This window comes from Trematomus bernacchii, unplaced genomic scaffold, assembly GCF_902827165.1.
Source record: "Trematomus bernacchii unplaced genomic scaffold, fTreBer1.1, whole genome shotgun sequence".
NCBI classification, from domain to species: Eukaryota; Metazoa; Chordata; class Actinopteri; order Perciformes; family Nototheniidae; genus Trematomus; species Trematomus bernacchii.
In genome coordinates this window covers 16,682,528-16,826,706 of record NW_022988043.1, presented here as the reverse complement: position 1 = coordinate 16,826,706, position 144,179 = coordinate 16,682,528, and the positions used below count along the sequence as shown (strand labels likewise).

At 39.5% G+C, this 144,179-nt stretch overlaps 6 protein-coding genes across 9 annotated transcripts; 2 read left to right on the top strand and 4 right to left on the bottom strand.

The window, feature by feature from the left end:
• Positions 1-10,950: 10,950 nt before the first annotated feature.
• dmrt2a (doublesex and mab-3 related transcription factor 2a) lies at positions 10,951-15,659 on the bottom strand. The gene is made up of 4 exons (XM_034118728.1): positions 15,498-15,659; positions 14,318-14,722; positions 12,699-12,801; positions 10,951-12,283 (listed from the first exon to the last, which is right to left on the bottom strand). The coding sequence occupies exons 2-4, from the start codon at positions 14,669-14,671 to the stop codon at positions 11,196-11,198; spliced, it is 1,545 nt and encodes a 514-aa protein (XP_033974619.1). The 5' UTR covers positions 14,672-14,722; positions 15,498-15,659; the 3' UTR covers positions 10,951-11,195.
• A 14,062-nt stretch (positions 15,660-29,721) lies between these two features.
• On the bottom strand, positions 29,722-33,301 carry dmrt3a (doublesex and mab-3 related transcription factor 3a). Its single transcript, XM_034118724.1, has 2 exons — positions 32,785-33,301; positions 29,722-31,205 (listed from the first exon to the last, which is right to left on the bottom strand). Exons 1-2 carry the CDS (start codon positions 33,185-33,187, stop codon positions 30,187-30,189), a joined length of 1,422 nt encoding a protein of 473 aa, XP_033974615.1. The 5' UTR covers positions 33,188-33,301; the 3' UTR covers positions 29,722-30,186.
• Positions 33,302-41,217: 7,916 nt separating this feature from the next.
• On the bottom strand, positions 41,218-68,220 carry dmrt1 (doublesex and mab-3 related transcription factor 1). Its single transcript, XM_034118725.1, is given in 8 exon segments — positions 41,218-41,375; positions 53,301-53,303; positions 56,550-56,721; positions 61,288-61,347; positions 61,349-61,369; positions 63,435-63,592; positions 66,992-67,166; positions 68,050-68,220. Coding segments are annotated over 8 exon segments (918 nt in total).
• Positions 68,221-69,063: 843 nt separating this feature from the next.
• kank1a (KN motif and ankyrin repeat domains 1a) lies at positions 69,064-120,215 on the bottom strand. Of its 4 annotated transcripts, XM_034117527.1 has the most exons (13): positions 120,020-120,215; positions 102,659-102,724; positions 89,808-89,935; positions 80,092-82,743; positions 78,086-78,223; positions 76,099-76,207; positions 75,614-75,841; positions 74,960-75,047; positions 74,350-74,569; positions 72,499-72,641; positions 71,073-71,273; positions 70,287-70,385; positions 69,064-69,971 (listed from the first exon to the last, which is right to left on the bottom strand). In XM_034117527.1, the coding sequence occupies exons 3-13, from the start codon at positions 89,842-89,844 to the stop codon at positions 69,909-69,911; spliced, it is 3,978 nt and encodes a 1,325-aa protein (XP_033973418.1). In that variant the 5' UTR covers positions 89,845-89,935; positions 102,659-102,724; positions 120,020-120,215; the 3' UTR covers positions 69,064-69,908. The 4 variants fall into 4 exon arrangements, with proteins under 4 accessions (XP_033973418.1, XP_033973417.1, XP_033973419.1 ...); XM_034117526.1 differs by lacking the exon at positions 102,659-102,724; XM_034117528.1 differs by lacking the exons at positions 102,659-102,724; positions 120,020-120,215 and adding an exon at positions 96,626-96,711.
• Positions 120,216-121,935: 1,720 nt separating this feature from the next.
• On the top strand, positions 121,936-127,737 carry LOC117472380 (fructose-1,6-bisphosphatase 1-like). The gene is made up of 7 exons (XM_034117530.1): positions 121,936-122,187; positions 123,081-123,243; positions 124,089-124,181; positions 125,220-125,360; positions 125,448-125,585; positions 125,798-125,917; positions 127,080-127,737. The coding sequence occupies exons 1-7, from the start codon at positions 122,018-122,020 to the stop codon at positions 127,272-127,274; spliced, it is 1,020 nt and encodes a 339-aa protein (XP_033973421.1). The 5' UTR covers positions 121,936-122,017; the 3' UTR covers positions 127,275-127,737.
• A 1,655-nt stretch (positions 127,738-129,392) lies between these two features.
• On the top strand, positions 129,393-142,603 carry fbp2 (fructose-1,6-bisphosphatase 2). The gene is made up of 7 exons (XM_034117539.1): positions 129,393-129,884; positions 130,469-130,631; positions 131,651-131,743; positions 132,864-133,004; positions 134,453-134,590; positions 139,208-139,327; positions 142,098-142,603. The coding sequence occupies exons 1-7, from the start codon at positions 129,712-129,714 to the stop codon at positions 142,281-142,283; spliced, it is 1,014 nt and encodes a 337-aa protein (XP_033973430.1). The 5' UTR covers positions 129,393-129,711; the 3' UTR covers positions 142,284-142,603.
• The last annotated feature ends 1,576 nt before the right edge of the window (positions 142,604-144,179 follow it).

The following is a 144,179-nucleotide window of genomic DNA, read 5'->3' as shown; positions in this document are numbered from 1 at the left end:
ACCGGAGAGAGATAAGAAATGGAAACCAGTTTCTTCACACTGTATTGTAGAGCAGACTAAATGTGTTGATGTGAAAACAGAAAGAATAGCACAGGCCGTGTTGACTAAACAGGGCCAAAGTGTCACAGTGGCAACAGCTTTTGTCAGACAAACTCCAAGGTTAAAGCCTCGCCCTAAAACCTTTAGGGGTCAGCAGCTTTGCACTGACGGCTAATGTTATTCAGATGACATTCACTGGGAACATCGGATGGAACTGTGAACTGGGTGAACAATTGTTATTAAGTATAGAAGTTGGGATGAATCACTTTTGGAAACCTTTGAGATAAATTCCACATGTTATTTTATTTGTTTGGTCCTAACGGGGCAACGTCAGGCAACAGTGGAGAAAGGACTTGCACACAGGTGTTTTGAGTTATTGTGACTGAGCAGAACTATATCTCAGGTTCAAATTGGGGCGAGCTGTGTTGGAACCTGAAGGGTCAGATCACCAAACTCAATGCAACAATAGGAGCAATAAAAAGTGCAAGTCTTCATGCTTCAACAGGTGCACACAGGGGTCAAGGACATGAAAGTCGAGCAAAGATTGTATATACTTATTCTAATATAGCTAAATAAGCAAAAACACCTGTGTGAGCGGGCTATAAGAGAGTGGTTCCTTTACTAAATGCTGAAGTTTAAGGGTGTGTCTACATTTGAGTACTTCTGTACTTGTACTATTTTGAGTGCATAAGAGCATTGACAATGAGAACTACACTGAAAAAACTGAACCGTTGACTTTAATTAAATGTATTATGTCAACACATTTCACACAGTAGAACATATCATTTTATATATTTTAAACTTAATATTATTGCTTTCAACTAGCCTTGTATAGTTATGTGAAATCTGTTGACATAATACACTTAATTAAAGTCAATGTTTCAGTGTTTCCAGTGTATAGGTGAGAATATTATATTACTATACAAAATGCACAGATTGTGGACACTTTTTTCACCCTCAATGATCCGCCATCTTGGCTACGTCACAGAGTTTTGGTGAACACAGCACTATATATTTTCTAACTATTTAATTAACGTACCGATGTACTGTTGTAAAAAGAGTTATTTTTACGAATAGTTGTGCAGTGTAATAATGTGGTGCTACGAACAATAACGTAGCTTGCTAGCTAGCTTAAATCCTTTCTTTTCATTCCGCTTTGTACCTCAACTCTGCTGCATTTTCAGAAGTAAATCTTATGCAGTATACTGTATAGAAAAATATATATAGAAAAATTACAAAGAACTTAAACTTAAACTATAATTTTCCTGATTATACTTACACACTTTTACCACATTTCTGTGTTCCTAACTGACTTATACTGATACAAAATGTTAAATATATGTTCTGTGTCAAGCAAATAACATGCATATGTCAGCGGCAAAACAGGCAATCGCTTTTTGATTGTCTGTGTGTTACAGTATTTGCTGAGCAGGCAGCTTATAGTGGATTTAATAGCATTATAGGAAAATCTGCCTGCTACAGCCCAAAGATTATGCTGTGAGAGCGGAGAGCAAACCAAAAGCTTTGAATCGGAAAACCAGGACAACAAGCTAAAAGAAGCTATGAAGCAATTTTTTGATGAGATGTTTTTACTTGGTCCTGTGTTTGTGTTGCTGTCTTTCTCATATACTGTGTTGTTGATTTAAAAAAATGTAATTAATTAAAGAGGTAATATGACTTGTTTTCCTGAGATCTTGTTCTTCGGTGTCAAAGCCAAACCCTTATTTTGTTCCACACAACATCAACAGTACACTTAATCCTGCATTGACTCTAAACATCGCAACTGGATGATATCATGTTCTGTAGCAGGTTCACAGATCCCATCTACTCACTGAAGAAGAAGTAACTACAGTGTTAATGGCAGCCTTTATCCTGCACTGGTGTCGTCCTTTCTTTCACACATGTGAAGCACCAGAGCTCCTCCAGATGGAGCAGTAAAAGTGTCCCACTCTGCCCATGCAGACACAGGAAGTTCCAGTCTGGAGTTCAACTGCTGGTTAGAGGACAGATTATTGAATCCATCTTTCACTGTGGAAACACATACTGTCCTGCTGAGACTAGGTGCCGTTTGCAACATCCAGGAATTATGTAAATAGACTAAGTGGACTCTGTAATCAAAGATTGGTGATGATGAAGACACAGATTATTGCCTTTTCCTAATATGCTATATTACACATTAAAACCAATCATTTACTTTCAGAGGAAACTCACTTTGCAACAGCCATAAGCCGTAGACAAAAATACATACAGTATATGTGTACATTGTGTTTATTCAATTAATATATAAGCAAAAAGATATCACAGGAATTCAAACAGGGGCTCCATCTCCATCTAAATGACGTCTTTCAAATAAAAGTGGTGGATAGCATCTCTAATCATGTTATGTAGCTAAGTGTTTTAGTAGTTTGTATAGGAGAAACTGTACTCACAGAAACATTATAAAACATGTGCCAATAAAACCATAAATTGGGCTGTGTGAATTTCTCTGAGCATTGTCATACTTTTACAGTATGAATAACTCTCCACTTTGAATATAGTATATACTGTAGTATTGTCATATTTTATTACATTTGACTGCACTCAGTTTCCTACATAACTATAATTTGTGTAAATGTTATCTTTATTTTTCATTTGTTGCTATAGTCTTAGCTTTTATAATTGTACTATTTCTTTATTTTTATTGTTGGTTACGTATTGTTCTTTCTGTGTCTCACTTACTGCATACCAAAGCAAATTCCTTGTATGTGTAAACCTACTTGGTAATACAACTCATTCTGATTCTGATAACACTTACACTTGCCTTATAATAAGAAAAGGCAGGGAAGTATACAAAATAATGACAGGGAAATCAAACATTTGACTATATTGGACCAACATCTACTAATTCCCCAACATTTAAAAATCCAGAATCTTGGAATATGCAAAAACGCTGTGCTAGAAAAGTATGTTACTTTACTTAAATAGTCTGCTTTCTTTATACACATATTCTATATTATTGACACTAAAAAACAGGTTAGTGAAATAGTGAATGAAACCTGAATGAAGAGCTTTCATTGGGTTATCTGCTCAGTGTATTGATTGAGTCATTTACAATGAACAGTTGAGGGCAACAATTAAATAAGTGCCTAAAAATATTACTAAACACATAAAACGTCCTGTGGTGATGTTTTCTACAGAGTTCTCGCATCTTTTCATCCGATAAATGCAGTAAAAATAATATCAGTAATGAAGTCCTCAGGTCTTTTTTTTAAACAGCCGTAAAACACAACAATTAGAAACCTCATTCTAAACATAGACGTTGTGTTTGCCTGGGGGGAGGCTGTATACTGTAAGGAGTGTACATTTGAATACACTCTCATAGGCCTATGCAAATCAGAGCTTTTAAGTGTTAACCTTAGCAATCGTAGTGTTTACTCTAGTTAGCGTAAGCCAGGTGCAGTGGTCATTTATCACTAGAATTACAGCTGCACCACCTGCACCGACCTCTACGTGTGTTAGTGCTGCAACAGCCGCAACTAATCTCTTTTTCCACTCGTACTGTAGCTACATGGTGCTGTGAATAAACCCAGAGACTTTACTGCAGAAGGCGGCAAAGAAAACAAGCCTGACAGAAATAACATTTGTAATATAAGTGGGATCGGCCCGAGTGTGACAGTACACTGCAGAGGGTCATGATGTTTTCTTTGGTTGACAATGCAACACGCATAGCATTTACATGAGTGTTTAGACTAGCAAATTCCCTGCATAAGCTCAGCAGGTGGAGAAGATGCCAACATGAATAAGTCACAAACTAAAGACATTTTTTCTTTACCAAAAATGGGTTAATGAAGAACATCTTGGAAGAAGCCGCAATGAGCAACACGGGTAGTCAAATGTTGCAAACTGCTTGTGCATAAGGACGCCACATTTTGTGTTTCCGTCTTCTTTTTATCTCAAGGTTCACCCTTCAAAAACATTGGTTGCTCAAATATTTACACTTATTTGCATTAACTTGCAAATGTGGCTATCATCTGGATTTAAAGGGGCTGAATTTGCCTTTCTCCTTGATCCTTGCGGGAATGTTTCAAAATGATTCCAGAGAAGACGAGACACACCTTCAAGCAGCTTCAACTTGCAAATTAAAGTGGACTTCCTGGTAACAATAGTCTTAACTGAATGAAACAAAGCACAGGACAGAACTCAGAGGTCATATAAACTGTGCTTTCTTCTGCCTCAGGACTAATTGTTTTATGGACCTGAGGAAAAGGTTTGCAGTTTACTTAGAGCCCCTCACGGACTGTTCACTTTTTAGTGCTCTAAATGTCAGTTTGTTTTTCAAAAGTGTCTTTATTTTCCCCTACTGTGTGCTGAAGTGTGGGGTGGTGCTAGAGGCTTACACAAACAAGAGCACATGGTGTTAGAAAGCGTTCTTCTTATGCCTCAGGCGCCATTTACACGAGGAGAAAACTGCTTGTATCTGCATAGTTTCACGTGCGTATAGCCCTATTATTTACACGAGTCCGTGTAATCACCTCTATACGAATATTTCCTGAAAAAATAACGATAGCCCCACCTCTCCCCGCCTCTCCCCACCTCTCCTGCTCACTGCTGTAGCAACTATCAAAAATAGCTGTGTTAATTAAATGCACAAGGGGTTCTTGAATGAAATAATATTATAAAAGGCAAACCAGAATTGTTAAAGCCCAATATACTCCTTAAACAAAATAAACAGAGTCAGATTTCATGCATTGATCCATTATATTGACAATTTTCCAGCCAAACAACACAAACAAAATTAAAAAGTCCACTCTGCGATACACCAAAATTGTCTTTACTGCCTAATCCAGGCCATTATTGTTCACGAGGACCGGCGTGTCCCAGAGGAGCGATCTCACCCGGTGTTTGTAGAGAATATCTCTCTTTCTGAGCGCCATCTCCACGGAGACGTGCTTCTTGGTCGGTCGATGCAATATCCACAGATTCGGTTTCTTTCAGTTAACTTCCCCGTTGCATTTATCCATATGCTGAGGAAATGACTATATCCCGCTGAATACCAGCAATCGCCACACACACTTCCTCCTGTCAGTAGCTACTGCTAGTGCTACTGCTACTGACCATGCTACAGATATTAGTGCAAAATCTACAGCTCCTCTACCACAACCATCAGCAACAAGTGGACATGGAGAATTACATGAACTACATGTTGCTAAATACACCGCGGGGCTTAAACAGAAGGGTAGCCATGGCAACATTGCTGCGGGGCTGCTCTTCTTCGCTGCTTTTGGTGTATTTTGGCGGAAGTTACAGCGCCACTTACAGTCCCGGCATATGTACTACAGCGTTTCCAGCGGTCTCGTTTGAACAGACACGTTAAATGAAACGAATGCATGTGAACGGAAGACTTTTTTGAATACGCATACTGTGCATAAACGCAAACGTTCCCGTGTGAAGGAGGCCTCAGGAAACAACGGAAGGCTTTACAAAGGACAGATTGTCTCAATGTTGACGTGTAGCAAGTGCTTCTGGAAACAAAAACTAGTCACAAAAAGGCCTTATGAATCCAGTTTTTTCTGTGTGGCGGTGAAATATATTGCAGTTTGATCATAAATCAGCACTAATGCTTAAAAATAACATGCAACATTCATGGCTAAAGATCGCAAACATCAAACAATGTTTCTTACAAGCCAAATTCTCCCACAATTAGTTAGCATTCGCCAGTAAGTTATGTAGTGAATCTTTTTTATGTATTGTAAGGACAAGATGTTCATGTTGAACAAAAGGGTAAACATTTACTTTCAATTATGGTTTTAGGTTCCTTACAATGTTCACTCCTGTTGGTGGTAAATGTTATTCTCTGTGTGTTGGTGATACTGTGTAATCTTGGTATGTCTGTGGTATCTGGAGTAGTGAAAACCCTTTCATAATAAATCCTCAATTCACAACCAAATGAGCCAAAAGCAGTTAGCTCTTGGATTGTTTATCAAAAGAGGTGGAAGAAGTATTAACATGTTTTAATAAAGTAAAAAGTAGCAATACCACAGTTGAGCACTCTGTTACCAGTAAAAGCTGCCGGTTGGCTTAACAAACAACATGTCATTATAATTTAGTTGATTATTATATTGAATAATAATTATATTATATTAACATCTTTAATCTGCAAACTACCTAAACAATAAAAAAAGTTGTAAAAAGATAAAAACTAAAATTCGCTTCGGAAAGTTTGTGAGACAAAAACTGTTATTTCTTTGGTGAAATATTTTCTTAAAAAAGTATTTTGGTGCCACTTTGTATCACATGACCAACATTTTTAAATCGTGGCCACAACGCAAAAAAAACCTCATAGCCCACTGCTTCCCATGGAGGCTCAAGGGATGCATACCAGGGATAGACGGACAGGTTAAAGAGGGTTAGCAACTTGTAGCACAAAAAAATCCGGCATGCTGATTTTTCTGTCTGGTTGATACACAATACGTTGTGTCGTTGAAATGCTTGATTGCGTTTGGGTTAGGGTTAGGGTTAGGGTTATGTTGAGGGTGATTTGCTGTAGTGCTGCCACCTGCAGCAAATGGTCACATTTGTGCTGGAAAAGAAGACCAGAAAAAAGTGTCTATCCATTTAAAGGGCACCCATTAGTAATAATGCATTGCATTTCCTCTAATTTAAGTCCACCTTAAAAGACACTGCCAAGGCACTTCAGAGGGCACTGCATATTTTTTGCTTTATCATAAGCCATATTGTAGGGAACTTGATCGTGTTTTATCTACAATAGGGGCATGCAAGAGGGTACTTTTGCTGTGTATTTTAAACATGAGGGCATGTGGGGGTGTCAACCCTGCCAAACTTCACCCCAAGTGTGTGGAAACAAATTAAACAAAATCATTTTCCACTTGTCTGAACAACATGGAAACGCATATCTCCTATGCTTTTATCTTCCGAGTCTACTTTCAGCTAAATGTTGTAACATACTTTTGTTTATAGGTTCACAACAAATATGCTTAAAGTAAAACTCCAGTATGCTAAATCATTCCAGTCCATGCATTTTAAGTGTGAGTGTTTGACTTTATTTTCAGCATATTCCCAGACCCTCTTTCAGCCATGAACCACCACCCCTTTTGCCCCTATCGGCCCCTAGGCCTGTCAGCCCTGAAAACATGGTAATTAAGTGGGAGCTACTTGTCAGAAAGCTGCAGTGCTACACATTTCTTATTAGATTACAAGGTGCTGGGGGGGGGATGCAGGAAGCGGCCGGTGTTCCTCTCCCTGCTGCTGCTGGTAGAGACAAATGAATAGAGATCCTATACCCTTTTCTTCACGGCCGCTGATCGCCAATGCAAAATACAGCATGTGCCATTTATTTCTAGAGTCAAAATAACCCACCGTGGGATTTTCTCTGACCGTGTGTGTTTGAGTTTGTGGTGCTTAATAGATTCTTAATGTGCAAAGGATTGTAGCGTATCAGAGGGGCTGGGAGTTACTGGCGTGACAACGGCAACAGTGGAACGGATGGCTTGCTTCAACACCTGGAGAAGGGTGTGTGTGTGTGGTGTGTGTGTGTGTGTGTGTGTGTGTGTGTGTGTGTGTGTGTGTGTGTGTGTGTGTGTGTGTGTGTGTGTGTGTGTGTGTGTGTGTACATACATGTTGAGATGACTCGGGCTGTGATAAAGCAATAAACCAACTACACAGTCACTGGCAGGGCAGCCAAATACTATATGGGCATGAGAAGAATGGGGCTGTTGTTTTTTAGCAGGGGAAGTCCGTAGTGGCTTAACAACCCTTTTCATTTTTGTATCTTCTATAGTTACCAAAAACTCAAAACATGAAATTGACTGTCAAACTTATTGTGGGTGTTAGGTCCGTGGGTTAACTTATTGACAAGCTGTAGTAGAGTCATGTAGCAGCTCTGTAAGACATACTTAGTCACAGCTTTACCTTATGCTATGTGCTAATGTCTGCATGCTAACATGCTGATGTTTATTGTTTACCACACTGGCCATCTTAGTTAAGCGTGTTACTCTTAGTCACAGCTTTGTTTTGATCGAAATGCTAATGTCTGCATGCTACATGTTGAGCTGTATTGTTTACCACACTCACTGGCCATCTGAGTTTATGCTAACAGCATGACATTTGCCTAATAAATACAAAACACAGGCCTAGACCAAAAGTATTGACAAGATGTCCAACTTGAGATGCTGAAATGTAATATGTATGTATTTGGAAATGGAGAATCCAAATGAAATCCTCCTAATAATCTCACACACTTTTGCACAACAGCAAAGAAGTTGAAATTCAATAATATTCAGAATAATCTGTGATACGAATACAAATGTATTCATAATTGATCATGTGTTATTGTTTGCCTGTATAGCTATAATATAGCATGTACTTTATATGATGACCATATACTGTATATATATAAACATAACATAATAAAGAATATATATATAGGTGAAATGTTTGAACTTTATATAATATACCTATAGTGTTATCAGTGACCTCTGATTCTTTCGGAATCCTGAAACAGGAGACACAAAGAGTGTGTGTGTGTGTGTGTGTGTGTGTGTGTGTGTGTGTGTGTGTGTGTGTGTGTGTGTGTGTGGGTGTGTGTGTGTGTGTGTGGGTGTGTGTGTGTGTTTGTGTGTGTGTGGGTGTGGGTGTGGGTGCGTGGTTTGTGTGTGTATGTGTTTGCATGTTTTTCTTTTCCCTACCTCACAGCTTGAAAGAAAGCGTCTCTTAAAGGTGAATGACACCCGCGTACCCCAGAGAAAAATGCTACTGTGTGAATTACAACTGTTGATAAGAGGATGGTGGAGGAGGGGGGAGGAGGTGGAGGGAGTCAACAATCCAGTTCACTCTGCTGACATGTTAAATCTAACACTTTGGGAATGAGACCTCAGTAAGGACTTCAGCAGATACTTATCAGCGGCGGTTAGTGCAGACAAACACTGTCACCTTCTGCTCAGCAGCCAACTGCTGTCACACACACACACACACACACACACACACACACACACACACACACGCACACACACACGCACACACACACGCACACACACGCACACACACATGCACACAGACACACACAGATCCCATATAGCTAATAATAAGGTGTGGCAAGTACATTAAATACTTGTATTACTCTAAATACAACTTTGAAGTTATTTACACATACAGTATAACCCAGTGGCAAAAAGGAAGCACAGATGGGAAAGAAACAGTAAAAATTGAAAAAGACCAAGCTTAACTCAAGTGCTGTATTTATAGAAATAAAAATGAATAACTGTTACATTTTACGATAAAATTAACAACTTGTTACTTTGCATGTTCATGTTAATAATACAATTTATATAGCCTATCAACTTATTAATTGTGATGTAAAATCATAGGGTAAGATAATACTCCACTTTAACAGCTTCAACATTAAAGTGATTGGCCTTTCTTAGAAAGATAGAAGGGAACGTGCAGCAAGGACTGAGCCACAGTAGTTTGGTACGTTTATGTTAATACTTTTGTACTTCACTTTGAATTTGAATGCTTAGAGCAAAAGTATTTTTTCACTGTGGTTTTCCTACTTTTACTTAGCTAATAGATCTGAGTATTTCCACCGCTCCTCTCTCACACTGAACAAAAGAAAAGTGGCTCCACAGGCTACTTAAAATGATGTCATCTTTTTCTGGTGACACAAAATGTCATCATCAGCCCAAATCCAATTACAGCAGCAACAGGACTCTCTTTGAAACGATCACACATCCACAATATCATCCTGACATCAGATGTCTCAGTGGGCTTAAGAATAGAAGAAGTTCAAAAGAAATAATGTGAAAATAAAGCTTTAAAGTGCTTCGGGTCGGATTGAGGCTGATGAAATGCGAAAGTTGTTGCCAGAAAGAAAAGATTAATGAGTTTGAAAAAAAAGAAAACTCATTCGTCTTGTTCATTATCTAACGCATCAGTGTTCTGCAGCTCATGTGAAACCCATGTTCGAAGCTGTCTTTCAGCACACACACACACACACACACACACACACACACACACACACACACGGAGAGTCGTAAGTGTAAAGGAATGAGTGGAGAAATGCATCTTGAACAGATTTATGGGCTGATATCATGTTAGTCCACATCCACACTTCATGTGTGTTTTGATTGTGTGACCTGTGTTTTATGCAAATACACAATATCATGAAAACAGTCGGGCAATAATCCTATAATGGGAACCGAGGATTAGTAAAGGATACTGAAATTAAATCCAAGTCAATTTGTTTAAAACATAACTCTGATGCTCTTTTTGTTGATGTTTATAAAATAAATCCTCTATATTTCATAGAAAATATGTCAGGTTTAAACATAATGGTTTCAGTAAAATAAGCCCCGAAATGTTAAATGAGCCTCACTTCTGGAGAATTTTAGTTTCAGTCGACAATAAATGTGTAATGTCAAATGACATTTTTGTCAACAAAGATATTCATTTATTTTTATTCGATTTTTTAATGATCAACAGTATAGGTCATTTGTTTGCTGTCGTTGGATTTAGATTGGTAATACCTATAATAACACTTCTCCAACAACACACATGTGAACTGAATATTGGACTTATTTTGTAAATCTTACAAAAAATATGTAAAAATGTATTATTTAAAAATAAAATGTAAAAAGGTTTGGCTGCCTTATTGCCCTATTTCCTGCCAGAGAAACTCTAAATTACAAAAGAGAAATAAGTTTATTAATTTATTTTATGGATAAATGGTAAAACATTGATTTTGAGCAATTCCATTTTTGTATTAATACCTGCTGTTTGGTGGGTTGGGGTTAGGTGAATAAAAACGGCAGTGATTTAACAGTGGGTGTAGACTAACTTCTGACCGAAACAAAACCTGTTCACAGTTAAACATGTCACAACCCATAGCATAGAATGAAATACAAGACTTTTAATGGCGAGAGTTCAATCTTTCAAAGTTTATTGACATGGGGAAAACGTTGGGATAATGTTTAAATACTCTACATAATAAAGTTATTAAAACATGCACATGTAAAATATAATATACTGTACATAAATATTACATTAGGGAAAACAAATATGTTCTAGCTGGTCTAGTTTCCAATGCAGTGCCGGGGTTCAGGATTTAGTTTGACCCTCTAGCTGAGACAAACCTGACGATTATAGTGCAAGAAAAGGGGAAATTAATGGAATGCTCGACTCATGGCAGGCGCGGGTCTCTTCAGTATGGCCTCCACAGAGAAGGACAAAGACTCACTGGACGCCATCTTGGTCCCCACAGGCTTGGATAGAAAGTCTTTAGCGTACCTGTTGCTGATTTTCACAGCCTGAATGTCTTTGGCGGAGCCCTCCCTGAATTTTCGGGCGGCCTCCTCTAAGAGCTCTTTGCAGTATGGAGCCCTGAGCTCCAGCCCGGCACCGCCACCGCTTTTCTCACTCAGCGAGTGCTGGATGAGGGAGTGAAAGGAGTTGAGTTTCACAGAAAGCTTAGCGTTGTCCTTGCTCAGCTTGTTCAGGACTTGGCTGGAGTTTTGGGAATGAGAGTTGTTGGGGAAGGACTGTCCGAAGCTCCTATTGGGTGGAGAGAAGGCTGAGCACTGCCTCTGGGTGACACCGGGGGCTTTGGGATCAGCCCGCTGAGGGTCTGCTGAGTCCTGCGCCGCAGCTGCTCGGGATCCTTCCACTTTAGCGGCAAGAGCAGCCGCAGCCTCCTGCTCTGACGGATGGCTCTCGTCAGGCATCACCTTGGGCTCCCACATTGCACCTGGCTTCATGCTCTGCACCGCCGTGGCATTGAAGAGGCACTGCTGGTAGAGCAGGGCATCGCCCAGGTTGGCTGCACCACGGGGCCACATCATGAAGCCCCCTCGTGAGGGCTGCAGCGGGTAGTGGCGATAGGTGGTGGCTACGCTGACGTTGGAGGCGATGAGCTCCACGTTGGCGGAGCCGGCGGGGTACTGCATGGACAGATCCAAGCAGTTAGGGCCCAGGAAGTTGCACAGCTCTTTGGGCTGGGGTTCAACCTGACCTGCGGGCGAGTAAGCTGTCTTGTAGTTGTACTCTGCGGTGTGGTGGGCCATGCTGTTAGGGAAGATGAGCGAGGCTGCCTGGCTGTTCTCCAGCAACTCTCGCTCTTTGTACTCCCGCTCCAGCATGATGGATTCCAGCTCCTTGTCGGCGAAGGCCCTCCTCTTCCTCATGCGATCGCTCAGCGGCGGGGGGAGGGACGGGCCGGCTGGCATGTATGGATCACACTGCACCGGACGGTATCCTGCCATGAAAAGAACCCACATTTAATTCAAGCATGTGATTTGTTGGATTAAAGCAGATGCATGCAGGAATGTTCACACTGACAAAAATGCAAAGAAAAAAGATTTCAATCTGGTTTGAAGAAAATATAAATCACGCTCAATAATGAAATCCTATTTGCATGTTGTAGCAGTGCTGGAGATGAAATGTAGTGAACTCAAGTGGAAACACTTTATGAAGTCTCTGCTTGCATGTTAACAAGTCCATATCACTCTTTCGGAGTTGTTTGTGGAAAAAAAAATCCAAGACAAGCCACAGGATAAATTGAGGTTTTATCAGGGTTAAACAGGGACAGAGGATGAGCCAAGAGAAACATAAAAAAGGATCAGGAAGATCTAAAACATGATTCTATGTGTCAGATTTGTTGCCTTATTTACCTTCGAGGATGCTTTTGGCGAGCATGGTGGACGGTCGAATATGTCGCTGATATATCGTCCTCCTCTCTGCTGGAATGTGTTTCCCAGATATTCCTTTCTTATCCTGATAAATAGAGAAAACAAAACATTAAAGACCTGCTGTCAGGATGTTTTCCTTGATCCTTTCAAAATGCCTGATTTGTCACAGTAAGTCCATGTCCAAATATGGGTCATGTTACTGTTTTCTTGTATTTCTTAGTGAAATAAATGTGTGATATAAAAGCAGGATCACTGTGTTTAACAATTGAACATGAGGAATAGGCCAACCCACAACGTTAATGTTAAATATTATTAAAATGTCAAATACATGTGAAAAATAAGATAAATTACACACAGGTTTGACAGTTGTTTTACCTAACTTGATTGCAATATCTTTAAAATCATTATGTGGTTCATTACTTCACGGCAGACATTCTCAAATATCTGAATTTAACTGGCAGGTATAGCAGATTTTGCTTTTAGGAGATCATTCAGGAAGATATGTGTTTTTTTTACAAGTAAAAACTGAAATGTATAATAAATAGCGGGATAGTGAGACATTTAGCTATATCATTTGCTGGGACAACATAACAGTAAGAAGCCTTCCTGAGAAGCCATTTTGAGAACCACTGATTGACACTCCTTTTTATTCAGTCAGCCAAAAAGAAATGGTAGAACACTAAAGAACTACATTCACAGCTGAACCCTTAACCATAAATCTGTTGCACTACACCCCCAAAGTTAAATACCAAACTAAACCTAAATCTGCTTCCAAAATTGAAAGTTCAAGTTTGGGTGGAAAACAAAACTGTATTATTTTTAAGAGGCTGTTGGTGACTTTGGAGTGGCTGAACAAAGAGAGGAAAACATGTCAGCCATGAATTGCTGTTGTATTACTGTAAATTAAGACATTTAACACCGAACACTAAGGTTTCTGTAAAAACCAGAAAGGCCTGTTTTTTCAACACTGTTATGATTATTAATGGTGGCCCTGCAGATCAAATAAATAGAAAAGGAAATAAAATATACGTTTGATTGGAATAGGAAGACCAATACAAAAGTAATATACAGTAAGAAGATAACTTTAAGCGAATTACCTAGGCTAATTGTTATTAACGTTTAAGAATTAAGTCACATGTAAGGTATAGGCTAATCAGAGGGACAACCAAACTGTCTTAACATAAACACATAGATAACTTGTGGATACATAACAATAATAAAAAGGGAGTAATTGACCCTGACTTGTAAGATCGTGATTTAAAAATTGTTGCTGATTTTAAAAAGGACAGAGAGGTCTTGGTGAATAAACTTAAAGGCTCCTTATGACGTAAACTAAAGTATGAGTCTTTTTAGATGTTTTGTTGTATTGTTAATCGTGTTTGTTATTGGCATAATTCAAGGCCTGTACTTTCAGGAAAGCAGTATTGACGGAGGTGAAATAAAGGGAAATTACGTTTAATGTGGGTCGAATTTAATACTTTGCTTTTGCTGATTACACACGTTAACGGAGGTAACAGACTTCAAGGTTTCTGCAGAATTGTAAAGAACCACATTCCTCCGTGCGACACATATCCATACACTCTCACACTCTCCGGGCCTACCTCCGTTGCTTGCTGCCTCCTCAGGGCCACCTGCGCCGCCATCACCCGCTGCCTCTCCACCACCAGCAGGCAGTTGGCGCATTGGCAGTCCCTCCAGCGGCAGAAGCGCTTGTGTCCCTTCAAGCAGGACACCACGCCGTGGTTTCGGCAGCGGGCGCACTTCGGCGTCCGGCTGAGCTTCCTCTGTTCCCCCATGCCGCTGGGGGCCGGCTTGTCGTCGCCCTTCCCGCCCTCTGCTTCGTCTTCTCCGAGCGGCGCCGACCCGGGGCGGCTGCAGGAGTCCGCCTGGTCGTCGCTCTCTGTCTCCAGGCTCTCTACGTCGATTTCAAACTCGCAACCGGCGTTGTCTGACATGACTGCCCGAGTCCTCCGCCGGCTGTGTGTAGGCCTACAGCCAGTTTATGTCTGGAGAGAAATATTAAATATTATCAGACTGTGTAGGCTATATTATTACGGCTGTTGAAATGGCACTTGAGTAAAATTCACTCAACATCATTATGTGAGGAAACTCCCATGTCTCTATAATATCCGATATCATTAGGCCTATACATTAATCTCAAACTTGCATTATTTTAATGATGGTTTAAACTCACTTTTAAATCTTTAGATTTAAATTGTTTTGTCATTTGTAGTGTTACTTTACATCTGAGCTATAGGCTACATGTCTTAAAACAAAAGGGGTTATCTCAAAAGAAAACTATAAGATAAAAAAAATAATAGCCTAGTGTTTGACTTCTTAATTTGTACAAACGTAGCATAAATAGAAATAAGAAACGAAAAAGTGAACACACGAAACCTTTAACGTTATGCTGTCGATAGGCACACATAACAGTAGTACGATTACTGCGATTCAGGCTAAGATTATACTGCAGATATTAAACCATAATAAGCGTTTATTTTCTTCACAAATCTAAGAAAACGGTGAGCATATTTGAATAACTTTTAGCCAAAAACAAGTCACAGCAAGAGACTAACATTAAAATGTAGGCTATCAGACCATTAATAGTCTGACTCTAACCACACTTCGGTCATCGCTCCTCTCGGTGTCCAAACACGCAGTCTAAGCATGGGTCTAAGTGGTTGGCAATAAAATGGTCAAGTCCCTGCATTTAATTGGCCATTTTAGAGTTATGTTATTCTGTAATGGTGCATAAAAAGACAAGAAAGTAGTCCAGTTTACCTGATCAAGTTGATTCAGCGATCTTGTCCCGGGTTTTTCTTCTTTACAGCAGTGTATGACGTCGTTAAGGAGCGACGTGATGAATCACATACACTAGCGACTCCACAACAGGCTTGTAATGAGCTGCTAATTGAGTGGTTGTATGAGTGTGTACTCCGAACAGATCCACATTTCCTCTGAAGCACACACTCATAGCGCCACTCCTATGAAGCGCTTCAGTCTGCCTTCTCTGGCCTCTGATTGGCTGCTTCCGAGCGCGAACCCACCAATAGGATTACGAGCAGTTATTCCCTGCATGCGCTCAATAGTTTCTTTGTCTTTTCTTTTATAGATGAGAAGATCACAATGGAAGTGTAATTTTTCAGTTTACTGCGGGGGAGGACACTGATTTGTTACTTATTTATAGTTTGTGTTGATCAAGTATACCATTAGCTTTATTCTGATTTGCTAGATAAAGTAACCACCACATGGCTATAGTCAAAATGATGAATCAACAGCTGACTATAGAAACATTTAACATCAAATTGAGTATGCGTTCAATAATGTTAAAATAATGAATGGACAAAATCTCACTGCTGGCTAATTTACCCTAAAAATAGGTAAATTAGGCCATGTTTTTTAAATTGATGGGAAAACAGAATTACGGTGCCCTTTTCTTCCAGTTCTTCGTGTATTTCACTTCAATAAAATATATGTATTTATGTATTCATGTTCAGTCACCCTTAATAAAACTCAAAATGGTTGATTAATAGCATCAGATCCAGTGCAAATAGAACAAAAAACGAAATAGTAAATACTTATTAGTAGCTTTTTTTGGAAAACATTTTTTACCATATGGTTATAACAGCTTATCTGCGGGCCACACATAACATATATTCTGTATTAAGCTGGTGTTGCACATTGTATCCTGCTGATCTGTGATGTGTGTAAATATCACTGACACATCAAGCAGCAGAGCAGATCGACAGCTGATAACGTTGTGAGCTGCAGGTTGTTACAGTCTGTCCTCAAGCAACAAGGCTAACTGAGGATGATGATTACAATGTTTTCACAACAATCACACCTGAAGAAGAAAAACACCTTGTCAGCATGCAGAGTCCCACACACAACAAGTCAAACTTTACCTAAAATATACCCACATAGGGACAAACTTCAACTGATCTCAACACTCAATCCCAAATGATAAAACCCCTTTAATTGAACCCGCATCTTGAAGCATTTACCGTGTCATTGAATGCAGAACACACTGCATCCATAACATTTTAATATAAATCCAATTAAAATGACGACATTAAAATAATAAAAGCACAAAACATTAAAATTAGCCAACGTTTAAAAGTTTATTTTGCACACGTTCTTCGCCTGCATTAACGGAATTCGTTGTTCTCTGTCGTCTTAATACTGTTTTTAAAGGTTAAAATAAAATTTGACATTGTGTTATTTTTTTGTGATAGGCCTACGTCGTATTCAGGTTATTGTAGCTTGCCTCTTTTTTACGTGTCTGGGTGTGACTCCTAAATCTGAAAGAGGAATGTGAACAACTTATGTTTGTCTTTTTGTTTGCAGTTTGCTGCCTGAAAGCCTGACTCAAAAAGAAAAAAGAGACATCGCAGCATTTACTCAGTGCCAACTGACTTCCATGGGAACTGACAACAGAACAATACATCCAGCTACTGTAGCGTGGAACCTAATGTTGACCTTTTGTTTTTATATACAAAGCCATGTTAGGGAAACTTCCATCCTCTGCTCCCTGATCTCACGGCGAATTGTAAGTGGCTAGGGAAGATAGCTTTTAGATGCGCAGCTCCTCTAACTTGGAATAGTCTGCAAATTAAATGGAAACTGAGCAATCATGGTGCCACTAAATGTTTTTAAAGCTCGGTTGGATGCTACTCAATCGGAAGCTGTTGGTACCTGTTCGTGTGGATAGTTATTGTAAATTGTAATCCCTGGAATGATGCTGTATGATGTCCTTTTTGTTGTTCTGTTGTTTTATGTTTTTATGTTTCATGTGGAACCTACTTGAGCAGGTCTCCCTTGAAAAAGAGATCAATGATCTCAAGGGATTCACCTGGATAAATAAAGGTTTGAAATTAAATGAAATGTTCAGCCACTTGTGAAACTAACGAACAAAGCGAGCCTTAAAGGAAATTATCGTAAGTTTAAAAGAGTAGTTCTCCATTTGGTCCTGTTTGAATAGTAGCCTATACTAACTTGGCACAACATACATTTTAGTAAAAAAATAAATGAATCATAATTGTTAGTTTTTTTATGGATGAATCATTTATATCTTTCAATTTGTTGAATATAGATTTTTATCGCAAAAAACATTATTATATATTAAAGACACGTGATAAATTGTAAAAACATTTTTTTACTTTAATCTTGTGTTGCTTTTTTGTTATTTGATGGCCTATCTCTATATTGACTTTATAAATCATTCTAAGACTATTACGTTTTAGTTACCCAAGGATTTGCATGTGTTGTAAATGTCATAAATACAAATAAAACTTGACATAGTTAATATACAGTAATTAAAATAAGAATGTTACAGTCTTAGGAAAAACGTAATTTTGGACTAATATACCAGGAAACATAGTGCTTTTGTCTTAGTTTTTATCACATCTTTGTCCAGATGAGGACAGTGCCTCTTGATGGCTCCTCCATGTGTTGGGGGTGAAGACGTCAGGCCTGCAGGTGCAGCTTTATTTGCCACTTCGTCTTAATTTATTGTGGAGGTTACGAGCGGCCACCCCGGGCTGCAGCTTCCACATCAGGAATGCTTTGATGCTGAGAGCCGGCTGACTCTGGGACAGGAGGATCCACGGAGCTGCAGGAACCTCCAGCCGAAATGTGTTGTCTGTGTCCGCTGGATCATTATGGCCGTGTGGGGCCAGGGGCCCTTGAATGGGTTTCCAGGAACCGTTTTGGATCTTCTGGTCCCTTGAAGGTATCCCAGGGGGGCATGTCAGAGTGTATTGGGGAATTTTAGAAGAGGCCCAAGGGGATGTTAAGGTGGTTATGAATATTTAAGGTGGTTCATATGTATTCATTATTGCCTGGAAGCTCCCCTTCAAAAACATATTGGAATGTATTTAAGGATGCCTTCAAACTCCTTAGAGATCCCCATACCCCTGCAAAGGCCTGAACATGGTGCAATATAGCCAGGAACCTTGGAAGCAAAAAATACCTCTGCATCCTGGAAATCCCTGAGAATTCACTAGTTTCAGTGTGTTTTTTGGAACAAAGTGTCCGTTAAAAGGTCTGTCAGTCGTTGAGAAACGTCAAGTTATCCTTCAAGGGTTCCAGGCATTATAATTACTTTTTTCATACCAGGTGTTTTAGATCTTTTGGATTTGTTCAGGGTCCCTGAAGGAGAGGCATGGATCTTCTAAGGAGTTCTGAGGTCCCTAAAGGGGTTCCAGGCCATACTGTGTCAGGGGTCTCTGTTGGGCCCTCAATGATTTCCATGGATCCTTGAATGGATTATGCATTATTGACATTCATGAAATATTGAGGACATTTCAGGAGTCTCTGACAGGACCCATGAGGATCCTCCTGGAAAGGATTCTGTCAATATTAACAGTGTTTGCAGGTGGCCTGGACATTTCTTTACAGGACATTTTTTACAGGCCAATAAATAATTGGATTAGGGAATTAAGGAAATATGCTTAATTATGCAGGAATAATGAATCATCATATTTATCCAAAAGGGAAAATGGACCATTACTTTTATTGATGTACAAAATACAAGCTCCACCTCATCCTGTTTCAACACTAAGACCTTATGGGATCCTGGGAGCTTAAGTATGGTTGAGAAGGTTTCTGTTGTCTGTGAGGGACTTCCAGTTCGCTTGGAAAGTCTGTGGATCCTTAAAGGGATTCCAGACATTTTTAAAGAGTTCCAGGGGGCTTTGATGCTCTCCGGGGATCCTTGAGGAGTTGCAGGGAATCTTTAAGGGCTTCCAGGTTTCAACCAAAGAGTCTTATAGGGAACTTCCAGTATAGGTTTGGGAATCATGGAAGTGTTTTATTAATCCTTGAATACTTTTCAAGGATTCCAGCTGCTACAGAAGAAATTTCAGGTTGTTGTTGTTGTTGTTGTTGTTTACACAAGTGTCCGGGGTTATTCTCCAGGGATCCTTCAAGGGCCTCCAGACCTTTGCAGTGCGGATCTTTGGAAACACCATCTCAAATCTGCTTATTTGAATCATTGAATAAAAGTTTTAACATTTCAAGAATATCTAGTGATTTTGTTGGTTTTTTATATCCACCATATTAGCCACTATCATTTTCTTGTTATGATACTTTAAATACACTTTGAGTTGTTTGTTCAGTAGGCCTTTGTATTTCTAGAACAAGGGCGTATCTATCCTAAGATGTAGATATCTTATCGTTTATTTGTGGTCTCCGGACATTACTCAGTACACATGCTTTAACTGACCTTTTTAATGGTTTCGACCTGGAGAAAGACACACACTCGTAATGACACTTTCTCACACGCTGTCCAGTTTACTTTTGGGGTTGAGTGAAACAACAGCATCTTGTTGGAAGCGCCCCACTGTGCAGGCTGTAAAGCGAAACAGGAGCTGTGTATAGACAGAAGAGCAGAGTGGGATCACTGGGGATCCTGTTATGTTAATTAGCCTCTGAAGAACCGACAACACATGCTGCTGAATACAAAACCAGGCGGGACCACATTTGTCTCTGTCTGACACCTCGACCTCTCCTGGGTAATGTGCAACAAACAGGAGGACCTGTCCCTCAGCTGTGGACAGCAGTGGAAGAGGAAGGGTTCAGAGCATTAACTAATATCACACTGTGAAAATACTCTGTAACAAGTCAAAGTCCTGCACTGTATACACAAATATGTATGTACAAACTAGAACATGTAAACGTCCCCTGTGACTGTTATACCTTTATAACCAAATCAAATCAGATAATCAAAAAAAGACTATTAATACCAGAAGAACATTTGGCTTTGTGACATTTGCGCCATAGAATAGATAAATACATATTTATATAAACATCAGTTTAAGAGTAAGATAACTATTTATCATTTAACAATAACCCACATAATACACTCACACATGCACAAACAGGAACTATTGGCATGCAGTAATGAAGCGGTGGCAGAGTGAAGGGGCTGCATGTGTTCTGGCGCCGGGGAGCAGTAGTTAGTAGAAGTACGTTTGGTGCCTTGCTCAAGGACAAGGCTCCGATTGGGACTTGAACCGACGACCCTTCGGTTTCCAAGCCAAGTGTGTACAGACTGAGCTACTGCCGCCCCCAAGTTATAGTAAAATGTGTAATTAAAGTCCTTTAGGGACACAGGGGCTCAGACACAGGAACGAGGCAGGGACGTCCTCCACAGCACAGGGACCCTCTGAAGACCCAGGCCCATTGTGAAGACATGGTGAAGTTCTCAGTGCAATCCTTTTTGGTCCAAACAGTCCATCCATCAAAGGAAACTTTGGAGTATGAAATTGGATTATAATTACTCATGCATTCATGTAAAACAGGATTTTGCTGTATAGTTGGTTGAGGTGGAGCTGAGTTTAAACCATTTTGTATCAAAAAAATGCTTGTTTTCTCCAATATTGATTGATTGTTTGGTTTTAAACAGATATGAGACTGATGAACTGCTGTCTAAGCAAAATATATTGGCCTTAAACTTGTTTGAATAAATGAAAACATTAAACACGTGTTAATAGTTACAGGAAGGAGCAGCAATTCCTCACATTGGTGAATCTGAAAGTGCACTGTTGGCAAATAAAAAAGGCAATTAACAAGATAGTTGCCATTTGCCATTCTGTCAATCAATTAATGAACACATATTTTGAGCTGTTCTTGTTCATAGGCTTGTTATGTACAGCAGTTGTTTATATGCTACATTGTGCTTTAAAATCATTTTTATTGGATGCAAAACATGTCAACCTTAAGCTGTTAAATAATGTTAGTGGAAATAAAAGTACAATATTTAGCTTTCGTGGAGTAGAAGTATTAAGTGACATTAAACCAAAATACTAAATAAAGTAAAGTTCAGTTACCTCAGATTTTCACTTGGGTGCTTTTCTCTGATAAATGTAGTAAAAACACATCCAGACTTTTCACATTTTTTGCACCCGTCTATCTTCACATTATTTCACAACTAAGGCTTGTTTTGATATATATTGTTTTGTTATTTTTCCATGTGGGTTTGTTTTAAATGTGAGAACAGGGTGAAACATGTATCCTCCTTAAGCAATCATATTTAAATTAAATATTTTCGATATAACTATGGCTTTCTATAGAATGATATGGGTTACATACACGTAATAAAACATTGATGAAAAATGAATGAAAGCATGTCACCTCTAACCCCAGTTGCACACTATATGCCCAGAATAGCAATATCTATTTTGCCCACTGTGTGGCAGACGGGAGCAGTTTTTAAACAGTGGTAAAATAAAACTTACTGAAGAACTGTTGAGGTGTTAAATGATGACAGTTCTAGCAACATTGAACAACAATTGTGAAACCTCTTCACTCTTCATTTATAAAAATGTGGGGGAAACAAGTTTAAAGAGATTTCTGAAAGGGTATTGTTCGTGTTTTTATTTCGCCATTGCACTGCTTTGAAGTACTTATTATACATTTATAATATATTTCCAAACTCCAGTATTTAAGTTCAGTACTGAAATGTTGCCTTTGACATAAACATGATTTTGATTTTGATTTCACCACTAGAGGGCAGTAAATGAAAGGTTTTAAACATAGATGATGACCAAGAGGATAGATTGTGTTTCATAAGGCGCGTTCACACCAAGTACTTTTCCCACAATAGCTCTTTTAAAGTCTGTGCATGTTCCTTCATGTTTTGAAGTTGGTTTGCTGTTTTATCAATTGTCAAATACTCTCTCAAACAGAAAAATATAAACTTTAAAATAACAAAGTTTCATCTTAATCTACAATATAATATCATCATTTATTTGTTGATAATATTGTGTATATGAATTTGAATCTGCAATGTAACAAGTGAAAAGAGGTGTTGCAGCACACAGAATGAGAAACATAAAGACATTTGAAGAAACATGTCACAGCAGAGGCACAAAATACAAATATGAACCTGAAATGCACATCATGTCCACTTGTAAATGTTTGATTTGCTTTGTGAATGTCGCATTTCCGATATATTTAAAGGAAATAAATAACCTGTTGTGCAACCAATACACTCACAAAAGCTGTTGTTTAGCTAAAATATTAACATTTAAGCATGTAAACATGTCAGAACATGTACACATGTCACAATATGTAAACATGTCACAGTAGAGGCACAATATACTAATAAGAACCTGAAAATGAAAAATAATATGTCCTGTTTAAAGGACTCTTGAACACAATACTCTTGGAAACTACACACCAAATGGAGCTCTAGTGCAGCATTAGAAAGTGAGGTAGTAAACAACGTTAATGTGTTACAGTTTGTACCTCAAGAGTTTGTTGCTTAGTCCGTGTACTCGAACAGAGGCTTGGTCTGGCTGGATCTTCATCAACATTCTCTGGAGAAACTCAAAAGAATACTTCATGTCTTGTGGATACTGGACGGAAATGTAGTGTGGCAGACCAAACAAAGCAACATTCCTCCTGTTTATTTGAATATCTTTGCTTTTAAAGGTGGGGTAGGTAAGTTTGAGAAACCGGCTCGAGATACACTTTTTGTTATATTCCATGGAATGCTCTTAACATCCCGATAGCAATGAATATCTTAAGTGCTTTGACAAAAAATCCATAAAGAAATGTCATCTGTGGAAGCCGTAATACTGTAAAAAGCACGACCAATCATTTTAGCCGGCCCGGCTAAAATAACTGGATGGCCTACCTGCCTGTCAGCCTTCCATCTGTGCACAAACTTATCTCGTGCCCTCATTGGTCATGTGCGCGTTCGTGTGTGTTGGAGGAGGGGCTCTGTAAGGAAGTGGCAGATTTTTTCCGGCTGTGTATTTTCAAATTCTAGTGATCTCGAGCTGGTTTCTCCAAAATTACCTACCCCACCTTTAAATGACTGTTTTTAAATGCCATTTTATAATGTGTTTCCGCTGCACTATATATTAATGATCTTAATATCATTCATTTTTGTAAAGCATTTTGAATTGCCTTGTGTTGAAAGGAGCCAGTATTTTTGTTTATAAAAAGGGCCACCTAATCGTGACGTCTGTAGTCAAGTACGTATAAAGGACTACAATTCCCACGGCGCCAGCCTCTGAGACATATATGGGACACCTGTCGGAAAGACGACGTTGAGGCACAGTTTTTAACTGTTAAGTTACCGTTTGAGTTATAGAAGCTTAGAAAGAAAGACCACCTAAGTTGTTTATGATTTTATTTGAGTTGCTTCTTTTGTTTTGACTATTGTAAAGGCCTGTGTTTCTTTGTTGAATGTGTGAAAAGTTTGTTCTTTTATTTTTGAGTAAACGCAAAACACAATATCAACAAATCACCGGAGGCCAAGCAAGTCATTCAAACGTGAGTAAAACAAATCTTATGGAAGGAAAATGCGAAATGTCTGTTTAACGGTACGTTCACACGGCTCCGTCGCGTGCTTCAACGGAGACGCTTCCCATTCACTTTGAATGGGGTGACGTCAAGCTTTGCCGAACTGCATTGTGGTTCCGTTGCGTCGCTTTGCCTCCGTTGCTCGCTTCGAAAGTTGAGAAAAGTCCAACTTTTCAAGCGTTGACGGAAGCGCTAGCCAATCAAATCATATGCCAGTACAAGCACTAGCCAATCAAACCGCGTGCTTGTGTGTCCGGGGCAGGAGATTAATGTGATTGGTTGTTGGTCGCGCACCATTCACGCCTACCGGCAAGCTTCAACGCGACGGAGCCGTGTGGACGTACCGTTTCGCGTGCTTCAACGGAGACGCTTCCCATTCACTTTGAATGGGGTGACGTCAAGCTTTGCCGAACTGCATTGTGGTTCCGTCGCGTCGCTTTGCCTCCGTTGCTCGCTTCGAAAGTTGAGAAAAGTTAAACTTTTCAAGCGTTGATGGAAGCGCAAGCCAATCAAATCATATGCCAGTACAAGCGCTAGCCAATCAAACCGCGTGCTTGTGTGTCCGGGGCGGGAGATTAATGTGATTGGTTGTTGGTCGTGCACCAGACACGCCCACCAGCAAGCTACAACGCGACAGAACCGTGTGGGTGTGGACATTCCGTCAGTGGCTTGGATAGAAAGCAAGGAAGGAAGCCGCGACAGGTGCTATATTCAGTGGCGACTGGTCATTAGGGGCAGGTGGGGCACAGCCCCACCTAGTGTCAGCAGAAAGTATTACACATAATGATTACAAAAAATGCAAAAAAAGAAATTAAAAAATATATAAAATATATTTTAAGGTCATGTTTAATCATCTGATTCGTCTGTACATTGCTGTTTTAGTCTGTGTTCTTCTAATTAGTGTCTACAGTGCCGTTTTGAGCCATGTGGGACAAAACCTGATCATGCCCCACCCTTTCACTGTCAAAGTGAACGGTGACTGTAAAAACTACACTGCGCATGCTCAGAGTATTTTTCAATGTAATGTGTGTGGCAAAAAAAAAAAGACCATAGGGGCACAGAGCTGCCATCCCCACCATACGTCATCTCACATCATTCAGAGCTGATTGGCTGTAAGTACTGTGAGGAAACGAGAGAGCTGCAGTGACGCGTCCTAAAACCAGGAAGTAAGCTGCAAAAAAGCAATGAGGTTTCTCCATAGGATTTTAGAAAATAGCTGTAAATAAGATCTGTGGGAAATGTACCCGTTAGATAAATGCACGTTTTGTTCAGCCGGATAATATCCACATGTCTACCCTACTTTTATAATTTTCGAATCATAAATCTATCGATTAGATTTATGATAGACTTTTGAAACTACAAGAAGATAAGGAGGACTTTTACAAAAAAGTTATAGAATTTTTTGTCCAGAAGGATAGGCAAATGGACTTCATCTTCAAGTCAAGGTAAGACCGCAATTTTTGGAAAATGGGATCTTACTAAGAGAGAACAATTCAATATTTAAATGATAAAATTACATTTTTTGGGTATCCTTTTGTTTGAACTGTCTGTTTAAAATTAATCTAAGCATCAGACAAAAAAAGCTTTTGAAAATAATATTATATTTTGGTTTAGGTCAAAATATAATATTTGTAAACCTGAAGAGTCAGTGCCAGTGCCTCACCAGCCATGAACCTCACTGCACGTCACTGCAGAAGCTTATATATAGACATCTAAGTTTTTTGTGCCCCACCACTTTTGTACATATAAAAACGCCACTGGCTATATTAATAAACTGGCCTTGCCCTGCCTCTAATTTGTGTCCTGCAAGACAAAGATATATGCAGTGAGATACAAATTCCATAGCAAACAAATGGTTAATAATGTAGGTCAATAGCCATAATCCTCATGTGTATAATGCACATAAAAAGCACCAACGACATGAAAGCCACCAGTAAATAGTCTCTGCCATCAACTCTGATAGACCAACTTGGTCACTGCTGGTTTTAACACTACTTGACAATCAAACAACACATGTTCTAAAACAGCAGGAATACACATTGCCCTGACAAAAGTAAGTAAGCGAGAAATACAAAAACATGGCGCCCACCACCATGCTACTTTCTCTGTAGCATTTAGCAGTTAGCTAGCTGCTATTATTGTTTTCCCTCAGTTACTGTCACAGCACTCAGCATTTTCTTTTTTTCATTTATAATGATAGTAGTTATTTGTGGTGATGTGTGTCTGTCTCAGTTCTGCTCTGCAAAGAACAGGCCTAGACCAAAAGTATGAGTGGACGAATATATCCAACTTGAGATGCTGCTGAATATAGGCTAAAATATGTATTTGGATATTGAGAATCCAAACAAAATCATCCTAATAATCACACACACTTTTGCACGACTGCAAACAAGTTGAAATTCAATAATATTCAGAATATTTGATTTGAATACAAATGTATTCATTACTGATACTGTGTTTTTGTTTGCCTAATTTAGCATGTACTGTTTATAATGTATAAACATACCATAATAAAGAATATATAATATAAGGTGAAATGATTGAACCTAATATAATATATAATAGTACACTCATCGCATACTTTACATGCGTCAACAGAGACTGCTCAGCTTAGCATCATGTGCATACAATGATCGGACAGCACACAAATGATAGAAGACGTCGTCACGTTCACACATGGGCAGTTTTTGAGCTGTTAAAGGTGGGGTAGGTAAGTTTGAGAAACCGGCTCGAGATACACTTTTTGTTATATTCCATGGAATGCTCTCAACATCCCGATAGCAATGAATATCTTAAGTGCTTTGACGAAAAATCCATTCAAAAATGTCATCTGTGTGTACTGTAAAAAGCACGACCAATCATTTTAGCCGGCCCGGCTAAAATAACTGGATGGCCTACCTGCCTGTCAGCCTTCCATCTGTGCACAAACTTATCTCGTGCCCTCATTGGTCATGTGCGCGTTCGTGTGTGTTGGAGGAGGGGCTCTGTAAGGAAGTGGCAGATTTTTTCCGGCTGTGTATTTTCAAATTCTAGCGCACTCGAGCTGGTTTCTCCAAAATTACCTACCCCACCTTTAAGTTATAAATAACAACATTTCTCTTTTAATGTCTCTGTTTGTATTTCCTGTTTCCTGCAGTGGTTCCCCCTGAGCAGCAGGAGTCGAGCTCTAGTTTGGAAGAGAAGGACTCAGAGACCCCCCATCCATTAAGAAAGAGGAGGTAGCCTGGAGCAGTCAGGGCTGGGGAGGCTGATATCACCAATTTCACATTCATGCCTGTCTCTGTGAAGTGTGAAGATGACGAAGAGAATCCTCACAGCGTCATCACAGACAAACTGAACACATGGAGACAGAATCTGATGGAGAGGCCTGTGGAGGATCAGAACCAGCCAGGAGCTCAGATCCAGATTGACGTTTACAGCCAGATACTGGGGACAACAGTGGAGGCTCTTCTAAATCTGAGACAGATGAAAGTGCTGAGTGGAAGGAGGCGAGAGAATCCCAGTCAGGTTTAAACTCTCAAAAAAGACTTTGCATTAAGACAAGTATAGGAATTTTTCAGCTGCTAAATTTGTACAAAATATTTTGCACAAAATAGTAATTTACAGAAACACACGAGAGTCCACACTGGAAAGAAACCTTTTGTATGCAATCTTTTGCACTAAATATTAATTTAGAGACTAACATAAGAGTCCACACTGGAAAGAAACCATTCAGCTGCTCACATTGTGAGCTTTGATGAGATTTGCCTGGCATACTTCGCTCCAAAAACATAGATGTGTTCAGATGTGTACATCAATTGGTTCATTTGAATGAGCTATAAGATTTGGCCACAAGGGACATCAGGCATTCAAATAAGAGCATAACTATTTCCCATATGTTATCTTTATAACGTTTTATGATGCATAACACAACTTTCTATTACCATAGTCAACATCAACAGGTCAGATTTTTTTAATTGATTTTCAAAAACCAAAATGATTTATTATGATCTTGTTGATTGTTATTATTGCATTTATTTGCTGTTAGCAGATTGCAGTTTAATTTTGAAAAAGTTTATTGAAATAAGCCTGTACAAACCTTTTCAAATTGGATTCATTATAAATCTTATCTTTCGAATTTTGAGTTAAACGATAAAATATGTGTCCATGTACACTCGTTTTTTAATAATTATCTATTTTGAATTGTTGCTAGTAGGCACTTTGGAATGGTACAGTCAGCTTTAATGAGCTTTCATTTTTTAGAAAGCCATATTCCAAGCATATAGCAGGAACATCCTACCTGTAAAAGGCCATAGATGGACAATTGTATCAACTTTTACACTAGCCATCACATTGAGAACAGTGACAGGTTAAATTGAGTCTTTATTTGGTGTTTGACTGAATTGATTTTGAAAATAAATATTTGACTGACTGTCATGTATCACTAAAGCTGTGGGTGCTCTTTGCTTCAAAAGTCAACTAATCTACTTAATGTCAAACACTTCCTAAACAGCAGCCACACTGAAGAACCGTGACAATAAAGAAAATAGATTTATTTTAGGGTTCTGTCTTAGAGAAACCCCATATAAGCTGAGGACATGTGTCAGTGAGCTAAGCCATGCTGTCAGACAACAGTAAATTCACTTTCCATAAAGCATATGCTTCAGATCGGCAAACCTTAAAGCTGAAATGAGGCCAACACAGCAGTGGTCAGGTTATATAGTTTTGGCTGGTAGATATAGTATGATTGTATTATTAGTTGTATCGACAACTGTTCAAAAAGTTTTAAACAAAATCAGTTTGTAGTGTAAAATTGTAGCTTTGTGGTGAGAGTTGTATAATGTTTGATTCTAGCTGCTCGGAATGCTCACTGTATTTTCTTAATTATGTTTTGTTTCCTATATTATAGATACATTATTTCAATGGACCTCAGTCTGTGCATTCAATGCATGCAGAGCTCTGGGCGTGCAGCTGTCTGTTGATATCAAATGAGGTTATTCCAGATAAAAGGTCAAAATATTATGTTTGGGTTTCAGGCTAAAAACCAGTTCTGACCTTTGACCTTTTCCATTGGACTAAAAGTTGCTGTACAAATATGCATTGTCCGCTGCCAAGTATGTGGGTTTGACTCCTGAGGAAGTATAAGGCAGGTCATCTCCTCTGTCTCCCCCTTTGAAACACTGTATGTTAAATAAAGGCCCACAAAATGTCATTATAAAAAAAAAGAAAGAAAAAAAAGTTGCTCTCTAAAAACTGCAGGCTGCTGCGACGCCTTTTAAATCAAGGCTGAACACGTTTCTGTTCGCTGCTGCCATTTATCAAGAAAGGCAGGAAGTGGGAAATTCCGCTGTTAGTCTGTTTAGGAAGTCTGTTGGTCTTTTTTTATTTCTAAATGTTGTGCCTCCTCGATCTTCCATCCATGCATCGTCTGTCTGGTGACCCGGAAATGGATCTCATCTTCATCTTGAAGGACATCCCAATTCCTAAACCCAGAGGAGTGAATTTGAATATTTCTTTCAGTATTTCTTATGTAAAATACTACAGTGCAAAAATACAAAAAAAATCAGATTTGTAATCTCTTTTTACTTAGTATTGGCATCAAATAATGTACACAATGTTATAAAGTAGTTATTATGGGATAATTTCAGAATCATAATTATATTATAATATTATCATAATGAATAAATATTGGAGCTGATAAATGTGGAGCTATACGTTCAGGTAAACAATTCTGACCAATGTAACACATACAACATGTGTCTATATAAATTAGGCCAATTTAAAATGAAAACTTTAGTAATAGTGACTAAAAGACAACAATCTGGTCCATTTGGAAAACTCAGATTTATTTGGCATACTCTTCACATGCATTGATGATCGTTTACATCAAAAGTGTTCACAGTACTAAACATGCTTGCAGGAAATAGATGAGAGACTTTCAAATCAGCGCGAGTCTGTTCCATTCATCCGTTTTTGGTCGTGGCACGTGACAACTTGAGGGCATGAGTGGATGACGTTAAGAGGATTAACATCACCTCATCAAAGGGTGATTGCTTCACACAGTTCAATTCAAAACAAGACAGAAAAAGACCCTTTACGCACACCGGATGTCCTTTCAAAATAATACATTTTTGGCGCCCCCCCCCCCTGCTGTGTTAGTCCATCCGCAGCTTCTTCAGGTGGAGGAGTTGAGGATGCGCGAGTCTGCGGAGTCGGAGCGCTCCTCGTACTCCTCCTCCGGGGAGTAGAGGCCGGGTTTGGGCCCCAGCGTGCAGCTCTCCTCCTGGATGCTGATGCGCTGCTCCTCGGAGGGTCTGGAGGGCAGGATGGCGGAGCTGCGGAACACTGAGCCCCCGGGCCCCGCGGCGGCTGCGGGGGAGAACGGGGACACGTACTGGGCCGCCGAGCGGAGCTGGTACTGCTGCTGCAGGGCCATGGTATTCCACAGAGTCACGTCATTGTGTACGAAGGGGCTGCCCTGGCTGCGCGTCAGAGAGTTGCGCAACATGAGCGGGTAGCGCGTGGGCTGCGGAAAGGACGGGTGTTGCATGGGGACACCCAGCGGTCCCGTGGACACCACGCCCGATGCCGGGTCCGTTGTGAACCGGAGCGACTCGGGGACCCGGAAAGCAGAGCCCACCGACCACTTGGCGCTGGAGGACACCGGGTGGTATGAGCCCATGTGCTCGAACAGGTGTCCGTTTGAAGGCAGCAACAGGGTTTCAGGGTGCGGGTCGTTTTGCGGGTGCGCACTCCCGTCAGCACCCCGGCTGGACAGCAGCACCTCGATGGCCCCTACCAGATCCCCCCCGCAGCCTCTGAGGATGAGCTCCAGGACAGGAGGCTTGTGAGCGGGGAAGATCTTCTTGAGGACGTCCAGCGGCGGCCGGTTGGCCCGAAGGCTGAAGGGCAGGTTGATGGAGCCCGAGAGGCCTTCAATGAGCACACTCTGCTCTCCGGAGCTGACCGGAAGCTTGTGAGGACTCTCGGTCTTCACTTCCTTCCCAGCGCTGCCGGCTTTAGAGAGGCTGCAGCTGCTCTCCTCCGGTTTGGAGGGCGTCTCTGGGGGCTCCGGGGTGTAGCAGGAGTTCGGTTTGGAGCCTTCAGGGGAGCTGACAGCCTCCTGCTCCTTCTCACTGGAGCTCCCCCCGTTCTCTCCTCCGGACCCCTCATCAGGACCCTCATTCGTCGGCTCTGCAACACATCAGAACAAAGAGTCAGGAGACAAGTTTGGGCAGGGGGGTCATAACAGTTCAGCTGCATTTATCTGACTTCAGAAACATTTTTTCTGCACTCTAAGTCCAAAAGCTCTCCTCAGGAGGAAACTTGACACACAATGAATGGCTTGTCTCCAACACAGAGACTGATGAGGATGTTTTTCACCCCCCCCCCTCCCTAAAGCTGTTAACACAAAGTGCTGACTGTGTGTCAGTGAGGAATCTACCGTCGATGCCTTTTGACCACATTTTGTAAACAGATCGCGTGTTGCTCGGTAACATTTCATCTGAACTTAACCTCGTTCGAGAGAAATGGCGATTACATCGGATTGGTGCTGTCTGCGCTGATTACTGTCATCTTTTAAAGCACTCAGCTCCGCCTGTCCGGGTGATGGAGCGGATCTGGAGTCAGCTGATCGCTGCTTGTGTCCAGATGTTTGTGTCCCAGAAAACCACCATAAGTGGAGTCTAGAAAAACAACCATAGGCCTATGACTGGAATATTTGGCTGAAATATTGAGCATTTTTACTTTTCATTCAAATACAAATACACGCTAGTTTGCTTTTACCAACAAAGGGAAGGCAAACGATACCGAAATTAAATATAAAAAGCCAAACCTACGAGTTGATACAGTGAAAATAAATAAATTGAAATTGGCTACGTCACATAGGCTATATTTTATAAAATAATAAACACATAATTATTGTTTTATATATTGCAGGCCTAAAGGAAATAATTCCTTGTCAAATAAAATCGAAACACCATGCATGTTTCTATTCATAAATAAATAGAAACAATCAAAATCAAGATAATAGAAGAAAAGATTAACGCAATACAAATGCTATCAGGTCAAATGAATCCACCTTAATATTACAAATCTAAATAAGGTTTGTTTATTTCTTTTTTAATCTAACTTTGTCAACATTTTAATAAAACATTATTTTATTTTATTATTATTTGTATTTAAGTTATCTGTTTTATTACCAATACATTTGTGCTGCTGTAGCATTAGAATTTCGGCCTCGGGGAATAAGTAAAGTTTCTTATCATGACTTGAAATCTTTTACAGAATGTTTTCATTTAGCGAAGGTGCCAGTCATAAAGCAACATTTAAAGGAGCTGTTTTAAGTGAATTCTTTGTAGGCTAATTTAAATATTACTTAGTTTTAAATGTATCCCGATGATCAAACCTTAAAGTGTTTTTGAACACTCAACACACTATAATTTTAGAATCATTGTAAAGGAAAAGCAGTTTTTACATCTTAGACTTACATATTTAATCTGCCGTATTGTGTGAAAACTTTAAACAATTATAAAAACAATCTATATTGGTAACTTATTCCAATCACATGTGCACTTAGTATTATTATGATTAAGTTATTTATTTTTGTAATAGCCATCCTTCTGATCATATCAATTTAAAATTACTTTTGGAATTATAATTTGTTTCTTAATTTGACATTTTCTTCCATCAAATAAAAAGTAAAAACTCATCAGAAATGTGAAACACATTTAGCCAAACTATTTTCCTGCAGCTCTGGTTGTTATCCTCCCACCTGCTGTGCGTGTCTGCGCTCCGGAATGAACCGGCTCCGTGCTGCTCCACCTCAGCTCCAGCTCTTCTGTCCTCGGCGGGGCTCCATGGTTCCCCTCGCCGGTTCCGGGCATGCCGAGGCCGGGCAGCACTCTGAGGGACTCCGGGATGAGGCTCTCCAGACTCTCGTTGGCCTGCTGCCTGCGGAGCGCCACCTGCGCCGCCATGACGCGCTGCCGCTCGATGATGAGGATGCACTTCTCGCAGGTGCAGTCCTTGAAGCGGCAGTAGCGTTTGTGACCTTTGAGCCACGAGAGCACGCCGTGGTTCCTGCACCGCGCGCACTTGGGGGTCCTTTGCAGCGGGGCCCGGGGCTGAGACACCGGAGCCCCCATGTACAAGTAGGGGGACCCGTAGCCATTCATCGTGGGAGCGTGTTCTCCAGGACGCGCAAGTGCATCTGCGGAGAGGCGAGGTGGGGGAGTGGTGTCAGCAGCAGAGAGATGGAGCTGGATGGAGCTGCTCAGCCACACGCATGGCAGGATGAGGAGAAGAGGTGTGGGCTTGTTGTGGAGGATCCAACTTTCCCTCGGCTGACAGCACAGATATGCATCAGGGCTGACACGCACTTATTGAGACGACGAGTAACCAAACGCTGTCACTTGCGTCAAAGCACGCTGCAAAAAATGTCCACGTGAGGCTGGGAGGAAACAAAAGTGCATGTGAGGATCAGATAATGTTTCCCTTAACAAATAGGTTAAGACTATAACATTGTGTTCTGCAGTGGAAACTGATATTCTCTTTGTATTAAGAATCTTGTCAAGGCTTGTAATAAAGAAGTTGACATTATTTGAAGGCACATTTCAGATTTATATAATGGGAAGCTGCAACATTATACACAAATGGTCCCAAAAAAGGTCCAATTTACATTTTACATCTGTACAAAATAAACAACTCTTAGTGACACTCATAGTTATTTTTGAATATGGCTATCATTTCAGTTTTAACAATTTAACATACAAATAACATTTTATTTGATATATTAATACCTTTAAGATATGTGTAACAGTCATGTAAAGTGTCAAATGAATATCAAAAATATACGTTTTCATTTGATAGACTATGCAAGTGTGTGTTACGTTACAATGCAAAGTCAAACAAAAAAAGACAAAGTGCATGAGTTAATGCAAACATAAAAGCACTAAATGAATTAACTGCATCAATAGCACTCAACTGAATATCAAAATTAATATTCCAGCTGGCAACAATGAGGATGAAAACTGTCCCTGCATAAAACAAACCTCATTAAAATACTAATTGCACAAGTAAATGCCTTTTTAATTTGCATCATGATTTTAAATCTAACATTGAAAAAATGTTGTTCTTAAAACTCAACTGCAAAACATATGACAAGCTGTCAAAACTCTATAGATATGCATTTCCCCAAATATGTTCATTATTACGACCTAACATCAGCATTCGACTCTTCCTATAAATTAATTTGGATTTTAAAAGTCAGGACTTGTTTATTTCCCCTCCCTGTTGCCTGCAGGCTATAAGACTTAATTCGGACAAAGTGCTCGCAGCTTCTCGCACCTTTTACACAATCGTACATAACTTAGATGATTAGGTCTCTACATGTATAAAAAGCCCTTTGGGAACTATGTCGAGGATGCTGATATGTCCCTTCTGCTGGACTAATAGAGGGCATTGAAACATAACACCGGACAAAGCCGGGGCCCATTTCTGACCGTAAAAAAGGTTTATTCAAGCAAATAATGGGATCCGAGCCTGGCGCGGCTTACAGAGAATAAGAGCATGGTAAACTTCCCCACATGAAGCCCGTCTCCAGGGCTATTAAGCTTTTAATTGGAAAATAGCAGAGGAAATTTCAAGGTGACGAGAGTGGCTTTGCAGTTTGTGCCGGCCGAGTAGATTTGTGGGGAGTGGGAGGCCTGGACCACAACGCGTAATAAATTTATTCATGTTGTTCGTTGATAAAAGACCAAAACACGGACCGGAATAAAAGTTTACACTGCAGGAAGTATTGTTATTGGCATAACGTCTGATTTCTTTATTTTGTATATTGATGCATGATGAAGATGCAGGAATGGTTATTTGAATATCTCATGTTGGATGTGCATTTGATATAGCTGAATCAATTCTGAGGAAAATACTTTATTCTTTATAAACGTTACATATAGTGAGGCTGAGCACAGCAGGCCTACAGTCTAGCACATAACATACCACATACGGGTTAAATAAATAAATAAAACACAAAAAATAAACAGATAGGCCTATGTGCCACCTGAAAATATAATAAATGTAATAAAAAAAACGTTGAAAAACACATGTAGTAGCTACTTATTTGAATTTCAGACCAAATATAATAATAATACTAATAATAATAGAATATAATATCTAATAATATAAAATTAATAATATAATAATATTTTGTTATTATTAGACAATATATTTTTAGATGGATATTTTTATAACCATCCAACCAACAACAATAACAACCTCATGGTGGCGCCAGAGAGAAAGTGATCTGTGGATCACCAACGTCATGATGATTTATCCTCTGGGGAACATGAATAATCTGCAACACATTTTAAAACACTTCATACATTCGTGAGTTTGGAGATGTCCTAGTTTGGACCAAGGAAAAAAATGTAAAACGTTTTTTAAATTCTTATTATCTGTTCGGAGCATTACTGGGGTCTTAGCCGGAATCACAGTCGCTTAACGTTTCTAGAATGTACAACCCCCCTAATGGTATAATAAATAATAATAAATCCTCTCCTTTCCTTTCTTTGAAAATTCCTTTCAAGGAAACATGTCACATTATAATATTTTAAAATATTTTATAACTTCAGGAAACAGAATGCCTATAGGTGCAACTTCATAAAATGACATATTTTCAGATTTGTATACCATTGACTTGGTGATTAAATTCCCAATCAAAGGTCATGGGTCATCCCACTAGAGACATCCTGTTATAAAAAAGGGTCATGATTTTAAATTGAACACACCAGTGTCCCCTGATTTACTTCCACTATTTTAGACCATACTGAAATTGGACAAAATGTCATGGTCCCTAAACGATGAATCACACTGACTTAAATCATCCCGACTTATTTTAATGCTTTATGATGTTATATCTTAACCACTGAATGAATTGGAACAACATTTGGCAAAAACACCTTCCCCTTTATAGGAGGAATCCAGCGACATCATCAGGTCAAAACATCAATTTGATTTATCACCAAACACAAATAACAATTTCCCATTAGCTTCAGCTGTACTTGGCGTTTGGTGTTGATAAGCAAATGTAATAGAAACTAAGATGGTGAAATCTGTAAACAGAAATTTCAAAAAAATTCAAAATTCAAAGAATCTGTTCGTGCAATTCACTTAACATTTCACCCTTTCACATCTTGGACCCCATAGCTCCTACAGCATGGCCCCTCTCCAGGAGCAGGGGGCGGGGCTGACCTCTGCTGAGTGGGGTTATTATGAGGTGCTGATTGGGGGCGTAGCTGCCACTCAGAAGTCCTGTCACAGGAACGCTGATTTAAGTCTCCCCAGGGAGGCGGGACACCGAGCTCCTACTGAGGAATTAGCCGGACGTCTGAATTAGTGAGGACATCCGTCAGCAAGCATCAGTCCTCAGGGAAAAAAGGAAAAGTCTGTGGCTTTTTTAGGATACTATAAGTTGGAGCAACCATATGAGCACTAAAGGTATCAGCTATTCCAATAGTGTGTTTTTGATTTTGACATCCAAAGAAGTGATTGGAGAAACATGACTATTACATGTGTTGTTAAAAGATAGTAAGGAATGTAAAGAAAATTGTGTAAAATTAGCAACTTTTAATATTGTTAAACAATTACAATATGTATATCTATCCAAGATCACATTTTTTTTACTGTTTAAATAAAGTAATGTAAATATCACATAAAAAGGAATTCCAAGGTTACAAACATATCCTGAAAAATGTAGGTTATCATTATACTTATACTTTAATACCATATAATGTAATACATTTAGATTAAATTGGAATGAATGATGGGAATCCATATGGAATATAAGGCCTATACAATTATTATTATTATTATAAAAGAAAATGAATGAATTGACATTTATCATATTTGGCAGCACCGAAAAGCAATGTTTAAGAATCATTCCTAGAAATATAAATATTAAATTGCACACAAATAAATGACAGAACAAATATTAGTTAATTCATTTAAGACAAGGTGTTTATTTTATTTTATTGAAACTACACTGAAAAAACTGAAACAAATTTCACATATCTGTACTAAGTTAGTTGAATGCAATAATATTAAGTTGAACCTAATATTTTTTATTCAAACTTAATATTATTGCTTTCAACTAACCTAGTACAGATATGTGACATTTGTTGACATAATACATTTAATTAAAGTCAACGTTTCAGTTTTTTCAGCGTAGCCTATTTTAAGTTGGTGAGATGAGTTTCATTATTGTGAAAGATAGTTTAGTTGAACAATATTATAAACAAAAAAGGTAAAATATTATCAAAATCAGTTCACCAGCGTACATAAATACGTACAATGGCTACTTTTAAACAACTATCTTTTGTTTTTCAGTTCTAAAGTAAAATTACTAATTCATTTTATTGTTTTGTATTTTTCCCTTCCTGGGCCTATCGTGAAATGACGACAAATGTTGGTGGTAAAAAGGAGACATACTATAAGATTTCTGCACAAGTGAAGTTATGGTCTTCTGATTGGATAGCAGCAGCTATGGAGCAAGTCACATCATAGTAAGTTTAAAAATTATATATTACAGGCAAAAGTATTTTATTTAGAATCGTAATTAGATACTAGTTCATTTTCCTGATTACATATTTATAGGAACATTTTCAATGCAGAGTAATGTTACTTAAATTAATAAGCATTTGAACACTCTTTGGCAATTCTTTATTTTCTTCTTTAAACTAACTCCTGAATGTATGCCTCTGATCCACTTGTGGAGAAGAGTGTGTCCTCCCGTGCTGTTCTCCCTGCAGGTGTAAAGACAAATGATGGGCAACGTCCTCAGATTAGTGGTGGATGCACAGCGGTTTAGTCCGTCTACTCCGGCCTGTTTATTGGTGCTTGGCTCTCAGGGCTGGACGTTTATGACCGGTGCTCTGCCTGGCCTTCAGACAGCCCCAGATCCTCCTACCAGCAAACACATCCACCTTTAAAGTAAAACCAATACTAAAGGGCTAGTTCGGCTGGGAAAAATAATGAATACTCTAGTTAAGTATGATAATGTCTTTCAAGTAATGTCAGACAGCACAAACTTTTGTAAAACATTCAGGTGGTCTATTACAAAATGTTTAAAATGTCTCAAGTTTAGACATAGCACTTACTGTGAGAAGAAAGGGGGCTGAAGTTGGGTGGAAGTTGCATGACACCAAAATTGTACCAATGAAAAAGTATCTTTCCAGCTCATAAAATTGTTTTAACCCCAGATTAATTTATTCTTTGACTTTATATAATTGAAAATTCCATTATTTATTTTAACAGTTTGTTTGCCTTTTTGGATTTTATCTTCATTTAAGTTATTTAATGTTTAACTTTAGGATAAGTGTACATTTGTACTCATTAGATTTGAATACACAGTAGTGGTCGGTACCCAGTTAATACAGGTATCGCATTATTACGGTCAAAACATCTCCATTAGGAGACGCGTGCTGCAGTTAAATAACCATGCAAATAAAAAAAAAATTAAAATGTGCCGCACTGAAAAGTGATGCACACAGCTGGGACCGGAGCGCTTGTTGACGTTCTGGTCTTATTGGCTTATTTTAACAATGTGATCGCATAATACTTTTCCTATATTATTGAAGATCTGCTGTAAGCTAGCTGACCTAGCCATTTCAAATATACTGAAAAACACACTTGCTTCATTCCCAGCTGTGTACATAATATGTTGTGTCCCTGTCACCGTTTTGAGCTTCTTGCAGCATTTCTTATGCAACGCTTTTCTTTCATGCAACGCTTTTAGAAAACTTTCCTCAAGTTGGTGAGTGTTTTTTGAAATGCTGCCCATTTCTTGTCAAGTAGGTGAAGATGTTTTTTTATTTGCATCATTTCTGAAGCTGCAGTGTTCTGGCCGTTGTAGCGCGTTTGCCCCTGTCGGTCATCGTAGGGACAGAACACAAAAGGAGAGCGCTTGGAGGAAAGAGAGGAAAGCGACAGAACATGGTAAGTCAGACATGGTTTCTGCTTTACTAAAAATCTAAGCACTTACGTTTGAGGGAGAACTTTTGCGAGTTGCAGAATAATCTAAATAACAAGGTCTGAACAACACAACTAATCAGATAATCAGCTGAAACTCAAATGATATAGAACATATTTACTCTAAGTGAGCTCTACAACGGAGACTAGCATTCTCTTTTATGTATATATAATTTAAAAGAGATCTAACTTTCCACATCTGGGCTCACTGCGTCCTCTCCAAACACTTCCTTTCTGTATCTAGAGGCCATCACTCCACTGTCACGGAGGGATCCGAGCACATTTTATCTATGATGGGGAGGGGGGGGGAATGATTCATGGAGGCATTGGCAGCTCAAGGAAAACCAATCCTGTGACACTTTCTCCCCTGCGCTGTACAGCAGGGTGGCGGCAGCAGCAGCTACAGAAGGACAAGGCAAGCAGCAGCAAGTCGCCCCTGACAAACGTGATCAAATGGCCTTCCTTAACTAAACTCGTAAAGCACGGGGCAATAAAACTCAATCTTCTGTAAAATCCAATTAAGTCATTATCTGACTGATTGTATCTTTAATTGAAAACAGAAGTGACAGTAAATTTCTGTGATATATCAGGATCAATCGATACTGCTGTACAATCTGGTCTCAAGAGGTGATTTATAATGTCAAAGCCGTATAGGTAACTCCACATTCTTCTCTCTAAAACCACTGGTGGATGAAATTAAGAGTAAGTGCGTTTCATAAAAAAACAAGATGGTCACGTTATTGATTACAACAGATGGGGCAGAATCCAATGAATGTTCCCACAGCGCAGCAGACAGAAAATACAAGTAATTTTCTCTGTCTGTTTTATATTGTTGTTTCCAGCATCACATTTACACTCCATCACTTTGGAACGTTTTTATTTCCCGAGAACTTGTAGCAACATAAACTCCAGGACTCCAAATTACTTTTGTTGCTGTCTTATTGGAACACAAACAGAAATAAACACTTTCAAAGCATGCAGTTGGAAGTAATTCTCCATAAAACATAAAACAAATCAACAATATGCAGTACAGTGGGGCGCTGGAAGTCGGCAACATCTCATCGGAGTTGTTCTTCTTAATTAAAGGAAACATGGCCCAGATCTGAACAGTCCAAAACTCAAACATTCAATTAACTTTAATTCAAGACAAGAGAAATCTGCAAATATTAAACGTTTCAGAAGCTAAAACCAATTGTTATTTTTTTAGATTAATTAATTATCAAAATGGTGGCTGTTATGTGTTGTGAATCTACAAATCTAATTATTGCAGCCTTACACGTCACTGCTCCTCAGCCTCTGTATCTACATGCTGTACCAACGTGTGTAAACAGTAGCCTGTGCGCATAGTGAAAGCTCCAAGTCTGAAGGGGTTAAATATACAATAGACATGCAAATTCATTGGAATAAACGATGCCGCTGGATTGGTGCCATAAATAAGCAGCCGGGGCTCATCACACGCCAACGCAACGGAGGCAAACATGATTCATGTCTCACCTGCCTGTTTCCTCCCATCGCACCACATCCCTCTCTCTTTTTCTACTCTAAAACTTCAATGCAATGAAAACAATTGTTATACCGGGGGGAAAATAAATGCAATGATCTGATGCTGATCAAGGTACAGACTGTTACAGTGGTGAGTGTCAAAATATATCTCGGCATATGTCTGGGAGTCCTTATAGGGCGGGCTGGTAGATCAGCACATTGCAGATGTTTTTGGTTTTGGTTTATATGGTCAAATTAAATTGTTTTCATAAAAAGGCATTAAGGCGTTTGTTATTAAGAAAGAGCCATCAGATTATATTAGTTTGTGTAGTGTGGGATAAGAAACATCTTTAAAAAATATTTTTAAAAGTATTCAAGGAATCCTTGATTACAGAGTTTTAGCTTGAACAATGTATTGTAGAAAACACTAACCCTTTTTTCTGATTGTCAATAGCTCGTTCATTAACAGCCAAAATGTGTGCTTTGCAGATATTTGCACGTTGTATTGTTTTTTCTAACTTTCTGTGCTGATGAACTGGCTTTCACGAAAAATGCACAAACAATTTGTGATTTCAACGACTGTATGAAATATACCTCCTGGACAGAAGCAAACAACCTGCAGCAACAGTGAACGGTGAGGTTTCTTTGCTTAAATGATCTCATAATCCTTTTCTTCCTGGTAGCTCATCCTTATCTTCTTTTACTTGCCGGCGTCACCATCGACGATGGAGTCCACGGTTAAGTTGGGTGTCTCGCTGCCGACCTGACACTCGTTGACGTCAGAGTTACCCAGGGTGCTGATGGACCTGCAGGGCAGGGCGGAGCTGTGCCCGGGGGGGGCGCTACCGGGGGAGAAGGCTGCAGGGACGAGTCAAACAGGAGGGCAGGGTTCATTTAGGTTATAATGATGAAACAAACTTTTCCCCAAATTGCTAACTGTGACGATATCAACAATATTGTTGACAACACTATTGTAATAACTATAAATAGAGGGGCCCTATAATGCTTTTTGGGGTCTTTGCCTTTCCGGTAGTGTATCATATATTCTTGCGTGCATGTAAATTGTCTTCATAGACTCAAATCCCAAAGTTCATGCCAGAGTTTCTCTCCCACACTCCCCCCCCCCCCTGCCTGAAACGCCTCTATTGTAATCCTTTTTTGCTTCTGTAACATAGTGACATCTTTATATTATACTCGCGCTTCTATTGGCTGGCGCTCCAACGCATTGTACGTGATAGGGTTAAGGTCTCTAAGCAGGTTCTGCCGGCGGCGGCGGGGGGTGTGTCTACAGAAGGTCCAGTTGTGATAGACACGGATCACCACTGGTGACAAGAGATACTGCCTGTGCTGCAGCTCCTCTTTTCACCCTCTATCTGAAACCAGAGCCCAGTCTGCTCTGATTGGTTAGCTGGCCGGCTCTGTTGTGATTGGTCAACCGCTTAGAGATGTCCTGCCCCTTAGCCTATATTACATACAATGTTGCTAGCCAATAGAAGAGGACGTGTTACAATGATGTCACTATGTTACGGACGTAAACAAAGGAGGCGTTTCAGGCAGCAGGGGAGTGCGTGGGAGAGAAACGTTTGGAACTTTGCAGACCATTTACATGCACACATACCTTTATAACACTACAGGAAACGGAAAAGCTTAATAGGGCCCCTTTAAATATTTCTTCTGGTAGAATATCTACTTCTCAGAATTACTGGGTAAAGTATGTTTATGTATTTGAAAAGTAAATACAGCTCAAATCTCTCACTTCTCTTTCCGGTATTGAGCTACAAATCTTGTTTCTTGGATACTCCTCAAAGTCATTAATATGATAAATATATATTGCCTCGGGTAGGTAGACAGCACAGCAGCACACATCAAATACAAATTGCTTTGTACTGCAAGGCGAGAAAATAAAAAGGAGAGAAGAAATACTATAGAGAGACAGATAGAAGCTGTGACATCAGCGCTGCAGAATGAATGACCCTCTCTGTATTTACCTGATATAAATATGACTGCAGTCAAATCGTTCTTCAGGATTTATAGCAGATTGAGTCAGTCAGCGAAAAGGGGAAGACACTGAACACAAACAGAAGATCTTTGTATTTAACACGAGAGCTCCTGTATGCCATCCCACCCATTTGAATTATAAACCGGACTCCAGTTTTGCCGCTCAGCTATTGTTGTTCTTCTACTGTGGTATCTTAATCATTTGCCAAAACAATGCCTGAAATTAAATACCAAAACAAAACTTGAATAAACTAATTTTCTTATATAAAAAAATCCTATTTCCATTAAGCAAAGGAGCTTGCTACAAACCAACTGTGGCAAGAGTTTAGAGATGCAAGGGATGCAAACTCATCGGGCACCTTTTTTACACAATGACAAAAAGCCATATTACACAGTTAAGTTATAAAAAGACATTTAAAGAGAAACAGGGCATTATGAGTGGCGCTTCTCCATTATCTCTCTGGAGGGAAATGTGGGATTTTAGTCTTTGCAGACCATTTACATGCACACAAACCTATATAACAGAGTACAGGAAAGGGAGAACCCCAAAAAGCATGTGAGGGCCTATTTAACCATTTTATGAGATGCAAAATCTGAAAAATGTATACTATATATACGTTTAGAATAACATTACACCATGAGCAGTGTTTCCCAGAATCCTCTGGCATCTCGATTTGCCCCCCTCATGCTTCCTCAACACCCCCCCCCCCCCCCCCCCAGCACCACCCCTCCCTCTCCCTGCTCCTCAGCAGTGGAGGTGGGAGGGGGAAAGCAGAGTAATTTTTCTCCTCATTAACTTCCTGATTGGTTTCGGACTCCAATTTTTGCCCGTCTGCAGTTTGTCACCAATTCCAAACTGGCAGCCCAATCGTTAATACTAATGTTTGTGTAGCTAAGTGCACCCTGCTCTCAGCGGTCCACTTGTACAGCAATAACGGCATGTGGGTGGAGGGGCGCAGCAGCTGTGAATTAGCCCCGTCCACTGTTAATTCTCTGCCTGTTCATCAGCAGGAAATCTATGACGCATAATTAAAGGCTAAACGCAACTGGACGAGTTAGTTTAACAGGAGATGTTAAATCACGACACACTGTACACATGTTCTCTGCTGCATCAGACTGTCTTCAGCTCGCCGGTTTAATACAGATTCATGTTGCTCAAACACCGGAAACACTTCTCAATTAGTCACAGGGCACCTAACTTTAATGACACTCGTGCTGCAGCTAATTAAATAATTACCTTTTATTTTAGTTGTTTCATTTATCCATTCATTGTCTGATCTAAAAAAGCAATAAGGAAACAAAGATTTCACATCTTGAAGTGACGACTTAAAATTGTTAGTTTGTCACAACATACAATCAAAAAATTATACATTAATAATAGTGTGAAATACAAATAAAGGGGCCACACAATAGTTGGCATTTTGCACGAAACAGATCTTAATTGATGACTTTATTTTTGTTTATCTATTTTCTGTTGATAGACAAATGATTACTATCATTTGTTTGTTGTCAGGTAATCACGTACTTTTTAGACATCTGACACAACGAGGAGTACAAATGTGATAAATAAACTAAAGTAATTGGATCAAAATATACTACATAAAAAGTAAACTCCTCATTAAGTAGTTCAAAATAAAACATATATTTTAGAATTGTATCATAATTGTTGATGCAATATGGTTGATGCAATAATGTGTAAATGACTTGAATGTCACAGCATACTTTTTGGTAGTTACATTTTTAATAATACACTAGTTTCATCTTTTTTTTTTTTCCCATTACGGTTTTAATCTGTATTGCCATTAGTCATTTAATTAATTAAAGTAAAAAAGGTACACTATTTGTATTTTATAATCTAATCATGTTTTAGATTTTTTAAATGATATCAAATCTTACATTGAAAAACAAAGTAGTTATTTTCAAACAAATGCAGTGAGGTGGAGTAAAAAGTAGAATCATTGCCTCTGAAATGTTGTGGCGTGGCATTATAAAGTATAACAAATACACTCATGCAGTATCTTACATTGTACTTGGGTACACATGTTTAGTATAACATATGAGATCTTTGGTTACAGCACGATTCCTGCTGATACTGTATGTTACACTTCTCTCCTTCTGAGCCCCAAACCATGAACAGTCTGTTTTCAGGTTCAGACTGCGAACACTAAATAACAAAACAAATGTCCCGGTGATGCTGAATGAACGTTTGCCCTTTCCCCAGTCACTCAGCACTCTATATAAGATTTCCAAACTATTAAACAGTCTTTGTTTGGAATAACAAAAGGAAGCTTTTTTAACCTCCCACTTGTCCTGTTAAGAGAAGGGAGGAGGGGTGAATAAAGGTGCAATCATTTCTGCTGCTGCCAAATAGGGGAACAAAAGCCCAGATGTGAGAGGAGATGGTAATTCAGTCTGATGCAGCGGGGATAATCTCTCTGTGGGTTTCATACTCTACACTCAACCACCGTACACAAGGGTCATAGGGGTAGATAACACCTAAGTAAACACACGGGCACACGCACACACGATTCTGCATTGAACTGTGAGCAATGTGAGGTACAGAAGTGTCTGAGAGAGCAACTGCATATAAATGAAGGTCCTTAATTAGGTCAATTCATCTGCATAATATTCCTTCATTTAATAAGTGTACTGTTTAATTTTTAATATGTCAGGAAAAGGTTAAAAATGCATAAGAATAATCCCAATTTCTTGAAAGTCAAAACTTGAAATCTCTTGATTTAAATGGGCAACAGTCTAAAACCAAAATGTGTGCAGAGGAGTATTCAGGGGATCACCAAAGTCATTCTGGTTCATCCTCTGGGTACCATGCATGTGTGTTTTCAGAATAACAAGGATTTGACTAAAAACTGAAATAAATATGTAAATCCATACATTTTAGAAGTTGAAACTACAAAATGGTGAAAGGTATTTTTTCTTTGTTATCATCCCAAATGTATTGGTTTATTATCAAAATAGTAATGTATTTTAAATATACTACATGGTATATGGATAGACCTGTATTTTTGCACACTTTTAAAGAGGGTTTGTTTTCACAATTTGGGTTTGACAATGTTGCATTTGACAAAATAATCTAAACCCTTTTACTGGCCTTTTTTCTCTGGTCTAGTGTCTCACAATGTAGACATTTTCTCAGGGTGACAATATTCAACGCACAACCTGCAAGTTACCAACGAACAATCACCTGTGGGAATTTGTCAGTGCTGTCCAGGGACAAGAGCAGTTAGTGGAGGCTATCATCACGGGAACAAAAATTCAACCTTAAGAATGAAGAGTTGCCTGTCACATGACAAGGTTGGCCTGGAATTAAATGGCTCCCATTAAAATGATACGAGCTGTGTCCAAAAGAAAAAAAAATTAGAACGTCCCTGGCCAGTTTGAGAGGGTCCCACGGGTGTCCAACTGAGGACAACGCTTGTAGAGATGGACGCTCTCCTCTCTAGAGACGACATGGCGTCTGGCCCCTCTTCATCAGGCCAGCAGCAGGACTTAATGACCCAGAAAAGTGAGTCAAAGAGCAGACAGGCTTTAAACACAGAGTGCTGAACAGTGGAGGGTCCTGCTGTGTTCACATCGCAGACCTTCACCCTCAGTTTCAAATCACTGCTCTCATCTCACTGTTCTTGACTCTCACTCCTAATTCTGAAAGTCATTTATGATGTAACCGCTATCTGATGATAGGAAGTCCCTGCAATGCCGGAAACTCGAGGCATTCATTGTTTCCAACATATTTCTTTATGAGCGATAAATGAATAATAATAATAATAATAATAATAATATCTCCTGCAAAGCACATTTCTTTCGACATAAACTGTTGTCCAAAATGGTTATGCCACATTGTAGGAAACTAAATCCTTATACATTTTATATTTTATATGACTTAGTGCTATTTTTCTTAACCATCGTTGAGGAGGTGGTCCGAGTGGATGGTTGTTCTGTCAAGCACAGAGCTTTGACACAGATAGGGGTTAAGATAAGAACTTTGATTAAGGTTAGGTTGGCTAAAGTAAATATGCCCTGTGTTTAACTAAATTATAATTCTGTCTGCTTGTGATCTTAACATCCCAATAAAACATTAACATGCCCATACAAAATTATCACATATTGCTCATTTAAAAAAAAAAAGCAACTGTTAGATAGATGGATAAAAGGGAGCGCTTAATACATTGAAACATCAACGTCTGGACAGGACTAGATGAATAATCACAAGGAGCCAACAAAGACTTTGAATATCTTCACCAAAATGCTAGATATGTCATGTTGATCCTCACAAGGGTCACTCAAGGATTCATCAACTGCACCGTCTATGTAAACCTTCATCGACAAGATCCTGGGCTAATTCACTGAATGAGTGGAATCTTGCTAGCAGTGTTAGAGGAACATTCAGGGGATAAACAAAGTCATTCATCCTGGGTACCATGAATATGTGTTCAGAATGACAGTTATTGAGGTTTTTAATCTGGACCGACCACAACTACCAACCCTACATCCCCCCACTAGCTTGGAAACGTGTGCATAATGTATAGATCATTCAAAGATGATATGAAAATAACTTGAAGAGAAGATTGGAAATGACATATTTAGTGATTTATCACTTATTTATTGTCAATTTATGACAATTTGGTCTTCCAAACTTGTATTTTTACTTGCCTAAAGAAATTGTATTACCATACAAGCCGTATTTATATTTTTCACTTAATAGTTAAGGCTTCTGAAATATTACTCCGACTGATAAAGTAAATGCCACAAGTGCCCACACTGAACTGTGCCCACTGCTCTCACAGTAAGCCTGGCAGAGAAGCACAAGCTTTACAACTCATTTCAAGCCACATCAAACACCTTAATCAGAGAATTGAATAAAGAGTCAAATAATAGCCTTTACATTATCATGAATAGGGACTTGAGTTAAATCTTCCACGTTTTCCTCAATCTTTCTTCTCACAAATGCAGATCCGTGGAGACAATAGTTCAGAGCGATGCAGTCTGTTATGCAGCCATTACGGGGGGTCAGGAAACACTTAAAGGATCATTATTGGTCTGCTATGGAGCTGAAGAGAGCGCAGGGCTGACGCAGGCTGACAGAAGGCTTCGGTGTCGGGGTCAAAGGCTAATTAAGCAGAGAGGAACCTTTGCTCCTGCATTGTTAAACAATCTGTCCCCGATGAAGATGACTGCCGGAGAGGCGTGACACGGCCCTCGTCCCTATGCTAAATCTCCATTTCGGCTACTGTGCCCCATCAACTCACAAAATGGCCTGTCAGTCTACCGTCGGGCTTGTTGACGTGAGCCGTCGAAAAGTTATGGATATGCAATAATGAGCTGAGGCGGCCCGATCAATATTTGTGGGACTTTTCTATCATTAGGTTTTAAACAAGAGATTCATTGAGGGTCGACAGGGTAAGAAAAATGCCAAAGTAAAGGACACAGGAAGAGTGAAATATATTGCTATGGAAAGAAGGACGCCTCCCAAGGGTGCTAAAGCTGCCATATGTGTTTATCCAAGCCGTTCAGCTGTTTCAGAGAGCTGCCAAGGCGACACCATTCGTCAATCCACGCTGAACGCCGCCGCTGATGCTCAGAACAACGCAAGCAAAGTGACTACAAGGGCATGATTAGGTAGGAAAGCACCGTCACTAACCAAATCTGCTTTGTACAAAGACGCAGGGGGAAAACAACCTACACTATATGCTCGTGTAGAGATGTGAGTGTATGAAGTATTTTACATGCAGATTAAATATACGTAAGTGTTTGTATATTATTATTAATAATTTGGATAAACAACCTGTGAAATTCGTCGCACAGAAATACTGAAACCTCTCCAGTTATGTTAATATGGTTAAAATGCATTTATTTTTCGATTGTTTTCTTTACATGCAGGCTTCTCTATGGTAGGGTGTCAGGACGGGAAAGGATGTGACTATTAAATCAGTTATTGTTCTTCCCATAATAGTAGAAATAGAAATGTGAAATTGTGCACCTGTTTTTGGTAAACATCACCCTTTTTGTCACAGAAATATTTTGATTCAACTGCATTTTTATTAGTAGCATACATTTTTGGGGGGATTTATCTCCTGTCCTCTGCTCATCTTCCTGGTTGATCAAGAATGATTGTGGGGTTGGATGTTTTTCAGAGTCTGCACGTCACTGACTGGCTAAAAAGTTCATCCATGAACCCATACACTTGAGTCATTATGTATCAGAAACACCTCTCTTGGAGATAAGACATGGACCTTTTTTCATTTGTATCAAGCAGGGAAAAAGCACGATGTGTTAATTTTTACTAACTTGACATTTCACATCATGTGATGTTACTATGGTAAATGGATTGCATTTACTGTATGTAGCACCTTTCCAGTCTTTATGACCCCTCAAAGTGCTCTTACATAAACAATCAGCATTCACCCAATCACACATTCACAGATGCAGAGGCTGCTATACAAGGTGCCACCTGCTCAGGAAAACTAACATTCACACACACACCGTTGGGAGCAGCCTAGGGTTACGTTCCTGCCCAAGGATACATCGGCATGTTGATTGCAGGGGATGGAAATTGAACCACTGAACTTCCAATTGGTGTAAGACCACTCTACCTCACACCCCCTAATGCATATGTGCATATTGCGATGTTTATGCTGAAACAAAATGGTGTGCAGCCCTGTTGCACATTGTCACCTTATCACAATAAAGCTGTTAAAGCTGTTCACATTTTTGACCCGCTCTATCGAAATCAGTCGGAAGTCACAACGGCTCATTTCAAAATAAACGTGGATTTGCGTAAAAAAATAGTTTTTCGGGGTTGGGGTGTTTTGTTTGATTTTAAATAAACAAAGTCTCGGCTTTCAGAATATGAAACTTTTATTTCCAAAATCACACGATAAATACATTTTTGAAGCTTGTAAAGGGAAGAAGGCAGCTCTCACTCGCAATCTGCTCCTCCGGCTGAAATTATGAATGTAAGGCGTATAGTAATCATAGATAACACGACAGGGTCCGTTACAGTTTGTTTTCATCTGATTTCAATCAAACAAAGTCTTGGCTTTCAGAATATTAAACTTGTTTCGGCAAATTCAGATGATAAATACAACTATGAAGCTTGTAACGGCATAGTTACAAGCGGAGAACGGAGTAACTTTACGTCACAGCAGGCAAAACAACAGACGGTGTTTCTTGTGAGTGTTTTCCCCGGGAAACAAACACAATACACACAAACGCAAAATTACACAAACACACACACACGTATGCACACACGCACACTCGCGAGCTTCCCCCAGACCAGTAATCCAAACAAAAATATCTTCCCTGATCATTTGCTCCGCTAATAATCAATCAAATCGATGGATTCCAGAGAAGAGGAAACTTTGAAGGCCTTTTTCTCAAAATGATGACTCGGTGACAGTCATTATATAATGTGACATATTTTGCTTAATATTTGGAGTACAAAAACAATCCTGATATCATTAGAAAGGTAGGAATCTCCTCTTTCCAACAGTGTATACAACTCATAATGTGTCTTCGGGTCAATGCGACTGATGTCGATGGAGCAGGTCACATTTGTAGGAACAGGACTACCTGTGATGATTACACATGTTACTGCACAAACACAGCATGAGATCAAACAGAAGTCGATTGAACCACCTTTTATTTCTTTCCAAAGCCGGACAGTGTGAGAGTAAGTGAGAGAGTGAAATAGAGAGTGAAGGGAAGAGGACATAAACCACACAGCCCGGCCATTTAATGTCTGTACAGCCCCAGGCCTGTGTTAATGGTGGTGTTGTACAACACATTACAACGGTGCTTGTGCCCTGAGCAGACAATCAGACTGGTATTTAACCCATCCACAGGCCCTGCAGGCGACCAGGGCACTTAGCAGCCCAGCAGGGTGCTGGAAGACACTCTGACCCCAGCAGGGCCACTTTCTCTGCTGCTGGCTCTTACTTACAGGTTAAAGCAAGTCATCTCCTCATTCATTTTATGAAAAACGGCAAGGACATTTTTATATTTTCTAACATCTTTTTTAGTGTGTGTGATGTGTTTAATGGACTTAAAAAGAGAAAAGGTGATGTCAAGTAAAAATATCTTGAACTGTACGTCATGATTTTTGCTTCATGGCATCAGCTTTCTCATTGATAAGAGACAACATTGTGTCCGCAGAACTTCAAGACTTATTTTTTCATCGGTTTCCAGCAGCTAGATTTATCATGGATGCACAGTTAGAGGATCAGAAGCAGAACCTGGGTTTATTCATTATGATTTAAAATAGTAATAAGCCATTTCCATTTGTTTCAGCACCACATACAACTTAAGCATTACATTTTTCACAACAGGAGTTGGAAATGGGTTAAAACTGAAACTCGTTCTAACTACATGTTGAAAAGTTAAACAGACCAATTCCTGCCTAGTTTAAACGTTGCCATCAAAACCAATATTTAATGGTAATGCTTGAGGTACTACAAGCAATAACGTGTAGTAAAAACGAGTTAATAGAGTATGAATAGTTTGAAGATTAAAACCTTACACCACAGTTTTCTTCCAGCCATTGCTGTTCTCAGGCAGTGAAACAACAGAGGATGTGTGCTGAGCTGAGTGATGTCTCAGCGTGTCAGGGAACAGAGGAAATGAACTCTTGCTGCTACATGACATGAAACAGCACTTCCTTAGAAAAGGTCACCTCTTGGGTTAGAAGTATTTGTTTCAGGTTTAATAAATCCAAAAGAGTGAGAGGCCTTTTTGACACCTCCAGAATGAGTGTGGCCTTGAGTGTGTGTGTTGGAAGGGACTTCCTTAACTGTTTATGTGAGTGAGAGAGAGTGTGTGGGCGTGAGTTTAAAGTAATCTGATCTGAAAGCAGGTAAATCCCATTTTACACCCGAAACAAAGAAACTTACTGATGGCAATCTCTCTGTCGTTTTTACTCTTTTTTTTCAGAGGAGGCTAGAACTTGAAACGACAGTCTTTATACGCAGTAACTCACTCTGGTGTACAGTACCGTATAGATTGAAGCAAGAAAAATCAATAGAATATCATCTAGAAAGATAGTAATGGATTTCTAACTTAATGGGCTCACACAGGTCTATCGATTAGCAGGATTAACATCTGCAATACCTCAACAATCTGATTTGCATTTAAATTACTGTACGCTCCGTGCTGACACCAATATAACAAAACAGACATACGTATAGCCAGCGCAGCGGCGCTCGATTTTGAGGTCTGACATTAGCATAAATCTTGTTTTGATAAAACAAAAAGAAGTGTAAGGAAAGTTGCTGTGCTGACAAACTTTGAGCAGTTTTGTATTATGAATTCCAGACAAGGACAAAAAAGAAAGAACATAAACACGGACGGACTGGGCTTGAAGCCGTCTCCTGTAAGACTGAAAGAGCCATAACTCTTGTGGGGCAGCTCATCTGAGCCTCTCCGTTTGTGGAGAAACACTGTGTGTGTCTCTGTGTGTGTATAAATGAAGGGGAGAGGAGGGGGGGGGGCAGTGTGAGGTGAGATGTTGGGAGGGCAGCGAGGTGGGGTGGGAGTTTGATGGACTGCGCTGTCACCTCCCGCTCGGCGATTTACGGCGGCGGGGCTGCTGACGAGCGCGGGGCAGTAAACAGGCCGGTCGGGGGCGTATTTCACACAGAGCTGGCTTTTATGAAGAACACCGGGACGGCTTTACCCACAGCTCCGCCCGCCCGCCGTGACGGATGGAGAAAGACGCATGACAAGCTTCATCATTGTTTGTAAATCTTAACTGTTCCCGCTCACTAACTCCAGAAGGCAATTTTGCGGAGACAGCGGGGCCCACGGAGGGGGAGGGCGGAGGAAGAGGAGGAGGAGGCGGGAAGGGGAAAGGACAGCGTGGCACTCCTGAAGGTTATTTGGATCTCTGTATTTGGCCAACTGATTAGCCCTATCCTGGGAGGGAGATAAATCTGACGGGGCAGGTGGAAGGGGAGGTATAGGCTCAGAGATATTTCCTCCAGCTAGATGATCCGGAGGCACACAAGGTGTCCGGCCACAGAGAAACATCTCAGGGATTAAAAGGGGATGTGGCCGAATTTGGACGTACAGGTGTAAATGTCAAACTAAATCCGCAAACAGAATAATATTGTGTTTAACCTTATTTGAAAGACTTTAGATGTTTAAGTGTTGTTGGATATTAGGAATCATTTAGCGATAAAAAAGGCACACAATAAAGCCCACCTTTAAATTGTTTTTCTTTTTGATCAAAACAAGATTTCAACTGGAAGTGAATCATAAGCCGATCTACAGAATATTAATCAATAACTATTTTGATGATTGATTTGCTAAAAATGTTTAAGTAAATAAGTAAAAATTCCAAAAATATGTGTTCCCAGTTGCAGTTTTTTTAGGTTGCTTTGATAAGAAACTGAGTATTTTTAGGGGATATTGGAATGTGAGTCTGACAAAACAAGTCATTTTAAGACATGATCGTGGGTTCCTTCAACTTTTGACGGACATTTTCAATATTTCCTTCACACATTGTAGCCTAAATCATAGACAGGTTATTATTTTAATAATAATGAAACCCAACGGGATGTCATTTATCCTTCAACACACATTCATATTTGAGGAGCTAGCACCAGAGAGTGTTTGATGCTTGTGTGTAAAAATGAGCTCCAGTTCGGAAAAACCCTCCATGTCGCTCTAGATAAAAGCAGATGAAAGAAACTTCCTACAGAACCCGATGGTAGCCACTTTAGGACAGATAAGAAGTTCATTATGAGAGGCTCACAGGGACAGCATGCACACAACCTGCTGAGTGATTTGAACCCAGCTAAGATTTGAACAAGCCTTGGAACAACTTCAAGGACAATATCTCTTCGCCTTATAACTATTATCATTATTACTGGCTGCTGTCCCTTAGTTACACAATTCAACTTCTGTAATAAATCTGTAAAAAACTGTGCATATGCTTCCACTTTTAATACTATCACCTGGCTGCTATCACACTAGTATATGCTTCACTTATTATTATTTTTTAAATACTGTTACTGCTGCCGGATATGCATTTTGGCTCTTAACTTTTGCTGTATCAATGGAAATTCCATTTAATGCCAATGAAGATGTGGCAGTCGGCATTAGCCTGAATCCATACAAGTCTGTAAACCCTGGGCAAAGTTTAATACCATTTTAAGTTATATAAAGGTCACCTTATTCTAAATTAATCCATCACACATTTTTACCATCAGTGTCTCAATGTTGGTGATATATTTTCAACCTCATCTACATTGTATATAACTGCTCTGGTAAAAACTATTCTCATTACTTAACACTGTAGCAAAGATGGTAACAAGATGTTGTGTCAATCATTTTAATTTTTTTAAATGTTTGTAAAACACTTAAAAAAATGCACTGCTGACGAGTGTCGTTGAAATGACCTGGTTTGGTTCAATACTATAAATTAGGGGATTTGTATTATTATTCTAATTCGCACTGCTTGTTGGTAAGGTTTGTTTATTGCCTCTGTCTATCTTTTGGTTTTTCTGCATCAAACATTTAAGAATACAAATAATAAAATAGATATATTAACAGTATGTTAAAACTTGACTAAGGGAAAAATACAGAAAAAAAGACTTTAGTTAGATATTGCTTTCTTCTAATGAGTCACAAGCTATAAAAAAAGACTGATTGAGATGGACCACCCACTGAGAGTGCTGTTATCTTGTAATGGAGCATGGCGGTTCACGGTGAGACCCTCACAGGAAACGGACAGGTGAAAGTCAAACACAAATACAGGTTCAGAGAGATGGGGGAGTCTTAAGGCCTGAGATGCTGGTGGTGTCAGCAGCCTGTTGCACTCACAGAAGGATGTTGATGTTGTGCTAATGAAGCGTTCCCCTTATGTCCTTTATAAAGGTTGAGTTGTTCTTGGAGATATTTTTTTTTAAAGTTTTTAGACATATATTTAGAGATATTACATTTGTTTAACTAAACCTTTTCGGCTTCTTTAATCCCACTTACTACCAAAAGGAGAAAACCAAAATTCTATGCTTTAACAAAAATAAAAAACGGATTGACAGCACGAAAAAGTCACTTAACTGTGACTGTATGACTATTAACCGCATATTCTAAAAATATTTCTTTTAATATCTCTGTAGAGACACTAAACAGTATTGGAATTACAAAAAAAATGGATATGACTGGAACGAGACCCTTGTGAAACCAGTGCTGTTATTTATGGGACAGTGTTGAAATGGGGAGAGAGGGAATGATATGCTGCAAATTGTCCCAGGCTGGATTTGAACATTTGATTTGGAAACTCCATCACAATGTCTCGCCTGGAACTAATATATTTAACTACAGCATTTTTATTTATATAATCTTCAGGTAAAAAAGGGTACAGAAGTTATAGATACCAGGTATCTGAGAACCACTAAAAAACAAGACAATCGCTAAATATAAAGCAGGATATTTGGTGTTGGAAGTGTCTTTTAAATAAAAACATGCTATAATAAAAACCATATTGCCAGAAGACAACTATCAGTGGTTGTATTTTCTGGTGTGCCATGTTTGATGCATGTATACACTTGTCTGAACGAGAAGCAGAGTTGATATACTGTAAAAACTGTTATGGTGTTATTTTCTTTTATAATATCTGTCATTTATTTCAAACCAGCGTTGGTATTTTCTGAAACAGTGAACAGACTAATAAAGCCTGGCTTTAAAGGGGTGAAAAAGATCTTCTCACGGGTGCCATATTCCATCACAGTCGATCGGATAGGGAGCTGATAAATACCTGTGACTACTACCTGAGACCCTGCCTCCGACCTTTCTCCCCTGCCCCAAATGGTCCTGGACTCTATTCTTGACAATAAAGCTGACTTTGACTTTTGACTTTGACTTTGTTCTGATAATGAATGTGACCTTTCCTTTTTCCTTAGATCATTTTGAGTTATTTAACTAATCACAGCCACACAGCAAATGTTGCATTCCATACTGTACATACGCGTGCAAGATCCCTCTATGGGTAAAGACTGTACCAGCAATTCATTTGTGAAACTCAATGCCACTACTTGCGATCTTTCTGTGCTTCAAAAACACTTTTGAAACCTCTAAATGCACTTAAATCCACCAAAGTTGGAAAGAAAGTGTCTTACAAAATTGCAGTTTAAAATGTATTTATATGGTGCATTAAAAAAAAAGAAATCCCAGTAATGTCCAGACATGCCAATCAGCCCCTTTACTCCTCTCTGCTGCACTGCTCTGGATTTTGTTATGTAGTTACACTATGCACTTACATGCACTCTTTGCAAATACTTTACCAAACATATTAAGCAATCAGCAAAATCTGATTTACCCACATTCACAGCTACTAGCAGAAAGGCAGAAAATCCAGCAATGCTCTGCTAAGATTTACATCTGAGATATGTGACAGAGTGCCAGGAATGTAATGATGCGTGGTCAGAAATCAAAGATCAGATCTACTCCATCTCAAAATCATGAGGAAAAGAAACAGAGCTGCACAGTCGGGTCAGTGACAGTTTTGTGGTTTTAAAATTGTTAAGTTCTTTCTGCAAATTATAGCAAAAAGACGTGTTTAATTTCCATGATTGACTGTGGATAATAAACGCTTATGGCTGAATATCTGAGCACTCTTTTGATTAACTCTTCTGTCATCCTTTTAATAACAGTGAGGTAAGTAAGGCAGTTTGTAACACAAACATTGGACGCGAGTCAGACCTACTGTACAAACATAGCTCTGTATTTGAAGTAAAGTAAAAGAGTAAGTATAATAAACGTAAAAAAGCTTCACTTTTGACTAATTTTATCGTATACACTTTATGGCACTCTTGACTCGAGTGCAATCCTCCCTTGAATGTTCTTACTCACACTGTTGGTAAAGTCTGGGTAAAACTTTATGGGCCCTGATAAGAGTGTGTGTGTGTGTGTGTGTGTGTGTGTGTGTGTGTGTGTGTGTGTGTGTGTGTGTGTGTGTGTGTGTGTGTGTGTGTGAGTGAGAGTGTGAGTGTGTGAGTGTGTGTGTGTGTGTGTGCAACTCACAAGCTGCCATAGTCTCAGAGCAGTTGTTGTTGTCATCCACGCTGAAGATGGGGGGCACACAGCTGGAGGAACCCAGGCCCTGAGTCAGGTAGGTGGCTGCTGGGTAGTAGGAGTGCATGCGGTACTGAGAGGACATGTTGTGGCTGGACAGGCGGCCCTCACCATGAGGAATCTGTTTCATACAAGGAAACACAAAACCTCAACTTGCATCTCAACATGCCGTTTTTTTCGGATTTTTCTAGAGATTTTTCAAAATCCACGAAAGAGATGTTGGGTATTGACGGACTGAAACAGCAATATACTAACAACTATTTTTTTTCTTTCTCATTAAATCAATAATTGTTAAGCATATAAAAATGTCAGATAATGGTGAAACAAGTTTCAAGTGTGTTCGTTTTTCTGACAACCCTGCATCAAGTGTAGTCAGGCAGTTGTTTATGTTTGTATGGGATTTTTAAATAAAATTGGTATGGTTATTGTAAACTATTTTGTAATTTAATTCACACACAGGACCCAAGATGAGTGAGTCTCTAACTATTTATGGTCCTTCAGCCTCGATCAGGACTTAACCTGAGCAAAAAAAGGGGTTTTAAATTAAATGAAAGTATATTTTTTCCTATATTCTTTTATAACCAAACCAATGTAAATCTCTGTAAAGGGACCATAACCTTGGGTATATATCATTAGCCGCATGCATGCTAATCCCAAATACACCAGTGGATATACTCGTGCATTTTTTGACACAAAACAAAACGCATTGTCCTATGACCCCCTTCCTGTTTGACTCTACGGTCCTCCAAATCAGCCATGAGATATTCACAGGCAACACTTTAACAACCTTATCTGCCAAAAAGAAAAATAGAGTTAAAATACATACTACAAACAAATAAATGACAGAGAATTAGCAGTGTTTGAATTCACACGTCTGTGGATGGCTCTAAAAATGGCTTTCTCCAGTCCTCTGAAAACTTTAAAACGAGCTGTCTACTCAGCAGCAAGGCCGCCTCACGCAGGGTTTTCAATTTCACTTTTATGGAATTTGATTTCTGTCAGCCTGTAATATGTCACCCGTATTGTCCACACCATCAATTCTCCGACAGCTTTATAAACTGTTATTTAAGCTACACTCAGCTCTTGTATTAGGCCGTGAAAAATACAACAGAGATTGGACTGGAGTGTTGAAAGCGCACTGAGCTTACGGTTTGCCCGACACATACAGCACCAAACAAAACCTAGTGAAAGTTCCTACAGAAAAAGCCAAGTTTGTTTTTTCAAGCAAATGGAATAGGTTTACATCTAGTTGTTACAGGCAGATCCCCACTAAATAACTTGCTAAAACTGTCAATTTAACGCCTTATAGTTTGTCATTTCTCAATGGAGTGATGGGGTGAATACTATTTTCAGTGGTTTGTAGATTTTTCAACAAGAAAAAGCACAGATATAGCCAGTCAATCTATTGTCTAGTCACATGACAGTTGTACTTTCGCTTTGACACCAGGTTCACATCATACAATATTTGTTTCTATTACAATGGTCACTGTGTGAGATGAAGTGTTTATAGAGTCATAACAGCTTGCTGTGAGGGCACCTTCTTTCCATTGACAAGAGGTGTCCGAAAGCAAAGCAGTAATAATAGCTGGATTGTAATTTGTTCATAAAAAAACAAATAGCCTGCCTTTCCCATAGTTTGTCGGCTAATTTCGCTTTCGACCCTTATGGATAGAAAGACAAATTCTCGTCGTCTCTCCAGTTAGTTGTTTTTCACACCGGAAAATTACTTTAGGGAATGGGAACCGCGGTGCATTCTGGGGCGTGGCGGACATTTATGGAGGATAGAGTCTATAGCATCAGCAACAGCCGTCAATATGCATCAGCTATTTTGCATCTGAAATTAATAAAGTATGCGCAAAATATAAATGTCCGTCAAAGAGAAGCTCTAGGCAGAAACAGAGGAGAGTTAAAAATATAAAAAATAACTCAACGCATAACATAACATCCTGACCATGATTAAAACGCTTAAAGGTTGGGTAGGTAAGTTTGAGAAACCGGCTCGAGATACACTTTTAGTTATATTCCATGGAATGCTCTTAACATCCCGATAGCAATAAATATCTTAAGTGCTTTGACAAAAAAATCCATAAAGAAATATCATCTGTGGAAGCCGTAGTACTGTAAAAAGCACGACCAATCATTTTAGCCGGCCCGGCTAAAATAACTGGATGGCCTACCTGCCTGTCAGCCTTCCATCTGTGCACAAACTTATCTCGTGCCCTCATTGGTCATGTGTGCGTTTTTGTGTGTTGGAGGAGGGGCTCTGTAAGGAAGTGGCAGATTTTTTCCGGCTGTGTATTTTCAAATTCTAGCGCACTCGAGCCGGTTTCTTCAAAATTACCTACCGCACCTTGAAAGTGGAAAGTTATGCTTCTCCGCCCGCTGTACAGGTTAAGTTAATAGGTTGAAGTCTCTAGTATCCTCCAAATATGGACGACTTGCCGTTGATGACATAATAAAAGCTTTATTTATATAGCACTTTTCATACAGCAGGTGCAGCTCAATCACACATCACATTCCTATTCCCTATAGGTGTAATTTTCCAGGGGCAAGGAGTACACTTTTGGCGCATTTCCACTACAGCGCGGAGCGCGGTTTAAGCGTGCCGTGCCAGGCCCGTTTTTGGTTGTGTTTCCACTAGGCGTAGTTCCGGCTAGCGGGTACTTTTTCACAGTTTTCTGGCTCTCCAAAATCGAGGTTCTTTCCGGGCCAACAACCGGGCTGAGTATGCTAAACTACTGAGAGAATCGCTGGCAACTACAACAAAATGAACATATTTGACCGTGATTTCATTGTAATACACGTTTCAAAATGATGCCGAAGTAACAACATACTGATACCGGTTAGTAAAAACCATGAATTAATGCTTTGACAAGTCTGCAGACAAGACGTGTTTTCTCAATGGAGATTGGCTAAGTTAACGCAGTATATGTTCCGACCGTCCACACTCACAACAACGGCCTATCCAGACATAAATAAAGCAGCGACTGTATTCACCATGACACAGACAGTCTGTGGTTTGTACTTGTTTAACTTTTGTCTAGTTTCTGAACAGATATGAGGAGCTGTGAGCTCTGAGGGCTAACAGCTAACGGCTGATGTTTTGGTTTTGTGTTTCGCATTGAAGATGACGTCACGGCTCTGCCTACACTGCGTTACTATAGTTACTGCCCCAGTTCCTAAACTGTAATGGAAACGCAGCATAAAGTGAGCCTGGCCTACCAAGGCCTAACTATACCGTACTAAGCCGTGCGAGGCCCTGCAGTGGAAATACGCCATTTGTTTTAAATGATTTTGTGGCTGTGTCTTGTATTTTTGGCAACCCTTATTTTCTTGTACAAGTTGAGTAAACCAATCACCTCTCATTACACTAGTGCTCCATTCATGTGACAAGTGGTAATACGGCTCTGTGCTGACGCTGCCATTGTGTTAGCTTAAATTGTAGGTGAGCGCTGCGTACAAAGTAAAAATGATTTCCACTTTGACATCATTACGGGGAGGTAACAATACAAATTAAACTAAACTGACTCACCACAAGCTTTAGGTGTGCAGATATTGTATTGTCATGTTTCAATCCAGGATGTATTTGTGTCAACTGTCACGTCTAAATCTAAAGGTTATAGGGAATGCAAATGAGAAGCTAAAGGACCCTCTCATACACTCCACTATTTGGGTGGGTCTTCTTTCCAATACATTTTAACAACATTGAAGAAGTAAGGTAACATTAACTGAGATAATACCTCTTTAGTGGGTCCATTACTACCATTATCCCTTCTGTGTTCAAGCAGCTTACGGCCAAACCTACAATACTCAGTGAGACTCAGAGAATACACAATATAACATACCAACCTTTCAGTACTTGAGCTCCACAATATGTCGTTTTGTGCGAGTAGTGTTATTGACATATTGCCTTTTATTTCATTTTAGATTACTTCTCGACCTTATAATAATGGTTGACTGCCTTCATTTTTACACCATGAATGACCTGTGAGCCACTGTTAAAAATACAATTCAATCTTGTGTTTCCGCCCAATGTACCAAAATCACACTGAACAGTGACCCCATATCCAAGTTCAACCATAAATTGTGCGCAGTGTTACACAGCTAGTATCAACAGAAGTGGTTGTAAAGGCAGAGACAGCGTATCTAACAGCATAACAGCATATTTAGGATTTTATTCCTATGTTTTTATAATAAAATGAATACTCAGATACAGAAATGTCAGGATCCTTGATGACTTCATCAGGCTCTTACTTTCGGCGTGCGCCCTCATACCAAAATGCTGATTTTCCGCGTAAAATGTTGAAATGCCAGAAAACAATATTTCAGTTCATCAAAAAACGTATAATTACTCAAATTATCATAGACGGCTTTGTTTTTACGGAGCTCCGACGTCACGTTGTTATTTACGTCAGCGGTGCCATCTTGTATACGGGCCTCATGTTCTCCCGACAATTCATATACATACAAGATCAGCGCCACAGTATTGCCCTCATACTATATTTTTCTAGAAAAATGTCTGTTCATGACAACTAAAATGAGATTTTCTGAATGCATTTCTTGACACTAAAAGGTAGACTTTTTTCTTTGCACTGATGCCATAGGGGAGGAGAATGTTGCCACACAACCAGAGTCCTCTCTCTAAACTCACTGGCTAACGTTCTGACTCGTGGGAGGGCTGCCATACCTCCCTGAGAGGGCCTGTCTCCTTATCTGGCACCATCTCCTGTCTGGAAGCTCTGCACCACCCTTATATTATCATCATCCACCTGCATGACAGCCAAGCACCACTGAGTGCACAGGAGAGCAGAGGAGGAGGTAGATGAAGCGCTGATAAAGACCACAGCGTTTCCTTGAGGGTTTTCATTTAGTGGTGGGAAAAGCTCATAGTTCACTGGACTGTGATAATCGCTATTGATAAGATAAGCGTGATGATTTAAAGGAAATGAACATTTTTATAGCAGGTTTTGCCGCTGAGAATAACACTATTTCAAAAAGGTTGCCAGAGAAAACATTTACCTAAATCTACTGCCAAATGTTAAGTAATTAGTATAACAATTTGATTGACTAAGAACACTATATTAAGATAATGAAGGAAGTAACTGTATGCTGTATTATTTGTTTTTAATTTCAACTTTTTAAATAGTTTTATGCGTGTTAACTGTTTATTTTGTGGTGTTTAAGTGAAGAAAACTGCAAACTAAGTAGCAAATTATGGATTTTAATGTCCAGCCGTAACATATACTGTATATATAGATTCATAAACGTCCATTATGGCACTCTGTCATAAACAGAATGACTGGGTTTCAGGCAAGCACTCAAATTAAACTAGCATTAAGCTCAACTCAAAAGTGAAAATTGACATTTGAATAATACAGTTTGAAATATATATAGTTCTAAAAAATATGTGGAGTCACAATTCCAAACCCACCTTTTCAGATCTGCTTTTAATCTGTAAATATTGTTGTGTTTTATTTTAGTTTGTTGTTTTTATGAATTTGAACATGTTAAGTGTCTTTGAGTAGCATCAGAAGTAATAAAATGTACTATTATTATTATTGAGTAAATGTTCACTAGATATTATTACAAAGAAAAGAGCGATACCTCTAGAAGAAAAACCCAAATGGACAGAAAGTCAATGAGAAAAAACTTGGCAGCTCTCTGGATGGTGCAGAAAGACAACAGTGGTAAGTGCTTTAACTTCAATATGGAGACGAAATCTAAAATGAGCAACTCAAGAATAATCACTTTTGCTGGGGATGCAAATATCTGAGTATATTTCCAATACATTGTAGAGGTTAGGACAGGTTAAGGAAACAGAGAAAACACGAGAGAATATTTGGCTTTAACAGAAGATTGACAATTTCTCAATTCAAGCAATACTAGTAAAAACTGTGTCTATTTCTAGAGGAATATTTCATCAGGTCCTAGTTACAAACTGTTCAACTGTGTGTGTGTGTGGCACAATATACTCATCTCTCCAAATAATCAACTCTTCATGCAAACACATAAAAAAGGTAGTCCCTGAATTTGAATAACCGTAGCACGTTGCCCACTCAACCTGACAACTTCGCTAAAAATATCATAAATCAAAAAGGAGGATGGCTAAATTATGCTAAAGAGTGCTAACTGATTAGCATTAATGCGCTCACTTTCACCTCCGAGCGCTGAGGCATAGCGGTTTGTTCCTCTGCCGACAGACAATACCATTAACCTTTGCAATTCAGGCTCTGCCGTGCGCCGGCGGGTTGGCGGAGGCACTGACCCCAAAACTAGATGTTGCTATTGGGGGAACGGAGAGGGGGGGGAGGGGGGGCTAATGTTGTTCATAAAAACAAACCACCTCATCTGAGATCACTGGAGAGTTATAGATCTAATTTGCTCCATGCACAAGCTCATCTCATTTGACACAATAGAGATACATTTAGGCATAAATCAGCATGAATATATGGATGAATGAGGGTCCAAGTGTGTGTGTGATGGTGGGATGTTTGGTACTACACCCCCCCCCCCAATGTGTCCTGCGTTATACCGTAAGTGCTGACATTAGAGCAGACACTCATCCATCTCTAAGGAAAACAAAGAAATAAAAAAGTTTATATGAATCACTACTAGAAGCAAAGAAAATAAACTTCAAATGTCCACAAGGTTGCCTGAGCATGTCTCAGTTACATCACTGACATATCTGAGTGGAGCTTCATCCCTTCTTCTTCTTTTTTACATTTTCTTTCTTTCTGTGTTCTGTAAATCTGTTATTTTTTATACCGGGACTTCTTTACTGCCGACATGATTAGTCAATACAATACTTTGTCAAGGTGGTTCTCTCTAACTCACCTGGTATTGCTGGTAGTTGTAGAGGTTTCCGTAGTAGGCGGAGTATCGTGAAGGCTGGTAGAAGTTGTAATATGAAGTTTCCATCAGCAGGTCTGAGGACTCCTCGGTGTGAGCCCGGGCCCCGGCTGAGAGGCTGGGGGACAGACCCGAGTGACCCCCTGGGAAACACACACATATCTATTTAAAAACCTTTAAAATGCACTTCTTAATAAATAACTCCCTTCTTGTTTATGTCTGGTATTCAATTCAATTTAATTATCTTGTGTTTTATTCAATATGGGAGTCTATACTTATTTTATATTGTCTTTAAGGTGCACTGTGATCCCTGTTGTGAGATGAATTGTGAAATATATTTCTTTTACTTTTTAACATGTTATTGTAGTCTTTATTTGTATTTGTAAGTTCTTTTTTAAATACTTCAATTTCATTCTACTGTATTCTGTTTTTATTTTGCTTCTGTGAAGCACTTTGTTATTATGTATTTAAGATTATATAAGACTTTATTTTTCCCGACGGAAATTCTTGTTACAAAAAGATACAATAATAATACTAACAGTGCAGTAAAAAGAGCAACGGTGCTTTACTAATAGAATGTTTCAATATTAATATAATAATAGGGGGAAGACACAAACTATAATGTCAGAGGATAAAATAAGATGTCTGTGATGGATTTTAGATCCTTATTGCACGTATGCATTATACCAATTGTAACTTCTTTAATGTTATATAATTGTAAAACCTTTCATGATTTCTAAGCAGAGCTCAAGCTAAATTACATTTATTCTGAGCCTTTGCCGACCGTTGAATCTTCAATGAAACAGACTATCTTTCAATCAACCAAAGCGTATTTATGGTATAGCCCAGTATCACAAATGTTACATTTGTCTTGGGGGGCTTTATGCAGAATATGACACCCTCTGTCCTTACACCCTCACATCAGACAAGGAGAAACTCCCAAAGAAACTCCATGGTTAATGTGGGGGAAAATGGAAGAAACCTTGGGAACAGCCACGACTCCTGATCCAGGCAAAGCCTTTAATACTGACAACCTGCCAGTTGACAGACACAAAACACTGTGGGGAAGCTGGGCTAGTAGCATTCATATTTGTGACATGAGTATACAGGTACAGAGAAAGAGAAAATAGAAGTAAGGTGTCCCCTGACAGTCTTAGTCTATAGCAGCATAACTAGAAAATGTGTTATGTTTATCTTTATTTGTAATTCTTGTAGATTGACTGTCAAAATGCTGCTGTGACAAAACAATTTCCCAACTTGGAATGAATAAAGTATCCATCTATCTATCTATCTTTCGGCTGATTCAAGGTAAGCCTTAGCCACTCCTAACTATAAGCTTTATCAGAAAAGTAAAGTCTTAAGCCTACTCTTATGAATGGATAGGGTGTCTGCCGCCTGAACACAGACTGGAAGCTGACTAGCCAAATGCTTGTTAGCCAAATGCTCAGGCTCTTTCTGGTCGGTGCACTCCCTAACTCAAATTATAATCAACAGCACCATCTGCAGGTGGCAGGTATTATCTACGTCATAGAAGCAGACCTAACACAACACACCATCACAATGCAGAAATACGTGCTGGCCGATCAGGCGAAGATGACCATCATCATCATCACCTTCATTACTTTTTTATCTGTTGTTCTTTCCTTATCAACAAGGCCACATTGTTCTCGGGATGACCCTGATCTTTCACTTTACAGAATGAAGACACTGTGCAACACTGAAGCCGAAGATAATGACATGCGTTGTCCCTGTTGTGATTAATTTCACCAGTGAATCACGGAGTGCTCGACTCCCTTCCTCACCTCAATCCTTCCTCTCTGTTGCCAAGGCCCAAAGTTCATTCTCACAGAAGCACAAAGCAAAGAAGTCAAAAATGAGCAGCCTTGACCAACGTCATAATCCAACTCCTCAAAGTGTTCTATCAGTGCGGGAACATCATATCTGTGTCTGGCTCCACAGCACTGCTCGGAAAGAGAAACAAACTGCCCTTTCATATTCTCCCAAAATAATGTGTCTGATTAGTGATGTCCATAAGAGTGTTCTTCTGATGTGGATTTATCCTTTTTTGTTTAAAATATTGAATTCAAGTTGACTAAACAGTCATCTTTACAAAGGTATTAATATGTACAAATATACCACAAACACAATATTATAGTGTCTTTGCTGCCTGTTAAACTAAAATCTTCGGAATAAGGTTTTACTTGTCAATATGTCAATTTCTTCACAGGAAGCTTTAAAAATAACATAATATGATATCCCCATCTTTAGAAAGCCAACTGATAAAAACAATCTTGTGAATTATGAATGTTATCTTTCAACTCTTCTAAAGATTTTACAGAAGACATGTGTATGTTCTATTAAGGTGGACTGACTTTAGTCGGACCAGTTATTCTGCAATTTGGACACGTTTTCGGCAGTTTTGGTAACGGCCTGATGATATCTGCTTAATTTTCAGAGCAGGTTAAGCCTACTGTCTTTTATCAATTATCGGAAAAACCTTCATATTTGAAATGATAAAGGGTTGAGATCAAGTTTGACTTAAGAAATTGTAAATCTAAATGTGATATCAGTGATTGGCAAAATGTTTTATTCAGTAAACTACATTTTGTGAGATTGCACGCATTAATCATTAATTTATTTATCTATTAACTCAACTGCAAAACAGCACTTTATAACTGCAGCTGTGTTTTATATGCTACATTTCTAATGTGAATTCCAGCAAATATTTTTCAATAATTCCCAGAGCTTTTGTTTGGACAAAATGAATTTATACTGGGGACATGTCTCCACCACTTTCAGAAATGGCCAATTGTGTCCGCCTAATCTTTTGTTTTGGTTTCCAAAATGGATGTCACGTGCTGCGAGGAACTCTGGATGAGTTTGTTAGGGACTGGTCCCCAATTGCACCGTACATGAAGTTAGAATGGTCAAGTGTTATAACTGTGGGCGTAAATATAACATAATAAGTAAGTACTCACACATGAGAGAGTACTAGGTTACTACTGCTGCTGTTTGTTTTAGTGTTTTGTGGGTTTTATCACATTTTGTTGTGTTGTCCTTAATGTTTTATCGTCTCACCTTGTAACTTCTGAAAATAAAATAAAAAATATTGAAAGAGAAGATAATTTGTTAATAATATTCTGAAAATAGTGTACACAAAGAATTGTAAACTTATTTTGCACAAGAGAACATGTTCAACCCCGAGGACTGTTCACACTTTTTGGGTGTATTTGTGCAAGTGGAGCAATATGGACACGTTTAATATTAGTAATAATTTAATAGAGAATAGTAAAGCAATTGTTGCTCCAGTTAATCCTAGCTTAGTTACTGCCCTAGTTGTCCAAAAAAGTATTGTATGAACGTATGTATTGTTTGCGGGGGGTGCGTAATGCAGTAGTGTTTTTTTTTTATCTGAAAAAGGTTACCTCACCACTTTTTCTAACAAAGTGACGCCCACGCCTGTACAGCAGTATAATCAGCATTACTACATTAAAAGTGTGACATGCGAGATACGGGACAGATGTCGGTTGTGGATACCTCACCTGTGACGGCAAGAGAAGAAGCGGAGGTGCTGGTGGGTGTCAGGGCTCGCCCCTCCAGGGAGAACAAGCAGTCTGCCCCAGCCTCATTCTTCACCATCACATCGGGACCGCTCAGAGATACCGTACCACAAATCCCAAGCTCCTCTTCCTGAGCCTGCTGCCGTCTCAGGGCGACCTTGAGGGGGGAGGAGAAAATGAAAACCAAATATTATGCTTATCTACTAACTTTGTAGTACAGTCTACACACTGTAGACTCTACAGCTTGATAATGTAAAGGTAACATACAAAAATAGTTAAGTAATTAGTAAATGATTACACATTAATTTGACTTTCTGAAATTGAATTTACCTAAATTAGCAAAAGTATATTTATGTCTCTGCACAACTCATTTGAAAATTGTTTGTTATATTATTATATTGAATTATTGATGATTGAATGTGTTCAGCTGGTAAATGTTTATTGCCAATCTGTATTTAAATCGAGTATTTCAAACTGTCAGATAAATTAAATAGAGTAAAAAGTACAATTTGGGCCTCTGAATTGCAGGAGAGTAGAAATATAAAAGTTGCAGGGAATGGAAATACTAAATGTAAATACTCAAGTTCCTCAAATTTGCTATATTCCCTAGTTTTAAAATGTATAATAAGTGTTACATAATCTCAAAATATAACTAAATTGTTAGTTCAAGCTAGAAAGTTACAAAGTAGGCTATTCCACCACATATGGCAAATGTATCTGCTCTAAAAACGGTATTCATATTATTTATCTAGAACGGTCTGCTGTATGCAACACGTGTAAAAATACACACATGCAAGGTGGACATTTTAGGTGTGCTATGTAAAATGTAAATGAGGGAAAACAACTTAAGTAAACTTAGACACATTAGTTAAAAAGTATACAAACATAATTTTAAAATATGTTACTTAGCAGTTAACGTAACATCACAACCCAGAAACTATTTGCTTTCACGCCAAACCTCTAGGTTTAAAATATATCCTTTTCGAATCAAGCTAACATTAGCCGGTTAGGCTTAACATGAAGAAAGTTTTTTAAATTACCTGGGCCGCCATTACTCTCTGCCTCTCTGCTATAAGCTTGCATTTTGGACACTGGCAGTCCCTCCAGTTGCAGAACCGTTTGTGTCCCTTCAGAGGAGACACATAGCCGTGGTTTCTGCAGCGGGAGCACTTGGGCATCCTCGGGGGTTTCTGGCGCTTGGATGGAGACATAGATCCCGGGCATTGCTGCACCTGCTTGCTGCTCATGGCTGCCGGATCAAAAGTGCCAACTGCTCAATCTGGTCAAAAACAGTCCAACTTTAGCTACTATGTTTGAGTATGTCCCAGACTCGGGTGGTTAAAGATGTGCACTGGAGCCACTGGTGACAGGAGGATGGAGCCTCTATCCAACCGCCCCGCTGTAACATGTGGGAGGGAACACGCTGAGCTGGGAGAAGATTGGTATCACCGAAGACAAGTGACTGAAGTGACTTTCAAACTGTGAAGTTTTTTTTTTTCTCAAACAGTGTAAACTTTACATTTTTTGGCAACATTTGTGTATACACTGCTGGCTAGCTTGTGAATCCTCCTAAATTAATATAATACAGCTTTGTCTTTTTGCTGATGAGGATATTTCGCATTAGCCTACATTTTAGAATCTGCAAAATGTTCAAACTAGTATAAGTTGTGGGATTTATGAAAACAAATCTTAACTTTTCTGTGCCAACAGTTTTCTCTCAGGATTTTATAAAAATGTAGTAGGCCTATGTACTGTATGAATGTTATAAAAAGTTGTAGATGTTATTCTTGTCTTCTGAATGTGCAAATCAATTGTTGATTTATGTTATTTTGAATGATTATGTTCTTCTAATAGTTTACATTTGTATTTTGGGCATTGTCTTTTTACAATTGTAAAATGTTATGTTTTATATCCGTTTGACGTTTGTGATCTGTAATATTTTTTTTAAAAGGCTGTGGCGAAGGAAACATGATCCATCCTGCAGCTTAATGTTTCTTAAATTAAATTAAATGTTTACTTAAGTAAGATGTGTGGGTAATCAATGAAAATACAGATTTATATTCTTTAATTGATGTTTATTGTTATATTGCGTAGTCTCAGGCACTTTCTCATTGAAGGATGAAAGTCAGTACCTTGATGAATACTAGAGGACAGACAGCTTATATTACATGAGACAGACGGAAAGAAAGTGGACAAAAAAGGAGTAATAACTAAACTCTAATAACCACTGTATGTACAATGAAATACATATATCTGCATTAAAAACTATACTTTGATAAATATATAACTTCATGGGTCGTTAAGCAGTAATAGGAAATATTCAAAATACTGTGATTCTTCTTTTTAAATAGATACAAAGGATTTGTATAAAAGTACAATTTCTCCAGTCTACGACGCATCGATGCATTGATCCGCACGAGTTGTACACACACTGCAGAGAGCCGAGCGCACATGTCTGAGGCCGGGATGTCGAGGTGAGCAATATATACAGGAAATATTTCCTCTAACATGTGGTTGGATTTTTCGGTGTACTCTAATGCAAAAAAAAAAAAAAATCACAAATGTTTGGTGCTCTTGAATGATCAACATAGAGCCTTAAAAATAAAGAGAAAGTTGTCAAATTGCAAAAAATATAAAGTACATAAAAAATGGCAATTAGTGGTTGAATCTGTGTCCGTGTTGGTTAGCTGATTATTACAGGCGGATCCGGATGGGACTTGAGGCACCAGCTGGTTACATTCATATTCAAAGGGCACTTTGGGCTAGTCAGTGTGCACATAAATAACAAATATTTCCAGACATCTAATTGGTTGGTGCTTGGGATTGTGTCCCTCGTCAGCTGTGGGTAAGGCAGCGTGATCCAATAGCAGCGCAGGGTTTGTTCTGAGAGGCGGGGCACTTAATCGAACATGCTCCTCCGAGTGGGACTGGGTGAGGTCTTTCTGCCAAGTCTAGGGGTCCCCTGGAACACAAGAGGTGCAAAAGGTTAATGTGACAGCTGACATGTAAACACACACTAAATTACAAGAACAGAGGTTGTTAAGGCCAAAATAAGTAGAACTTTTTTCTGCCGTTTATGTAGCTTTCTGTTGGATGCTTTGCTATAGGCTAAGCCCCAGAAACATCCAGAACATAGCAAAAGAAGAAAATGCACAGACACCACCGTGCACTTGCAGTGGGTCATTTTCTGTGATTAACAGTGAAAAAAAAAGATATTTTCTGTAAAGAACCCTACTCATTGCATCTTAAAAAGAGTGAGTGCATGATGAGGACTTACAGGGGACTGGGCTTTGGAGAAGTTGACATGTGCATACAGCAGTACTGCAATGTCCTTGTGTCCTGCTTCCAGAGCGATTGACAGGGCATTACTCTCATCCTGAAGAGTAAACAAAGAATGAAATATGAGTGAAAAAACAAACAAAGTTGCATTATTCAGAACTAAAGTCCTTCCAATATATACAAAGGGTATGCATGCAGTTACCAGCACATTCTATGCATGATTTCTAAAATATTTCTGTTTATGTGGAGTTTACCTTTAACTTAAGGAGCCATATTATGCTCATTTTCAAGTTTCATATTTGTATGTTGTGTCTCTACTGTGACATGTTTACATGTAATGCTTTAATGTTCAAAAAGCTCTTTATTTTTCTCATACTGCAGCACCTCTTTTCACCCTCTGTCTGAAACCAGAGTCCAGTCTGCTCTGATTGGTTAGCTGGCCAGCTCTGTTGTGATTGGTCAACCGCTAAGCCTATCACGTACAATGTGTTGGAGCACTAGCCTATATTAGCACAACTGTTACATAGTGATGTCACTATGTATGAAAATAAACAAAGAATTCCAATGCTGATGGGTAGTTTGATTGAGAAAACAAAGCATCATATTTGATATGCTCTTTTTGTGTTTTCAGTGCATACAAAGTTTTTAAATTAACTAAAGTTATTAAATGAATGTAGTGGGGTAAAACAATTAGCAGTTGATAAGATATAGAAACAAAATAATCAAGTACACATTTGAGTACCTTACTTTGGTACAGTATTTGAGTAAATGTAGTGTTACTTACGCCGTCGCTCAGGGTGGCGTCACAGCCGGGCTGAGCCAGCAGCAGTTTGACGATCTCCACGTGTCCGTGCTCGCTGGCGCACATCAGCGCCGTGGAGCCCTCGTCGTCCTGTATGTTGACGTCGGCCCCGTGAGCCAGCAGGGCCCGAACCATGTCCATCCTGCCGTGACTGACCGCCAGCATCAGCCCCGTCTGCCCAGCCTGAAGAGGGGACAGGTCAGATTAGATTCAACCTTATAGTCACTGCACAGAGTACAAGTACTGGGACAACGAAATGCATCTAACCAGAAGAGCAAGCAGTAAAGTGTAGTGTAAAGGAATGATACAAGTATATAAATATGACAGATCTTAAAATCTCAATTATAGAGTATGAACAGTAGTGTAAATAATGGATAGGTTAAATATTTACACTCCAATGAAATATAAATTACATTTATTGTATTATTTCTGTTGGTTATTCATTCCATTTTTGCCTTATTTGATTTGCTTCATCGCAGATTATGTAGATTCACATTGTAACAGTCACTGTATTGTTTATTAGGTTGAGTATGTGAAACAAATAACACAAAAATAGGTTGCTGCCCTAGAACATATGTCATTAAAATGAATAATCTGGCAGGAAGAGGTTTATCACACTGTATGTGATTTGAAATAAAGCTAGCAGGAAATCTTCTTCCTGATCTTATATTAATAATACAAACTGTGTCTTACCATCAATATCAGCAATCAAAACATCACACATGTAGTAGTCTAACATTCATGAATGTCACAAATCCTAACAGTTACTTTCCTTCACCACTTGGTGTCATCAAAGTACTATTTTGCAACTTCAGGATAAAATCTGAATCCCCCTACTCAGGAACAATATATAGAGATAATGAAGGAAACTTACATCATAGAAAAAAACAGTAGTCTTTGTCACATGGAAATGACAAAGACTACTGAAAAGAATCAAACGGAGGGAATCGATAGACGGCTCAAACAAAAAAAATGAAATGTTGATTTCTGTACTCTTGATTGTGTGACATGTTGATCTATTAGGTTTTTTATGTTTGTGAATCTCAATAAAAACTTAAGTAGAGGAAAGAAAATACAATGAGTAAAGCCATAAGGTAACTGATCAAAGCAAAAATAAAAGAATACTTAAGTCTTCAACTGAGAATGATCTGCATGATCTGACTTTCAGTCTATTGGATTTTCTAGTTATTCACAAAAACTGCTGGTTTTTTCCTTTTAAAAACACCTGTATACGCTGCTGGTTTCTCACTGTTAATTTCTGCTTCCTGTTAGCTTTAACCGGCTTAGTTTATAAACAAAAGAGTGCCTGATTTGCCCTCACAACCTTAATTTCCCTACTCATTGAAACCTGAACCCTGTGTTTGTGCCCTGCTGCTGCCTTCTGACCTCCGACCTCTCCGTTACTGACCTGGCTGGCCCGAGCGTTTACATCGCCCTTGCTGAAGAGCTCATCCACGATACGCATGTCCTTGGGCGACTCCACTGCGGCCAGCGCGGCCAGCATGATGGGCGTGTACCCTGCATTGTTCTGCTGGTTCACGTTGCACACATCTGAAACACACACAAACATGTTTAAAATCACTCTGGAGTAGCTTGGGGGGAGTACTGCTTTTTCCAGTGCGGGTGGTCCTTGTACACTTGTACGCTACGTCTCCTGTATGATCGACTTGTCGCTGCCTGTCACTCAACAACACAGTAATGCACGAGGACGTGTGTCGGGACCATGATGCATTGTCTGAACCCTAAAAGAACTCATCTGCAAAAAGAGACAGGACATCAGAGCCATCCGATGGGAGGTGAGGCGGGTATGAGAGGGGCTGCCCTGCCTGCTGAGGGGAGGAGGGGTTTAAGGAACTGGGAGGACAAAGGCTACAATGGGACCTGGGGGGTGGACTGGCTGTCACAGAGCACAGCGAGACAAAAGGCAGAGGACACAAAAGGCTTTTAAAACAGCGAGTGGCCGGGACCTCATCACACTCTATTGAGCCTTCAGGGAGATGGCTGAGTGGCAGAGGAAGTATTCAGGGACTTGAGTCAAGGCACTAAAGGCAAAAACTTTTATTTTTTCATGAGATTTTAAGGTATTTTGCAGTCATAACATGTCTTCTTTCAGGATAGGGGAAAGAAAACTTCCAAAATAACAATTGTAGGTGTCAAGTATGATAACTTTGTCTATATGCCTCCGTACATTTCTGATTAATTCTCCAGAAGCAATGGATAATGCCTTTGATCAGCTGGTGATATTCAGTGTCTTTGAGTTAAGTGTGGTGATTAAAACAAAAGTGTCCCTTTGTTACTTCTTTTCAGATGACATTTACTTGACGCTATGTAGACGTCTACTAGCATTTGCCGAGGTACAGTTTACTACTTTAAAATGGAAAAGCTGCATCCAATATCCCATACTTACACGCGGCGTATATGTACACTAAAACAGTATGTGAGATTTTTTCATAGGTTTGAAACCTTAAAACTCAAAAGTATGCAAATGGCTGCACGCATTAAGATCAAACAATAATGCGATAGTGAAGATAACATTCATAAAAGACAAACCAAGCATAATATTTATTTTAGATATTTTTTTGGTTTGAAGAAGCTTTTTGTTCTACCTTTTCAAAGCTCAATTAGTTTGCAGGGGATTCTGTTGTTATTATAGAGTTTATAGTTTTCTGTTGAAATTATTGAAATAAATATAAAAAATAGAAAGGAAAAAAAAGCAACAACCAAGGCTAGATACAACACATAGTATAGAAAACCCTCAAAACTCAAGAGGTTCCTCATGCTTGCTGTGCTGTTCTGCAGATGCTTGTAGAGCTCAGCTGAGGGAAGCTTAGGTAATCTGCAATGTTGACTATTAGTGAGAAACGGGCAAAGAGAGAGGAGAAGTGTTGCGAAATGTCTTTCAGTATCATTGTTACTGTTGGCTTTCTGCAGTCACATGATATGTTGAAGGTAAAAAGGAAGGGAGAGAAGTGTGGAGAGCTCAGGAACATAAAAGCTTACTGTCGTCTGATGATGTTGTCGGGGAGGAAAAACTAAACTCTTGATGCATTTTAAGAAAAACAAAGATAATCTCAGGGTTGGATGGATTAGGGAGGCTTTTAGGAAGACAGGTCAGGGTTTCCTTTCAACTAATTACTCAGCACAAAACAGGGAATCAACACAAGCAAAGTTGAATTGACCTTGCCCATAGTTTATTTTTACAATAAGCATCCATGCTAACTTGCTAGACTTATCTCCAGTTTACAGATTCATCTCTCACCTGCATCCAGCAGCTTTTTCACCACCAGGAAGTTGGAGTGCGACACGCTGTAGTGTAGCGCCGTGTTGCCGTTTCCGTCGGCCATGTTGACGATGTGACGCAGCACGGCAGGCGAGATGGCCTCGAAGGCCCCCAGGTAGTCCTCCACCATGGCTGACATCGCAGCCTTCTGGCTGGACACACGAAACCACTCGTGCTGCACCGTGTTCAGACAGGCTCTCTGAGGATGCAATCATTTTTATTAACAATGACGGTAAAATATGAAGGTTGCCCGTCATTTTGACAGGATACAACTCTAACTGGCCTGATCTGAATCCTGTGTTGACATTTAAAGTGGACATTCAAAAAAATCTCTATAGAAGCATTAAATATAAAACTTTTTTTTAAGATTGACATTCTATACAGCCATGTTGCAGTATTAATTACCCTTCCCATAACAATGATGAACTACAAGAACAAACGTCTGATCTAGTTATCTTGCTAAAAGAAAGTTAAAACATCAGTATTAAAACCCCAAAAAGCATAATAGGGCCCCTTTTTTAAATATCATTAAATGTTATTCTTCAGCTTCATGTAGGGTACTGAAATACGCAAAAGAAAACCTGCTCACCAGATCTTTACTGCTCACAGCTTTGGGGTCACTGTGGTGAGTTTTGAGAACGTTGCTCGCAGCCAGCAGTTTCTCACTTAGCTCATACCTTTGGAGTAACAAGTCACAATTAAAACACTCAAATATCGTCAATACCATTTCATTCACACCTTATATAACTAATAATAATAATAACTGATGCAAATGAAAAAAAGTCCCACATTAATATGACAGAAAAAGTACAGCTGCAGCTGGTTTCATCAAATCATGTAGCAGTTGTAAGGTTGAACTTATGAATGATCATTTATTGATCTTTACTACTGTGTGTGAGCTGACGCATGTCCAGCTCTGGACAGTTTAGTTTTTATTCTGTTCCAATGATGTAGTAATCAGAAGTTTACTTCCTAGCTTCACTAAACTCCTATATTATAAATACAGAAATATTCTTCTTATTTAGGATCTCTCTTTTTTTTAATCATTGTCTGATATAATAACCAAAATAATGAATACAGTTTGATGATAAAAACACACTTAAACACTCAGTTAGTATCCAGTCCCGCAGCTTGTTGTGAGAATATATTCCTTCAATTCTTGAAAATCAAAGCAAAACAAAGCTTTCTTAACTTTGAAACAATCAAAAACTGTTCATTTTAGAGAAATTGTTCTTCAACCCACCTCTCTCTCAACTCCTGCTTCTCTGAACTTTCCTCTTCCTCCTTTTGCTTCTTCACGTCCTCTGCTCCCTCGGGTTGAAACTCCTCCCTGGTGCTCTTTCCCTCCACGTTCTGAAATCCCTCCGGCTTTTCTCCAAACTCTTTCTCCTCATCCTCATCCTCTTCCTCTTCCGAACCTGAGGAGCTGCTGTCCTCTGAGCTGGAGTCGTCACTTGATGTAGTCTCATACCTGCATCGCCACAAGGGGGCGACCAAAGAGCAGACATTTATAGACTGCACAGAAAAGCACTTTGATTTCATGATGTTTGGACCTCCACTTGTATATTAACATAAACACAACAGCCTTATAAACATATAACAAAACACTTTTAGCCTCAGTTAAATACTTGAAAACACTACCAAATAACCATGTTAAAAACAGGCAGCAACAGGCCCCCAAAATGTGAAAGATAATGTACGTAAGAATGAGAGTATATTATGACTCACCCTCCGTTCACGCCGACAAACTGCAGGTTCTTCTTGGTGCCGTTGGAGTCGGGTCGGCCATCTTTCTTCTTCATGATGGATTTCAGGGTGTTTTGGCTGCAGGGCTGCCCTGAAGACGAGAGAAAAACACAACAAGATTACATTTACATCAGAAGTGGTCACAAAATGCCAAATAAATATAATATCTGGAATCTATGGATCGAGTCTGTCTTAGTTTTAGAGTCAGCTGATTATAATATGAGGACAGCTGTTGATTTAGCCAGGTGTTACATGTTAACTGCTTCTAAAAGATGAAGTGAACTTGTTCATGTCTATGGCAGATAGACGGACAGAAACTTTTTCCCTGTAAGGAACATTTTCATGTCCCAGCAGCAGTACACAAACGCAGACTGAGCTAAGAATAGTGCATATAAATATCACACCATAGAAAGAAAATGAAAGCATGCATAGAGTTTAAAATAGATGTTATGCTAAGTTATAAGTCTGAACTTTTGTTTCTTTTCCCTGCATTTTCTCTTCTTGTTTTATTGCATGTTGGACATGATAATCCTCCTTATAAAATCTCCTTCAACATGATGTGTCTCCTGCAGTTAAGAGAAGCACAAAGTAACTAACAAGCCTGCTCAGTTCATGTACAAATGGCCTGATAACGCCTGAATGATCTACTAAAGATTCTCTGACATGATCAAGAGCTTTGGCAGAGAGGGAAGTAGCAATTAAGTGTCCGTCTCACGCTTTTTCCAAAGCACTCTGTCAGCGAGGAGCTGGAAGTTGCCCCGAACCCTGAAAGTATCTCAGCCATTTTAAACACAGGCCTAAAAAAAAAAAAATACCAGCCGAGAGCCAGGAACTCTCAGCACATCTGCCAAGACTTGCCTCTGATGAAGGGGCCTCTTTTACTGCTCCAGGGGACATCTCCATGGGTGTGTGTGTGTGTGTGTGTGTGTGTGTGTGTGTGTGTGAGAGTGTGTCAACATGCATGCAGTGGCATATGTCTACAGTAGCAACATTCGGCAGGTTTCCCGTGTTTTGACAGGTGGAAGCTCGTCAGGCTGATGGTGATGTGTTGCCTGGTGTACAATGCCGAACTATCACATTTTCTCAAGTACTGTACTTTTTTGCAGTACTTGCGTAATTCCATTTCATGCTTATTAAAATTATACTCTACTACATTTCAGAGTCAAATACTATACTCCTTACTCAAATACTGTTGTTTGATAACTTTGGTTACTTTGCATCTTCAGAATATCCTTATAAATTAAATAATACGTTGGAATGTCATGAGTTAATCTACACAGCAGCATAGAAAGTAAAGAAGACCATTTAAGTGATGTAATTAATAATTATGAAGTCACTTTTTTATAATCCAGGAATGTAAAATATATGATACTAAATGAAAATAGGCTCAAAAATATATCAATTAAGCATGTTTCAAAGGACAATCAGGTTCATCATTAAGCCATTTAGTTTAGTCATGTTCCTCTTCTGGATAGAAGTTACCGGAAAAAAACCCCATCTCAATCATTACATTACATTATATGTTACTTGTTAGACGCTTTTATCCAAAGCGACTTACATACTCAATACTGTGGACAATCCCCACAGGAGCAATTTGGGGTGAAGTGTCTTGCCCAGGGACACAATGACATGCTGACTGCAGTGGGGTTTGAGCCTGTGACCATCTGATCCCCAGACCAAGGCTCTATCCACTGCGCCACACGCCTCCGAATCAAATATGATATTTTCACTTCCCCAAAGAAGAAATGCTTATTAAGTAAGCTAACAACAGCTTTACAAATTGCCCTAACCCTAACCCATTTAAGAAACAGCCTTTGTGCATGAACATCCGATTTACAAACCATAATAAAAGCCTTCATCCCTACTTTTCATTCGTTGGCTCAGTACAGCAGCACACTGGCTGCAAACATTAAACAATGAGCAGTTTGATCACAAAAATGCATCAGGAAAGGTTTCCAAACAAGCGTACCATGTAGCGCTGTAGACATCTGGAGGTCCATACGGCTCTTCTGCTCCGCTGCACTGATCTGCTGCTGTGCAGGTGTGTCTGCAGGAGTCAGGTCCGATGGAGTCTTCTCCATGTGTGACTGGAGCTGCTGACTGCTCTCTGAAAAAGGAGGAGCGGTAGACCAGTCAGTTTCCAAAAGCAAAGGTAGGACAGCACAGAAAATGTAAGGTGATTAAAAAAAGTTTCTAAACACTGCAACAGTTTTTCCTGAAATATGAACATGTAGTATTGGCAGTTTAGTATAACTTGTTATACTATACAAAAAGAATCCATACTTCAGAGAATTAATCTGTTTATCGCACCTTACTGCTATGTTTTAGGTTGAGCAAACTCCTTCATAATTTGTTAAGTAGATAATTTACTATGCATCACATTACTTCAGATCATTTTATATCTGTAGCTTTGTCGCTGTCCTGTGGGAGCTCTGTCTTCCAGCTTTTAAATTGTTAATTTTGCCTAACAAGTTGGAGAGTTTAACACTGTCTTTTAGCTTATCACAAACATTCAACAACAACAAATGTGATACAAGGTTTTTTCTCTGAACAGGAACGGTATACATTTTTTTTATTAGAAACCTACCTAAAGCTTTCAGACATATATTGAGGAATAACTTGTTTCTGAAGTCTAGTAGAGTATAATATTTAGGTTGAAATATAGAAATACATATCTGAAGTACCTCAAATCTTAACTACATTACTTGAAAATATGTCCTTACATTCCTTTTTTTTTTTTTATTTGTTTTTATAAATGGTTCCCATTTAGTTTAAGTGCAGCACTGAACACAATTAACCAAAATAATTTACGTGACCAGAAACCATGTCTGTTTAGTCATCCTACATTCCAAAACAGCCCTCATACAACACAAGACAATCACCCCGCGTTCCTGTGCCCGCCAGCATGAATGCATGTTATGCAACTCAGAAGGAGCCATGAATCAGCAACAACAGTGAGGTGTTAGAGAGGGCGGAGCGGCCTGCAAAAACAACAAGAGGCCGATTGGAGGCACGTTGACTGGTTCCCAAAAAGAAATGAGCTCATTGTTGGGTCACGTCCAAATCCCCCGCCGCATATTTCAGGGTCAGAGATAACTTAGCCTGTCCAATCCAATCAGGGTTCTCTGTAGACGGTGTGTGAACGCTCCACAAACCTCTTCCACTCCAGACTAGAGCCTCTACAGCTGAGACTGTGCTGAACTACATCCTACTTTGTCAGTACATTATCTAGACTTATGCTTATTTTCCTACGACAGCCTTGCAATACATGCCTTTATTTCATACATGAAATTAGAGCAAAACATACTGTAAGTTTTAAGGCAAAATCGGAAATTGTATTCTTATTCCATTTTTATATTATTGGAAGTATTTTATTCCATTTTAGTTTTCTATTTATTCTGATTTTATTTGCTTTAATAATGACCAGAAAACATTTCATTATTTGACTGCCTTATATATTTCTATTGGCGCTAGATTCAGCCACGTTTTGGATTTCTGAAAAAAAGGCTCCCTTTTTAATAAGGGCGTCATTAGCCAAGAAATGCAACAATAAATGGAGAAGAACACTGAGGGCTAGTTTAATGTAAACACAAGTGTATATAAATGAATAAAAACTTTGTAACTTTAGTTTCTTTACAAGAAAACTCCACAGGCAACTTTAAGTGCTTCTATATTTAAAACACTTAAGAGGTACTTAAGTGTAATAGAGATGTTTTACTCGGGAGTAATCGCTCTTTCCCGAAAACACAGTGCACATAAAGACTAAATGGATTTGTGAAGAATGCTAAACAACATTTGAGTTTCTAAGCTTACTATACATGTATAACCTAAACATGTTTAATTGTAATTAAAGAGACAAACCTATATCTATCTGGATTTCACCCAATTATCACAATAACTATTTATGTTTATGCAACACATTTGAGTATTTGGAGCCATTAGCATCCTCTGAGCCCAATGCAGTTAACCACTCACCTTCATTCGAGTTCACAGAGTCCGACTGCAGCTTGAGGATGTCCTCTGCGCTTCCATGCTTCATCACCACGTTGATGGACGAGAGCGTGCTGACCAGCTGACTGTTGATGGATCCAAACTGGGATTGGGGCTGACCAAAAGCGTCAGCAAGCTCGCTGTAGTTCTCCGCCAGCAGCATCTGTTGCTCCTGTAACAGATGCTGAACCCTCTCGATGTAATGGTCCAGTCCGGCGCCCCCCTGGGCCTGAGCTTGGGGTGGTGCAGCCTCAGTCTCCACCTCTGCAGTCTCTTTGCTGCTACTCGTGACACATTCAGCTCCCTGGGATGGGCCGCATGCAATGTTCCTCGTTTTTAATCCAACCAAGAAGTTTTCATGGATGCTAACTGGTCCAACCCCACATTCTTTGGTTTTAGTAGAGCTCGATCTGCCAACAAATGACTCCTCGTCCGTGGTGGTTCCAACAGCAACTGAGCGCATCTTTACCGTGGAGTGAACATCTTTGATTAGTCCCTCCCCGGCAGCAACTGTCCTCGTCTCATACACAGTCGTGTTGGTGTTTTTGTCACATGTGATCAACCCCATATCAGTGAAAGAGTCGGTCAGGACAGCTGTCTTTGTATTGGTGGATTTGCTCACTACTTCCGTCTCAGTATTGGTCTGCTGAGTTGCCGACTCAGGAGCGGCCATGACACCAGAGTCCACTTTGAGCAAGTAATCAGGGTCTGTTCCTTGCGACACCAGCGTCTTGATGGGACTAACGATCACATCTACTGAACAATCCCCACAGCCGACGGACCTCGACTCTTTGCTCAACTCCGTCATGGGTTTACAGAGAGCCAAGCTATCTACCGATTCCTCCGTGTTAACACCCACCTCGCAAACATTCATCTCCACGCCAACTTGCTGGTGGCAGGTCTCCACACGTCTCCCTACACATTGGTCTTTTACCTCCACAAGCTCATGCACCACCCACCGGTCCATGGGGATCTCTGGGCCTGTGGCAACACTCTGCACACTGAGTTGACAGGACACTCCTATAGTGTGGGTTTGTAGAGTTCTAGCTGTGTTTGCATTACTGAGCTCCAGATGGTCACCCACTCCCTGGCTGCGCATCTGGACTTTGGCCTCCACACAAGCGTTGTACATCTCTGGCCTGGCCATCGAACCTTTGTCCGCTTTCTTCTTGTTGGACCCACCGGCCGCTTGGAGCTCCAGTTTAAGCTTCCCCATTTCTATTTGGTGAGTACTTTCTTTCAGCTGCACCTCCAGGCGGTAGATCTTCTCCTTCAGCGATTCGATGGTCTGCTGCTGGAGCTCGATCTCCCTTTCAGCTTCACTGGTCATGCCCAGCATGGCCTCGGTCACGCCAACAGCAGCACTGCGCATTTCCTGCGGCTCCGTTGATACTCCGACATCCTGGAAACAATGTGCATTTGTCCTCCGACTGAGAGGAAGGTTGTTCATATTTTCATCAGTAACTATGCCAATGGACTTCTGCTGGGCCTTGCTTTGCTTGAGCTTATGAGGCTGAATTTCAGTTACATTATTGTCCAGGATTGTCTTCTCCAGAGCTTGGACCTCAGAAGCCAGACGTCTGAACTCCTCCAGCCGCTGAGCGCTTTGTTCCTGGGCTTCAGGCTCCATGATGTGCAACTCCGTTTCCTTTTGGATGAGTCCCGGGTTCTCCATTTGGTCAGCGCTGCCTACACTGTAGGAGCGCTTGCGAAAGCCACCAGGACCTGGATTTTTGGACTGAGCAGCCAATTGTCTTTTCTCTTCCTGAAGAACAGCAATCTTAACCTGTAAGATAGGAATGGTTTTAACCTGCTCCTCTAGCTCCTTTAGCTTCTTTAAGGCCACAACCATCTGCTCCCGGATTTGTTGTAGGTGTAATGGGCTGACGTTTGTCACAGGCGTGGCCATGCCGGAGCTCATGGGGCTGTGGCGAATGGAGCTGCCCATGGATTGCGTGTAGTAGTTATTATAATCTCCACTGGGGAAGTTTCCGTTGATGGGGAGAGGATGATGGGTGCTGGGAGAGATTTGGCTTGTGGCAATGGAGCCTGAGTAAGAGGAAAGCGAGCTGTTGGATCCCATGCCACCGAAGCTGGCGAGACGGCGGCGCGGCATCGGAGGATCGCTGTGCGGCTGCATGAGCAGACGCTCCTGCTCAAGACGAAATCGCGTCTCCATGAGGGTTTTTTCCACCTGGGGGTTGTGACGAGGGGCAAACCTTGGCGAAGGAGGTGGCAGTAACAGCTTCTGATCTGTGATGCCTAAATAAGATTGCTGCAGGGGGACTTCACAAGTTGCTCTGGAGAAGGTTGGGGTGAGCGGTGCAGTGACCTGGGGCCTGGAGTTGAAGAAGACTGGGGACTGCTTGCCGTCGCTGTTGGACGAGGAAAGGGAGTCCGTGGAGGTCCATTCAGCCTGGGTGCTGCCCCCACCAGTGCTGCCCCGAGGCACCGCCAAGGGTTTGGCCACTTTCGGCTTCCTCTGGATACTCAGCTTCCTAATGGTGTTGCCCCTCTCAATGTCATCGACATATTTGAGGAAGTCAAGGTCTAGCTGATAACCATAGGGAGTTTCAACATAGTAGGGGGCCACAGAGTCCTTCTCGGTCTCTGTGCTTGGGCATCTTTGTCCTCTTTCTGAAAGAGAGCAAAAGGCCAACAAATTAGTAGATTGTTCAGATTTTTGTGTTTTTGGAAAACAAAACATCTCTATCTTTAAAAAAAAAAAACATCACAAGAATTTCAAAAGGATGCAGTGTTTGCACTGAAACAACTCGTGTGTCAGGCCAAAGCGTTTCCTCGGCCACTAACAATTGCCATAATTTCACAGTGCAAGCACAAACACGTCTGAAGTTATTCACATCCCTGCTTTAAAAGCATGAGTGATAATCATTTTGGCAAGGGGGTGCTTTAAGTCAGCCCAAAACTATGTGAGATGCAACTATGTGAAGCAAACACCAAACAGCAAGTAGAGTAGTAAACTTCAAAAAAACTAAAACAAATGTTGGTTTTCCTTTTGTAATTTAGTCTGATGAGGTTTGTAGAAAGCTTACGACATTTTGAGTGTTGTTTACAAAGCTTATATAAGAGAAGAGCCTAAGTGGTCAGCTGAACAGACAATGTCAATACTTTGGGGTCCAAAATCCATCCAACTGTGTCAACAACATTAGAGCTTTTACAGACACATATTAACTATATAACTTTAAACGTTCAAATGTTTAGCACACGCTCAAGACAGAAGTAAAAATAAATTACAATTGATTTCTTTAGTTCATACACTTTGTACAGATCTGACAAAGCAGCTTAAAGTCCAAACTCCACCGCACTCCCCGTCAGATAAAGTCTAAAGTGCCAGTCAGCTTTCCAGGCCATTAACAGACTCCACTACATTCACACTGGACTGGCTAAATGCAGCGTCTTGTTCTTGGTATGCCTGGAACTCTCACTGACTAAAGCAAACACAGGCTGGAAATAAACAGCCCGGCTCTTTCTCTCCAGTGGGCTACTTCTTGTCCTTGTCAATCCATTCCATTCAACTAAAACAGAGATAGTGAATTACAAGCCTTAAGCCTGCTGCTAAAACCCCAATGCCTTGTTGTTCAAACTGTACTCACCTCAGACAAGCAGAACTCTCTCCTTTTTTTTTTAACTTGTCCTTCTTCTTCACTCCTCCTCTCTGGACAAGATTTAACAGAACTGCTGTTTCTTCTCACTCTGTGCACTCTCTCAATGCTCTCTCCATAAAGGGGGAGAAAAATGTTCCACTATTGGTGTAAACTAAGGCACAGCTCTGCTCTGCCGCACTATTGGACAGCTGCCTCCTCCAATCCCGTGAAGCTCTGAGCCCAGCACTTCCCTATCCAAGTAAGAGTGCTGTTATTCAGTTGGAGGGGAGGTGAACTCATGACAATAACAGCCTGTTGTAAAGACAAATAGCTCAGCTACTGTACATGTCAAACTTATTTACTCTGGTTTATAATCTGCAGAACACACCCTCACTGGAGTGTTACTTTCTCTTATTTGCAAGTTTGGTACTTACCAACAAGCAATGTATCGCATTGATAAACCATTTATCTTCCACAATCCAATGTATAACATTCTATAGGAAAAGTGATTACAAAGAAACTAATGGTAATAATTAACTAATGGTTCAGTAAAAAAGAAAAAATATGTAATCTTAAAAGTAATTTAATCTAAAGTAAAGTAATCTCAATTTGTATGACTATTAATGCCAGCTTGTGTGAAAACAAGGTTTGTCTTTATTTTTATAAACATTGAGGAAGCTTAAGTGTACTCCTTAGGGCAAAGCGCCAGGATTGTTTACTTCTAGACGGATCTGAAATACACACTTCCTGCTTTTTTGTCAGGTATAAATACTATGTGAGGCAGCACAGTCACAGGCTTGTGCTGTCTGGTGGTCCCTCAACCCCCTGGCACGGGTTGCTGAGCGCCCACCGGCCATGTCACAGGAGGCCCTCTGGTACCAACAAGACCCCGAACAGCTGAGCGACGACCTCATCAACACGGGACAACTGAAAGGGTCAGCTTTAGTGAGGGGATGAGAGCCCTGGACTCCTGGTATCAGCAGCTGTTACATTGTCAGGGATTACACAGCAGTAAGACAGGCAGCAGAGCCAAGCGGCACACTTGACTTTCCTCCATTAAAAAACTGTCTGGTTATTATTTTTGTGGAAAATAAAATGTGATATCTTTAAATCATTTCCCAAGGTTCATCAGCAAATGTTTCCACAGTAATTCAATATATATGATTATGAAACAGCCTTTCTACATAATTAGTGTGTTTTTTGTACTTAAAGTGTGTTTTGATGCCAATAGTATATATTTACTGAGTAAAGACTTTGAATGCAGGACATCATTGTGTATTTTTTACTACATAAAAGATCTGATTACATTTTTAACCACATTCTTTTTTGCCACACCTATTTTGCCCATGGATAATCGATTTATTGACAGACTGATCAATAAAGAGTAAGTGGCTAACCTGGTTAGTTGGTTTTTATGCCAGTTTTGTTAACAAACGAGCTGGGGAAAATACCGAACAGAGACTTTTTAAATTAGTGAACTAAATAGTATACAAGTCAACAACTTCACACACAGCTTACCACCAACACTGCTCTACTTATCTCAGCTGGGATATTACATTATTTCAGCCTCATTATTTAACGTTAGCGGTACATTTATTCCTCAAAGCTCTCAGGTGATCATCAAAGAAAATGTGGCTGTTAAAGTTCACACGCATGTTTTCAGCAGCTACTTCTTGCATGTCTTCCACAGAGGATTTCTCAACAGAAACCATGTGTGGACTAAAAAGTCATTTAAATGTGATATCCGAAACAAAGCACGGTCTCATTATTCACACTACATTTTGACCCACATTCACCAGATAAGTGATCGTAAATTCCTATTAAGCATTTGTTGCTTCTCATGAAATGCTGTACGGTACATGAAAAATACTCAAACCTTTCTAAAACTCTTTTCAATACATTTAAGAGCATGAACTCTCTCCCTGCGTTTGTTCTCAAACACTGCAATGAAAGCAAACTTTCTTTGGGCATTGTTGTTAAAATATGTGAGGAAAAATATAAAACCAGGGCTTGGGCTTATTTTGCACTTGTAAAAAGTTACATTTAGATCTAACGAAAGCCTTTTAACATCCGCAGTGTGCCCAGAGACAGCGCAAAGGAAACTACTGTTCTAAATGTGTCTGCAAGTTCTTGTTACCAAACCGGTGCATAGAAATCTGTATCTTTCTTTTGGTTTAGATACTAAAAACCATGCTGCATCTTCGGACTTTACATCCTCCTAAAATACAAAACATGCTTATTATATAGGCAAAACTGTGCCATTAAATACATATTTAACTGCTTGTTACCTTCTTTAGTTATTCTACTTGTCTGCATGATAAGAGTTTTGGGAGAGAGTCCAATACAAGCAACCATGCGGGTCACTGAATAGAGTACAAAAATCATGACTTAAGGGAGACAGACTAGAATCAAAACACCAAATGAGGAAATATCTGTTGGAAGAACAATGGTGGAGTTGATGCTTCAATATTTAGCCGATTTATCGGTCGATTGTGTTCTTCCTTTTGACACAAAACTTATTGTGACAACAGTAAACTGCCCTTAACAACAGATTTCATCAAGATATGGCCTCAAATGGCAAAAACTCATCAGATGGAGACTAAAGTTAAACAGAGTGGCGCTCATACACACAGCTGCAGAGTGGAATAATGAATACAGTGTGGTACTCTCACACCCACTGCAATAAAGTGAGTGAGAGCAAAGCATTATGCAATGCCTGGGTGGAGGGGACTCTGGTGGCTGCACACACACGCATACTTTTTCTCATGCGAGCTCTATACGCCTAATTACTCAAGAAAAAGTAGAGCCAACGTTTCATCAACGCCTCATAGTGCAGCAGGAACAGCGAGACACATCCGCGTGTATATATAAAAAAGAAAAAACAGGAAACAAATCAAAAAGGACGATACGTGCGTTAAAGCTGCACATTCCTGCCCTTTCCAAACGGAGCAGAGCAGAGGCGCTGGCTGTGATATATTACTTCTAGAAAGTCACAGGGCCGTGCAAGACTGCTGCCAAATTCAACAACTTAACTCCGTACATGATGATGCAGCAGGAAGGAAATGTTTGGCCCTCCTCTGCAAACATCGAGGCAGTTTGGAAAACTTTGCCCAATTCTTCCCTCATAGATGGTGAAGCAAAACAATCAAGAGACTGGGTTTGCAGACTGGGTTCTTTCAAGTGAACGAATCTGAAATAATATAAAGCAATGAAAACCTGAGAATATGACCCTCTAGGAATTCCACATTATATCTTTAACATCAAACCAGTTAATAATGTTATCACCTGCCATAACCTCCATAAATGCTTCTGCCTAAATAGTGGAACACTCTTCCCATCCACAAAACACATTACATTCAAACAACCCTAAAAACAGACTGGAGGTGCAGAAAAATAAAAAATAAATCATGTTTTACAACATGTTTTCCCACATTTTCATTTTTCAATGCATCAAAACGGGCATTTGTTTTTCGCTAAACATTATTTTTACAGGACTAAAAGTCAACAAGTTGGCGCATTCGAGGCAAAATGCTGACATCATGTTAAAGCTATTACAATGGCAATGCTAAACATCTGCAGGTTGTAGCAGGTATACTGAAAGTGTGTTAGCATGCCAACATAAGCCCTTACTGAAGTCATTAGTTCTGAAGGTGTTTGGTCATAAACCAGAGTGTTGGACTGACCAGCTAAAAATTGCTGTTGTAGCAAATTGCCCAACAATTAAATGGTTTTACTTACTCTAATCAACCATTTTATTGTACAAAAGACAAAACAACATCTGGCACACAAAACTACAACATGTTAAATGTACACTTTGTGCTCATAGTTTTGGGGTAATTACTGAGCTTTAGAGAGACTTGTAGGAGGATTCATTCAGTTTTTATAAAATACGCTAACTGGAAGTTTCATGCAATAAATGTATATAAATAAGGCTAACCCATATTGTTCTTCAGACTAAACTAGATTATTTGTGAAGTGCACTATTGTGGGCCGTACATCACCTGCTCATGCTAAAATAATATACTGTTCCCTACTGGCTACAGAAGGCTGACAATGAAGTAATTAGTGCACACTAAGTTACAGTCACATGTAAACAAACCAGTTAAACATGTATTCAGCAAACACTGCTGTGTTAAGCCAACAATAGTCAGTCTAGTGAATAAAACAAACCATTATTCGGTTTAGTTTACAAAGACAGTGTTGTGCCCCTTTGGCACTAATTATTATAAGCAAGCAGCACTTATACAAACACATAATAGGAAAGTGACTGATGGGGCACAGCAAGAAAACAGTACCATGGGGGTTTCAAGTAGCAGCTGGGTAACTGTCTGAGGAAACAAAACCACTTCAGTGGGTTTGAATAAGCAGTCGGGGGTCGACCCGTCAGAAAAACTCAGACCGCTGCGCTCTGTCCTCAGCAGACTGCTTGCATTCCTTTCAGGCCTAGGCTGTAATCTCTGCTCTGAGCAACAACTACCCTGCATATTTGTTTTTTTGGCAGTGGACAAAAAACAACTCTTCAGTTCATCATCATTCTGTAATTGTCTTAAAAATGGTCAGTATGAGGGATATTTGTGTAATGACCACTAATGCTTTACACCGATTATCAGCTAAATAGTTCTGAGGACAGCATTCAGTCATCTGAGAGAGCCTAAATGCAAAGCAAAGTGGCTTAAAAGTTCAAACTAAAGGCTATTGTGTTGCGTGTTGTGCACTTCTTCACAGTTAGAAGTAGATAAGACCAAACATGTAGGTTGCAAAGTTAATAGTCATATTCTGGCTCAGTTTTCTCAAGATATCACGGCGACTACAAGATCCCCTAATCCGCTACAGCAGGAGCATCTCTACAACAACAGGTTGAGTTTCACCGTTTCCTTCAAATTCTTTCTGGGCAGCAGGCGACCACGTTGGCGTGTTAACAGCCAACACTACAGAGAAGATATTTTTACTTTTTGCAGCGGGGGGTGGGGGGCTATCAGTGGTAGTGTACTGTAGCATTCCTCAGCATTTTTAACATACTTAAAGTTACAATTGATCAATAAAAAGGTGGATGGTGGTAACCTAGCCTTTGAAGTAAATGTAACATCTTTGGTGGCATGGTAAAAAAAAAATCATATCTCAAAGTCATGTTTACGTGGAGGTGGCAGATCGTCCTGAAAGCATCTGTCCTGCATGCTGAGCATTCCTGAAGGGATTTGGGAAATAAGAAGCTTCACTCTCTCCTGTTAGTCCCGACAGGAATGCGAGTCGTCTGCAGGTGTGTGTGTGTGTGTGTGTGTGTGTGTGTGTGTATGTTCGGACAGCTTCACACTGAAGTGTGGAAATCCTCATGAACACCTCGGTGTGTTTCAGAAACATGAAGGGATGAGAAAATAACTTCCAGAGGAGCAAATCGATTTGTCCACTGTCAGATAATGATTAACAGTATGTCCAAGGCCCATGATCATTGTATGTACACAAATACACACAGCACAAATTAAAATGTGCTTTTGCTAGAGTAATACAAAGCTGTTCATAATGGTTTGGATGGATAATGTCTGTAAATGTCAGAAGAATATGACTAAGTGTTCAACTTTTTATGTAATGTCATGGCAAGAGGCTAAAAACCTGAACATTTCATAAAATATGTGTACCATTTTAATGACATGATAATGATAAGAACTCATTAGCTTTAGGTAAAAATAAAGTATTTTTCTACGTTGCAAGGATGGAAAGCCTACCCTCTGTGTAACGTAAGACAGAGGCAGATGTGATGCAGGAGCTCACCAGTTAAATATACATGTCTGACACAAGCCTGAAACTGAACGCCTACATCTACATTTAGCCCCATTGTATCCTCATACGGCCATCTTTATTTTAGTAGGGATGAGCACATGTTGAGCATGAGGCAGCAGAGAATCCTTCTACAAAACGACAGCAACTAGTCAGTCTGATAAACAACAAGCATGTGCAAAAAACAAAAGTAGATATAAAACACAAATTGTAAATCCAAAGAAAAACAAATGGACATACAACATCTTCAATACATGCACAATTAAAATCCAAAGAAAGTGGAACCTCAAATGGTAAAATCTTGTATCAAAAGGGATGGTTTACCTGGGCCATTGCCATTCACGTGCATGGTTTGTGCCATGGCTGCAGCTGTGTGCTTAGTCCCACAACAAGACCTACTGCGGTCATGCAACTGCCATGCATCAAATCCAGATTACCATGCAACCTGCAGACTGGGACAAAACACAGGACGACACATTTGAATCACATTGTTGGTAAAAGAGTCCCATGCTGACAGGTTAGCAGCAGTTAGATCAAAGAGCTCTGCAGATATCCGTATCATATGAAATGAAATCACAATAACCAACACAGAAAATCACAAGACAATTATACAACATGACAAGAGGCATGTCAAGCAAACTGAGGAGTTAGAACGCAACGTCATGCATTTTATTTTCAGTGCTTTCAAAACTAAATGTGTTCTAAAAGGTGAGATGGCAACGTTAAAGTAACCAACTTGTTGGAAGAACAGCTTCAAAATGTAAGACAAAAGACAACAAAACAGTTTCAAAGTTTGACCAGTGGTGGAAGAAGTACTCACACCTGCAATCTAATTAAAAGTACCAATACAAACATGTTTAGAAGAAACACATTGCTGCTGTAGCTTTTTGCTGTTTTAAGGATCTAGTTTTAAGGATCTAGTTTTAAGTCGATTGGTGAACAGCTAAGAGATGTCCAATCACAACAGAACCAGCCAGCTAACCAATCAGAGCAGACTGGGCTCTGGTTTCAGACGGAGGGTGCTACAGCAGAGGGAGTATGAGGAAAATAAAGAGCTTTTTGAACATTAAAGCATGGAGACGTGTCCCAGTAGAGGCCTGAAAATGATCCAAATAGGACCCCTTAAATATCCATGTTGTATTAAAGCTTTTAATGTCATTTTATTTTCTTTGAAAGGTGACTATTAAGTAAAGTATAAAGGAGAATAAAATGGAAATACTCAAGAACAGATTTCAGGTACTGCTTGAGTGAGTCAATGTGATTAGTTACTCTACATTCCAACGCTGCAGACGTTCAAATATTTAATGTTTCGTTACACAAGAACCTTTTTCTTTGAGAAAGTTGAAGCCCACTTTAGGGGATCGACGGCGCTGACCTCTGCTTATTCACAGGTGTGTCTGCATCTGACATTTATGAACATAGAGGTCCTGTGTGCACCAGCCCCGCTCGTCGTCAATGGATACATTATGAGCAGGAACAAAAGAGCTATTCTCTTATAAATAAAATAAATAAAAAGAGCCAAAAGTCGACTTCATGGGTCTGGTTTGTCAAATGAGCATCTGGAGGAGTAAATATGCAGACAAAGTCGTCTCAGATAGACCCAGGCTCCCTTTTTATACTCTCTCTGACCTCAGACTATAATTACCATCTCGGCCCAGTTTATCACTGGCTCTCAAATGGCGCATTTCCATTGCAGGGCCTCGCTCGGCTTAGTACGGTATAGTTAGGCCTCGTTAGGACTGGCTCACTTTATGCTACGTTTCCATTACAGTTTAGTAGCTGGGGCAGTAACTATAGTAACGCAGTGTAGGCGGAGCCGTGACGTTATCTTCAATGCGAACCACAGAAAACCAACATCAGCCGTTAGCTGTTAGCACTCAGAGCTCACAGCTCCTCATATATGTTCAGAAACTAGACAAAAGTTAAACAAGTACAAACCACAGACTGCCTGTGTCATGGTGAATACAGTCGCTGGTTTATTTATGTCTGTATAGGCCGTTGTGAGTGTGGACGGTCGGGGCATATACTGCGTTAGCTTAGCCGATCTCCATCTAGAAAAACACGTATTTTAAAAGGTTTTTCCCCTGCCGTCTGTCTGCAGATTTGTCAAAGCATTAATTCATGGTTTTTACTAACCGGTATCAGTATGTTGTTACTTCGGCATCATTTTGAAACGTGTATTACAATTAAATCACGGTCAAATATGTTCATTTTGTTGTAGTCGTAGCCCCCTTGCCAGCGATTCTCTCTAGTTTAGCATACTCAGCGCGACTCAGCCTGGTTGTTGGCCCGCTAAGAACCTCGATTTTATGGGGCCAGAAAAACTGTGAAATAGTACCCGCTAGCCGGTACTACGCCAAAAGGAAACTCAACCAAAAACGGGCCGCGCATGGCACGCTTAAACCGCGCTGTAGTGGAAATGCGCCAAAAGTGGGATCAAGGCCCACTAGTGGTCTTTAGGAGGGTCCTTAGCAGAATAAGACAGGCTGCAATTTCCAAGTTACATTGTACACCTTCAACTATCAAAATATGGTTGTTAAACCCCAAGGACCCGCCGAAGGGTCCGAAAATGCTACATCTGCTAGCACCAGTATGATCTCTGAAGTGTCATTTATGAAACTATTAATGTTCCACACCCAGCTGACGGGAAGAAACTCAGCTAACTGACTATACGAAAAGAAAAAAAAAAATAATAATTCCCACAAGAAGCCTTTCAATGAGCCCTTAGCAAATACGGACTAATGCTATTTTTGCTCATAACTCACAAAAATCATCATTTATAATTATACTTTCTGCACAAACAACACATCATCTGAAAGCTGAGATTCCACAGATTCCATGGGTCTACACCCCATCACTGCAGGCAATAATTCACTGAGCTAGCAGCCAGAACATAGCAAATAAACAACATCAGTTTTCAAATGCATGACAATAATTAGCAGGTTACATTTTACAATAATTTCTTTTTTTTTTTTTTTTTTTTCTTGATGGAATGAATAACGATAGTGATGATTCAATGTTATAAAATGATTTTTACAGTCTGGTACCTGAAAAAGGTCAAATGGCACTGATGGAACCAGATGTGCCCAAATGTGCCCAAAGCTTATTCCGCCTGGACTTTTTTTCCCTAAATATCTCTAAAAAGGTCAATTTTCACTTGTTTTGCCTCAATCTTGATACAGGGTACTTATATGTTATAATTTGGATTCCTAAAGCTTTTAGGCTACTAACCCATCATTCAAGGGTGGTTTTCACTATAAGTAATGTTTTTTTTTTAGGCGGAGGTAAGAATTTACACTTTTTTTACTATGTTCCATCTGAATTCACTCTGACACAAACATCTATATTGATTCTGACACTTCTACATCCAACTCACAGATGTAACCTTGCTTTGAGAAAAAATATTATTAATTTAACCCTTTTAGAAGGGAAGTTAGTCATTTGTTCTGGGCATGTCATTTTCGAGCCTGAAACCTGAAAAACATGCTTGGGGCTTAACAGGTAAAATCCTCAACCAGGTTGACATGTGAATGCAGTCCAATAAAACCGTCTTGCAAAAAGAAAATACAACATTCATGACAAACTATAACATTAAAATGTAACTTTAACCTCTTAAAGCTAAGCTGAAAGGTATATCTCCATCAGTAAAGGTCATACTGTATACTGTATTAGTTTAAGTCAGGTGTGGATATTGAACTAGCCACTTAGTCTGTATTGGAATATTTCCCTGCATCTAATATAGAAAGACAAGTGTCTGTTTTTGAATAATCCAGGACCAACCCGTAGTCCTGCCTCTTGGTCAAATTGACGCAATAATTTGGGATTATAATACAAATGTAGGACAAAAATATGATGTAGTCTGAAGCTAGCATTACTTTGCCCACAATGGTGTACTGGATTTTTTTTAATCCCAGTAATAACAGAAATGGTCCATAGACAGACACCATTGCATGTATGTATTGCAAAACGATCTGAAAGGCACAACTTATCAATAGTCTTAAAGTTACTTTCAAGGCAAGGTTTCAAAACACTGCCTGGATCTGCATGTTGCAAATCCATGTGTGCGGCGTGCATCTAAATAAAGCAGGCTAAGTTCGTCATAAGGTCTGATTATAGATCTGATACAGAGAGCTACGAGATACAAATCCACCGTTACAGAGCGCGCCAAACTGTTCCAACAACCAAATTGAATTTAGTCTATAGTCCCTCCTACTTTATCACACATTTAAAATTAACCTCTGCATTTGACAAATGAATATTTTGGGAAGCTTCTTCAAAGAGTCTAGATGCCTTTATTAGGTTGGACACCATCTTAATGTTGTTGCAGTAAAATATTTGATGCCGCATTCCTGATATGCAAGACACTTCCTTACACCATCAACAGAGGAACTCACAACAACAACAATAATAATAAGTGTGCATACAGAGACATAAGGATGAGACTGGCATGTCACCAACAGGAATTATGCTTCTTCATTCAAAACAGGGACAAATACAAGCGTAAACACACTACATCCCTGTATAAAAGAAACAAGGTGCACGCTGACATATGAACAATATCCCAGTTTAACAACGCAAGTCAAATATTTCATGCTGACCTTGTGTAGCTTTCAGACAGTAAACTTAAAAATAATTATTCAGCAAGCAACTCAGCCCAAAATCAAAGCTCTTTTTTCCAACTTCATGCAAAAATGTTGAATCAAAAAACACCATTAGACTGACCAAACATCTCCCAAGCGTCCAGTTCCATGGGCTACAAGAAAGTGAACCTGAAGGAAGGAGCAGGAAATACTCAGATACATGTACATCGTGCAGTAAATGAAAAGGAGAAAAAAAGCTCTTCATCACCAGCAGCATATGACAGAAGAAAACGTATTGTTTTGCACTTTCAAGACAGTTTGCAAACATTAGGCTTTTGAGAACGTTTATCCTGTAGATAGAAGTAAAGCTGCTCCATACGTTTGTTCCCATTTCCACCGGGTGTAAATATTGTATTAGTGAAAGCTCAAATGTAGCTTACAGCCTGTTGCAACAACAAGGCGTCATCGTGGCCTGTTGAGCAGAGTAATCCTGCAGGATCCTACATCACTGTAAAAAGGGTTGGAATTTACAATGGTTCAAACAGACTGATAATGTTGAGGGATAAACAAACAGATACTGAGCAACGGTTTATAAAAAGAGAAGTAGTAAGCAGTCATTGGTACAAGTAACTGGAAGCGCAGCATCAAAATGGGTAAAGATTTAAATAGGAAAGGGTTCTGCTTTCAGTGTCAAAGACTATACGAATGACAAATAGGGCTGTAAACTAAAGGTGTTCAGTTTAAGATGGTATAAAACAGGAAAGCAGCCATTTTCGCAAGAGAAAAAAATCTTTAAATTGTCTGTTGAACTGTGAACCCTCTTTTGTTATCTTATTGATTTGTCAACTGATCGTAGCAGCTCTACTAAAAAAAATCAAGTTTATTTTTAGGCCATTTCCACCTTTGCGATCACATTACCGAAAAATCACTTACAATTTTTACTTCTGGAAAAATACAATTAATAAAATCCACGTTTTATCCATGTTCTCCCGTTACGCAACACAGTGGCAACATTTTGTTCTACTCTTTGGTGCCTAATGATCTCTAATGTCAATAATACACAACTTGTGTGATTTATACAGTTAAAATAGCCATTACTGAAGGAAAAAAGACAAACATCAATAAAACAGAAGAGTCCAAACTGTTGTACAATCCAGTACACCAGCAGCCATGTGGTCACATTTATTTTGTCATCACATGGCAACCACAACACTGCCATTCTGTCAATCATGCAGCTTACCTGTTACTCTCATTCTAACTTCCTCCCACTGCTCGCAGGTAGCAAACACTGACCGAGTCCACAAGAGCCCCCCGACAACGAGCCTACACCCAGCAGCCCTCTGAGCGAGGGGGGGATAAGTTTCACGGCTAAGATTAGACAACTTCCTCAGATGACAGGCAAACGATCTGTGTCCTATAAGAGGAAACGGGACTTTAGGCCGTTTTGGGAAGAACCGACCCCTAGGCTGGGCCTCCAGGTGAAACGCATGGCGAGCTAATGCGGTTAACAACCTGCGGTCACTCTTATGGCTCGCGCTGACCTTCCACTCGTGGATGAAAAACAGCTAATGAGGCAGACAATGGAGCGTAAATGGAAAGCCTTCTCATGGGTGGTTACATATTAACCAACATGGCAGCCTTTCCCTTCAGCCCTCAGCAGCTAAAGGTGAAGACAGAGTAAACAGGAAGTCAACAAATCTAAACCAAGATCAGCCAAGGAGGCCTTCGGGACAAGCAATGGTGTTTCTAAATAATGCAAGGCATGCAATACTAAGATAGCACATTTAGCAGAACAGAAAAAACTTGATACATATGGGAGTTTAAACCAAACCATTTTAATCTAGGGAAATAAAGGTTAATGAGGGTGATGATTAGGCCTGCAAGAGTAGGAAAAAAAAACAAAAAACGCTTATTTTGACTGATATTTGCCGTTACAAAGTAGTGTAATTACTGCAATTTGGATATTGCACAAGCCATATTGCAATTTTGATAACAATTTAATTCATAATATACCCCTACTTATAATCAGACAGTGTGATGTAACACTATAGAAATACGCAAATATGATACATGTCCATTTAAAAAAAGAAATGGAGTAAAAAGTACAAAAGTATTATCAGCTAAATGTATTTATCATCATTTTGTAACTGGGCCATTATCATTGAAGCAATTACAAGGTATAGCTGAAACATAGGCCTATAAACAACAATACAAAACAGAGTGCTTAAGAGGGATTACATTCATTCAGAACGTTCACAGTTTACTTAGTGAAGCTTCAAACATTCAAACTGTGGCCATAGGCACAGAGGACATAAAGCTGATGACAAAAGCAAATCCTTGTAGATGACCAAGTCAGGTGTGGCATCATATGAATCAATAGCTCTGCTTATTCACTGAAGTGTCATGGAAGAAGTGACAAAGGCCTCATTGCAGATAAAAAGTAGTTTAAATAAAAAGTCATTACAGGGCAAATCAAAATATTACTTTTACACTAACTCCATGAAGAATAATCCAACTAATCTTTACAAGTTGTTAGATATGGAAAAAAAGGATATAACTCACCATAATGCACTGAGAAGGAACATATTAATAAGTAGCCTGATATGATCCGTAGGGACTCACGAGTGTAACAGCAACTACGTACGCCAACACAAACCTGAAGAACTTGTTTTGTTCCCCCTCAGCTGTTCCATAAATATGACAGGAGCTGCAGGTGCACGTCAACTGATTTACAGTGACTCAGGTCGGGTTCCTCTTCACAGGGAGGTGCGCGTGTTCAACGGAAGACAGGCTGAATTATTTACTGTAATACGAGACGCTCGACATGCAAGACAAACAAAAACAGATCATTACTAAATCAACTAGTCTTTAAGACAGCTGCAAGGATATGAAGTAGATTCATTGATTGCTCAACCGTTGGCAAATTCATTGGCACTTTAAGCAAAAAGATCCAACATTACGTAGTTTCAGTTTCATTATGTTTTGGATTTCTCAACTTATGTGATAGTAAATTGAATATATCTTTATTCTCAGGGTATATGCAGGAATCCTGAAGACAAATGTAATACCTTTTAAGACCTTTTTTAAGACCCTTTCCATACATTTTAAGACCTCATCGCCACTTCAAGTTTTAACCGGTTACATTGGCGACACACACTCTACCTCACATTGACTATATACAGTATTGATTATCCTTCCTCCTTATCTTCCAACCATTTGGACGCAGAATTGCATTTCCCCATAACGATGTTGTTTAACAACCGGCGTAAGCGGACCTTATGTCCTGTTCAGATGACGTCAAATCCAACGGGATGCCATAAATAAACTACACAGAATCACACTACACACCTACGCAATGATTACATTCAGGAAAACTGTAGAATACAACCTCTTTGGACAATTTATATACTTATTGAAAACAAGCTACAAAATGTAATACCTTGGAAAATGCCGTTTAGTACTTTTTAATAAATCAATTTAGCGAAAATGAAGGCTATCAACTTTTAATACTTTTTAAGACCCCGTGGACACCCTGATTCTGGACTGACAGTTTGGGGGGAGTAAAGGAAAACAAGAAGACATCTTTACCTCCCTGATCAGGATTTCTCTGACAATCAGATTATTCTATAATTACAAATTATAGTTTAATTTAGGGCTGTGCAATTAATCGTATTTGAATCGCAATTAGGATTTTGGTATATATTTGATATAATTTATTTTAGTCTCATTTATTTGTATTTATCATATTTATATACGTTTAGTAGCTTGTTGAAGTGCGCTCCAAAATATTTGTTGATCTTGTTTATTGGTATTTATTATTTTGATATTATTTATTTAAATTTAAATATAAATGTATCATTTATTTTATTTATTTTTGTATTGGTTTTTCAGTTGAATTATACGTTCAGGGTAATCAACAGTTACAAATAATAATTTGAACAGTATCTTTTTATTTGTTTTAAAGTTCAATAAATGGATGTTTTCAAAGTCAATGAATAATCGTATTTAATAATCGTGATATCAATTATTGACCAAAATAATCGTGATTATGATTTTTGCCATAATCGCACAGCCCTAGTTTAATTGGTTGCAGCTCAACACCGAAGAGCAGTGTCCGATGAGAGATGGAGGGCGAAATTAATAACAAGCAAACCAAGAAAATTAAATATTGAAAAGTTCCTAATCTTGAACACAAATGGTCCATCCTGAGAGAAAAGATAACTCATTTGAGGGTCTTAATTTGCAAAGAGAAAAATAAAATCCCCCAATGACTGCCAGGATTCAAACTATACTTGCATGTCATGTGTTTGTTTTCCCTTTAAAATCACCTAATATGGAAGGGTAACTCAAATGCTCCGAGTGTACAACGAGATCCATTAAAGCCCTGTGACTATGTAAAAGTACAATTGGAGTGGAACGAGCAAGAAACAACTTTAAAACAGGAGTTTTTCAAAAGAATGTAGCAGGAAGAACCACACAGAAAACACAAAGGCTTCTCAGAAATCAGGAATCTGGTCAAACTTCAGCTTTTACCCACATGTTGGCAAATACAAAAGTGTAATAGTTGCTGCTTGTGTGGTAAAAACTGCATGAAAAAATAAAGTTGGAATCTGGATATTCTAAACACTCGTGAATAAAGAAAGAACAATCTCAAGTCGAATAGGCCTTTATTGTCGTGTCGAGACCTTTATGTTTGCCATATATAAAGGGACAAACTTAAGTCCTGACAGGATGTGGTGCGACAGTTCACATTTTCCACAGAGGAAAAAAAACGAAACACAAAGCTCGGGTTTTGTAACTTGTGTGTCAACAGTAAACAGCCTGAAAAGTTGAGAGGGCTATAAAAGTTGCAAACCCGCTGTGCTGAATATTCAACAGGCTTGTTTTTCCCCTAATAAAAAGCAGAGGCTACAGAATGGAGGGAAAAAGCCTCCAGAGAAAAGTGGCATATTATGATTCAGCAGCATCAAAAATGAGCTCAGTAGCATGAAAACTGTGTGTGTGTACATGTGTGTACGGAATTGTATCTTTCCACGGATAATCAAGATTGTTGCACACAGGTGGGTTTTCCCTACTTTTTTTGTAGTGACTAGATGAAACACAATGCATGTATGCACTGGTAGATAGAGACACGTGCTAATGTGAACATGTGTGTGTTGGCATAATTGCACAACAAGCAGTGGCCATTTGTCATCTCAGCTCTGCATCTGGCCCTCATTAGGAAATGCCTTTGAAGCTTTGCAGAAGAAGCTGCTGTGTGGACTACGGCCAGACGCCTCAGCGCTGCTGTTCACTACCGCTTTGCTGAGTTTTAGCCGGTGTTGACCCCCAGCTTGTGCTGTCCAACGGTTTGTTTCCCTTTGATGTCCTGCATGAGCCTGCTGAGTTCAGCCGGCCTCAAAGCCTTTCAATTATCCCAGCAAGGAGGGAGGAACTTACAGGAATGAAAAAAGTCAGCTGAAGACTTTAGGAGTCTACAGTCGGGAGGGTGCTAAGTTACAAAAGCAGAAGAGGAAAATAAAACACTTCCAGCAACATCCAAGTAGTTTAAAGTCCAGACCTCCCATGCTAACATCACAATGCTAACATGCATCTGTTTAGCAGGTATGCTAGCATTTGTTTATTAGCACTAAACACAAAGTACAGCTGAGGCTGATGGGAATATCATTAATAGTGCAGGTATTTAAATCATTAAGCAAAATACTGGACATATAGATATTTTTGACCTGGTGGAAACACTACAGAAAATGCACCACCAAAGTTATTAAAAATTAGCATCAGGGGGACATGAATGTCTAAAGCAAATTGCATTACTCAAATCCGTGTGACCTCCTGGTGGCACTACAGAAAAAGTCAGGGGTCACCAAAGTCGGTAGGAACCTTCTCTAGGAACCATTCATGTCTGTACAAAATGTGATGACAATCCATTAAATATTCTTTATATTATTTTAGCTGCAGCTTTAGCGCTATGATGCTAGCATGTCTAAAAACAGTGAAATAATAGATTGAATATCAAATATTGGGACATTGTGAAGGAAAATGCCTATGAATTAAGTTGTTTAAATGCAAAGTTAAGCATTGGAGATGTGTTAATGTTTCCCCAAATCTCCTCCTGAACTTCTATTTGTACGGCAAACAATAGTGTGTTAAAACGTATAGAATAAATTATAAAAAGAAAAGAGCACTGTACCTTTAAAAACAGGTTCCACAAGTGGGTAGGTCTATGTCAATTAAAACAAACTACTAAATAACTAACAAATCAACAGCCTTGCAATTAAAATGCCGTCACAAAAGTGAACTCTTCAGTCGAGTCATGTTGCTGTATTATCACACATCCAGTTATTTCTGCTGCCATTACATTCAACTCCTTTCGATTGCTCCTCTGGCGCAGTAGCTGCCGTATAAACATAGCCTTTAAGAATGACAAGACAATTATGGAAATTAAAGAAAATTATACATACACCCACTCATTATATTCATTCCTCATACCATGTCTAACCTCATTATATCCCTTTTAGGAAAACTGCTACTAAAATGTGTGAGGTCTATGCAGTTAACCTACCCCTTATTGAACGCAAGAGTGGAGACCACATGCGGAAAAGGTGCCTGTCATGCTGCTCCCTTATTTTAGGAATGTGCTTTATCTGGTTCAACCTTTTTATCTGGGCAGCTGCTCTCCAGAGGTTCAGCATCCCCTCGTGAGGATTTTGTGCAAAACAAAATATGCAGATTTACCAGGATCCACCCCTCTATCTTTCTTCCACAACATTTGAACTCCAAAGGCTACAATAAAAGATTGTGAACAAGATGAATTACCCAAAACCTAGCTGTAAGATTCCATAGTAGATTTGCGCAAGTTTGTTGAAGATGTGGTTATGAATACCCACATGATTTATTCTTCTGGAAGACGACTTGTGAAATAAAAACCTGGCACTTCAGCTCTGTGCTCCACCTACGATTTATTACTCTGCCGGCAGCTTTGCCAAGTTCCAAACCAAACAGTGTCAGTTTGTTATTGGTTCAACTTTGATTTAGCCTTCAGCTTGTTTTAGGTAATAACACTTAATTTGTTTGGGAATAACAAAAGCTGATCTTATTTTTTCATTATCAATCCTAAGAAAACAAACTGTTTTTTATTCCCTTCCCTGTCTCTCCCTCACCGTTTCCCAATTGTTGGTATATTATTAATCAGCCCTTTCAGCTCAGTGCAGCATGAAAAGGTGGCCCCGAGCAGCTTTAAAAAAAAAAAAAAAAAAGGCTTTATCCCCTCTTTTCGGCACACAACTTTTTCCTTTAAAAACTGAGATTTCTTCTTTTCACAACACTGCCCCCTAGAGGAAACACATCTAAGGTCCTGGGAGCATGTTGCTCAAAAACGTCAAACTGCACTCAATAATGGCAATGGGATAAACACTGATACAATCAAATGTTCCAGACATGTTGTCCACAAGCTTTACTCTATAAAAGGAATCACTTCCTACAGCCTGGGTCCAGATTGGGATTGCTGTTGAAGAATATTTTTTATCCACACAACTTGCTAAGTATTTTATTATTTAATAGAATAATCAGTTTGGTCAATAACCTGCTAAAACACTTTCCAAGAGTCCATAGTTAAATCTTTCATATGCTTATTTTGTCTGATCAACAGATCTGAAACTCAGAGATAACCCATAGAAACAGTAAAGCAACCCCAAGCTAAATTACTTAAGGAATTAAGCATTTACAATGATGTTGATTCATTAAGAAATGGCTTAAATTGTCAACATTTTCTTTTTCACTGACCTTAAATGTACCTCAAAAATATCTAGGCCTTTAAAATATCTGCCCTCCACGTCAAAACTTCCTGTTTTGTGCACCAGGTAATTTTGGCATCCTCCAAGAACATTTCATTTTGAGCTGCAGTGGTTTCCAAAAAGCCGAATCCTAAGACATACTCTAGCGATCAAACCGTATTTAATCTCTTTAGTTATTTTTGTTCAACCTCTCCACCTCATTATCTTCCCACTCCCTGATTAACTTCTCTGCGCCCTACCCACCAGGACCCTCCGGGTCCGGCCTGCACTTGACCACAGACGGACTGGAGCATGTTGTTTGTTTAGCTCTTGAGTGGAGTCAGTAAGGCGGAGGAGGGAAGCCATGGGCTGGTGAACACCCGCCCGCTACTCACCACCAACCCTCCCTTGCAGGGGACCCTCCTCAGTGGGGCACCATGACACTCTGCAGCTTCCCCTCCTGAACAATATACAAATTAGAAAATTACTTTTTATTATTTAATTTGTAATGCAGCCTTCAAAACTAGAAAAAGACAACAATTGCCATCATAGGAAAATGTACTGTCACACGATATAGGCCAATACATTGTTATCAATACGATACCTGCCTAGTCCTACAGGGACCTGCGTTTTCTTTTTAAACTCTAAAAACAAAGTCTCGAGACCGGACTCCGGATAACGTCTGGGGCAGCGGTGAGAGACCGTCACTCCCAAAAGCTTTCACTTCTGTTGTCAGCTCCCTCAAAGAGGTATTGTGGGAGAAATTCCCCAATTTAAGTGCTCCCATGTTTGCTTTTGTGCCAAGAGAGCCCACTCTGCTGACCTTTTGGAGGAAGACCAATGGGATCCACCGCTGCGTCCTCCGCTGCCCTTCTCCTCTGACAGCAGCCTGACAATGAACAACAAGCTAATTAAACTGATGACAGCATGGAGGAGGGATAAGAGGATTTTTATAAACTCACAACAGACACGGAACTAAGCCCAAAGCCTTAGACACACTGTTCAAATACTGGTCAATAGAGCAGAACAATTATTCTTTGTCTCTACATTGTTTTCATACCTTTAAATCTAATCTGTGTTTTTTTTCACGACAGTGATTGACAGCGACTTGTCTGTAACAAGGGGAGTCTGCTGGTTGAACACATAACTATGTCAGGAATGCTTTTAGAGCCGAACCCGTCTGTCTTGATTAAAACTTCTTTTTGTTTGGCTCGCCATGAACACGTGACCTAGTGGACTAATGATGGTGTTAATGAGTCACACTGCTCTGGATTACTGCCAAAGGAAGGTGGTGGTAGGAGGGTTACACTAATGTATAGAGATGCTGCTCTGGAGCCCCTAATGATCAAAAGCTACATAGACATGGTGGGAGTGGGGGAGCCATTTAAATGGGGGACACGTTCTTTTAGCAGTTGTCACGCAAGCATGCGACCGGATATCCTGCATCGGGGACGATTCATCCATATTTGGTGACTTTTTAGGATAAACTGAAGGACGAAGTGTTCCTTTATGCGTTAAGAAAATTATACTTTTGAAGCTGAATAAATGATATGCAAAGCTTCTTGGATAGGGAAGGCGGGTTGTTTCGGAAAAGAGATAAGAGCAACAGATAAGGGTTTTCCATAAAGGTCAAAGCGACTTTGAAAAAAAAAATTCTCAACATTTTTATCTTTGACCTTCACTTTGGTTGAAAGGTTTCCTAGTTAGTTTACAAACTTTTTTCTCCAGCTAACGTATATGACGTAGCCTATATCTGTAAGCAAAGCAACCAACATGTTCAATTACACACTTGATTTTTTTAAGTCATGCTACAGAACAGCATTATAATAACAGTAAGTATGAATTCTATGTGATGCTCACAAGGGGCTTTTACTCCCCTTTATGCCCGTTTAAAACCATTATAACACGAGGAATGAGAGTGACCATAAAGGCCCAGACACACCAGGCCGAAATCGGCCGTCTTCGTTAGTCGGACGACGAAGCGTGCCCTGTCGCCCAAACTCAATTTGGTGTGTCCCGAACAGTCGGCCGTGAAACGCCTTATTTGGCCTTTCACGGCCGACGCATGGCCGATTCAACATGTTGAATCGGCCATGCGTCGACACAGGCAGTCGGACCAAGAAACCACACCGGCACCGCTCAGAGAGAGGCCAAGTACTTAAGTACAGCGTCTAAGTACATAAGATACTGTCTACCGCTGTTCATTTACCTATTGTGAGTCGCCTCGGATAAAAGCATCACATGGAAATGTAAATTTAGCAAGAAGTGGCCATTATGACATTACTGACTCTAATAAACTACACACCCGCCAGAACACTGCGATCATCAGATGCAGGTCTATCAACTGTGATTTTATAGTATGTCTGCACTTTATGTGCTCATTTCATCATTCATGTATTTTATATTCTACTAAAACTGAATCAAACCATAAACAAGGTGGCCTGTTGGGATTACAATCAATATATATATATATATATATATATATATGCATTATTTTATCCCACTTTATGCTTTGCTGCTTGTTTTACACTGATTTTATGTCTTATTTTTTACTGATGTAAAGCACTTTGAACTGCAATCCCCTGTATGAAAGGTGCTATACAAATAAAGTTATTATTATTATTCAGATGCCCCTCTGTTCATTCTCCCATTATCCTCCTAAATCTGCCTAGAAGTATTTTAATGTTGTAGCTGTTACTATAACCAATACTAATGCTAGGGCTGCAACTGACAGTTATGTAGGCACATTATTCTTTTAATCACACAGCGATAAGAAACAAACACAAATGGCAGGATAGGCAATGCAAAACTTTATTTCGTACCTTCATACACACATAACACAACATTAGAATGAGCTTTTATCAACACCTACATGATGATAACCTGTCAACATGACAGGAAAATCCACATGACATTAATACAGAGCGGGCAGAACCCAAATCTGCATTCAAAGAATACACTTTACCAAAGCTTGAGAAAAATATCACAACGCCCCATGAGCTTCTCGCTGTAGTATCCATGATTTCACCCATTTAGTGCGGTTTCTCCTAATTCTTCGCTTCTGCCTCTTGAGAGACTGGCCGTTTCTCAATCGCGAGGATGCTGGCTTGGTAGCACAGCCGAGCCGAGCATCTTGCTTCAGAAGCAAGGCAAGAATACTTCCTGGCATTCGGAAAACGAAGAGTGGAACAGGCTAGCAAGTGTGCGTCATATGAGAGGCCCCGCCATACATCTTCCGCCACAGATTTGGGGAAATTGGTCCATGTGCAAAGCATTGTGGGGATTTTAAGGACGCGAAGTCTACCCATGTGCAGCCTCGAAATTTCCCCCAAACCAAGGACGCGGCCTCGGTAGAATTCCAAGTATGCTGGAGATTGGAACAGTCCTTCGGCGGCACTCAATGACGTAGCATCCTTGAAATATTGGCTTGGAAGCCAATATCCTCGCGATTGAGAAACGGCCACCGTTTCTTGAGAATGTCTTGCACAAGCAACACTCCAATGGCTGATAGCCCCAGTACCGCACGAAACATGTTTTCGATGGACGAGAGTGAAAATGGAACGCACACGCTATTTGTTGTTTGTTTATATCACAGTCTGTTCTTCTTCTCTGTCTTCCGGTTGTTGCCTCTTTTGAATGACGAATACACACTACCGCCGCCTGCTGGTAAGGAGAGTTATTGCCACTCACGCATGCGCAGTTCGTACGTGCTCGGCTGAAGTCTTTGCGGTGTGTTCCAGTGCGACACATGGCCAAGACGCAGGAGAACTCGCCGACGCAACAGTCGGCGTCGGCGAGTTCTCTGGTGACTGCCTGGTGTGTCAGGGCCTTTACAGCCATGTGAAAATAACACAAATACAGAACCATGTTTACAAAAAGCTCTCTTTAAATAAAATCAATCAGAACTCCCTCAAGAGGCAGTTTATCTCCAGGGGCCGCAGACCCAGCTGTGCCACGGTCCATGTCCTGGGAACAAAAAGACGTCCAAGCGTCACAACACCTGCCAGCCTCATGGGGCTTTAAAGCACAAGATGAGCATGAAACCCATTGCAGCTGAATCGTTAAACAGAGATGCTGGATTGTTTTTGGGACTTTGCAAAAATCTGTCCAGAATCTAGGATCTATTGTGGATCTTATTAGCCATTTAAACCTCCTGGAGTTCAAACTAAGGATTCGATTATAGACTACCACATAACTGTTATCGTTACAGTCTAGTTCAAACCACTCCACCAAACAGGAATGGTTTACAAATAAGGCAGGGGTTAATAACACAAATCAGTTTTTTTAATACAGTCAGTCCAGTTTTTTTTAACAAACAGTGAGTCTTAACGTAACTTCACCACTGAACAATCCAAGAGGATACATTAGCTAGTACAGTGAGTTTCAATAACTGATGTTTATCCACAGTACCGAGTCCCATTGAATATAAAGCCTCTCCTTTCATTCTTGTTTCTACATCATCATAAGCTTAATTTCCTTTTCACTTTCTGATGTATCCTTTAATTATTAGGCCTCAACTTTATTTGCCTAAATTCATTTAATTGAAGGGTGCTCTGTAATCCTTACAAAAAAGCATTTCAATGTAATGTTAAATATATTCAAGTCCATCTGTGGAGTACCTCGTCCTCAGCTGGCCCGAACCCTTTTGTGATCATATCAGTGTGCTCTCAGCTGGCCTCATTGTTTATCACTGGTAAGGTCAGGGCCAGACTGCCTAATGCTGTGACATCAGTGTTTTGGCCTGATTAACTGGCCTCAATGTCGTTTATCATGGCGGATATCACGCATACTAATCTAGGGGGGTAGCCATTATCCCTTCTCTATCACGCTGATGATAATGCAACCAAACTGCAACAATTAAGTGTTTATTTGGCCTTGGGTGCAAAAAAAACCCGACATTAACTATAAGATTACACAAACGGAATTGTTTGCGAGAAATTCAGAAGGCATTAAGAAGCCAAATGAGGTGGCTGAAGTTCTGAAATCCTCATTACACAATTTTTCCTCAATAAAAGCTTTGCAACGAGATAATCTACTTCCAGGGGCAGCGTCCCAAAAGAGACGAGCTGAAGGATGGACTCAAGCATGTGAAAAGAAAAGGGAGGGAGAAAGGGAGGGGGGACTAATCCCATTAAATTGGCAGCTAAATGATTTGTTCCACAGAGATGGGGAGATAAAAAGGTGTGGGGGGGGGGGGGTCTTCCAAAAAGGGAAACCCTTTTATTCCGTCTATCCCCGTTAGCATCCTCATTGACAGCGTTTAAAGCTGTCCACACGCCACTTTATTCCCAAATTTGAAAGTCTAATTCATTCCCATGGGGGAGAGCAACGAGGAAATATCACAACAAAGAGAGAGAGTGGGGTAGGAGCTTCAGACACCAAACCATGACCAAAAACAGTCAACGCTTTAAAACAAGAACATCTATCTGCTTTATTTCAGCTTTTGTTACTCAGTTTGATATTATGTGCCGTTTGTGTTGGTACTAAATAGGTATAAGACCCAGCCCTCTATATACAGTACACATGGAAAACCACTCCATCACCTCACCCCCAAACAATCTTGAAGAGGTGAGACAACCTGACAGACACTTGGGGCAGTTCCCATTCTCCAAGGACGACAACAAAGAAACTCCCTCGTCTTCACACGGTAAACTTCAACAGCTTCAGGAAGCTGTTAAATAGCAAATGGATGCTCGTCTCAAATAAAAGGCAGAACAGCTGAAGACTTGTGAATAAAAGACTGACATACAGTACTATATGTAATAAACCACATGCCAATTTCCTACAATGCTTTATCTTATAGATAACGTGTGAGTATTGCTCCAGTCCAGTAACAAAATAGTTGTGTGTTTATAAACTGTCGGTGAGAATTCCCAGCCGTGGTCGAGCACAGGAAGCTGTATTATCTGTTGGACTAACTAATGACTTCCGTGTCATCCTTTTCATGATCTTAGTCTCTGCTCGCGGTCACAGGGTCATAGGCTACGAAAACAGTAGCATGCCTTCATACGTATAATACAACACATTGTATTGTTCTGCCAGTGAAGGGGCGAGGAAGAGCGGGGGGGTTGTCTTCCCAGTGGGAGTCATCCTGGTCGACAATAGCACTAACATTCCTCTGGAAACACTGTGTGCCGGGAGGATCCCACTTCTACCAAAACTAAGGGATTAACTCAAGGTATTCTGGGAATTTTCACCATCACCTTTGGGATCATAGAAACAACCTTTCTCTCAGTGTTGTCAAAAATGGTCGGAAATGTTTTTTCAAGCTTGTATTGACAGCTCTAAAACAGGAGCCATATATTTAATCAACAGAGTGTGTTGTTACTATTGTAATGTAAACAGATGTAATTACCCAAGTTATTTTAATATTGTTGAGTGCCTCCATTTACTTTCTGGCATGCTTAAGATGTTTTCATGTTTCAACAAGTTAAGTATTTACTTGGGATTCTTGTTTTTTTTCTTCAATAATAATAAAAAAAGGTAGCAGTTTAAAGTAATTTACTCGTAGTGACTAAAAAAAAATGTGTAAGCTGAAGCTTCAGTTTACTTAACTTTTTACATAGCATTCTACTTGAATTACATGATGCACTATCTTTCAATCCTAACATTACTAACCGTCTCCAATGAACACACACACAAACTGTCCAGAAGGCGCTGTCCATGAACAAATATTGACTTGCCTGCTGATCCATGCTTTGCTATTATTTCAGCAACGCTGAACGAACGGAACAATCAGCATTTGCTGGTGGACAGGTCTGGTGGCAGATGTCACTTAATATGCAAAACTAGACGAGAGAGGAAGAGACAGTATAGCTGAATAAACAATGATCAAGCGATTAAAAACAAAAAAAAGGTACAGTCATTAACTCATTACATTTGTAGTGAAACATGGCAGAGTGTCTGTTTAAAAAGTGATCCTCATCACTCTCTATGATGTCAGATGAATCAATTATTAATGCAGGGTTTTTATTTTCAGACCAGTCAAGTAAAGACGCAACCAGAAACCAACCCGTGTGTTGCTTTTTGTCATGCGATACATTTCTTTTTATATTATTTCAAATCTCAAATCATCTCAATGAGGAATATTATTAAATCTAACAATAACACAAGTTATTAGAGTTTACTTTGTATCTTTAATTCAATTATAGATTGTTGGTGTATTTGATCTTACAGCAGTTGGTTGTGTAATTAGCTGCTATGGCTTTGTTGATGCACTATATGGGAGCTAGCTGGCTACATTTAGTAGCAGTTACCAAGCCGGGTCCATATGACTGAAGTGAGAAGGTCATTGTGTAGTAGGAGATTTACTCAATTATGTTTCTGCATTAAACAATTACTTCAAAGAAATGTCAATCACGTTTTGTTAAAATATATACTACATGCTATTTTGTTGATCCATATGTTGCAGTTTCTTGACTAGACACCCATCTTACTTTCCAGCAGGTCAAATGTTAAACCCAGCTGAGTTTTTAAAAAGAGAAAGCACCATCTCTTATTTGAATAAACAAAAACAGGCCGACTTTCAACAGCTTGTTAATCTGCTGCTACAACCCAATAAAACCTTCTCATGGGAGCCGGGATGACTACCCAAATGAAGATTGAGGCTACTTCTCCATGAAAAGAGCTCATCAAGATTGACATTTTAAACAATGACAACGTTTGCAAGCTAGAACAAATGATATGAACAAAATACCGGTGAGCAGGATTTATATTTGAAGCTGTTGAGTTATCTGCAGCAGCAACATGCTTTGCTCTGGTAGTGTAGACGGACCAGATTCAAAATGATCCCTATCCGTTATGGGTATTACTATATACAAGTCAAAGTAGGCAAACTAAAAAATGCAGGTGAAATTTGTGTAATTGCACTACAATGTTAGTATTTTATAATTCAATTGAATGGCATCAAATGGTATTAAAATGACCAAGATCATTTAATAGCAATTATATCTTTGACAATTTATCATCCAACAAAAAGTAGTCATTGGGACAAGCCTAGTCTAGTGAAGTTGAATGAACAGATAAACACAGCCCTTTCTCAAAGAGGGAAAACAAAGTGCTTGAGAGAAAGGTGACATGCTAGATACACAGTAGAAAACAAGTAATGGTTGCACAACAGATAAAAAACCGTCTTGAGACAACTTGTCTTAGCCTGACAAATGCCCATCCTTCGTTCACATGCACCTGGCAGAGGAGGCGACCGTGTGCTCGACACTCCACAGAGAGGGAACATGGGATAGGTCGGTGAACCTGTGGACATCGTTGCCATGGGGATCTGCCCCTCACTTTGTGGAAACTGAAACCTGAGAGAGGGTGCGGGGCCATTGTCAAGCCGACTTCACCAAAGCATGGTGATGAGGACTAAAATTCACGCAGCCAAACATTGGAGACAACATTCTTCAATTGAAATACAGCAGCACTCTTAGTAAAAAAAATGTAGGTAAATAGTTCAAGTAAAAAGAACAACTACAAAGTATGAAGAAAAACCTATTTTCTCATATCATTAAAGTGCTAATTATTACACATTCACTGAGTCATCCATGTGTTGATAACAGAACACACAAGTATTTTCTCACTATAATTATTGTGGGATGTTGAAAATGCGGCTTTCGTACGAAAACACAGCTTGATAATAAAAATGGCTCTCCATGTGCTGTGCTGCTGACAGCAGGCATTCATGTGCATGTGCACAGAAGCTTTGACCACAGCAGATAAGATCAATGGAGTCACCAGGGAGTCAATCTCCACTGTAAACAGAGCCCCAATGACCGCGAGAGGAAACCATCTACTGCTGCAGTCTAACAGTTTACTGAGGAACGCCCCACCTTCTTCTTTCGGGAAGATGTTTATACACCAAATTAAATGGCATGTGGCCACAAGCAGCTTTTATGGAAGTTCAAGACTGGAAAAACACTGCTTTGCTTTGGATTTAATGACCACTTTAAGAGTGCTGTTGCCTTTAGACTGGTGTATTTGTTGCATGACAAGCGTACATCAGATATTTACTTTGATCCAAGTAAAGTTCTAAGAGTTAAGCCCGAGAGACCCCGGTACCGGGGCACTGCCGCAACATCTTGCAGGAAACAGTGTCTGAGGGCATGTTCATTTAATAAAACTATGAATGTTTTATATCCATGTAACGGGAAGAAACTCATCTAACTGATCTTTTTTTTTTTTTTTTTTTCAAAAGAAAACCCACAATGCTAGCACTGAGCCTCTGAATTAGCAACAAGCGAAAAATGCTAACACCTTACTGCACCGAAAATCACTCACAAAACCTTATTATTTATCTCTTCTCTACATCCATGACACCGTTTCACATCGTGAGGTGACACAGAATCGATGGGTACCCACATTATCACTGAATTATACGAATTTGCGACATTATAAGCAAAAACGGACATCAAAACAGGTGACGCTAGGTAGCTAAAAATGATAACATTTTTACCTTGGCTCTGTAGTCTCTCCAAAGTGGTCTTCAATGGCATTAAAATGATAAAAATGCTGCTGAAGTTAATCCATAGGTTAATCTAATGTGTCTGTGTCTGTGTCCCTTTGAAATGATTTCTGATAATCCATAAGCATTAAAACTGCTTTTCTGTTTCCAGATGTCAAAGCTAGAGATAGGTTCACTGATGCAAAACTGCATGCGCGAAGCCCCCACCTTTTCGTTTCACAATGAGTGTGTGTGTGAGCCTCCCCCTTCGATTCTATTGGCTCTAACGGTCAGAAAGAGGTGTCAACCATCAAAATCGAGCAAGGGGGGCCAGAGATATGGAAAATCCACCCAAATAACCCCAGAAGTGGTTTCTTTTTGCTAAATCTCTCTAAAAAGGTCAAATGTCACTTGTTTTGCATCAATCTTGATACAGGGTACTTATTATATGTTGTACTTTGGATTCCTAAAGCTTTTAGTCTACCTTACCATCATCCAAGGGTAGTTTTCACTATAAGTAAAAAATACTTTTTGGACGGACTCTATAATTTAAAGTTTTTTTACTATGTAAAATCTGAATTTTCTTTAAAATAAAAAACATCTATATTGATTCTGACTTTTCTACATCCAACTCACAGGTTTATCATTAAAAAAAAAGATTATTAATTTAACCCTTTTAGAAGGGAAGATATGGTCATTTGTTCTGGAAATGTCATTTTCGAGCCTGAGACCTGAAAAACAGGCTCAGGGCTTAACAGGTTAAAGAAAATGTGCATTGTTGCAGCACAGTGGCACTACACCACCACGTTGTAATCCATGACATCATTTTTACCCAAATATACTTTTGAACCCGGTGGTTTACATTGGGAAAGAGATGGCTGTAAATCAGTAGATATATTCTTTAAGTAAATCAACTGTCCATTGAAAACTACTTATGTTCTAAAAGATGTCAAATGCAAATCCAGATTTATTTCACTTGTCCATTCATCCGACTGAGCCGAGACCAGCGGATCGTTGGCGGCATTAAGGAAAACTCAAGTGCACATGCTCTATAGGCCCAAGGCCCAGGATGATCCGGGTGCTTTTTGAATAGTCAGTCAACGTCTGTCTCCTCCAAGCGCCACTTGTTCTGGCTTATTGTCGGAATCAAAGCTCGACAGCTTTTGCACGAGCATTCAAAAACTGAACCAAAAAGGCAAACAACTGTAACTTGTATAAACCACAACAAACAGGTCAGGTGTCCAGAGAGGTGGAGCCTCTGCCAGCCATAAGGTCAGAGTGACTGGATCATCACTGGGAGTGAGTCCAGCAGCAGCTGGAGAAACAACAAACACCCCTAACCCCCAAGTCCCTGACCAGACCCTTAAACCAGTTCACCACAACTCACATACACTGTGTGGGTCTGGATCATCAGTATTTTCCCCGATATACCAAACAATCAGAACAATACCAACACCAAGTTTGATGTTCAAATTTAAAGTAATTTTCAAACATGCAAGTTATTTAGAAAAATTGCATTTCAACAGTGTTCTCTTGAAAGTGATGGTCTAAATGGTAAGAGCTCAATGCTGCATTGAGTGCAAACAAAGGGCTTGCAAATGAAAAATAAAGAAACCGATGAAACCATTGCATGAGCAACCAACTACAGGTTCTGCACTCACCTGCAGGTCTGAAAAGAGTCAAAGGTGTTGTGTGATTGCATTTTCCCTCAGCTGCATCTCAGACAGCTACCAGTAGAACCATGGAGAGAACGTCCCAGAGAAATGAGAATGGACTTGTATACGTCAACCAACGCTGTCTCACATGGCAGAGCAAGAGCCAATCACAACACAGCCTCTCCAAGACTAAACACACACACATTGTAACCTGACAATACCAGCCAGTGAGGGAGCCTGTAACATGAGCCGGCTGGTGACCAGTGGGTCGGGGGTCCGGGTGCTCTCAGCCATAAACAGTGTCATCCCCGGCAGGAGACAAATCCAACAGCTCTGTCTGTGCAGGATAATGGGAGATATTGGGGGGCATTTCCAACAGTCTTTGGGTGAAGAGGCTTCACAAGATGTTCTTGTAAAGCCCACCTCTCAATAAAGTGATATTTAAATGTAAGGCTCCACTGAGCAATATGGCTTTAATAGTGTCGTATAGACAATTAAATATAGGGCTCAAAATAAATCATTTAATCTATAAAAACTCACAACCAAAAACTCTAAAAGCCTGCAGTGACGTGTTTGTGCTGAAATACTAACTTTTTTAAATGATCCATCAAAACTGCCGATTAAATTGACAAATTGTTTCGGCTCTAATTTGATTCTTGATACAAATATGTAAGCTCAGTTCAACAACATTTTCAGCAGAACTTTCCCCTGCTTTCTTACTAAGAGTTAGAGAGGACAAAATGATAACCTGATGTGATTGACTAGCTTAGATAAAAGCTGATTAAGAAAGACACATATTGTTTCTTTAACCTGTAAGTTAACATGTGTAAACATGTTTTGTGATGTTGCTGTAACAATTTCCTGTCAAACAAAAGCCGCATAGATACAATGGCGGCTGTACAAAGAGAAAACCCGACTTTAACAAGAGGTAGTAACTACCAGCCGAGTCGGGTCCGGTGTCGTTTAGAAAGTACTTTTTGAAATTTGAGTACAACAACAAATGCATCCATTTCGGAGCAAGGGGTTATATTTTGGGGTTCCCAATGAAGACAGAGGAGACAATGTTTTATTTGTGCGTCCCCTTCTTATTGTTAACAGTCCGGTTAGCAATTTAAGATGTAAGAATAGAGTTGGGATTGGATTAGGTCACAGCCAGTATACGAGAAAGTGAACAACTTAATCATTGTCAGGCGATAGCAACTTGGCTCCGAGATGAAACTTCAGTAACATTCACGTTACACTACGTTTTGGTAAACAAGGCTGGCAGTCCACCCAATTACTGCCGATTAGCTTTTCTGATAAGGGTCAAGTTCTGTCTAAACTGAATCAGATTTGCTCTGTTGTGGAATGCTTCAACTTGACAGACAAAGTCTGGGCATGCCTGCATAGCTGAGGGATTATCACAGTATCAAGTGAGCCCTGAATTCTCCTTGCACCTGCCTTGTCCTGCTTAACGTGCAAGAAACAGGCAGGATTGTTCACTCCTCCCTTTTTAGGCGGCTTGCCTTTCATTCACGAGTATTTCTGAAGGGATAATGACTAGCTGAAGGTGAGCTGCTTCTACTCGACTGACACTTCCACCTGACAAAAGGTTGATGTGGAAGTTTTGTAAATACAAATGACTGATCTCTGTCATTCCTGCAGCATTTCAGATCCAGGGGGAAAAGAACACACTAAGTATTGTGCAGGACTTAATCAAATAAATGGAGCAGTTAGAAGACTTTTGGTTCAGTTCTAAATATGCACACAATGCTACAGAATAGTGAACGATGCACAATTTCTGTACAATAGGAATTCAGTAAAACAAAAACTATTTAAACGACCCTGAACATTGTGGCACAAAGGTAAGACTGAGGGGGACATTTTTTTAACAGAGTTATATTATTAAGAAATAAAGATTGTGATCTTAAAACGTGTTGCTCGTGTTTTGAAGGTTACATTTTGCCAAAATATCATCAGCATTTCGACATTGAAGACAAGTGAAAATGATCTGCATTCACCTTGAAGCATGGGTAAGGCAGTGAAAGATGATTATAGTGGCTTGTGGTTCCTGGCCTCAACAGCGCATTATTCTGCCACTCCTCCCATTGTGGTCCAATACCAAAACAATGGTCTACAGCACGCCTCTTTCAGCAGTGAGACATTTCTCTCAGTGTGTAATTCACTTGATTCACAGGATCAACTCATTAGCTCTCTAGAGATCAAGAAAGAGTTAAGTACAATTCTGATATACTGCAAACAAAGGTGACGATGATACTGACCCTCCTTCATACGAGGTCTGTACAACTCCAACAAAAGCATTTGATGCATGTTTATGAAAGATTAGTCTAAAAAATATCTAATTCCAAACCGTTTTGTAGGTATTAAAGTACAAAAAGGTAGTAGGGCTGAACGATTAATCGATTTTAAATCGAAATTTGAAATGATGCAATTATCAAATCGCAAAGAAAAAATAAAATAGATTTTTATTTTTTTCAGTCATTCACACCAATCAGAAGTGCTGTGCTCCACGTGTACCAGCCATTGTTAGCCAATCAGAAGTGGCCCATGATAGAAGGTTATAGACAGATTGATCCAATCACCTGCCAAGTATTTTTGAAAGTGCCTGCCCTTTCCAAATGGCTTCCAATGGAGCTTTCCTAGATGGTTTGGTGAAACAAACCATCTGAGTTAGTAATGCTCCATCACATGTTCTACATCGATTACAGGGTGAATCTTAAACTGAAGCTTGACTTTAAAGCAACCCAACGGAAGATTCATGTAAGTTTAGTTCTTTCACCCGTAGCTTGGGGTGCAGGGGTGCTAGAGACGGGAGCACGTCGATACGACCTTCCTAGCCGGAGATATGGCCACATTTTACAATAAACTTAAATCGGTCGCTTAAAAACAAATATCGCAAATCGAATCGCAATATCTGTCAGAAAAATCGCAATTAGATTTCCCAAAATCGTGCAGCCCTAAAAAGGTAGGCAGGAGTATGACAAATTACTCCTTACTCAATTTTAAATAAATGAATGTCAATTATCCCTACTGATGGCCTCTGGTACAAAGAGCACATGATGACTGAGAGGCAGGAATGAAAGAAAAGGGATTAACATACCAGGAAACTAAACATCTTTGTGGAACACACTTCAAGGTTTAGCCAGGGTTAATCCCAGCTACACAGAAAAGTACCTCCTCTTATTTATGGTCACAACAACATCCCTCCCCAGTCCCACACACGATCTCACACACAACAAGTTGAAGCATGCGCGACTGTCACCTTTAACAGTTCTCCAAATGGTATAAACAACAGAATGGAAGCCTATCCAGGTCACAACAAGGGGACATTTCAGGGAAGAATTGAGATTTTCAATAAGACAGTTTTGCACACATATCTGCTTGTTCTTCTGTAATGTCTCAGTTAGGGTAGGTGCATCAGCTTAAATACAGGTTGGCAAGAATTTCAATTAACTTAGACAACAACCCTCGGCAGATGCCACTGAAGGAGACTTCAACTCCAAAGGCCTTAAGGGCAGAAGAGGCTATCAAGTCTACCATCAGAAGACAACAGCTTCCTCTCATAAAGCCATCTTCAGACACAAAAGGAGCCATTTGAAAAGCCAGAGTGAAAGTAGGGGAGTTTGAAAGTTGAGTTCTCAAAATAAAACAGTCTCCCTGTATTTAACTATATTACACATAGCATTTATTTGGGATCATACTTTAAAGGTGGGGTAGGTAAGTTTGAGAAACCGGCTCGAGATACACTTTTTGTTATATTCCATGGAATGCTCTTAACATCCCGATAGCAATGAATATCTTAAGTGCTTTGACAAAAAATCCATAAAAAAAATGTCATCTGTGGAAGCCGTAGTACTGTAAAAAGTACAACCAATCATTTTAGCCGGCCCGGCTAAAATAACTGGATGGCCTACCTGCCTGTCAGCCTTCCATCTGTGCACAAACTTATCTCGTGCCCTCATTGGTCATGTGCGCGTTCGTGTGTGTTGGAGGAGGGGCTCTATAAGGAAGTGGCAGATTTTCTCCGGTTGTGTCTTTTTTCAAATTCTAGCGATCTCGAGCCGGTTTCTCAAACTTACCTACCCTACCTTTAAAGCATTCTGTGAAATGTGAGTGTTTAATGAGTGTATGAAATGCCCAGCCAACTCAAAAGGACTCCCAACTTTAAACTCCAACAAGCACCGATTCAAAAAAGATTTTCAAGCAGTTCTTTTGTTTTTTTACGAGTCCTCCGTGTAAAATCTGCTGCGCTGACCTTGTTGTTTTGGATTTTACAGGTTTATACCTAGAGGCTACTTTTGTGATATCTAATATCATGCATCTCAATAAACAGATGTTGCTTTAAACAATTATGTACTTTTTCTTACCGTTCCCAGTGAGGTTTGGTTTTTTCAGGGGGCTCTAATCGTTTTGTTTCAGTGGCTCTACTGTTCAAAGTAGTTTTGATCTTGTAATAACAGGGCAGTCCCCAAGACTCATGTAGGTCTTCATCCCACACTTAAAGATCCTAACAGCTGTATCAACTCCACAGTCAAACACCAACACCAGTAAGAGTGGAGCACAGGGATTTTAAGAAGTAAAAGCAGCCACGAAAACACTATTTTAAGCACTAAAACATGCAAGAGAAGCACAAATGGGACAGAAGCATGCACAGATGTTCAACCAAAACTAAAATGACAACTCAGCATTCCAACTTCAATTACAGAGAAAACACCACGGCGAGTGTTCCAAAAAAACTGTACAGATGCAAGAAAAGCAGGGCCGGATTTGACGTGCAACCCGCTCAGACAGGGCAGTGGGGTGGAAGTCATTTTCTCAAAACAAACAGTGGACAGATGAGAGTCATAATCACAGGGAGTTGGGAGGCTGGGTGGGGGCGAGGGGACACATCTGAGCAGAGGAGGCCCGGCTTTGATCATGTGGACAGAAGGGTCGTCTCACTAAGGTGTTAATTGAGAGACCTCTGCCATATGTCTACTACAGCTGACTGGCCAACCCTGATGATGTGGACTCAGAGCAGCGCTAAGCCCGATGTACCAACCGACGACAGGCTGTGCTTCCACCCGAGCTGCTTATGCATAAACGGGAAGCCAGTGGGAGGCTGTGGAATGCTCCGGGTGCTGCTGGAACACATGCACAATGTACAGATTTTAACACTAAGCTTGTTACAGTACGAACAAGCACAGAAACAACAGGAAAATAAGCAAGGTGCACGTGAGATGCTGCCCACACACTAAATCAATGTGATGCATTAATGTCTAAATAAATAAAAAATGTCAGACTAATTATTCCAAAACTGCAACATCATGTTTCAAGATGTTGCGTCTCCAGTATGTGCAGACAGATGAATAATAGACATAATGTTGTGCATATGGGGAAGCAAGGGGGCATCACAAAACACGACTGAGCTGCAGGTCGCAGTGTCCAAAACAAACTTCTTGGCTCTACTGCAGAGGACGAATATAATGCAGTCAAAGGCCACAGCCCTACAAAAATCCTTTCTTCATGAAGATATAATATCTTCTTTCTGGTATGGGGACTTTGGAGGATGTAGTTTGGCTTTATAATCTGTTTTTTGACATGTTTACAATGCCATATTGTGCAAAGAATGAGTTGCCATATTACCTTACATGGCTAGAATCAGTGGACAAGCTTCAAACACTTGTGTGTCTTATGAGATGTATAACATATAAAAATGGTAGTCAAAATAAGTATATTCAACTTACATTTACTAATCATTTCTTTATCAGGAGGGCAGCATTGCAATGTCAATTTTTAAATAAATGAAACCTTTGCGATACATTCAAGACCGTTATGCAAGAAAGAGCAGCCGGATTTTCTATAATAGCATCAATTTATAGTGGATAATTGAATATCTGGGAAAATATTCAAGTTTCTTTCTTAAGTAATACAAAAAAAACAAGATCACCAGGTTTACCAAAGACACAGCAGGTTGGTACTTTTATGTCTGAAGGAATGCTTTGTCTGGTCTCCTTTGATGAAAGCACTGTTCATCATCTGTATTTTTATTATACCCAAGTGTAGAAAAATGGATTCAGGGATTTGCCAAAACTGCCACACTGGAAGCTGAAGAATTTCATTAAACCAATGTCACGGAGCTCATATTCTTCCCCTTGACATATCAATTCAGTGCTTTATCTGTAAAGAAAAGTGGGAAAGCCTCCAAGCCCAGAAGATGAAGAGCCCTCTATGTGACCCCAGCTCTCCAACAGCACAATAGGGACCACCATCCAGGTCTATATCCCTACTATTCTATTCCTATAATGCTTTAGCAGTGCTTTCATCTGCCTGCTTCAACCTCTGGAAGTAAAAAAATAGGTAGTGGCATGCCAAATCAGAAGAGATTTTCCTCGGTTTGGAGACTGGATTTGACCAACAAAACTGTAGGCAGCATTTCCAAGTTGATGATGGCCCATAAAGCCACAAAGAAAAAGAGTTATGGGAATTGTTCTTTTAGAGCCTGATATGAGGGTGTTTGGGACTTGCAAATCTGCAGTTAAACCCTATTTAAGCTGTTAAATGCATGGCAAAAATGAGTCAGCATGGGTCATATAATGGTAGGGGATTACTTAAAGTCACATGAAGGAGAATGGTGAATGTTTGAAAAGCAAAATTCTTCATGAAAAAAAGCGAGGGGGGGTGACACTACAAAAATAATGAATAAACAGACTTTTCCACAACACATTCCCCTGCACTTGGAGCTCAAAGTTCAGCATGTGGGATTCTTCCAGCACTTCCATGACACCTGTGACTGTCTGGCGGGAACTAGCTTTGTTTGGTCGGGGTTAAAAAAAATACCAGATAACCACAAGGAGCACGAACAACAAACACCATATGACTTTAAATATAATCCTGCTTAACCAGAAGCGCTTCATAGGATTGTCTCGTCTGGTCTCTGCAGGACCACCTGACGCAGATACGCATCGAGGACACATTACATTATCCCACTCAAAGAAAACGTGCACGTGCGTGGTTTTAGTCGAATTAAAACAGCATCAAAAGTTTGACTACTTTAAGAGCGATGACATTGTCATTTCAGAAGCGTTCCGCGACTTCAACACGTTTAACTTACCCAGTGTCTCAACACGCTGTTTTTAGACCCGAATGCAACTCCTGCTCTCTGGTTGTCCTTGGAGTTAAATTCTTGAAGGAGAAAACGTCCGGTTGAGGTATTAACGTGACGTCAAAACTTCTGCAAGGTTATACTTCAGCCCCGTGGCACACAGCACGTCCCGTCCGCACCACCACCAGCAGCCTCTTTGTACTTATCCGCCTCAGCAGCGAGTTGTTCAGTGACGGGCATGCGCAGTCGGTGCCACCCGACAAGCGGAGTCCTATGAGTGAGTGAGTGCTGGGGCTACAGGTGTAGCTAGCTTGCTTACCTGCTGCAAGGTGGGACTACTTTTTACTGTTCGACCTACTGCAAACTAAACTACCAGAATATTTATTTGTAGCCGTCCTGCAAAAAATTGTAAGAAGTTTTTCTACCAAACGAGCTCCCATAAACTTTTGTTAATTAACTAATAAGAACTATTTAGGCTACCACTTCTGGTTAATGTTCACTTCAACAAACCATTCAGCCAGACGTCGAGAGATTCAACGAACTGATAATATTCATTGTTACTTGAATAGTGAAGTTATAGATGTTCTGCTAGTAAATATTTCTGACTTTTATGTAGTGACAGGCTAACACACCCGTGTATCTTCCGTGTAACAATATATTCTTGCAACGTCAACAAGTCTTAAATTAGGCTGTTTTCCGTTTGGCGCATTAATATGAGTTTTTCTGAATTGTCCTAGAAGTGCAGTTTTTTGTGTGGATGGAACTTGTAACTGAGAATGCTCAGCTTTTTTTGTATGTATTCTTATTAGATATAATAAAGGTAAAGCTATATTGTGATTATTAAAAAGGGTAATGCTTATTCCAGGCTACCAAAACACACCCGCAGTTTAATTGGGACAGAGCCGAGTCAGCGTCCCTGGTTAACTGGCCAAGGTTGCCATCTAGTGGCGTTTGTTTGAACAGCAGCTCCACACCCTTTCAAAATAAAATACCAGATGTACAGTGCAGTAATAGGATGTAAACAACTTAGTTAGTTATCAAAGAATCCAAGAGCGATATATACATACATTTTATTTCGAACCAAAATAAACAATAAAATGAATGTTAAACATATGCAGCAACGTTTCAATAAACACAATAAATAAAAACATATCAAATAAGGGTAGCAAGAAGTAGCCTATACACTGATATGGTCCCACCTATGTATAGTATGGTACATTTTCATCAACAATCACCTTAATATTTAAAATATACAGTATAGCTCAAATGTTAAATTGTAAAATAATTTTAAATATAACTTATATTACCTTGTCCTAATACATCAACAATTATATGTTGTATATCTCCTTAAACCGATTTATTTTGCACTTTGTTTGAGTTTAACATGTAAACCATTCCAAAATATTCACCCCAAAAACAGAGTGTTACAAACACAATGTCTATTTTTTATTACATTTTCCTTTTTATGTTATAACCCCCTCTCTGTCTGAGAACATGTTTTAATTTGCCCTGAATTCTACATTCTGACAGACAGACAGACAGACAGACAGACAGACAGACAGACAGGCAGACAGACAGACAGACAGGCAGAAAGATGGATAAAATGGGTGAATTAGGAACACATCTGGGACAAATAAATATGCAAGCTGCCAGTTGGTATGTTCAAAAGCCATTAGAATGTGAATCTACAGAAGTCATCATTATGACACTATTCATGAACACTATACCTGCAGAAAGTACACGAACTCTCTTGCGCAACGACAGTTTGACTTCAGGCGTGTTCAGCTTCAATATTTCTAGTCACATCCCACTATTGGCAACACTATCATTTCACAGTGTGTACAAAGCGGGTAGTGTTTCCAGATTGAGCCACACCTCTCGTGCGGCTCTGGATTGGCTCGTGGTGTCTTCCCCCCTCCACTCCAGTTCCGCGTTGCAGAGCATTTAAGTCCTGCAGCATTTCCGGCAACTTCTACTCTCTCTTGCTGCAGGAGAGCATCTGTCACCATGACCGACCAAGGAGCCTTCGACACCAACGTAGTGACCATGACCCGGTTCGTTATGGAGGAGGGAAGGAAGGCTAAAGGCACCGGGGAGCTGACAACGCTGCTCAACTCGCTGTGCACGGCGGTGAAGGCCATCTCCAGCGCCGTGCGTAAAGCTGGGATCGCACACCTGTGAGTAAACACTATTCTCTGAGAAGATGCCACGTTTGTTTATAAAGTTAAAAAGTTCTCTCATCCTCATGCATGCATTCACGCTGGCAAATACTGAACAGGAGACTCTGGTTCATTAAGAACCAATCAGGAAGCGCACACCTGAAACTACCTCGCCCCCTTGTATACTTTTTTATTTTATAAAACAAAACAAATATTTACAAGTTGGTTATTATATTCAACCTTGTTGCCTTGGTCTATTAGATGAATTAATGTGTTGCTGCGTCTCAACCACTTTATTTCCTTGTGTTGTCTTTTTGTTGTTATAAACTAATGTGTTTTTAATTGTTTTGTAATTTTGCTTATGACTTTGTTATCGTGACTTTGTGCTGTGCTGTACTTTAACTCTGTCTACTGATGTTATCTGCATCTACCAGTATTTCTGGTTAAATATCTATTACAAAAAACATATTCATGAACTTTTTACATAAATGCTACTTTTTTACATATAATTTTGCTTTTGTTGTCTTGTAACCATGAACATAAATCTTTATCATGCTGACTTTAGTAACTGATTCTGATTCAGACTTGACTTCCGTGTTCAATGCAGTTGCTCTTTGAAAACGCAGTGTCATGCATCACTTGCAGTTTTGTATTTTCTTAACGGGAGATTATCATGATTTCATTCCAATAAAACCTACTCTAGCACAAAGCATACAGTAATAGAGGTTTAAATAACGTTTTGTCAGTTAAGATACAGAAGAAGGCAAAATAGAAACACTTCACAAGCTGAATGTCTAAAGTAATTTGTTAGAGCATGTTAATACACTTTTGATCCGTGTATAGAAACGTGACATGATTTTTTGTATCACTCTCCCTTTTCTCACTTTTTTGTATCTTCCATGTGTCCTCAGTTATGGTATTGCTGGCACCACCAATGTGACTGGTGACCAGGTGAAGAAGCTGGACATTCTGTCCAATGATCTGGTCATCAACATGATCACGTCTTCCTTCACCTCCTGTGTGCTGGTGTCTGAGGAGAACGAGAAGGCCATTATTATAGAGCCAGAAACCAGGGTAAGTCGGTCCAGTGGAGACTTTAGATGCTGGACTCTTCGATCTCACATCTGGAATGACTTGTCAGCTGACAAAAACAAAAAAGCTTGGATTCCAGATTCTTAAAAAAGAAAAAGTATTATATTTAAAGGTGGGGTATGTAATTTATTTCAGAAACACTTTTTGTTATATTCCATGGAATGCTCTTAACATCCCGATAGCAATGAATATATTAAATGCTTTGACAATAAATACATAAAAGAATATCATCTGTGGAAGCCGTAGCGCTGTAAAAAGCACGACCAATCATTTTAGCCGGCCCGGCTAAAATAACTGGATGGCCTACCTGCCTGTCAGCCTTCCATCTGTGCACAAACTTATCCCGTGCCCTCATTGGTCATGTGCGCGTTCGTGTATTTTCAAATTCTAGCGCACTCGAGCTGGTTTCTCCAAAATTACCTACCCCACCTTTAAGTACTTCCTCCTTTTACATCTATTGCAATTCTAAAGTGTGGGAGGGCATGGTGACATTTTTATTTTTTGTTCGTCTCATGCACGCCCACAAGGAAACCCATGCACATCACTGTCAATGTGTCACACTAAACAAGCGATGTATAGGTTGCAGCTATGTGCCAAGAAATGCAGCAATGCTCCAACAAAATACATGCAAAAGGAAGACTAGAATGTAATTCAGGATGTAAAAATGTCTTTTCAAACTTGCTTAGCGACTGTTTCATGATAAGGAAATGCATTTATTTGTTTGACCTCAAGATTTGACCTGCGAGAACAATGCTTTTTGTTGAGCAAAACTGCAAAAACCTTTTGTTTGCAGATTCTTTGACAAAATATCTCCTCTTTCTCTTCAGGGCAAATACGTTGTTTGCTTTGATCCTTTGGATGGCTCTTCCAACATCGACTGTCTCGTCTCCATTGGGACCATCTTTGCCATCTACAAAAAGGTAGTAACACAGGTTAAAATCCCCATGATTACGTGTCACCAGTTTGAGTTTTGGAAGGACAAGACACGCTGACTGAAGTTGTCTCTGATAATCACTGTTTTTCTAATTGTTTCTCTGATGTAGCATTAGCCCCCAGAATTATGTTATCTAGATTAAATACCCTATTTAAAAAAGTCCACTCTAACAACAATGTTTATTTTCAGCATTTCTTTTCAATGGCAGTTATAATGTTAACAATTGTAATGTCATTTTAATAAGATGGTAAGTGAAACAAATTAAACATGTTTAACTTTCCAACAACAAACAAACAAAGTCCATTCCCCATCAGTTTGTTTTATTTAATCATCCATATGAAATGACCATATGAAAACATAACTTTGGGAGTTTAAATGCCTTAACAACAGCATGTATCAGCAGATGGCAGCATCCCCCCCCCCATATCTGAGAGGTATCGATATTTTCTTAACTTTAAAAAAATTGGTACAGTAACCTTACCTGGTATTGGATAACTTTCCTCGACAGCAGCCAGACTGACAAGGCTGCCTGTGTCTGTAGTAATCCCTCATAACACACTAATGTCCCCCCGCCTGAAAGTGGACTCCTTTGTTTTCTTCAGCTCCAACACATTGTAGCTGATAGAGATGTTTCGTACTTGAGCCTAAGTGGTTGACCAAACAGAGCCGTCCAGCTAACCAATCAGAGCAGACTATGCTCTGGTTTCAGACAGAGGGTGAAAAGAGGTTACATTACATTTTCTCATACTGCCTGCAGCACAGGCAGTATGAGAAAATGTAATTTTAAAGACCTTTTTCAACATGAAAGCATGGAGACATGTCACAGTAGAGACACAACATACAAATAATAACCTGAAAATGAGCACATGTCTTCTTTAACCCCAAATTGCTCCCGCTGTTTGAATCGGTGAGTGCTGATTTGTATATGTAAAGAGTGCTTTCAAGGGTAGTAAAGACTGGATAAGTGCTGTATAAACAGAGTCCATTTTCCATGATTGATGGCATTACTTTATGCTTCTCTCAGGCCACAGATGATGAGCCTTGTGAGAAGGACGCCCTGCGGCCGGGCCGGACCCTGGTTGCCGCGGGCTACTCCCTCTACGGCAGTGCCACCATGATGGTGATCTCCACCGGACAGGGAGTCAACTGCTTCATGCTCGACCCGGTCAGTGCTCCTGTCAAGGCCCTGTGTTTCACGTTAAAATAAACCTTGTTTTTATCTTTACTGACAGTGTCACTTCTTGATCATCAGGCAATTGGCGAATTCATCCTGGTTGATCGGGATGTGAAGATCAAGGAGCGAGGCAAGATTTACAGCTTGAATGAAGGTTACGCAAAGTACTTTGACCCCGCTGTCACAGAGTACCTGCAGAAGAAGAAGTTCCCTGAGGTAAAATTGATGTCAGGACATGTGAGGGGGAGAGCTTTAAGCGTGGTAGTGTTTTTGTATGTGCTCAAGGACAATGGACATTAATCGACATACTTTAAATCAAATATTTGTTAAGATAGACTCATTTTATCTGCAGTCTTTGATGAAAGTTGTGTGTTTTTTAATCTTGTCCAGTGCAGGGTTAAGTTACATTCTAACGCAATATTTTGCAGGATGGCAGTGAGCCCTACGCAGCCCGTTACATCGGCTCCATGGTGGCAGACGTGCACCGAACGCTGATGTATGGAGGCATCTTTTTATATCCAGGAAATGTGAAGAGCCCCAAAGGAAAGGTAAGGAACCACGACTGATTTCTGGATTGCCTACACATATCAAAACAACTTTTTTTTAAAATGACATTAAAAAGACATTATAAATGCTTTCAAATCACAAAAGTTCCATGTTAAAACGAAGTGAGAGCTACAAATTGAGAATATAATGATATAAGTAAGTGTATGGTCATTTTGTAAAGGGATGAATCTATACCATGTTAGTTACATTTTACCATGGCAAAATCTGCATTTTGCATTTACGCATTATGTACAAAAGTTGAAAGGATAAGGCCTCTGGTATTTAGCATTATTGTCAGTAAATCGACCAATGTGTTAGTCTGTCTCTCGATACTTCATGATTTCTTATTAAAATACGGGTTTCATTTGAAATGTAAGGGTATATCATTTCATTAGTGTAGCACCGTGGCTCATGGATGAATGTTGATGGTTATTTGACAACAACAGAGGAATGAGTTATGTTAGGCTTTGGATACACAGACGATACTTTCCATCATCAGGACTTTGTTGAGACCAAACTGTAGAAAGTGTCACAATGTTGTTTCTTCACTCTCCACATCCTTCCAGTGCTTGCAAGACTGAGCCGAACAAGATGTAGTCACATTTCTTTAAGGGTAGAAGGTGCCTGACTTGTACTGCATATGACAGATGGAAAAATAAGAAGTGCAGAGAAATGAAGAACAAAAGTGTTTAATAAAGTCCCAGTCCACAATAAAATTAGAAAGTGAACGTAAACGCCCAGGGTTTGCAAGATACAATTTATTTAGTACAATAAACTTTTTTTAAACGCTTTGAAAAGATGCAAAAACAACCATTTTAAATAAAATACTACAGATGAGAAAATAAAATAATGAGGGTAACAAAAAACTGCACCCTAAAAGTCTGGTTTTTCTTGCTTGCCTTTATAAGGAAGTCATATCTGTTGATGGTGGAAAGCTAACAGCAGGAAAAACCAGTTTCAATGTTCACCAGACTATTGTCTTGAATTCATATAAATTAAGTTATTACTGTAATAACCTAAGGTAGTAAAGGAGGCAAAGACAGTTGACGAAGTATGACATTAAACTATCCAGAGCCTTGCAACCAGGTAATGAAATGTTAGATTTGAATAAACATTATGAAGAGTTTGACATTGAAGCTAAACCCCCGTCCCTCCCCCTTAAAGCTGCGGCTGCTGTATGAAGGCAACCCCATGGCCTTCATCATAGAGCAGGCGGGGGGCTTGGCCTCCACCGGCCTCGAGCCCCTTCTGGACATCCAGCCCGAGAGCATCCACCAGAGGGCTCCAGTGGCTCTGGGCTCCAAAGAAGACGTCCTGGAATACATCTCAATCTGCCAGAAACATGCACAGAAGAAGTGAGACCGCACTGACTCACTCTCACACCCATCACGGTCGGGCAAACAACTTTGTTTCCCAAACTGGAAGTCGGCTTTTTTTACGACGCTTGATAATGGTTTCTTACTTTAAAGAAATGTGGAGTTACACGGTTTTGAATATCATTTGAGCAATGCTCATGTTCTGCTGATACATAATAGAAGAAAGGTGGTTCAATCGGAAACATGAACGCTGTACAATAAGCTAAATTACACACACATTCCACACAAAGTTACCAAAGATGAAAAGTGCCAACAAATAACAAGACAATTGCACTTTTAAAAAAAACTGAAGAATTGTTTACCTCCAGTTGTGCCTTTTTCCTTAAAATGAAGATACATTCTAGTCAGGGGACGGACCAATACAACCTCTATGCATACACCATGATGCCTTTTAAATATGTGAATGTTGGAGTCTCAATAAATTCAAATGAGTCTTAAGAAGACAAGCAGTCTTTTCATCATTTTTGAAACATGTATCAAATCCTTAAAGAGAACAGATTTGTTGTATTTGTATTTAGTGTCTCTACTGTGACATGTGTCATGCTTTAATGTTCAAAAAGCTCTTTATTCTCCTCCTACTGCCTGTGCTGCAGCACCTCTTTTCACCCTCTGTCTGAAACCAGAGCCCAGTCTGCTCTGATTGGTTAGCTGGCCGTTGTAATTGGTCAATCTCTTAGAGATGTCCCGCCCCTTAGCTTATCACGTACAATGTGTTGGAGCGCTAGCCATATAGGCGCAAGTGTTACATAGTGATGTCACTATGTTACAGATGTAAACATAGAACTCCAATGGAGGTGTTCAGGCAGGGGGCGAGTGTGTGGGAGAGAAACTGGAGGGAACTTTGGGATGTTAGACTTTGCACACCATTTACATGCACAAAAAAAGATATAGCACACTACGAGGAAGGCAAAACCTCAAAAAGCATAATAGGGCCTCTTTCAAACTCACACACAGGCAGTTGCATTCTTTATAAGTATTCTAAAATATTCTTCACATGGAGCCCAAACTGTTTCAAATATAAATACTCTCATCCACTGTCTACTTTTATCTATATTAGTATTACAAATCATTATTATTATTAAATGATAGAATTACATCAACTAAACAGCTGAAACCTGAGCGATAGTGTAAGTGGGTAGAATAAGCAAATACTTGAGAGAGGAAATGAATGACTACAAATAAAGTCATTGCATTTCAAGAAATTGAAAAATTAGAAGATATACGGTCAAAACAAGTTAAGAGATACTTAATCCAGAGTTGACCTTTCAGCTAAAGGTCAGTGTGAGAGCACAGAGCCCTACTGACCTTTAACGCTCGCTGCAGAACTGAATCTGCCTCTCACATCTCACATCTCCCTCTGGCTTTAACCTGTGTCGTGCTGAAGCTCAGAAACGTTCAAACGGAATAATCCCTTTAACCTAAGAGTTAGTATGAGTGAAATAAACCATATTACATCATTATATGCACATGCTTTCAGTTCTGTAATAAACGTTACAGTACGATGTTCTAACATGAGTACAATTCACAGTTCACCACAAATAGTGGAAAACAACAAATACATGAAGTAAAGTGTTGACATAACTGTTTTTTACTTGAGTTTTTCCATTTCTTTATGCTACTTTTATTCTGCTCATCCACATCTAAGAGGCAAATATCATACTTTTTACTGCACTACCTTTATTTAACACTAATAGTTACTTTTTACATTAGAATACATGATATACTTATATGTTATGATACAGTACTTTACTACCAATCTACCCAGTTTTTTAAAGTATTTAAATATGGCTTCCCATTGACAAACATGTCAATGTATTTGTTAGTAATGACAGGATAAGATAATATTCTATAAGACCATAATTCTGTGAGAGAAGCCATGCCGCGTTCTGAGTACATTTTGCCTATAGTACTTTTGTACTTTTACTTGTTAAATGTTGAATTCAGAACTTATAATGATGTATTTTCTGACCTTAGAATTTCTACTTTTACTTAAGCAGAGAGCTTGATTACTTTCTCCACTTCTGCACCACATGAACCTACAGTATATGAAGAACATGTATGCAGATATGTACTGTAGAGAGTTGTTCCAGCACGCAAAGGACCTCAGTGTCGTGTGCAAACACATGTGTTTAAAATACTGAGAATGAACCTTCAAGTTTTTGTTCAGTTCCTGTTTACTACACAGGGCTTTCCTTGTGCAGGACTAAGCTGTGCCTGTCTCTCCTGCTGACACCTGACACCCCCTCACCCGACTCACACACACACCCTCAAGCTTCCACACTCACAAATAGCTCCCCTTGGCGTGCGGTCATGGCTCTGGGTATGAAAAGTACGTAGCTGGTAATCGGGTCTCTCACTCGCTGACCGTCCTTCGCCCTATCTGCTGCCCACCAGGAGGGACAGAAGGAACAGAAACCAGCATGTCGGACCAGTCTGCTTTTGACACGGACGTATGGACCCTGACCCGGTTCGTCATCGAGAACGGCCGCCAGGCTAAGGGGGCGACCGGGGAGCTGACCCAGCTCATCAACGCTATACTGACCGCCGTCAAAGCCATTTCCTGTGCTGTGCGCAAGGCAGGCCTGGCCCACCTGTAAGTACTGAGGTACTGGAATGGGATACATGGGATTAAGTGCTACACATGCACCACACACTACTGACTGTAGTATGTTGTTTAAAAAAGACTGAGGTACTAATTGTATTTGTTTAAGTAAAAAAATGCTTGCATCCCTTTAACGAGAGGTCAGAGGTCAAGGTCAGCTGCAGAACAGCAGCCAGCGCTGGTAGGAATTCAGTGTCAGCTATAGGTGGTTGTTTGACATTTTGCTTCACTGCCACATTTGGTTTAAGAGCTCAGGGTGTGTATGTAACTGGAGGATTCAAACTCTCACTCATGAGACACTGGTAATGCTGATATGACTGTTGAATGCCTGCTGTGTTGAATGCAAAGACAGTGAGCTTTTGTTGATTTAAGGTGCATTTCAACACTAACTTCAAATGAAGCTTATATGAATTATTGTATTCTATGTTATGTCATCTTATCTCTCACATTTTTACTTTAACTTCTTATGATTGTACAAATATTTGTGTAATATGTTATAGTCTAACACAGAGCAACTGTCACGACATCCAATTTCCTCCGGGATAACTACAGCCTTCTGACTCTGGTGCACACAGGCAGGGCTTGGCGGGCTCGGTGAACGTGACGGGAGACGATGTGAAGAAGCTGGACGTGCTGTCCAACGTCCTGATGATCAACATGCTGCAGGCGTCCTACGGCAGCTGCTGCATGGTGTCCGAGGAGAACAAGGAGCTCATCGTCACCCCCAAAGACAAGAGGGTGAGGAGGAGCAGCTCGCTCTGAGGATGGGGTGATGGACTTAGGCAGATATGTTTGTGTTCCGGAATACACCTGTCCTGTAATCCACATGTTGATTGGATAGGATGAGCTTTATATCAATCCCCAGGCAGCAGCACGCAGACTTTTCAAAAGCAATTAAACTCATAATTAAGTCAGTTGAATAAAATATATTATTATTTCAATCTGTAAACTGTAACATATTGACTCAAAACTCCCTTTTAGCCATGAGTCAGAAGTAGGTGAAACAAACCATATTACTGAATGATATCTATATGCTTTTATTTCAGTTATAACGAGTTAATGGAGGATGTTTCAACATGAGTTAAGCTGAGTAAAGCTTCCTTGTACGCAATATAAACTTAATCATGTGGAATACGTATGTGGATAGAACTTTGGAGGAGGAGGAACGTTTGTTATCAATTCAGAATATCAGAATACCTTTATTCGACCCACAGATGGGAAATGTACAAGGTCTCTGCATTTGACCCTTCCCAGTGTTAGGCTGCCATTATGTACGGCACCTGGGGAGCAGTGTAGGGAACTCAGGGATACCTAGCACTTGGTCTTTCTGGGACTCGAACTGGTGACCTTCCGGTTTCCGAGCCAAGTCCCTATAGACTTAGCCACCACCGCCCAATTTGTTTGTCATTAAAGTGTATTCTCAACCCTTTAACTCTATGCTTATGAGTTGTATCTATTAGCTGTATTAGTCTGGCTTAATTTAGAGGAATTGAAATAATAACACAAACAGACAGCACATAAAAGTTATTGAATATTGAATGAAACTCCTGAGTGCTGCTGAATTAGACTTAAGTGAATCCATATCAGATTTACAGCAGCAACAAACACCTGAATTCTATTTACACATGACCTATTTTCAATTTAGAGGTCACATTTTTAAAGTCTCTTATAAAGAGAAACAGCTTAAAAGTGAAATTGTTCAGATTTTATTCAAACATAATGACATTTTTTTCATATATTTGTTTGTTTTGTCACAGGGAAAGTACGTTGTCTGTTTCGACCCTCTGGACGGCTCCAGTAACATCGACTGCTTGGCTTCTATCGGCACCATCTTTGCCATCTACAAACGGGTGAGTGTGACCTCTGCAGTGATGCACGAGCCATGACAAAAAAGATTCTGATATCACAATGTAAGAATGTTTTTTATGCAATTTTACTTAGAAAAAAACAAACATCAGACAATCATAGCACCTTGTTATTCCTATTTCCAATAATTGTATAATAATAATTAAATGTATCACATTGTATGAACCATCAGAATATGTGTATATGTTGTATAGTAGGATAATTACATTTTAAGAAAACATATGTAGTTACTCTCTACAGACACAAGGGGGCACTGTTGTCCAACTAATTCCGGTTTACACTATTATAAATAAGTAGTAAATTATTTATGTCTGGGTTTAATCACCCGCTTTTAACCTAAGTATGTGAATTGACGTGCTATTAATTCAAAATGCATTGATTGTTCATCTTGTTTGTGAACAGCAGCAGTTTGAGGAAATGTATCACCTTTTTCTTTTACGCAAGTAAAACACAACAGTGTAGAAATACTCTGTTACCAAAATCTGCCATTCAAAATGTTAATAAGTATTAGCATCAAAATATACATTAGGTACCAATACAAAAAGTATTGATTATGCAGATTGGCCATTCTTTAAAATGATTTATACTGTATCAAAGATTATACTTCATTTTTTATTTTGAAGTCGTTAAAGGCAGGGATAACTGTAATGACTTTGCGTTTTGCCAGCTTTTTAAAACCAAAATAGTGAGTCACAATTCATTAGTCAATTACATTTTTATATCAATATGAACCTGGAAAGAAGCTTATTTTATAGCTTATCTTGTCAAATAAATGTAGTGTGTAAAAGTAAAATATGTGCTTCCAAAGTGTAGTGGAGTAGAAGTACCAATGAGCATAAAATAGAAATACACAGATAAACTACAAGTACCTTAACAATGTACTTAAGTGCAGTGCTTAAAGTGATGTCACTATGTTACGGAAGTAAACAAATAGGTCCAACGGAGAGGCGTTACCTTCCACCACTGCCTTTTTACTGTAAATGTTTTTGCATACAGTGCTTCCAACAGACATCCTTAGGGCCATAGCTTCTGGGAAACTGAAGTCTGCAGGACCCCTGTTCATGTTTTCTTCTTTGTTGGTTTATCTGTTGTTTTGTGGTCCAGGTAACAGATGGGGAGCCCACAGATAAAGATGCCCTGCAGGCGGGAAACAACATAGTGTGTGCGGGCTACACTCTGTACGGCAGCGCCACCCTGATGGCCATCAGCACCGGGGCCGGCCTCAACTTCTTCACCCTGGACCCTGTGAGCTTCACTCTGCATCATGTCCACAGCTTCATATCTACAGCTCTCCTCTGACCTCCACCGCTGGCTCTTCTTTTTAACATTCTGCTCTGACAAACATGATCTCTGCTGTTTACTGTTATATGCTTTTATTCTGTCAATCATTCCTCCATGCTGAAAGTCTTCACAATGCGATCAGCGATGGAGGGGACTGTAAACACACATACATATTTTTTTATTTGGCAGTAGTAAGTGCTACCTTTTTCATATAAATCCTTGAAGATGCAAACATTTCAGATCTTTCTTCTTTACATTGGCAGTTGTTTCCCTTTTTTAATATCATTTTAATATAGATTTTGAATATCTTTTATGTTTTTATAATTTCTTTCAGTCTTTAAAGCCATGTTATGATGTATCTTACCTTTATCATATTCCTGATTCAGATCAACTTTTTTTATGCTTAGACGCAACTGATCATTAGGATTTTACCTTAGGAAAAGCAGCTTTTATTATAACAGAATGGAAATAGTCAACTCATATTTGTAAGTAATGTAAGTTGTTGTTATGCATCCAGAAAACCTGAGAAATCTAGAGTGTGTTTAACCCTCCTATTGTCTTCGTGTTCGTGGTCAAATTTGACCGGTCCTGTTTTAACTGCTATTACATTAATACAAAAACCATTAATCATCACCAAATTTCATTTAACACCCTTTCAAACTGTAAATATTGTATCAGACTACTGGTATACATGAACAACTGCAGTACATACACAAAGAATGGACACTGAACATGTATTGCGTGTGCCAGGTGTGATCCATGTGGGGGGATGGGCACATGAGGGGGGGGGGGGAAACATCTAGTGTGTGTGTGTGTGTGTTTGTGTGTTTTATCTGATCCGGATGGTTACTAATTCCTTTTCTTTATGGTGGTCATTTGGACCGGGAACACCATGGGTGTTACAAAGTTGACTAAATCATCCAAAATGCAATGAAAGTGGTGATCAGCAATTCTATATGTTCAAATGTCTACTGTGAAGGATATCATAAAGCCTTAATGCAATCGAATGTAAAACAAAAAAGTTATGATTGATGAAAGTAGTGAATCGGTCAGATTTGACCCGAAGACAACATATTACATTATTATTTTATAATACAGAACATGTATTTTGCATTCTCCTCTCTAGCATTTTTTTTATGGACTCTCTTCACAAGTATATTGAGGTTATTTATAAGAAATAACATACGTTCTTTCCCATGAGTTTCCAAATAATTATTTCTCCAAAAAGGCATATAAAGCTGTTTAAATAATTGTGTCCACTTATCTTTTGAAATGCTTCAGAAACCTCTCTTTGATCAAATTAAGACAAAGCCAACTCTCATCATTTGAATTCCTCTGTTGTTGTTTTAATAAATCCATTCTTGTTGTTTGCCCTGATTATCCGAGTTAAACATTGTGTTCTTGTTCCTCAGGCCATAGGCGAGTTCATCCTGACTGAGAGGAACGTGAAGATCAAGCAGAAGGGAAAGATCTACAGTCTGAACGAAGGCTACGCCAAGTACTTCCACCCCTCTATCAACGAGTACCTCCAGCACAAGAAGTACCCCGAGGTGAGAGCCAAAGTGAAACACAGTTTAGAGAAACTGATATCACAAACATTATTCCGATCCAAAGCTTTGTCATTTATCATTTCCACTGTGTGGTTGTGAATCTGATATCTCTAACCAGAACTGATTAGCATCTGTTGTGCTGACACGGCACTATGCTCAGGACGTGAAACACCAGCAGCCTCTCACACTCATCACATGAATTCTGACAAAGCATTTTCTCTGGTAGAATGAGTTCAAAAGGGCCCGCTCCTCAGCCTATCATGTAACATGTGTTGGAGATCTAGCCAATAGAAGCGTGAGTGTTACATAATGTTGTCAGTATGTAACACAAGTTAACAAAAGAGTCCAATGGAGGCGTTACAGGCAGCGGGGAGTGTGTTAGAAAGAAGCTCCTAACTCTTGGGATTTTAGCCTTTGCAGACCATTCACATGCACACAAAGCTTTACAACACACTACAGGAAAGTGAAAACCCCAAATAGTTACCCTTTAAGAAGGAGCTTTGGTTGGCACCAAACAAAAAAAGCTGCCTTTTCTAAAGGGTAAATTGGAGGGTTTTTAAAAAAGTCTTTCTAAAGAGCAAAAATAAAGTAGGAATCTTACTTTTTCTTTAAGAAACTGCCATTATCAAACTTTTAGCTCAAACAAGGAATTTAGTTTTATTGTGAAACTTATTAAAGATGTGGAATAGTTTGTCAAAAGTTAAAAAAATACAATTGGCCAATGGTTTGCTGCTGCTCAAATAGACTTAAGAGGAATCAGTAACTTCAAATACACATCAAACTAGACATTCAAATAAAAGAAATTCATTTAAATTGTAAGTTTAATGTAGAGAAAAGGGGGACATTTAAGGTGATAGTCTCCATGCAGCCTGGTAGAGGCAGAGAGCAGCCGACCCGCAGACATGTGATCCGTCAGAGTGAGGCGTTCCCCTCAGACAGGAGAGACTCGGTCAGCTGAGCTGCAGGATGGCAACACAGTTCACTGCAGGAAACACAGTGTTCCTCAGGAAACTGCAGCTACTCATCTGGAAACTCTGATCCCCACAAGGCTCGCTCAGCACTTCTGCAGCAGGGTCACCAACATGACCTCGAAGTCATGAGTGATGCTTTTGCTGATCTCATTGTCATTAAGGAAATATCATCTTGAATGCCGATCTCTAAAGCTTGTTATAGGCCACAGTGGCACCACATTGGAATACAAGCCTGTTCTATTATATTTGGTATCACCCTCAATACATTTTATATAAAGACTTTAAACCCTGAAGAGTCGCCCTGTACAGTTTTCTTCAGGACAACAGCTGTAGTGTGCTTGAATTCACATCACTGAGAAAGGATTCCAACAGGGTCACAGCAAAGAAAGTAAACAAGACATCTTAAGGAATGTTTCAAACCACTCTCTCCGAATAAATACACTTCTTCTCCTCTGTCCAGATTACTCCTAATGTTTCAAACACTTCCATCGAAATGAATGGCCGTGCAGCAGCCGGTCTTTATGGACCTCATAACTGACAACAACTTTCTGTCAGTCACTTTGTTGTGCTGTCAGAGCCAAAACTTTGATGTGTTCTGCTTTCAGAGAACATTGGAGACTGTTTATGTGTATCTTACAATGTCCTTTAACTTTGGGAAATCTTATTTGTAATTTGTTTCTTTTCTCCTATGTCTTTTGTACATCACTTTGAATTGCCTTACTGTTGAAAAGTTAACACTAACATAACATACAAGTATAATCAATATTTGTATAGTGTATAATATGAAAAACAGCTCAAAGTGTGTTACAAATCCAAACAAAATATGTAAATTCAGCAGGTTAGTAATGTTTTCTTTTTGCAATAAGATGCCATGCCCTTATTTATGGCCTCTGATGCTCGTCTTAGTTTCCTGTGAGAGTTCAAGTGTTGTTTCAGGGCCTTTAAGACTTTACAAAAGTACATTTTGCGTGACAAAAATGTATCAGTAGTGCCACAGAGTTCCTATTGCAACTCTATCAGTTAGAATCCTTCATCGGTGGAACAGTCATCATCACGTTACCCTTCACTCCACCATCATGACACAGCACAATGCAGCGGTAAACCACACTGTTACTCACTGTCCTGTGAGTGTTCACATGGCAAAAACTTGTCTCACAAGTTGTACTGGAATGTGAATGTTGCTAAAAAGGACGCACGGAGAAGTTGACATTTAGTTTGAACATGGTGTCCTTTTACCTTTTTTTAATTTCTCAATCACTTTAACCAGTTGTGCGCTCAGGCATGCCTGCTGTTGGCAGATCATCACACGTGAAAGTCTAGAAAATCAGGAAAATGGAAGTTATATTAACAACACATCTTTCCATAAGTTCCTAAACCCTCTTCCAGAGACACAACACTCACTTTAAATCAGATTGTTTGCATTCCGGGATGTTTATTTCATAAGTCAAAGTATTCAATTTGCAACCTAAAGCAGAAGATATTACCACTAAATAGTTGTCTAACATTGGCCCATTTTTAGAAATACAAGGTTACAAACTCTTTGTCTTCTCTGTCAGGGTTAATAAGCTTTACGTCATGAGTAGAATCTTTTTTGCAGATCATTTTCAGACACAACTGTCCCACACGTTCTTCTTATTCATGTTTCCTTTTTTAATTTGAGGAAGTTTCATGCCGTCTAAACTGTTGCCCACTGGATGTGTTTTCTAAGAGTGTTATTTATGTTATTGTGAAATACTATGCGGGAACACACACACACACACCCCTCCCTCACGATGAGTGGGATGTGACTCAGCACCACATGACTCTGCATCACGTTGAGCCGGCCTCAACACGCAACACACTACAGGTTCTACTTTAAGACAGTTGTTTCGTTGTTTAGTTTGTTTTATTTGAAGTACCCGGTTTAACAGTGGACTTTTATGGAGTGAGCATTAAAGTGTGGAATCAGTGAGTCTTAGAAAACATGGTGAAATGAATTAGAGGAACTCTTAAATAATGAGGGATCAATACAAATAAAATGTGTTTTTGTGGTGGCAGAAAGCTAGTGTGGGTAACAGTGAAGAAGCCAGCAAGACAGAGTAAGCTATATTTATATTAGATTAGATTAAATCACACATTAGATTAAATTATTCAACCAAAACATGTGGCTCAATGATGCCAAATATTTTCCAATGAAAGCAAAAGCACAAGCTCCAAAATGAATATAGTGAGAAAGTGATTTAGGCCAAATGAAATGATTGGACAGGCTTATTACAGTCCAGCTACAGCCAACATGTGATTGGTTTTTTGCTGTGCGATGTATTTCAACAAATATGTAAAAAGATGTTAGTAAGATACATGACCCTCTCTGGTTTGAACGTTTGTTGCAGCAGCTGCAGGCGGACTTTGACCGTCTGTTGTTTGCTGTTTGGTTTTTCTCCGTCGGCAGGTCAGAGCGCCTCGAGATTTGTTGAGGCTGCAGTTTTCAAATGAGCAGCCTGACTGACTGCTTTATAAATGACAGGGTTTTTTAAAAGTATGTACTATAAATGTCCAGTAAAGCAAAATATGTGTTAGAATCAACCACTACGATGTTTGCACACCAGATTTCCTATTTTTACTAAACAAAAGAATGCAAAAGGGATCATTACATTCACTGATGTTTTATGAGGTGAACATGTTTCTATTTCAGTGTGTGAATGGTCACAAATAACTAAAGAGCAGGGTTTTTTCCCTGTAGGATTCTTTCTTTTTTCTCTTTTAACCAATTGTTCAACAACATGTTGTTTTGCCAAACAGGCCATTTAACGTGCCTTTTTACATTTAACATTGAATAATCGTGAGCAGACTGTTTTTAGGGAAGTTACATAGACAAATGAAGACTTATCAAAGTGATTACAACACATTATATAACGTCCATTTTTAGAAGTGACTGCCAGCTGACCTTAGATCAGGATCACACTCTCTTTACAGGGTAACAAACCAACAGTTCTGCCTGGATCAGAATTCTCCTCACTAGTTAAACCCTCACGATGAAGGTTTTGATTTAGGTAAAATTCTTCATTCATTCATTCTTTGGCAAAAGAAATATGTGTAACATATTGACCAAATGAGTGAAGAGTTGAGCGATTTCAAGCTGCATGGGGGGGGCGTGAGAATCCTTTATGTAAAGTTCCCACACCCACCATGAAAACCTGTTAGTATTGGAATTGGTTGTTACTGAATACAAGCTGCTGTTCTCTATCAGAGAGGAAACTACCAACCTTCAACCTGTACTGTTCTATGACTTTTATGGCAAACAATACTATGACTTTTTATTTTCATATAGATATACATATACAGTATACATTTAATTCAACAAAGAATGTGGCATGCATTCACATTTTTATGACATTTAAAAAAAACATATTTTGACATTTCTTTCTCTTTTTTCTCTACAAATATAATATACTGCACATTGTCAGAAATCCGCCATTCCACATAATGAGTATTTTTACTTTTGGTACTTTAAGTAACTGTAAAACATTGATCTGTACTAAAGATTTTAAATCCTTTTAATTTACCTGATTTTGCTAGTTTTACTTAAATCAAAATCAAAAATGTGAAAAGTTTGAGAAATATCTTACTAGATTTACTAATAATCAAAACATCCTCTGCCCTCCTGCAGGACGGCAGCTCTCCCTACGGAGCGCGTTATGTGGGCTCCATGGTCTCAGATATTCACCGCACCATCGCCTACGGAGGGATCTTCATGTACCCCGCCAACGAGAAGAGCCCCAAGGGGAAGGTAACCGCTGACCTCCACCAACCTTTATCTGGCCAATATTCAGATGAACACATAAAACCTTTAAGATTGACATCAACGACCACAGAATCATATGCTACCTAAATGTTTCCACTTACATCTACTTCATGGCAGAATGATAACATCTTTGTCTGGTTTAGAAACTATAGTCTAAATACAGAGGAGGAGGTGACACTTTTGGCTCAGAGTATCCTGCTTCAAACATCACCAAGGCTCTCTTCAACATTGTTCAATAATGGTGAAATACTAGGCAATACTTTGGACAAATAAAGCATAACATTTTTTATTTTGTATTGAAAGATTACAAATAAATATCAATCGAGTGTAATTCCAGAGACCATCTTGTCCACACATGTCTGGAAGACAATGGCCTCTTTTCAAAGTCCCACCCCTCTATTTCCTTGATGAGGCCAATCCTTCCTCCGTTTTTGATCAGCTGTGATGTCAAATCACAAAAATACAAGAAAAAGTCAACAGCAGCCGAAAAGCCCTCACCTAAAGATACAGACAGACATGTAGCCAGAAGCTAGTGATATAACTAAAGCAACTATAGATTTGAACTTAATCTCAGGTGTTTGAACAACAGAGCTGTATGAGGTCAACAAAGAGACTAGTAACACGTGTTGAGACAGGATTTGTGTCAGCTGACTAACTGTTTCTGAGCAAAGCAAACGCTCGGTCACCTTTTACCTTAACCTGGACTCTGGAACAGCTGGTAGGCTAACAGCAGAACTGAGAGCCTTTATGAAACGTTCACTGAAGCACATTAGTCTGGCCATGAAGTCCTAAGTAAATACTTTAAAATGTTTTCTAAGAAAGTGGTAGCCAGCGCAGGCTAAATGAGGAGCAGTTTGTAACCTGAGGCTGTTTTTCTCCTCCTGTGCTAAATAAAGCCCGGAGACAGTCGAGGCGCGTCACAGAGATACACAACAACAACTCTCCCCCATTTATCCTGAACCTACTGTCTTAGTTTACAGCTTTAACAATGTTTCATTATCAAGATGCTCAAATTGCAAAACAACACATTGAAATTAGATTCTAATTTTTACTTTAACAGCAGCATGGAGTTGAATGATTGCTTGTTGTTGTGGTGTCACAGCGTGTCTCATAACAGACTCTGAACTTACTGACCTTACTCTTCATGTGTTATTAGACATACAGGAGGGCAAGGCTGTATTGATTTAGCACATTTAAATCACATTGGTATCTCAAAGGGCTTTACATATCTCTTGTTTCCTTGTTTCATCTGTTTTTATTGTCTGGTTACACAGAGCAAAATACTGATAAATCAATGCATACAAATATACAAAATAAGTGATATGGATAAAATACACAATAAGTAAAAAAGAAATCAACAAACATGCAAAGTATAGTGTGTCAAAAGTTCAAGACAAAATAGACATTGTACAGTATTGCAAAAATATAGAAAAAGGGAAAAAGTATTATATGTCGAAAATGTACCAAATAAAACCCAGTGTAGTATGTCTTAAAAGCAACACAAAAAAAACATAGAGTAGTATGTAAAAAATATCATAAAAAACAGCATAGTACAGTAAGTTGACAATATGAGAAATTACAAGGCAGTATACTATGTTTAAATATATAGGAAAAAACAGCGTTGTATACTACATCGAAAATATGCGGGGAAAAAGGACCTAGTATAGAATGTCAAAAATCTGAAAGAAAAACGACATAGAAAAGTATGGTATACAGTATAGTATGTCGAAAATATGTGAAAGAACAAAGTAGTATAAAATGTTGAATACAAATTGTAAAAAAAACAACATAGTTTATTATGTCACACATATCATAAAAACGACATAGTATAGTATGTTTAAAAATATGAGAAAAAACAACATAGCATGTCGAAAATATGAGAAAAGACGACATAGTTTGAAAAATGAAAAGAAAAAACTGCATACTATATTTTTTTTGTGGTAAGGCCAAGGACCACATTTTTTGGATCCCTCAAATAAATTCAACAAAAACATGCTTCAAACTGGAATACACTCTGAAAGACAACAGTAAGGTTTAACCCCCCCACCCCAACTAAAAATGTACATTGTTCACACTTCATCTAAATGCAGTCCAGTTTTATCACAGATGTCCGTCTGTGCTTTGAACTGAAACTGTTTAAAGTATTTCACAACCATTTACACAAATACTTCCTTGTATAGAATGTACCAAAGTATATTAACAAGTACTGTACTTAAGTACACATTTTAGTTACTTGTACTTTAGTTAAGTTGATTTTTCTTTATTTGTATGGAAAGCATTCTGTTTTATACTCCACTACAATTGGCAGCTTGAGTCACAAGCTAATTTAAGTGAACAAAACTAAATATAAATCAAGATTGATAATTATAATCCAGTAATTTAATACACTTTATTCAGAATTTTGACATTCCGCATAATGAACACTTTTACTTTTCGTATATTTTGATGGTAAGAGTTTGCAGTATTTTAACAGTGTGGTTTTTATACTTTACGTTTACTAAGACTCCATACTATTACCTACCTTACTACCTCAGACCCAGAGTTGTCGTGTTTTACCTTTTATGATATGTCCAAGTTTGATAACATCTAATGACTGCTACAACAATTAAAATACATTCTGTCACAAAGTCTTTGAAGCTAAAAGAAAATACTATTTGCGTGAGTATAAAGTGTTTGACCTAGGAAGACTAGCAAACAATTTTATTTACTTTGTGTTTCATAACGCCATCCTTTGTTTCCATGTTCCTGCCCAAAGCTGCGGTTGTTGTACGAGTGCAACCCCATCGCCTTCCTCATTGAGCAGGCGGGGGGGCTGGCCTCCACCGGCTTCCAGAGGGTGCTGGACATCCAGCCCGAAGAGCTCCACCAGAGGGTCCCCTTCGTGGTGGGCTCCCCCGACGACGTCAACGAGTTCCTGACCTTCGTCAAGAAGCACCAGTGAAGCTGCACAGATTTATATATACAGCTCCTATCAAATGACACAAGGTTATTTTTTGGGGGATCTCTATGTACCAAAATAGAATCATTATTTTGCAGTTTTATCAAAATGTATAAGTTGATCACAAATCGTGGAATAATACAAAAAATAAATGAATAACAGTTTTAATAAAATTGTATTTGTTCTTTTAAGTAGGCTACTCCAACCCATGTTTTTTTTCTAATTGCAGAATAATTGTGCAACACAGGCAAATTGAATTCCTTAATAATATCACAACGGATCATCTGTTTTCATCAAATAAATAAATAAACAAATACAGATTCTGCTGCTCCCTGTACATTTCAGCTTGTCCTCACACATGATTTTGAAGTTGTAATAATAATATACACTACAATATATTGTTTGATAAACACAGGTTATTGAATTTCCTGAATCAAAGAATATTTAAATATGTAATACGTAAGGGGGTTACAGTGTCAATTCAAAAAGTGTTGAAAACTGATTACTTTACGACAAAAAGTTAAATAATCAATTAAGTTATAGTTTATGGGACATTTTAAGAAGAAACACCCACAATGTGCTGCTTTTTATTTATATTGTCCAGTGTTTTTATTATCAGTCAGACTATATAATATAATTAGACAGAATTATAATTTTATTTCAAATTACCCTAAATTAAATAGACACCAGTAATCATTGGTTACAGCCCTGATTAACCCCTCATACCTTTAGGACCCATGTAATCTTACCCATTGTGAGAGAATCAATAATCCTCTCTGATCCAGAGCCAGACGCGAGCTCAGCTGCTCTCACAGGAAATCATGTGACTCTACGTGTTAGACCGTCGCGTGGGATTATCAACAGCTGAAGGCTCATTTAGCATCCGAATACCAAAACTGAACATTGATTTCTGCTCTTATGTTGGAAGATAATGCAATGTCATCACGTTTAAAAACACAGCTGATGGTATTATAGGGCGACATTGATCACATTTGTCAGTGAGCCTTAAGAAACAAGATTAAAATCTTAAAAACACCTCAAATCACTTTAGTCTGACTGATTAGTCTTCAGAAGTTACGAGATAGGAGGTGACTTAATGCCTGTTAAGCACCTTTCAGAACAATCAGAACAGTACACATGCTTTGCCATGTAATGATTTTTTACAGTATAGAACAGTGTTGATGATTACCGGTAAATAATATATATTTACAGTAGGGAGACCAGGGATAGTTGCAACACTTTTTGGGTTTTTCCCCAATAAGTAAAAAACCATTTACAATAGGATAGCCATTTTGCTATATTATACATTATCAATATGTCAGCTACTGAAACAATGTATTTAAGATGTTTTTATGAAATAAGTACAGGTTGGAAAATGTATTTAAAAAAAAAAGACTCAACTGTAACTGTCCTTGTGTACAGGGACGGTTGTAACATGTTAATAACGGTTACCTTTTTTCACACTACATGACAAAAAATAGGGAAAGCAGTCAAATTCTAAGGCAACAAGATTTTAATGGCGTTTCACACATCCTCCAACAAACAATGAACAATTAACAGAACTTAAAACAGAACACCAGAATTAATCAGATTCACAGTTGTGGCAGGTGTAAAAGGCACTTCCATCTGTGCAGTCCTTGTGTGCCCAGGCTTTACAGGAGCAACACTGCAGCCAGATCTCCTTGGACCTGGAGTAGCTCTCCAGGCACACAATGCAGTATTGGGCCTCATCTTCATCAGATGAGTCCTGTATCTTCTGCTTCTTGTTGGGTTTGTCTGACTCTCCAACCTCAGCCTCTTCTTATGGAACCGGTACAGGGTGACATGGCATATATCCAGGGACTTTGCCACTTCCCTGAATGATTTGCCCTCCTGAACTTAATTTGAGCCCATCTGCAG

Bases quoted from the DNA above. Each gene is read 5' to 3' on its own strand.
- dmrt2a (XM_034118728.1), bottom strand. From the start codon at position 14,671: ATGTCAGACAACGCCGGTTGCGAGTTTGAAATCGACGTAGAGAGCCTG. The intron at 12,802-14,317 runs GTAGGCCCGGAG...TCTATTTATCAG, and splicing joins GGAGGCAGCAAGCAACGGAG to GATAAGAAAGGAATATCTGG. The intron at 12,284-12,698 runs GTAAATAAGGCA...TTTTCATGGCAG, and splicing joins CGCCAAAAGCATCCTCGAAG to GATACCGTCCGGTGCAGTGT.
- dmrt3a (XM_034118724.1), bottom strand. From the start codon at position 33,187: ATGAATGGCTACGGGTCCCCCTACTTGTACATGGGGGCTCCGGTGTCT. The intron at 31,206-32,784 runs GTGGGAGGATAA...GATGTGTTGCAG, and splicing joins AGCGCAGACACGCACAGCAG to AGCCGACGAATGAGGGTCCT.
- kank1a (XM_034117527.1), bottom strand. From the start codon at position 89,844: ATGGCACAAACCATGCACGTGAATGGCAATGGCCCAG. The intron at 72,642-74,349 runs GTGAGAGATGAA...TGTGTGTTTCAG, and splicing joins GAAAAAGCTGCTGGATGCAG to ATGTGTGCAACGTGAACCAG. The intron at 71,274-72,498 runs GTCAGTAACGGA...TCCCCTCTTCAG, and splicing joins TAAACGCTCGGGCCAGCCAG to GCTGGGCAGACGGGGCTGAT.
- LOC117472380 (XM_034117530.1), top strand. From the start codon at position 122,018: ATGACCGACCAAGGAGCCTTCGACACCAACGTAGTGACCATGACCCGG. The intron at 122,188-123,080 runs GTGAGTAAACAC...ATGTGTCCTCAG, and splicing joins AAAGCTGGGATCGCACACCT to TTATGGTATTGCTGGCACCA. The intron at 125,361-125,447 runs GTCAGTGCTCCT...CTTGATCATCAG, and splicing joins ACTGCTTCATGCTCGACCCG to GCAATTGGCGAATTCATCCT.
- fbp2 (XM_034117539.1), top strand. From the start codon at position 129,712: ATGTCGGACCAGTCTGCTTTTGACACGGACGTATGGACCCTGACCCGG. The intron at 129,885-130,468 runs GTAAGTACTGAG...TGGTGCACACAG, and splicing joins AAGGCAGGCCTGGCCCACCT to GCAGGGCTTGGCGGGCTCGG. The intron at 133,005-134,452 runs GTGAGCTTCACT...CTTGTTCCTCAG, and splicing joins ACTTCTTCACCCTGGACCCT to GCCATAGGCGAGTTCATCCT.